The sequence below is a fragment of the Pinus tabuliformis genome, chromosome 3_1 (genome assembly GCF_031772625.1).
Source record: "Pinus tabuliformis cultivar Carrire ecotype Pingquan chromosome 3_1, CPIR1, whole genome shotgun sequence".
NCBI classification, from domain to species: Eukaryota; Viridiplantae; Streptophyta; class Pinopsida; order Pinales; family Pinaceae; genus Pinus; species Pinus tabuliformis.
Window position 1 is genome coordinate 174,808,253 of NC_142301.1, and position 144,179 is coordinate 174,952,431.

Genomic DNA, 144,179 nt, shown 5'->3' on the forward strand with positions numbered 1-144,179 from the left:
GACTCAACGCTAGTGGAATAAACTCAAATGAATTTCATTAAAACGTTCTAAAAAATAGCAGAAAATTACTACTATTTGGATACAAGAGACTTCTAGAAATTCTATATTTGTGAACTAGTAAACCAATCCATTTAGCTCAATAATGGCTATTAATTTTCAAAGTTTTTATAAGGATGAATCATTCTTTTGAATCTATAAATAACCTTCAAAACAAATCAATTCAATAATTTAACCAATGTAACCTACAACAAAAGAGGCATGAACACTAAATGTGGAAATAAGAGATGTGAGTGAAAAAGACATTCAAACAAAATAAATTAATTGTACAAGAGGGCTTTGAAGCTTCTGGGATGGCAAAGCCCAAGGATACTAAAATTCCTATGAAGAAAGCCAAACTTTAGAAGCTAAAAATGGCACCAAACTTCATTATTTGAATCAATCCAAGTACATCCCGATTAGAAATGAAAGTGGAGCTGCTAAATAACAAGTTTTCGCCACAATAAGACTATGAAATACATGCCCCTAGAGGAAAATTCGAATTGGTACTTATAAAAATAGATGTGGAAGCATCCTCCTTGAAAAGGAGGTAACTTTCCCCTCCAAAACCCCTCCAAAAGTGGATCTAGTTCCCAACACTGAATCTTCATTAAATCATAGGGAACACATTCCTGGACTTTCTCAATCACTGGAGCTCCAGAATGTGTTCAATAATTTCATCATGTCATGTTCATTCATTATCCAATATCGGTCCTCCTGTAGCAAGGAGAAAGTCCCTAGATTATCTCATCCTTCAACTCTTCATAATCTACCCAATATTCTCATAATATTCTACACAAATAAATAATATTAGACACATAATATGCAATTATCTCTAAACCTTCCTAATGAACATATTAAAGCTAAAAAAATGTCATCTAATACAAAAAAGAGAGGTTTTATGTGTTGAAGGATGGTCGGTGGGGCCTTAATTTATGTCTAATTTAGAGGCCCATCAAGTAAAAAGCTCTCAAATAAAAGGTATTTTGAGATTTCAAAGGCTATTTCATGGTTACTATTTTTCTTGCAACAATTATGGACGTAAAGCCATAGGATGTAAATGGAATTCAAGAAAGCAAAGTGTGAAGAGTAGTTTCAATCCAAGAATGCATGATATGTCTTGGAATGAGAATGGAAGAAACAAGAGATGACTTGGTAAGAAGGATGTCAAGAATGGAAACTTTTTCATGCCATTCTTAGGTAATATCAAATGCTACAACTGTGGAAATTCTAGGCACAAGGCAACAAGCTACATATATGAGAATACAAATCACTCCTCTCAGAATATGCATGCAAATGTAGTAAGACAACCATTTAAGTTGAGAAGAAATATAGGAGTAGAGGGTTATGAGTTTTAATTCAATGATCTATGTAAAGGCGCTAGGATAAATAGAAGAGGAAGAAATCATCAAAGAGTAGATTTCTCTTTGAAGAAAAATCAAAGTATACTCAAGAGGAATGATTATCTTACTCCCATGGTGGACCTCTCTGTAATTATCAACTACATAAGGCAAAAGCACCGAGCAAGAAATAGCAGCAATATCCCAAGTAATTATTCTCTGTTAATCAATTGAAAAGAAGAAGATTTGCGTAAAGAAAGAAGAAAATAAGGAGAACACACTTCATACTTGCGCAAACAAGATGAAAACCAAAGAAAGCTAAGAAAGAAATTAAAAGGTAATGCTCCTATCAAGACTCGATGAGTAAATATATGGAAGAAAAAAGAGGATAATCAACTCAAGGGGAGTAGATCCTTAGTTTCTCTTCATTAAAAGAAGAGAATGGCTTCAAGTGGAGCCAAAGAAGTCAAATGCATGCATCAGAAAGGAACACACAAAGGTGCATCTGAGTAATGGAGGTAAGAATGAGCCCCTTTCTTATTACAATGATGAATTTGTTTATTTCAAATATATCAACATTGCAAGAGAGAGGAAAGTGAAACCAACATGGTTTTAGGAGTACACAACAAAATTTTGTGTTGTGAAAAGAAGAGGACATGTAGCAGGAGTGTGGAATGATAAGAGGCACAAAGTTAAATCAAGTCCACCAGATTAGTCCCCATGTAGAAGCAACAAGGAAAATGCAAAGAGATCAGAAAAGGGTGAGAAAGAATTGGCTCAAGGAGAGCTCCTTTAGTAGCAGTAAGAGGCAACAATCTTTAATCTCAGGAAGAGTTGATTGCTAGGAAATGAAAGGTTAACATCTTGGGTTGAATAACTTATTTCATTTAAGTTTTAAATTTGACTATGCTTAGAAATTTTAGGTTCATGAATAAAATTGGTGCAAGATTTATAGGTTCCTTAACTATCAATTCGTATCGCTATGTCAGTTGGTAGTCTTTGGTTCAAGTGGAGTAACCTTTTGTATAAATGGACATCTCTTTCTGAAAATAAGTTATACGAGTTTCCTGGAGCACTTTCCAATTTGTATCAATTTCTTGGTAAAATTGGTGTTGTTTAAGAAATAATCCCTTTTTCTAAGTAGCATGATTGTTGGGGGAGAAGAGTTGATTAATTCTCAAGTGAGCATTGTCTTTAAAGCAACAACAACAATGAACAACAAGCAAAAAATGCAATGCATATAGTTTGTATTTGCAACAACAACAATAACATGTGTAATTTTGATTGATGCATAGATGCATTGGAAAAATAGAAGGCTAACAACCATTGGGTGTTAGGGATTGGACAAAAATTTAAAAGAGATGATATATATTCATGGGGAGCATATCATACATGTCCATTTCCTAGAGCAGCAACAGCTACAAGAAGACAGAAGGAAATTTTTTACTAATGCTTGGTTTTGCAAGTGCATTTTCCCATAATGGTGTAGCTGAATTTGGATGATAAACTTCAAGTGCCTCATCAAATAGATTTCAACCCCTGAGAAGAGAACTCTACAAAGAAGAATGCACATTAGCAACTTGACCCTAAGATATTATTTATAAGGGGGAGAGAAAGTAGTTTGAGGCCCTTTACCATTGATATCTAATGGGGAGAGATAGTTATTGGTAGCTCATGCAGGGAATAAAAAGCTCAATGATTGATCCAAGTGGCTCCCGAAACACTCAGTGATAAAAAAGGGCTCAAGAAAGGCTCAAAAATAAAATTTCTTGGATTACCATGAAACTAGGGTCATATCGAAGATAACGTCAAAAAATTTCCAACGGCACAAAAAACACCTCAATCCGACATCATATGCAAAGTTATGGCCAGTCAAAGTTTTGATCAACTAGGCCCATTGGCTAAAGTTAGCTGAGCGGCAACTAAATTTGGAAGCCCAACTAAATCTGGCAGAGCTGCTAAATTTGACAGAAATTAACGAGGAAAAAATTTCGAACTTTATGGTGATTATTTCCGGCAGTCAGAATTGGCGAAATTTTCACCTAATTATTTTTTCTGGTCACCCTAAAAAAATAACCAAAATAAATTAAAATTGTACAACCCAACAAATTAACAATGCCAACCATTCTGCGAGGAAGACAGTGCTAAACATTAACACCAAGTATTTTTATTTAAACTCATATTTTCCACAAGGGAACGAGGGCATAGCACCTAATGCAGAGGTTGAAACCTGAGCGGGCATGGAAACAGAGGAGCAGAACCCTAACGCAGCAGAATATGCAAGGAATCTAAAAGATTCCCTAAGGGCCAAATTTTGACAATTTTAGAACCAGGTGAAATTTATACACATTTTACTCAATATTTCGCAAGGAGTGGAGTGGTGAAGTCAAATTTATCATCTGAGCAGCATATCTTCAGTCAGCTTGCAAAGAAGAATCTTTGTGGAATCATGAGGAATCTAAAAGATTCCATAAGGGGCAAATTTTGACAGTTTCATAACCAAGCCGACTTTATACTCATTTTACTCAGTTTTTCGCAAGGAGCACAGTGGTGAAGTTATATTTGTCATTTGAACTGTAGATCTTCATTCAACTTGCAAAGTAATCTTTTTGGAATCATGAGAAATCTAAAAGATTCCCTAAGGGCCAAATTTCGACAGTTTCAAAAACAGACCGACTTTACACTCATTTTACTCAGTTTTTCTCAAGGACCACAGTGGTGAAGTCATATTTTTCATATGAGTAGAAGAATTCAAATCAACCAACGAGAAAGAATCTTGATGGAATCTTTGAGATTCTCGAAGGTTCAAATTTTGACCGAAGCAGAAAGGGGTCGAGTTTACAGTCATTTTTCACGATTTTTCGCCAATGATTCAATGGTGCAGTCCATTTATTCAAGATAGGTGTGAATTTTGAGGCCATCCCTGGAAGTGGAGGTATAAGGTGTATTTTTTACATGCATGTAATTTGATTTTTGCTAAAGATTAATGAAAGAGACCTCCCCACATTGAGCAGAGCCCGGAGATGTAGCCCACACTGGGTGAACTCCATTATCAACTTGTTGTGTCTTTTCTTCTCATGGTTGTTGTTTATTTCCGCTTTGTTTATGTATATGCATCTTATGGTTACATTCTCTTTAAAATGTGATTTTGTATGCATCTTTGAAGTGAAAAGATCTGGATCAATTTTGGTATTAGAGCGGGTCTTTTGTTGATGTGAATTGCAAGTGTATGATAACCAGGGAAAAGCTCCAAAGAGGTGAAGGAAAACTTAAGTCCTTTGATCCAGAAGTAGGGCGTGCAACACGAAGAGGGAAAATGACAGATGAAGATGCTCAATTGGAGGAAGAGCGAAACTATTGCAATGCCTTCTATGGCATGGAAAAAAAAGTGGACAAATTATTTGCAAAGTATAAGAACACAATGGTAAAACCAGAGAAGAAGGAAGGAACAGATGATCATGCAATGGTGAATCGTGAAGGAGGAGGAGAAGAGCCCCCTGAACCTCCCTCTCCATCTTCCAGTGAAATTTCTTCTTCATTCTTTTCTCGTCATTCTAGAGGTAGAAAAACTCATAAAAAAAAAATTTCAAGTTGGATGTCAAGTTTGATTTTCTTGTGTTTAGTGGAGAATCTAATGCAGAAAAACTAGATAATTGGATCAGACAAGTTGAAGTATATTGCCGCATCAAATGAATCAAAGACGATGAAGAAAAGATCCAATTATCATCCCTTCAGTTGAATGGCATTGCTCTCATCTGGTGGGAAGGAAAGCAGAAAGGTGGTAATAGTAGTCGTAAACTTCTTTCATCCTTGTCTAAGTTCGTTTCTTCTTTAAGAGCATAGTTTTACCCATTGGGTTACAAATAGAAAGCCATTATGGAAAGGAAAAATTTGAAACAAAGTAAAGGACAAAATGTTTAGAATTTTAAGGAGGATTTTAGGAAACAAGCATTAGCATTGAATGTTCAACTAAACATTTTTGAGATGTTGACGAAATATATTGGCTCTTTGCATAGTTATCTGCATCATTCAATGTTATTATTTGAACCTAAACCTCTTGATGAAGCTAGTGTGAAGGTTATACATCTTGAAAACAGGGGAAAGCAATAGCAAGAAGACCACCCAAAGAGGACAACAATAGCTAAGATAAAGGAAACAATGCCCTCTTGTACTCATTGTAAGAAGGAAGAGAATGATGAGGAACATTGTTGGAAATTGCATCCAGAATTGAGGCCAAATACGAACGAAAGAAAGGAGAAGCAAAAGACAGTTGGAAATGTGGAACAAGACCAAGAATCTAAATCAAATGATGATGAGAATATCACGGTTGTAGGATTTGTAGTTGTTGTACCTATTGACTTGGGTTTCGATGTAGGTGATGACAAATATTTCAGTAGACATTGTGCCAAAGGTTAGAAGGGAAACAAAGACTACATGGCTACAAGAACTCGAATAAATAAACCAAGAGTTCAATCGGAAAATATTGAACTAAAGAAACTACTACAAGAAGCAGAGAAGGAGAAATAGAGTTTGCAACAACAACTACAAGCCAAGGAGGAGTCCTTGGAAAATTTGCATCATAACAAGCTCGAGGTAACAAGTGATTCTTGAATTTCATGTTTTTTTTATGATGATGATTTCGCTTCTTTTGAGAAAACATACTACAAGAATTGGATCAAAATTGTCAAAGAAGATGGGGTATCAAAGGAAGGGCCTCAACATTAAAGGCCACAGCATTGTGAATCCCATCAAAGTGGACGAATTTCCTAGCCATGTAGAGCTTGAGTATGTTAGAACAGAGGTTGGAGAGTGCTCCAAGAAAACTAGTGACCAACCAATGACGGATGATGGGAGCACCTCATCACATTTCAGTGATAGTGAGGGTCCCATAGGCACTTATTAGAGGCACACCAAGAATAAGTGTTCCAAGACAGTTTGGAGGAGAAAGAACCATTATAGTCATTATGACAAGGATGGACACCAGAGAGCCACACCTGAGATACTCCATGCCCTGAAAGAACCTATGAAGAAACCAGCTGGTAAATATGTTCAACAAGCAAATCTGGCACATGGAGATACCCATTCACTTTGTTGAGTAAGAGATGGTTTTACTATATATAGTAGCTTGTCATGGCCACATTTTGTAAATCATATGTTGTGAAATAATTGTAAAAGTGATGATGTGTTTTCCATCACTTATGAAAACAACATGATGATTTTTGGGCCTCTTTTTGTTAATAGCTGGGGTATTGGTTTTTTCTGTGATTTTAATGTAAAATTGACCTAAGAGTGTTATGAACTCTTTGCAAGTATGGGATTTTTTTAGTCATGTTTGGTCTTGCATGTAATTGCAAAGAATGAACCACAGGTCTGCATGGAATGCAAATGTTGAAAGTGTGGCTTGACAAGGGCACATGCAGATTGCAAAATGTGTTCATGCTTTTGGAGGACCAAAAGCTCGTCAGTTGGGAGGAATGATCTAGGTGGTTCCTAAAACACTCGATGATCAAAGAAGGCTCAAGAAAGGCTCAAAAATAAAAGTTTTTGAATTATCATGAAACCACGGTCATATCAAATATCTCATCACAGGATTTCCTACAGCGCAAATGACACCTCAATCTGACATCGTATGCAAAATTTATGGCCAGTCAAAGTTTTGGTCTACTAGACCACTTAGCTAAAGTTAGAGGAGAAGCAATTAAATTTGGAAGCCCGACTAAATCTGGCAAACCCGCTAAATTTGGCAAAAATTAATGAGGCAACAATTTGGCACTTTGTGTTGACGGTTTCCGGTGGTCGGAATTGGTAAAATTGTTGCATACTTAATTTTTCCAGTGACCCAAAATTTCAACAACAAATTTTGTCCATATTTAGAAAATAAACAAACAAACAAAAAACAAAACCAAAAAAAATTAAAATTGGCCAATGACCCAACAAATTAACACTGCCAACCATTTTGCCAGGAAGGTAGGCCTAAAAATTAACGCCAATTTTTTTAATTTAAACTCATATTTGCCACAAGGGAACGGGGGCACAAAACCCAATGCAGAGGTGGAACCTTGAGCGGGCACGGAACCCTGACACAAGGGAATATGTAAGGAATTTAAAATATTCCCTAAGGGCCAAATTATAACAGTTTTAGATATAGGCCAACTATATAGTCATTTTACTTAGTTTTTCGCAAGGAGCACAGTGGTCAAGTCAAATTTGTCATCTAAGCTACAAATCTTCAGTCAACTTACACAGAGGAATCTTTGTGGAATCATGAGGAATCTAAAAGATTCTCTAAGCGCCAAATTTTGACAACTTCATAACCATACCAACTTTATACTCATTTTACTCAGTTTTTTGAAAGGAATGTAGTGGTGAAGTCATATTTGTCATCTAAGCCGCAGATCTTCAGTAATATTGCAAAGATGAATCTTTTTAGAATCATGAGGAATCTAAAAGATTCCCTAATGGCCAACTTTTTACAGTTTCATAAATAGGTCGACTTCATACTCATTTTACTCAGTTTTTCTCAAGGAGCGCAATGGTAAAGTCACATTTGTCAGCTAAGCAGCAGAATTCTAGTGAACCAGTGAGAGAGAATCTTGGGGGGAATCTTTGAGATCCCCAAAGGTCCATATTATGACCAAAGTAGAAAGGGGTTGAGTTTAGAGTCATTTTTAATGCTTTCCCACTAGGAATTCAATGGTGCAGTCCATTTCTTCAACAGATTTGTTCATTTTGAGGCCATCCCTGGAAGTCGAGGTATAAGGTGTGTTACATAGTAATTTGTCACCGTTTGTCACCGTCCCTGTTTCCCCTCTCCCGCACGCTGGAGGACTCATTCCGGGACCTATGAGAAGTGGCATGACCTGAAACCACTTGCATCATATTCCTCTAAGTATGAGCTTCATATGCCCTGAAGACATCTCCTGCAGAATACCCATAAAAAGACCTCTTTTTGCATTAGCGCGGGTCCGCAGTGTACTTCCCGCGCTAATGGGGGAAATCCTCTAAAGAGGGCGCGCTAGTTGGCACTCTATCTTAGAGTCGCACTCGCGCCAACCCAGTTGGGTAAAGTTTTTAATAAACAAACTTCCGAAGGTTCTCCTTAACCCATTCACCAACTGAATCCGTGTTGAGTTAGGATGGTTTGGCTTCGAATCTCCATAGAAGGGAAGTGGTTTGCCACCTTTCATGGAAGCTTCTAAGTGATAAAGCCAATCCCATGGAAATTGTGGTTGATCCTATCTCCTTCCCCTCTATCTATAAAAGCTTGTTCTTTTGCCTTGAGCAAGCTAGTTCCAGCATAGTGCTAGTGATAGTAAAAGTTCCAGGAGTTCAAGAGATTGAAGTTGCAAGAGCCTTCTTTGCATCCATAAGGCCAAATCTAAGTGAGGAGATTCTTATCACCAAGGAGAGAGAGGCTTGTTTCCCATACCAACAGGCTTTGCAAGACTTGTGTAGCTGATCACCCAGCCAAAGGAGGATTTGACGTCAGAACTATGGTTGTATTCTTCTTTGTTGTTTATCAATAATAGATGACTATCATTATGGTTCCACTCTCATTGTCCTTTGTAATGATTGATGTTGAGTTATATATTTTCTGACTGATATATAATTGCATCTATTGGATTTTATGCTTGTATTTGTGTTGTTCTTTGCATGTGCAGGTGTCCAATCACGGAGATCGTGGGGATCGTGACCGGCCGAAGCAAAGGAACGAGAGCGACGTCTCTTCTACGAATATTAGCGTTGGAATCCAAGTAGGTTCTCATCATCCACCTTTAATTTGCAATTAGGAACTTGCGTGATAGCATTGTTTGATTGTTGCTAGACCCGGTCTGGGCTAGTAGGGATCGCCTCTGTCCGCAGAGGGGATTTACCTCCACAACAAGGTGTCTTTTGTACATGTGTGTAATTTGATTTTTGGTGAAGATTAATGAAAGAGGCCTCCCCACATTGAGCAGAGCCTGAAGACGTAGTCCACACTAGGTGAACTCCATTATCAACCTATTGTGTATTTTCTTCTCATGGTTGTTGTTTATTTCTGCTTCGTTTATGAATATGCATCTTATGGTTCCATGCTCTTTAAAATGTGATTTTGTATGCATCTTCGAAGTGAAAATATTTGGATCGGTGATACTAATTCATTAGATAACATTTCATTAGCTAGATGTAACATGAGGAGTGGCTATCAATATGAAGAAGTGATGTGTTTCCATCAACGCCAAAGGGGGGGATTGTTTGACAATTGGCATTGGTAGGATGGCAGGTGGCATCAAGTGTGTTGGAATTTATGTCAACTGGGTTGGCATTGATATCAGATGCATAGTATGTTTTTCATTAATGAGGTGTGGCGCCTTTTCATTTGGAGGTGGAGCCTTGGCCAAAATTGAAGGGGGAGATATAGCTTTGATTTCATTTCTACCTTAGGAGATCAATTTAGAAGTTCCTAGAAATGACACAGTTAGATAGTGCTCGGAAAGAGCTTTCCAATATTTTGTTGAAATCTAAAAATGGCCTTTTAAATCAAGACATATGGCTCGTCAAAGTATGCAAATAATAGAAGTTAATAGGAAGTGTTCCATGGCTCAAGGTTCCACCTATCCCTTATGTTTTGTGCAAAATAGTCTTGATCCTGGACTTAGGTGGATTTTGGAGTAAGGTTGGGACTTAGGTGATTCGGGCCTCATCAGTGGTTAGGATGAGCAATACAATTTCAAAGTGGAGATCCTCCTCGATCCCCGACCTATGTTGGGCCATCTACCTAGTAGGGCCCTTGGAGCAGTCAGAGGTTGGCCCAGTCAGGAGGTTTCATCAAGAGTTCAAAATATTGTCCCTCAACCCCCAACCTCTGTGACAACAGCTATAGGTGGCAAGCAAGGTGGAATATGACTCCAACTCAAAGTGTTGTGGAAACATAGGAAGAGGACACATAGCATATGTTTTGGTCATTTTCAGGTGGCCAAGTGTGCCAAAGTCATGTGACATGTGGCACCACATAGGAAATGATGGTGTTGGCATGATGTTTGAGTGACATCAACAGGATGATTTGGAAAGCCTACGAAGTTCACACCAGAGGGATGGTTTGGTGAATTTTTCCAGTTCAGAGGACCAGTTATTGAAGAACACAAAGCTGAAATTAGGCCAAGTGGGTGCCATTACAGAGAGAAAATATTTCCTTATTGAGTGTGAGTTGGAGCCTATTGATCCAAGTGGATCCATAAAGGCCTAAAAATAAAATTCCTCGTATTGTAATCGAACCAATGCCAGATCAAAGAGCTTATCACAATCTTTCCAACAACGCAGACGATGCCTCAATTCGAGTTTGTATGAGGGAGCTACACTCAATAAAAGTTCTGGTCAAAGTTGGCCCAATGAGAGGTTTAGCATAAAGCTAGTAAAATTTGGAGCACCACTAACTTTGGCAGTCCAATCAAATTCCCGATCAAATTTGGTAGAGGTTCGCTAAGTTTAGTGGCAGTTTTAGTCGTATTTAAAATTGATGGAACTGCCAAAATTGGTGGCACCTCACCAAATTCGACAGTGATTAGTTGGCCCAATCGTATGGGGGCCACATGGCCTAATCCAGTCATGCCATGTGGCACCCAACGTGGACAAAATGTCCCTTAGGAAAAACTCAGCTATAGTTATGAGCAGGTGAATTATTACAACAGACGATTTCTTTAAAACAATGGGTTACTCAATGGTTGACGGTCACAAGGCAATTGACCCGACAGTTTATTTTAAAATAGCTGCAGAACCATTATATACCAAAAAAAGATAACACATAACCATAATTGATATATATATCTGATAGTTTGACAATATGACTAGAGGGTAACACATTCGTCAGTTTAAACAATGGAACAATAGATGTTAAATATGTTGTCATTCAACATTCCAACGAATAATACCATAACCATTTAGCAGTCATGATGAATGCAAAGTTCAGTGGTTACAAGACTGCCAACAATTATGTTTGGTAGCAAAATGGCCGACGATTACAGTTTAAATGATGACGACCAAACACATTTTGGTGAACAATGTGAGGACCATATGACATAGTTGGTGGTTAAACAAAATGCCAACAATCTTCACAGTTCCAACGATAGAGTTCTAATAGTTTTAGCAACAAATGTAATGCCTGGAAGTTGTGGTTTGGTTAAATGAAATGCTAAGTTTGACATCGAATTGTTATTTGATATAATTTTGTTTTAAAAACAAAAAAGTAAATCATTGGCCGACAATTATTTTTGATACAAAATATGAACGAATGTTGGGGCCCATGGGGTCGAACGTGTGAACCCTAGGTCACCAACAACCCAACAATGATACACCAATCAAATGCACCCAAGTGGGCTTTGGTATTACTACCCATGAGCTTTTACTTAAATATGTCATTTCCATAGGAATGGGACAAAGTTGTGATGGCTGAGAACAAAACGTCGAAGGCCCTTTGGAACCTTAACATAGGAACCGTGACCTGAAAGGAACCCTGGTGCATAACCAGGAGATAGAACCCTGTCTGAACGAATTTCGAGATGGAATATTTTAATAATATTTTTATGCAATAGCTTTGAGGAAACTAAAATATTCCCCGTGGAGCCAGAATTGCAGGTGTTGAAATGGGGCCAATTTTATACTCATTTTAACCATAATTTCACAAGGATCGTAATGGTGCAACTAGTTTTTGCATCTTGGCAGTGGAATTCATGGTTCATGTAAGAAACCCACCTTCATCATTAATTTTTGAGCATGAACTATGAGATAGCAATGGGCCTTTTAAAAGTAGGTCATATTTATAGCCAAAAGTCTCAGGAAGATGAGACAGATCTACTAGTGTTGAGATTGTTGTGATTTGAGTAGCCGAATTTTAAATCACTCCTAGGATTAGAAGTATAATGATGTAATTTTCCATGTACTTGTATTTTTTTTATGAGATGAATGAAGAGGCCTCCCCACTATTGAAGCAAGGCCCAGAGAAATAGTCCACACTGGATGAACTTCGTTATCAAATGTTTGTGTGCATTTTCTTTATGGTCTCATTTATGTTGCTTCTTCTTTAAGTGTTTTCATACATGGTTTTTATGCTCTTTCATGCAATTTTGAAAACATCAACGAAGAAAAGATCTCGGGTAATTCTGATAAATCAGAGAGACCAGATCAAGTTTGGTATTAGAGCGGTCTTCTTGTGTATGTGAATTGTGAGTGTGAATGATAACTAGGGCCAAGCTCAAAAAGGGAGAAGGAAAACTTAAGACTTTTGACCCAAAGATTGGATGTGTAATGTGAAGAAGGAAAATGGCAGATGATTATTCTCATATCAAGAATGAGCAAGCTTTATGTAAAGCTTTCTACACCATGGAAAATAAGGTACAAAAATGTTTACAAATTATGACAAGAAATTGGCAAAGAAGCAAAAATAGAAGGAAGAAAAAGTAAAGGTCAATTCTTTGGTAAATCAGGAAAATGGAGGAGAACCTCTTGAACCTCCATCTCTAGATTCTAGTGAAATTTCCTCTTCTTCATCATCTCATTCTCATCATTCTAATAGAAAACATAGAAATGCTTCCAAAAATCCTTTTTTAAAGTTGTATGTAAAGTTTGATTTGCCTATGTTTAACATATAATCTAATGTAGAAAAGATAAATAATTTGATCAAACATATTGAAGTTCCAATTAGCATATCTTCAACTGGAAGGCACTGCTCTCATATGTGTTGTAGGGAAAAGTATCCGATTCGGATGACCCTATCCCACTCTAAGGGTGATAGTACCTCAGCAACAACTGTAAAGAAAACTACTTAAGGTTTACTTCTTTATGAAAGCAAGAGAGAATAAAGAAATGCACTAACCGTTGCCTTGCGCTTAATGTCGAATCCAAACTCTTCTCTTTGCTTGCTTACTCCCAGCTCCTTGCTCTTTTACTGGCCCAGCTACAATGAGATCCTGTAAAATAACAAAGAAGGAAACTACAAGAAGCATGCAATCATAACTGATTCAAGGATTAGCATAAATCAAATATACAATTATCACAACACATCATTGAAACAAATGTATATAGAAGAACCTCAATAGCTTTTATTAATAGAAGAAGTAAAGTTCTGAGAGCGTTACAACCATTGAAGGCCCCAATCCAGCAACACCTCCCAGCAGAAAGAATTTCTCCTCTTCACCTCCTTCAAGCAATCACCCAATAGTTCTCTAGTGAAACCAACAGCATATCATTACTTTGCACAAAATTCCAGCCTCCTGAGCTCATAGGAGAGAGCTCAATATATAGATGAATTGAGAAAGGATGAGTCAGCTTACAACTGATGTGTAGCTGCCTTGTGTCCTCTCTCTCTTCAGTTGATCTTTAGTTCTTGAGTCCACTTGGAGAACTTTGCTTCCACTTGGAGAAACAGAGCCTTTGACTCATCACAAGGCGAAATCCCTGATCCAAGTGTCATTTTTGGAAGATTCCAGAGCAATGACTCAGTGTGCCACATGTCCAAACTCGCTCAACGCAGGTGGCCTTTGTTCTACCTGCTTTGCAACGCAGGTACACCATGGAGGAGTTGTGTTTTAGCGCAGAAGCCTAGTGGAGCACCTGCTTTGATTTCAGGATTGCTTGTTTTTGAGTATTTTCAGGTGGAGAACTGATCTGAGAGCTGTTGGTTTGTTGACCTTGTTCCTCTAGGGGTAAGAACATCATGTTTAGGGAACTTTGGATCCCTTGGATTATTGACAATTCATGCCTGTTGCTGTAAGGCACAAAATTGTCTATAACAGATGCCCCCTAAAGTATGAGGTCGTTTATCGGGTGAAATGCTTTATTGAGAGGATCCGAAGTTCATTCAATCTGCTGAGAAGTGTCCTGTAATAAGATACAATACAATACATTATTTTTCATACATTTTCATGATCTAGCTGAGGCGGGCATTCCCATGCTCAGCTTTATAAACACATTTTGGTACATAGAACAGACGATCGTCTGATTGTAGACTGATAATTCTCTGCTGAAATTATCATCCTTTGAGAAGGATGATCATCTGCTGCAATGATGTACATATCAAATGTCTTAATATCCTGAATATATATCGCAGCCCGGATGGATGAAACTAGATCCGGGGTCTTCAATCTCTTCCAATCTTCACTCGATGTACAAGTCGATCCATGTGAGATTTTCTTGAAGTCGAACATGGAAAGACATCGCTTGATTACCGGTCAATGATGTAAACCGTTAACAAGCGCGAGAGGAATCACCGATAAGGATGATGACCCTCAAGGTACAGCAGTACAATTCACATGGTGGGAATAAAGGACTTGGCGTCGACCACCATGCAAAATCTTCTGGTCGAAGGTCATTGATGTATACCTGTCGCCGGAAGTGAGAAACTTGCCATTGAGGCATGCAAGTTTCAAAGTACTGAAGGGGTTGTTCCTAGATCAACTCCTTGGATAATGAGCTGATGTCGACAAGGAGCGATCCGTCAAAGGAGGGCCTTAATGAATCCCACATCAGTGACACGGAACGGAGCTAATGATTGTGATGAGGTGAAAACAAACTGTGATGTATGATTCAGGGTGGCGGTCATGAAATGGATGAAGGACAATGTATGGCAGTGGATGGGGCACGGTTGACTCTTTGCAGAACAACATCTCTTGAACATATAACGACACTGATGTGATGGATCGGTAGCATTACCCCAAATGTGGATGGTGTGGCGAGGACCATGGTTATGAGACCGGTGAATGAAACAACCCAACCCGATGTGATACGGAGGACAAAGTGTCATGTTCAAGAGCGACTTGCTACCATTAATGCTGTGAGGTTCTCCCAATTTTTCCCCAGTCATTGCTGACCAGTACCTCTTTATTTTTGTCAAGCTTGAGGAGGATAACATATGCTTGTTCTATAACCTGCCCTTCGGGCAAGCCCATCGCTATGTTTTAACGAGCCTAGCGATAGGGAAACTCGTTCTCGTCTAAAGACAAGTTTGTCGCTATTTAATCATTTTAACGAGTCTAACGACAAGGAAAACTCGGTCCTTTTCATTTTTAGAGAGTCTGAAAAGGTACGGAAAGTTAACTCCAAAATTCCTTTTTCGTCATCTAATCCCTTAAGTCCGAAAAAGTATAAAACAATACAAAAGGGATGAATTTTCGATTGCTTTAACGAGCCGAACAAAACAAGCGCTCGATCTTTTTGTGCAATAATCCCTCAGGTCCAAAAAGATTAAAATCTAGAGGAGGGATAGCTCTTTCGGTCGCTTTAACGAGCTGGAAGGCCAAAACTCGGCAAACTTTTCATATTTTACGAGTCAGTGAAAAGAGCTCAAAGAAGACTCGTCTTTCGAGGAACGAGTGATAAACAGGGATAGCAGCAGATGCCAGGTACAGGTTGGAATATTCCAATCACGGCAGTGTCACAAGGATGGCTAAGTGAAATCACTCTTCGCAGCTGTTCCTCAAAATGGGTAAACAAACATATGGAGATGAACGATTGGCCAAATGAACGGATGGAGGTGATGGCATATAAACACGACCAATGGCTTTTAATATGGCAGTCAAAGGTTACATTTACCAAGGTTATTTACCGGTTCATTTTTTCTGGGTGAGCTTGAACTGTAGGGGAAGATTGCTCACAACTTATGTTTATTTTTTAACGAGCATGAACTATGTGCTAAAACTGCTCGGATCTTGCGTTTATTTTTTAACGAGCATGAACTGTGTGCTAAAACTGCTCGAAGATAAGCTTGCATGCCCCCAACATAATAATGCAAATCAAGGTGCATGCCCCCCAAGCTTCATTGCATCCAACTCGGTGGTTGGAATGAAGGTTTACCTCGGGGATTTGTTTCATTTTTTAATGAGGTTGACACAAAATAGGAACTATCCTCGACTCCTTGTTTCATTTTTTAACGAGGTTGACACAAGATAAGAACCGTCCTCGGGGCCCACTGTATTTACAGTATTTCCATTAGGGCGACGATCCATGCTGACAAAATATTTAGGAATCTTCTGAATCCGTTGGATATAGAAGATTTCATATTGCAGGTTTCCACTGTGGCTACTTCCGCCAGATTACTTGCCGGCGGTAGGGCAAAAGTACCCATTAAGGTAGGGTCTTTTAGGAGACCTACTCCGATATTTTGGAGTGATTGATTACTTTCATGGATCATTGTGCTGCTTCCCGTAACTTGAGAATTGTTGGGGAGAAATGTTTGTTGGTCGACGATTGTAATTTTTCCTTGAAAAGGAAATACAATTCTCCTGTAGTAGGTTGACACAACTGCAGCCATGGCATATATCCAAGGCCTTCCTAGTAGGATGTTGTAATCGAGGTTTCCGTCGATTACTTCCACATCAACTTCTACTGTTTTGCCCCCCAGTTCAACTTGCAAGTTACTTAAAATCCCGTATGGAGTGTATGATCGTCCATCAAATGCTTTTAACGTCGTTGACGATTTCGACAAGGGTGGTGAGCCTAAATTTTTCCAGCAACTCATCGACATAAGACATGTAGATGCCCCCTCATCAATAATTGTTCGATGAACAGTTTTGTTGAGGGCTTTCACTTTAATAAGGAAAGCTTGTTGAGCTGGTAACTTAGGGTCATATCCTTTATGATCAAAGGCCACAAGATTGGAATCCATTGGGCCAATCCCACCTATTGCTGATAATAAAGTTTGCTCTTGGGAGGGGCAATTTTGCGGTACCTCAAATGTCGACATAGCGGACGACGATTGGGCCAGGTCCTCTATTATATTATAATTCTGTGCTATTTTGGCACGAGGATTAAATGTCGATTTGTGTACTACTCCTTTTGGAAACTTTATCATTGGTTCAGGAATGATGGGTGGCACAACTTTGGTCAAAGTTGTCGTCGAACTATTAGGTTGTTCATTAGCCTTGTTATTCGATAGCCGTGAATTCCCGTAATCTTTATTCCTTGTCAAAGCATTATTCTGCTGCTTTGAGGTAGACAACATAAGCACTTGGGATCGGGAAGCATTTTGATTGGCAACCAGATTTTGGCTTGGATTAGGGAACGGATCAGTCAATACTGCTGGGGTTTTTGAACTCTTGAAGAGTTTCTTAACTTCAGGTATATGTGGACAATCTTTCGTCCAATGATCCTCATCGCATATATGACACCCTGTCGGGGGTCTCCCTTTCCTTTTCTTTACCTTCTTGCCCCCTGGTTGCTTCAGTTGTTTGCCCTTGTCGGTCGACATGGCATTTACTTCTGAGGCAAGAAGTTCCTCATCTGCATTTTGACTAGAGATTTTGCGTTTGCCAGTCACGCCATCGCCGGCGCGAGAGTCATTGTTTGATTTAGGAGGAGGAGGAATTGAGAATTCCGGTCTAGGGGCGTCAGGTATTTTGTCGTAGAGCGTGCCGGACTGAGTATATACTAAGTCTAAGTATTGAGCACGAGCAATGACTTGCTCCTCTGTTACGACTCCTCCCTTGGCCACATCTTCCGTTATAGCCGGAAGTAACGACTTTATAAACCATTCAGCTAACAGCTGATCGGGAACGTAAGTTTTCACCATCCTACGACGACGTCGCCACTCATGTATATGATCAGATATGTGAGTGGCTGTTGTCTGTTTGAAGTTGGTAAGGAGTTCTGTTCCCGTTTCATACCTTATCGGCAATTGAAAATGGGTTAAGAAAGTCGTGGCTAAGGAGCTGAAATTGTCGAAAGAGGCTCTTGGCAATTCAATGTACCATTTAGCCACTGGACCTGTCAATGTCCTCTGGAAGAGGCGAAGTCTTATCGAATCATCATTCAGGGTGTTTGATGAACACCACAGGTGGAATGTCATCACATGATTCGACGGATCTTCACCTGGATTTCCATTGAATTTAGGGATGTCCGATGGAAGTTTATGCGGAATCGCTGGCCACCAAGGGGCATAAGCAATTGGATCATTCGTCAGCCGGTTTAGATCTGGTAGTTCTAGAGTTGCTACAAAGGGCAACTGTTGGTTCAGGTTAGGCGAAGCATATCCAGGATAAGATGGTATCGCCTGAGCAATGGGTCTTTGCAGACCAGCATAATGCTGACAACTTTGACAAGGTTGATGGGCATAACCATTATAGCATGGTTGCCCATTACTTACAAAGACTTGTTGCTCAGGTCCTTGATATGATTGCTGGAATGGCGGTTGTTGAGATTGAACCAGCTCTGGTTGTTGGACCATTTGCTGTTGACCAATACTGGATGATTGACCAGGATGAGGAGTCACAGTACTTGTTTGAGCCTGAGTCGCTCCAGATAAGGAGGCACTACCCTGAGATTGTGATTGAGTCGTTGAGACTTGCGACACATTCATTATAGCAGGTATGGTGGGAATATTCGACACAGGGTGTACTGGTTGCATTGAATATACAACCCCTGGTTGCTGAGGCAGTATTGGTACCCAACCGCTGGATGTAATTCCAGTTTGACCTGAACTTTGTTGTAAACTCCCATATGGTTGTTCTCTGGGAGGGAACAATGAAAGAGCATACTGCCCTCCATATGGTGGAAATCCAGTACTTAAAGGGTAAATTGGCCTTTGAAGACACATTGGATCAATTTGTTGAGTTTCAACATAAGAAATACCATATGATAATCCGGATGAAGAAATAGGAACTAACCATGTCGTCGTCCCTGATGGGACTCCGGCTTGTTGTTTACAATTTGCCGGGACAGATGGTATACCAGCGAACATCGTTGGAGTAGCAGTAGGAGGCTCTGCTGCTGCTGTGTCGGACGACACAGTCCTAGATGTCGACGGTTGTTCAGACATATCTAGTCTATCCAAAAGATTTCTTAGCGATTCTACAGGAACTTCCACTTGTGGTGGACTAACTTCGAAGATCAACGAGGGAAGGGTGATGATTATTCCGCTTAAAATAAATTTTATAACGACGCTTTAGACACAACTTGCTTTTTCAGTTTTAAAGAGTCGAGAAAAAGCTAAAGATGACTCTAGTCTCCTTCGATGTTTTAACGAGCCCGAAGTGACAAATGCTCGGATGGACTTTTTCAGTTATAGAGTTTGAAAAAGGCCAAAAGAAACTACTCTGGAGTTCTAGGCAGAGGGTGTGCCAAACTTTTCGCGAAACCACAGAATACGTTTTACGGTACGGGTGGTCGATCTTCGTGAATGCTGTGTTCACTGCATCGCGATCAGTAGGGCGGCCGACACGGCTTCCTATGGATAAAGGCTTTGTTCCTATAGGGGTCTCCCAATATATACGCGACGGTACGTGGGAGCACAAGTCCGTATTAGTGCCACCGACTCTCAGGAGGAATCACCCACCTTCGTAGAGATCGACAGTCACTATGTTTAACGACGCCGGAACACGTCTCTACCTAGACCTCTATGTGTTTGCGTTATGTTACAAAGCGTTGTTATGTAAATTGAATTTATTTTAATGTTGATCTTGTTTAGCAGTTTGCCTTTAAGGATCACCACGAGATGTATATGACAAATTCCTAAATGCAGCCTAAGATGAGAAGCAAGCTTTTTTTCAAATCTTTTTGACTGATGAAAATCTTAACTACTGAGGGAAAAGAAAGACATATCTTTTCTCACAGATCATACAGCACAAACTAATGCACTTTCTCCTAAATCATATGCAAAATTTTCAGATGCAAAATGCACAATGCAAGTATTTCTTTTCTCTTTCTTAATGTTGATGTATTACAAAAAGAAAGCTGTTATATAACTTTGAGATCAATTTCAAGTGAAAACAAACAAGCTTGTCCAAAATCAAAAGACACCTTAAGATTCACTTGTTTTGACACTAGAAATATATGAAATCAAAACATAATGACGAAAGTAAAAAGACTAATCAATTATGGACAGCAAACAAGCTAACTCTTTAGACCAGCAAAATGCCTAACACAGGTTCAGATCTAGGAGGCCAAAGCAAGACTAGTTTACTTTCGTTATGGGAAATTGTAAATGACGTAAGAAATACAAAAGAACAAGTACAATTTCGCTATATAACAGAGGCGGAATGATGGCAAGTAAGATTGGTTTCAGAACAGGTACAAGACTGGTAACTGGCAGCCAAATCTATAGTGAAAACAGGCAAGAAAAAGGGAGGAAACCCCAACTGCCCTAGGCAAAATTGGGCCAACGCAGGCGCTGGACAGCCAGTCTGGCTCTCAGCGCAGGTAGCCCCTTCGGGACCTGCATTGCAAAGCAGGTAGCCTATGTACTACCTGCTTTGGAAAACGAAATTTGCGTTTTCTCAGTTTCCGGGTCACAATTTTCTCAAAAATGCACAGTTTTTGCTCAAATCAGAAGCAATCAGTCAAGCACACACAAAGGGATGATTAGGAGGATGAAAAGCTATCACTAAGAGCTTACAAGGATCCTTGTAGATCAGCTCTTCAAATCATGAACATGCTCAGAAATGAGCCAGAGTAGCTGCCCTCTACTTCGCTTTTGATATAGTCAAAAGCTTTTCGATTTGGTACTCTTTTGTTCAGGAAATGAATAGCAAAATACTACAAACAATCAAACAGATACGATCCCCAGCGGAGTCGCCAGTTTGTTGTAGGGAAAAGTATCCGATTCGGATGACCCTATCCCACTCTAAGGGTGATAGTACCTCAGCAACAACTGTAAAGAAAACTACTTAAGGTTTACTTCTTTATGAAAGCAAGAGAGAATAAAGAAATGCACTAACCGTTGCCTTGCGCTTAATGTCGAATCCAAACTCTTCTCTTTGCTTGCTTACTCCCAGCTCCTTGCTCTTTTACTGGCCCAGCTACAATGAGATCCTGTAAAATAACAAAGAAGGAAACTACAAGAAGCATGCAATCATAACTGATTCAAGGATTAGCATCAATCAAATATACAATTATCACAACACATCATTGAAACAAATGTATATAGAAGAACCTCAATAGCTTTTATTAATAGAAGAAGTAAAGTTCTGAGAGCGTTACAACCATTGAAGGCCCCAATCCAGCAACACCTCCCAGCAGAAAGAATTTCTCCTCTTCACCTCCTTCAAGCAATCACCCAATAGTTCTCTAGTGAAACCAACAGCATATCATTACTTTGCACAAAATTCCAGCCTCCTGAGCTCATAGGAGAGAGCTCAATATATAGATGAATTGAGAAAGGATGAGTCAGCTTGCAACTGATGTGTAGCTGCCTTGTGTCCTCTCTCTCTTCAGTTGATCTTTAGTTCTTGAGTCCACTTGGAGAACTTTGCTTCCACTTGGAGAAACAGAGCCTTTGACTCATCACAAGGCGAAATCCCTGATCCAAGTGTCATTTTTGGAAGATTCCAGAGCAATGACTCAGTGTGCCACATGTCCAAACTCGCTCAACGCAGGTGGCCTTTGTTCTACCTGCTTTGCAACGCAGGTACACCATGGAGGAGTTGTGTTTCAGCGCAGAAGCCTAGTGGAGCACCTGCTTTGATTTCAGGATTGCTTGTTTTTGAGTATTTTCAGGTGGAGAACTGATCTGAGAGCTGTTGGTTTGTTGACCTTGTTCCTCTAGGGGTAAGAACATCATGTTTAGGGAACTTTGGATCCCTTGGATTATTGACAATTCATGCCTGTTGCTGTAAGGCACAAAATTGTCTATAACAATATGATGGGAGAGAAAACTTCAAAGAGGTAGCAAATATGTGGTTAAATTCCTTTCTTCCTGGTTTGAATTTATTTATGCTTTAAAAGGACAATTCTATCTATTGGGATATCAGCAAAAAACCATGATATCTTGGCAACATTTGAGACATGCAAAGGCTAAGATGTTCAAAGTTTAATAGAGGAATATAGGAACCAAGCTTTGGCATTGGGAATTCTTTTAGATTCACCTAAAACTTTGATGAAATATATTAGTTCTTTACATAATTATATTCTGCATTCTTTTTTTTTGTTTGAACCCACTACTCTTAATGCAATTACTGTGAAATCCATTTACCTTGAAAGCAAGGGGGAGTACAAACAAGAAAACCATGCAGAGAAGGAAACAACAACAAGGAAAATGAAAGTAAATCCCTCTCGCACTCATTGCAAGGTTGAAGGGTGCGATGAGGAGCATTTCTAGAAATTGCATCTAGAATTGAAGCCAAAGAGGAATGTTGGAAAAGGGAAGCAAAAAAATGTTGCTACAGTGCAACAAGACTCTGTATCTGATTCTGATGATGAGACGAAGATCAAAATTGTTGGGATTGCAAGTGTTGGACCAATTGACATGGGTTTTCATTCAGGTGATGATATTAAGATCACAACTATTGGGATTGTAGGTCATGGACCAATTGACATGGGTTCTGATTCAGCGATGAGACAAAGATTGCAGAAGGTTTTGTACCAAAAATGAGAAGAGCACCAAAGACTACATGGCTCCAAGAATTTTAGGAGATTAACTAGACCATTCAAGAAGATAATTTTGAACTTAGAAGACTTCTACAAGAGCCAAAAGAGGAGAAGCAGGGATTACAGCTTCAACTACAAGCCACGGAAGAGGCCTTCGAAAAGTTTAAGTGCAACGAAGGATTAGCAAAGCCATCATCACCCGCTTTAGAATCAGCAACTGAGCTAAATAGTGCCAATGATTCTTAATTTTTATGTTCTCATTATGATGATGATTTTGTTGCAATTAAAAAGCACACTAGAGGTATTGGTTCAAATCTAATGAAGATCAAGATGGCATATGAAGGCAAGGGCCTAGGAGTTAACGTCCAAGGCATTGTGAATCCCATCCAAGTGGTGGAATTACCTCGATATGCAGGATTAGGCTATGTCAGAAAGGAAGAGACAATATATTATTTGAGCAATAATCCCAAGATAATGAAAGATGTTGAGAGCACATCACTACCTTCGAGTGAGAATTATAAAGGAAGAGTTAAGGCAAGCTCTCCTAGTTAGACTTGCACCAGAAACATTCGTTCAAGGAAGGTTATGTCAACCAGGAAGGAGTCGAGACATAAGTGTCCATCTCCACATATGATACAAGTGGATATTGGTGGCCACCCACCTATTCCACCTAGACCTCCAGTCAGTTTCTTCAATTTCCTTGATTATAGCAGCAGTTACTATATTTAGCAGTTTTCCTTGATTCACCCCCCCCTCAGTATTATTTCCAACAATTGGTATCAGAGCAGGTCCTTCAGAGAAGCTTGATCGCTTGAAGGAAGATCATTCATCATGAGCAACTACAAGAGGGAAGCATCAATCAGGCCACCAATTTTTGATGGGACAAACTTCAATTATTGGAAGGTAAGAGTTACTGCCTATCTTCAATCTCTTGGTACAGAAGTTTGGGATATCATAGATACAGGCTACACTTTTCCTTCAGCTACTCCTACAGATACGACCGAAAAGAAGAAATATGAAACAAATGCTAAAGCAGTCAATACTCTGCTGGGATGCTTATCTCAAATAGAATTCGTGAAGGTTATGCAATATAAATCCGCAAAAGAAATATGGGACAAGATTTTCTTGAGCTACGAAGGAGATGAACAGGTAAAGCGTGCTAAACTTCAAACCCTCAGGATTCAGTATGAAAATTTCAGAATGTATAATGATGAAAGTGTGGCTAACTATTTCCTTCGGGTAGATGAGATTGTAAATTGCATGAAAAACTTGGTTGAAGAAATAAAAGAGGCTATTGTGGTTGAAAAAGTTCTAAGATCATTGTCCCCCAAGTTTGAATCTAAAGTGTCTGCAATAGAAGAAAAGGAAAATCTACGAATTCTTACTATGTCTCAGCTACACGGAATTCTAACTGCTTATGAAATGAGAAAGGGAGGTCCATCAGACAGAAGAGAAGATGCTTTCAAGGCTTCAGGCAAAGGAGACTATTATGAAGCAAGTCACGTGCCAAAAGAAGAAGAAGGAGAATCAAATTTTGTCAGAAATCTTCAAAGGGGAACTGGAAGGTTCAGAGGTAAGTTACCTTTTAAATGCTTTGCTTGTGGAAGAGTAGGTCATTATGCTGCAAAATTTCCTCATAAGGATAAAGGAAAGGAACCTGCTAGATGGAACAAGAAACAGATTGCAAATAAGAAAAGCTACTACACTCATGAAGATAGTGATGGTCTATCAAATAGTGACGAAGATGAACGAGGTAATGACTATAAACTCTTAATGGCATTTGAAGATGATGATTACATGGATGCTATAGATGTGGATAGCTTTTGTGAAGAAATTTCTAGACTCAAGACATGTATAGAAGAAAAGAATAGGATCATTGATACTCTACAACTTCAAATTGATGAAAAAGAAAAATATCTTGAAAAGTTAGAAGGCGAAATTGTTGGTCTTAGAAAAGAGATTGAGAAAACAAAGGCTATTAATCTTAAGTTTGTCAAAGGATCTGAAACTCTGGATGAGATCATCAATGTACAACGCTCTCCTCTAAACAAGACAGGTCTGGGCTATAATGGAGAAACTTCTCAAGCATCCACCTCAAAGAGTTATCTTGATGCAGCAAGAAGGAATGAGCAAAAGCACAATGGAGATCACCAAGTAAAGCAGGGACCAATTTCAAACAAAGACTATCAGGCAAATCAGGGGCAATCTGTCTTAAGGATGAACAAAAGCTACAACCAGCCACAGGTAAATTCCTCTCAATTTGCTTCAAGAATGAATGACAATAGAAATTACAATCGTTTGGCCGGAAGATTTGATAACCGCAGAAATTTCTTCAATGGACAATGCTTTTCTTGCCATAACTTTGGTCACAAAGCAGCTCAATGTGTTGCATATAAAACGATCATGACTAGAGAAGCTCAAAAACAAATAAGTATGACCGGGATTACAAAAAGGACCTATAACAACTTTTCGGTTCTTGAAAATGAAGTTGAATGTTCTATTTGCAATAACTTTGGTCATGAAGATTCTGAATGCAGGAGCAGGTTTCAGCAGACAAAGGAACAAGACTCAAGCACCAAAACATGGAGAATAAAGGAACCACAAACAGAAAGATGTGGGATAGCATTTTATGCAGAGGGACAGGAAAATCTATGGTACATTGACAGTGGATGTTCGAAGCATATGACAGGTGATAAAGAAAAACTTGAATCATATTCTACTCTAGAAAAAGGAAAGAAAGTTTCTTTTGGAAATGATACTCCTGCAACTATAAAAGGAAAAGGCACTGCTCAGTTAAAAGAAAAGGTCAAAGCTGGAAATGTTTTGTATGTTGATGGATTGAAACATAATCTTCTAAGTGTCAGCCAGATGTGTGATCAAAGAACCGAGGTGATATTCAGATCAAATGGATGTCTTGCTCGTGATCTTGATACAGGTAAAACAGTGATCAAAGGTAAAAGAACTCCAAATAATCTATACATATTTGAAGAAGGACAACAACAATGCTATCTGAGCAAGGATGATGAGCACTGGTTATGGCACCGGAGGTTGGGGCATCTAAGCTTTTCACAAATAAGGAAAGCATGCAAATATCAGGCAGTTCGTGGTCTTCCAGATATCAAAGTTCCAGACAACACCATATGCAAATCATGTCAGTTTGGAAAGCAAACCAGAACTACCTTTCCGGAAAAGGAAGGATCAGCTAGCATGCCTCTTGAGCTAGTACATACAGATACATGTGGTCCATTCAGGAAAAAGACACCTCGAGGAGAAGAATACTTGATATTATTCATTGACGATTTCTCCAGGTTTGTCTTGTTAGGAATTATGAAGCACAAAGATGAAGCATTAGAAAAATTCAAATCCTTTAAAGCCTTGGTTGAAAATGAATCAGGATACAAAATTAAGTGTCTTAGATCCGACAGAGGTGGAGAGTTTACCTCAAATGAGTTTTTCGATTTCTGTGAAGAACATGGAATAAGAAGAGAATTCTCTACAGCTAGAACTCCTCAGCAAAATGGAGTGGTGGAAAGAATGAACAGAACTATCCAACAAATGGCTCGTGCTATGCTTGATGAATCTGGAACTCCCGCAACTTTCTGGGGTGAAGCAGCACATGCTGCGGTTATTATTCTCAACAAAACAAATGTCCGAGTGAACAGCACTCAAACCCCTCATGAGCTCTGGTATGGTGAGACTCCTTTGGTAAAGCACTTCAAAATCTTTGGGAGCAAATGCTATATTAAAAATACTGATGAGCAACTTGGCAAACTTGAACCTAGAGCAGATGAAGGCATCCTTCTTGGTTATTCTCCACACAACAAAGCATACAAGTGCTATAATAAAAGACTTGGAAGAATTGTTGACAGCATTGATGTAGTGGTTGATGAGAAGGGATACATTCCTAGGCAAGTAAATCATGAAGATATCAAAGAAGATGAAGGCCATCCTCAAAGACAGAATGATGAAGAAGAAGAACCTCAAGAAGAACCAGAGGAGCAGATAAGGATAGAAGAGAAGACTCCATCCAGATATGTTCAGAAGAATCATCCAGAATCTCAGATTTTGGGACAGAAAGAAGCAGGTGTACAAACAAGAAGAACAATTGCAGAAGCTTCAAGCTATTTGGCATTACTCTCTTCCACTGAACCACAAAATGCGAAAGAGGCATGCAAAGATGAATTTTGGGTCAAAGCAATGGATGAAGAACTTGAGCAGATCGAAAAGAACAACACTTGGGAGCTGATTCATAGACCAAAGGATAAGAATGTTATAGGAACAAAATGGGTCTTCAAAAATAAATTGAATGAAAATGGTGAAGTAATTAGAAACAAGGCCAGACTTGTTTGTAAAGGGTATGCGCAGCAAGAAGGAATAGATTTTGAAGAAACTTTTGCTCCTGTTGCAAGACTTGAGGCCATCCGAATGTTCCTTGCTCTCTCAAGCTTTCAAAACTTCAAAGTATTTCAAATGGACGTGAAATCAGCCTTTCTGAATGGAGACTTGGAAGAAGAAGTATACATTGAGCAACCAGATGGTTTCATTCTTGGAAATGATCCAAATCTTATATGCAGATTGAAAAAGGCTCTCTATGGCCTCAAACAAGCTCCAAGGGCTTGGTACTATCGTTTGGACAAATATCTTCATCAACAAGGTTTTTCAAAAGGATCAGCAGACAACAATCTTTATATAAAAGTTGAAAATGACAAATTGTTGATACTTGTTGTGTATGTAGATGACATTATCTTTGGCAGCAATGAAGAAGCTATGAGTCAAAGCTTTGCCTTGGTGATGCAGAAAGAATTCGAAATGTCCTTGCTAGGAGAACTGACATATTTTCTTGGTTTGCAAATCCAACAAAATGAAGGAGGGATCTTCTTGTCTCAAACCAAGTATCTCAAGCAGATTTTGAAGAAATATGGTATGGAAGAAGCAAAACCAGTATGTACACCCATGGTCACAGGATGTAACCTCAGTGCAAATGATGAATCAGCAGCAGTGCATCAACCAACTTACAGATCTATGATTGGAAGTCTACTTTATTTGACAGGTACCCGACTAGACATCATGCATGCAGTGGGAATAGTTGGAAGATTTCAAGCAAATCCAAAGGAAACTCATCTTCAGGCAGTAAAGAGAATCTTCAAATATCTTCAAGGGACTCAAAACTATGGCTTATGGTATCCTAGAGATACAGATCTCACACTTCATGCTTATACAGATGCAGATTGGGCCGGAAGCGTGGATGACAGGAAAAGCACAAGTGGTGGTGCATTCTTTATGGGTTCCAGATTAGTATCTTGGTTCAGCAAGAAACAGAGTTCGATTGCCTTGTCTACAGCTGAAGCAGAATATGTTGCTGCTGCATCTTTCTGCACTCAACTCCTTTGGATGATGCAGACCTTGCAGGATTTTCAAATCACTTGTACACCACCCATCTCCATCTTATGTGATAATACAAGTGCAATCAACATTTCAAAGAACCCAGTCATGCATTCAAAAACCAAGCACATACCAATCAAGTATCACTTTCTCCGGGAACAAGTGCTTGAACAAAAGGTCAAGTTGGAGTATGTTCCTTCTAAGGAACAGGTTGCTGATATACTCACCAAACCATTGCCTAGGGAGACCTTTGAATACCTCAGGCAAAAGCTGGGGGTTGTTGATGCATCATCTTGTTGTTGAATCTCTTCTGATTGTTGGTTGTACGCAAGGTTCATCTGAAGCATATGCGTACATGTGCTGGGTTGTGGATTGGTCAAAGATCGAATGGCACAGGTTCAGGGGGAGCATATCATGCATTGTTGGCATTATGGAGGAAGTACAAAAGGAGATCATGGATGCTGGTCTGAATATTGCTGCAATACGTCTCTATCTCTTTCATGGTCATGGACTATGGTTCTTCTTTGCAGATCTGGTTTATAGTCAGGGGGAGCATGTTCTTAGGGGGAGCATAACCCTTTGCCCTTGATGTCAAAGGGGGAGAGTGATTGGTTGTTGTTGCCATCAAGTCCAAAGGGGGAGATTGTTGGCATTATGATACATATGTTGTACTTGATGGCAACCCACTCATCTCAGATAATAAATTATAGTGTAGAGAAAAGTTCACGCACTTATATGCAGAGAAAAGTTTATTTCATGTAGAGAAAATTTCACGCACTTTTATGCAGAGAAAAGTTTATTTCATGTAGAGAAAAGTTCACGCACTTTTATGCAGAGAAAAGTTTATTTCATGTAGAGAAAAAGTTCACGCACTTTCATGCAAGGAAAAGCGCGTATATGTTGGAGAACTTGCCTTTGGTCCATGGTAGTTAGTCCTTGGTATTTGAACCTATGGTTTTGGACCATGGTACCTCGTCAAAAGTGTTGATCTCACGCAATTTCATGGTTGGTTCATGGTATTAGTCCGACAGTTTTTGATCCTATGGTTTTGGCTCGTGGTATTGCATCCAAAAGTGTTTATCTCACGTACTTTCATGGCTGGTTCATGGTATTAGTCCAATAGTTTTTTGATCCTATGGTTTTGGCCCGTGGTATTGTGAAATGCCTAAGACTATAAAAGAGGAAGGAGATCATTTGGCAAAGCATCTTCTGAATTATCGAATATCTGATAAAGTGCTAGATCTGGAATATTGTGATTGGGTTTTGGTGTAGATCTGGATCTGAATGAAGAAGGAACCTGAGCGTAAGGAGAAGGATAAGTTCTACTGATGGGTCAAAATCTTAAGGCTGGAATAGTGGTATCTCTATATGATCTGTGATATGTGGCATACGCTTGATCTATAAATCTAATAATCTGGGTCTGAATTATTGATGCATGTTTTATTTTACACATGTTATGATCTGGGTATGTCTGATGTAACAACTGCAAAGTTATAAGGAAATATTTGCAGATCTGTATGCGGGTTGGCTTTGGTGAAATCAGAGATTGATGATGCAAGTGTAGTTGATGGGTTTTTGATGTTCTTGGATCCAGTTTGAAAATTTATGAAAAGTGGTCCTTGAAAGAAAAGAAGTAGGGGGTTGTAGCTCCCTTCCAGGAGAGACTAGAAAACGAGAGAGAGTTGTAGCTCTCTGCAGGTTGCAGCCTGCGTACTGGTAAAGGACTGCACCAGTACAAAACCATTGTAAAAGGAGTTTCTAATTTGAAAGAAGATAGAGACATATTGCAGCAGGTGGTTTTCACCCACATTGGGTTTCCACCTTACATCTTGTGTTCTTTGTTGTGACTATCTGTTTTCTTTGTTCATGCTCATTATTTTATGGTACTGACATGCAAAATTAATTCAAAGAATAAAAAAGGAAGATTTATTAAAAGAACTTGATAATATTGATTCACCCCCCCTCTCAGTATTATTTCCAACAGCGAGGTCATGAGTTTGAATCATGTTGCCTCTACTCGGACTATAGCAACATTTTGGTGGCCTCCCGGGCTACCACATGGCGGCCTCTAGCTGGGCCATGTGTCAGCTCGTGCTTGGCCATCATTCCAACCAATGAAAAACCACAAAATTTTGACCAGTACAAAGGTGCCACTTGCCACGAAATAATTCACCGAAAAAGACTATTCACCAGTCAAACTACACAGTCAATTCTACCACCTCATAACCCAGTCAGCAGTATGAACTGCTAACTGGGCTATCCTTTTGTTGAAATTTTACCTATTTAGGAAAGTAGACAAAACTCGTTTCTAGAGTCATACGAAGTCCGTTTCGCGTGAAACAAGTTGCGTCGGATTCTGGATGATGAGCACTACACGGTTGTCCAAGTTCCATGCCAATCCAAAAATTTTGAAATTTGAGCTATTTTTTGAGCACCTGATCATTCCTCCCCACTGGAAGCCTTTTGGACCCCAAAAGATCACTTTCAGTTGTCCAACAGGTGAGGGTATGTTAGAAAATTATGTATTACAGAGAAATGGAACACATAAAATATTGCAGAAATGTAAACACAGAAAACACATAAAATAAGAGAGACATAGATATACGTAGTTCACCCAATTTGGGCTATGTCCATGGAGAAACAACCAGTCCTTCCTTTAATATTATCCAGAAAAATGAAGAGATACAACCTACAACAGATCCATTGTAATTCCCTCTTCTCTATCACACAATCTTCTCTCTCTTTCTCGCTCATAATACAGATCTACATAGCCGCAATACAATTCCCTCATATATAGTGAGGGGTTGCCTTCTAGGGGAAAAACCCTAAATTAAAAATAACTTCTACCTTCAGATTTCTACCTAATGGATGGCCCAGAGTGACTATGAAATTACAACATTTTACCCCCCTGGACCCCCCTGACGGCGCACATTTACGGGTGGCGTTGCCGCCACATTACAAATTGGGGTCCAATGCGGGGATACCTCAAAATAAATAACATAATCAGGGTCCATTCCCAATAGGGTATAGTTCCCTCACCTTTCCAATCTCAATCCATTATCCATTTATCACTTACTTGGAACCTCTGATCTACACAATGCTTGTCGTGCCTTGCTTTGTACTTGCCTTTTTCCCTTTTCAACTTGATCTTGCACTGTTTGATGTACCATTTGGAGTCGTTCAATGAAATATTTGGCTTTTTCCATGTTACTATCAGTAGCAACATCCTTCTTACTAAGATGATACAACACATTATGATGCAAATGGTAAACAAATTCCTCTACTTGATTCCTTTGACTCAAGCTTGAATATACATCTTGAAAGTATGTATTTTGTTGAACATAACTTTCATGTAAAACAAAATGATGCTTGAGGAAAGTAGTTATACAAACTATAGGCCTAGAAAGTAAATCAACAAACTTGTCGCTTATACCTTTCTTATACCTTTTGACCACGTGGAATAGTAGAAGAAAACCCATCCAATGAAAGTGCTTTTGTCGCTGCAAATTAATCATTGCACCATTGAAAATTTATGAATGAAATGAAATGGGCTTACCACATTGCATAAATATTGTGCCTGTGGCATAGTCGCATACATCAACCTGTAACTCAAATGACTTTTTCAAGTATAGAAAAGCAAGTATAAAGGTTGAACTGATATTTTGTTTCAAAGCATCAAATTCCTCTTGTTGTTTTCCTCCCCACTGGAAGACCTTTTACACAACTGCCAAATAATGCAAATGAGCTACAATAGAAGAAAAATTAACAAAATCTTTCCTCCAACATCAGGTTGCTCCCAAAAACCTCTTATCCAAAATATTGTCTTGAGCATAACATAATGGCATCAATCTTGGAGAGGTCTAACTTCAGCTCACATTCTCCAATATTATGGTTGAATTACATCAAAGAAGTTTTATTCAACATATACTTTGACATCTTCAATAACAAATGTTCTTGACATATGACATCAAGTATTTCTTTCTCACACATGACATGTTCATAATGAAATTTTCTAAAAATGAAAATGTCATCCAAGTAGACTATCATGTCTAGAAATGGCTTCAATACATCTTTCTTCATATGCATGAAAGTAGTAGGAGCATGGCAAAGACCAAAAAGCATAGCAATCCATTCAAACAAACCTTTCTGGGTTTTTCATGTTATCTTCCATATGTCTCCTTCAACAACTCTACTTTGATGATAGCCACCTCTTGAGTCCCATTCAATGAAATTCTCTCCATTCTTCTTGTACACCGAAACAATTGGTGCACCACATGGTAAAGGAGATGGTCGGATGATCCTTTTGTTCTGTTAGTGTCAGTATTTGCATACTGCCATCAGTGATCAAAATTCCTCTTTTCATATTCATATTAGGGTCTCACTCAAAAAAAATTGTCATTCCACCTAGGTCCTCATTCAAAAATTTACTTATTGATGGTAACCCTAGTCAAAAACCTCACTCTCCCTCAAAAATCTATACTTGATGGCCCACATTCATGTCTTACAGAGCATACATCAATTACGGAAGCTTATTTTATCAAGTCTTTATGTCAACCAAGTCACCATGAAGTCTACTAACTCTAGGTTTTCATTAGGTCTCTAGGTTTCATTTTTCCAAGGTCCAATAAGATACCATTTCACTGCATAAGGCCAGCAAAAGTATGAGAGTGGACACCAATAATATCCCTTTTTCATTAAAATAGGATTTGCAAACATGTAAAGATGGTTGCCAAAGTTGTAATTTTGATTTTAAGTATGAGTTTCATTTCAGATTGTAATTTTATTCCAAAAAACAGAGATGTAATTTTATTTTTTATTTATGTAATTTTATGTCAATTATATGTAATAAGTAACTTTTTCTCAAGCTTCCAACTCAGTTCCACATGCCAACTAAACAATAAATGTCAAATCAAAAAATGTCTACTCCAGCAATTGATCAATCTACAAAGAAAAAAGACAAAGTAAAGGGGTATTAGTGCAATGTTTGAAAAGTGATTTGAAACATTAGAAAAATGGGTTTTAAATCAACAAAATCAAATTCCACCAAGTATTTAAACCCTCAAGACATCAATTCACACCTCATTTTCTCTTGTCATTGTCGAGCAACCTCAACAAAGGAGAAATTTTCAAGTCTGAAAGGTGAAATTGCCAAAACAGAGGCTACGCTGCGCGTTTGTGTTCTGGAGGGCACATTTCAGTGTTATGTTGCGCACCTGTGTTGTGGAGGGAATGCGTATGTGTTATGCTATGTGTTTCAGTGTTACTATGCGTGTTTTTGTTGTGCGTTGTATGTTTTCCCAAAATTTCTCACCAGCGCCAAACAAAGTGCCATTGCTTCACAAACTTCAAGATTGGTTGTCTTCATCCTCCATAAAGTAAGTAACATTCAAGATACACCCTCCTAGCATTCCTCAAGTCATTTTGTGGTGCTTTAAATGTCATTGCAAAAATTTAATGTTTTCCTTGAGAGAAACCCTAGTATCATAATCAAATCCTAACTACACCTCCAATTTCACTCCCTAGTACTTCTATTCCCTTCCCATATCACTATTAAACCCTTTCCCATACCCCCATATCATATCACTAATTCCCAAAGCCCTTTATTCTCAAAACCCTAAGACCTAGGTGTTCCATTTGCCTAGGCTCCCAAAACCCCTAACTTGTAATAAAATTCCCTATCCTAAATCCCATCACATCCCCACTCCCTGTCACTTCCCTTAAACCATAAACCCCTTCCCTCATCTCTCTAAATTTCCTCACACCATTCCTAACTCCCCATACTTATATTCCACTACTATTTCATCTCCGTAGGGTTTTAAACATCAAGACACCATGTCAGAAGAAGAAAACAGAAAGTCTGGTGAGGAGAAAGAAAGAAAGGAGAGGAAGCCAAACAAAGGAGAGAGAATCCTTACAATTGAGCCAAGACATACCAAGGAACTCATGGCATCTCGCATGGTTGTGACATGTTTTAAGTATCTAGGATTTTTTGAATTCTGTGAGAAAATACAAAAGGTCCAACATCATCCTATGTTGAGCAGACTATTCATCTCCAATCTCCATGACAACCAAGTAACCCTTGATGGTGTCACTTTCACTATGTCCACTACTGTTACACAAAAATATTGTCACCATGATTATTTGCAGTCAGTATGGGCCTATCATCACTTGTACTATCCTCCTAAGCAAGTCTCAGACCTCAGCTCTTCAAGTCAAGCTTTGAAAATAAGAGAAAGACATTGAAAATCAATGAAAACTCTGGTTCCACACTTTCTTTCACTATTGCCTGCGGTCCTGCACCTTCTGTTTACAAAAACTGCGGACCTGCCCGCTCTGTCTCTAAAGGTGTGGGTGCGGACCCCTGTGAAAGTTAAAAAGGCACAAGTTTATTCTAAAAAACTCACTTTGGGTTAATTCTAGATGATTCTAGAAGGAATTTTGACGTGGATTGGCCGCTCTTAGGTGGTTCATGCATCCCAAAAGAGAAGGAGCTAATCCCTTGATGAGAGGAGCTATCCCTTTGAAGGAGGGCTTTATCCCTTTGAAGGAGGACCTAGTAACTTCCCTCCATTGCGCTATAAATTCAAGCATTGGGCTGGTTGCTAGGGAGGTTAGAAGCTGAACATTTTTTAGGGTAAACGCTGGTGAAATTAAGACTTCCTAGTTAAGCTTAAGAGGAGAGATCACATACCTTTTTGGCTTCATTGGGAAGAGAGTGAAACTTGTCAAAGTAGAGGAGACTTCTTGCTGGACCCTGGGAGGAGCTTGTACAACGTCAAGGCACCGGTTGTAAAGTTCTTCTTCTTTTGAATTAATACAATCAAACTCATTTTTCTCAACAAGTGTCTCATGTTATTTGTTTCATGAATTCCTTGACTTTCATGGTAAATATGTTTTATGATATTGGCTTTTCAGGTGCTATTTAATTTGTTTGCTTGTTTGTGTTTGCAGATTCGCGACAAAGGAGCTCATTTGGATCAAAGGAGCGAGGGCATCCACAAACTTGCGTTGGACCTAAGGTAGGCCTAAAACACTTGTTTGCCTTTGTTTATAAAAGCATATTTAGAGAAAGATAGTGTTTGATTGGTTTGCTTGTCATTAGGTCTTCTTTAGATTCTAGGAAGGTCTATCTTGTCCGCAAGATCGACTTATTCCGTGTGACAAAATGGCGACTTTGCTGGGGACTTGATTTTTTCCTTGTTTTTACTTTGACCTGAGAAACTGTGTTTTTGTTTCTGTTTTTGGCTTGTTGTGTGTGAAATTGGGTAGAGATTGTAGATCCAGGGTTATTTTTCGTTTTTCATAGCTTTGGGAGAGGACCAAACCCTAGCCTTTTGACATAGTGCGTACTTATCCACACTTTTGCTTTTAGCACAGAGCGATACCGCACCTGTGTTAACTGCGGGCCTGCGGACCCTGTCAAAATTTTGAAAAACCTAAGATTTCCTCTATTAGTTAGCTTAGTTTTTGTTTAGAAGTTATTATCCACTGCCCAGACCTGCATATAACCTGTCAGAAGCTTTCCTTAGGTTGATTTCATTAGTGTTAGGGTTTTAGGTGAAATTCCTAGGAGTTTTGCTTGTTGGGTTTGTTTTTCGTTTTGGTCTTGTAGTAGCTCTAAGCTTGGAAGCTGTAGGGACCTCAGATCACCTTGGTGTCTACCAGCCTTCTTATGAGTCTGACCATTTATGAAATCTCCCCTTGTTGAGGAATCCGCTTTGTGTTTTCTCTTTACAAAACTTCGAAAAGCTTATGTTTAAAAGTTTGGATTTTCATTATTTTTTTTAAAACACAATTGGTTGTTTTTGACTGATTTGTGATTCTACATAAATTGGTCCTTAGCTTACATCTAGCTAAGTAAAACATCCTTAAAAAAGACATCTTGTAGCCTTGACTTCAAATAGGTTTTTATAGTTTATAGATCTCAAAGTTAGTTCTTTGCATAGTTTTGAGTGTTTTATAAAAAATCATAAAAAATCTCTTTTGGAAAAAATTTGTTTTTTGTAGTGGTTGAGTGCTTTGAAAAGAAAAGGGAAATTTTTGTGAAATAACTAGTTGTCTCGTTTTAAGTGCATTGGAAAGGACAAAAGCTCTTCTTTTAATTTGTGTGTTAAGAAAGATTTGTGTTTACAAAGTATTTTCATTCTCAAACTCTTTCTTAGTTCGAAGTTCATCGAAGAGAAAAGATTGTTTAAATCATCTTAGGTGCATTTTTAGTGATTTTGAGTCGAGTCTTCATACCAAGAGTTTCATCTCCGCACCTTTTGACTTAAACAAAAACCAATAAAAATAACGCTTAAAGTAAAATTCATCTAGTAACATTTTTATTTCTAGGGCTCTGATACACCAACTTAGCTTAGGCTAGTGTCTTGGAGTAGGAGAGTAATTAACTCTCTAAGACAGTAAAAACAAACAAGTAGCTGTATCTTGTGGTAGGGAAGAAATCCAATTGTTGCATTTATGCTCTGGGAAAGCTCCTCTTAAAGGAGAAGCACGAGATCGTGTCCAAACCAGTGTGGGAATCAATCCTTCCTCATTAGGAACTACGCCAGATATTCACATATTAAAAACGGTAAACCTCGGATTAATCATTGTCGAGGAGCCTGGGGTCACTTGTTGGTAAACCTTGGTTTATGTCACGGAGCCTTCAAGGGGATTGAGCTTGCTACTCTGCCCTTGCGTGCGTATCGGATCGTAGACTGTTCCCCCAGGTATATATGTTTCAGTTGGTAACCTTAGTGGCCATATTCTTTAGGATTCTTCCTAAGGTGACAGTGGTGGGAAGATCCCACTGTACCTGGAGAAGACGTCGGCTAGACTCACTTGGATTTTCTGGGGGGTTCTCTTCACTCGAGACGGTTAAGTGGAGGAACTTGTGCCAGTCTATTCATTAAGCAGGTTGCCGGGGTAACTATTCCAACCACCATTTCTGTATTGAACTCTGCGACGTTGGATTTCATCACCAACTAGTGTTTTCAGTACGGAAAGTTACTGTTTTTGTGTGTTTGATCTCCTAGATTCTTTAGGCATCTGATTCAAATTTGTTTGGTTCTTTAGAGGCTTTAGGTGGTTTTCATTGAGATTTTACTTTGTTTGCGAGTGAAGTAGTTAAAAGTTTTTAACCGTGGCTGAATTACCGAGGAAGTCCCGTAGACTTCAGGGCCAACCTCCTGAGTTTTCACCGAGCCAGCTTGAAGGCTTGAAAGTCCTCGTAACTCCTAGAGACAGTAGAGTTGGGTCACCTGAAGAAGGAGAGTCTTCTTTGGTGGTACATCCTGATTTTCAAGCTTTAGTAGCAGATTATAATCCACAATCAGTGTCTGTTTCCGAAGTTACTGGTAGCTTTTCGTCTACTAGTGATATAGGTGAGGAACCTGAAATATCTGAACCTGAAAGTGAATTTGCTGCTACTCCAACATCGGGGTTTGCTTCTCCAGCTTCTAGTGGTCCTGGTTCACCTAGGGTAGAAAGAGTAATCACCCAAGATCTTCCTTCTGGACTTATAGCTATTGAAGAACTTGCTACTCCGGAAGAAGAAGTAGGCATCCCTATCCCTGAAAATCAACCTGTTATTGAGCTAAGGGAGCGTGAATCAATTTTTTACAGTCCACCTAGGAGCAGTACTTGGTATCTTTCTTTGACTAATTTCTTAGAAAACCCAAGGTTAAGTTTTTCACCACCTCGTGTTCCTTATCACCCAACACCTAGAGGTTATTATCCTCCGTTAAATATGTCAAGACAGTCGTCCATGTTTACTCAATCACCTGAATCCTTTTTGTACGGTGGTCCTTCTGTTCCCTCTTGGTATCAGTCACTTTCTGGTACTTTTTCGGGAGCATCTCCTCAACCCATTGAACAAGGGTTATTAACTGGAAGCAATGGTACTAAGCCGTTGAGCGTAGAAGATATTCTCATGATGTCAGGTCCTATTCCCAATCCTCAACCTCAAGGTGGCCAGTTACCGCCTGGGGGCAACCTCAATTATCGCCTGGGGGGCAACCTCAAGGTACCCAATTTGCGTCTGGGGGGCAACCTCAAGGACAGTACATACCTACGGGACAGTACATTCCTCAAGGTCAACCCCAGACTCAATATGTACCCCAAGGTCAACCCCAGTATCAATTTATACCTCAAGGTCAACCCCAGTATCAGTACATGCCTCAAGGGTATCAACCCCAAGGTCAGTACTCGAACCAAGGTTTCCAACCACCCTCCGGTCAATCGTATGTTCAAGGAACGGGAAATGTACCTTTGAATTATCAATCCTACCCTCAACCCGGTTATGGTCCTCAATATTCTCAACCTATTATGGGTCCGTACCCCAGAATGAATATAGTGTGGGATCCATTGCAAACTCAACAGGTGTTGCAGCCAAATGTACAGTTGTCATCTCAAACTGGACAACCCTTAGTTTCTGGTACACCCCAGCAACCAGTCCAGTCTAACATTCAAACTTCTGTACCTTCGGTAGTTTCTCAGCCTAGGCCTAGTACGCCTCGTACTCCGCCTCAAACGACTGCTGCAACTACCGCAACATCTGTTCAATCTACCCCACCTAGTTCTAGAGTATCGACAGCTCCAGTTTCTACTGTTCCTATATCTACTCCTCAAACATCTTTACCACCGTCTGGATCCACGTTTCAAACTTCGGTTCAGATGCCTGTAGGACAACCTGGTTCAAGTACGGTTGTCACAAGTCAACCACAATTTACTTATCAACCGTACCAGGGACAGTATCAATTCGGTCCTGCTGTGCAGCAGCCAGTCTATCAGTATCAACCGTACCCTGGGTACACATATCAACAACCTCAGCAACCCCAGTATGGTCCGGTTAATCCTGGTTTTCCGGGAGGATACAATATCCCAAATGCAATTCCTATTCCTAGTTATCCTAGATATCCTCCTCCTGGGGTTGGTCTCATGACCCAGAGTTTTAGGGACCCTAATTGTCAGTTACCGTTTATCGCAACTTTGGACTTGCCTAACTTGTCGCGCCTAATGAACGATCCCATTAATTATCTTCCGTTTTGGCCGCCAATGCCGAATAAGTTGCCTAGTGATATTCCTAAGTTCGAAGACAAATCAGGAGAGGACGTGTCGAACCATGTGATGACTTATCACCTCTGGTGTGCGTCTAACTCCATTTCAGATGATTCAATCCGTCTAAGACTTTTCTAGCGCACTCTAATTGGTCTTGCGGCCAAGTAGTACATTGAGTTACCGCGAGGCACTTTTTATAATTTTAGTCAGTTAGCTACCTCGTTTTTAACTCATTTTCAGTTGCCAGTCAGATATGACAATGGCACAGAATTACTAACTTCGTTAAAGCAATCGACGTCCACTTACATTTCAGATCATATTCATGAGTGGAGACATCAACGGCGTTTAGAGAAGGTTTTTATTCCGGATCAGATTTTGGCTGAGTGGTTTGTAAAGTCTTTGTTGCCAAAGATCACTGAAGATGTAGCTAAAGCCGGAGTTATTACTGAGGAGCAAGTAATTGCTCAAGCAGAGTACCTTGACTTGGTCTATACTCAGTCAGGTACGTTACATGAGAAAATCCCCGATCTTCCCAAGCAAAATCAAATCACTACAGCTCCTTCGGGATCTCATGCCGCCGATGGTATGATTGGTACGGTTAACACTAAAAGTAAGAAGAAGTCTTCCATGAATTCTTCTCCTATCATAACCTTGCCTGATTCCCCGACAGGAGATTCTTCTGCGGAGATTTCCGCCGATATTCACGTTGTAGAGTCATCTACAGCCAAATCAAAATCCGGTGGGAAGAAGAAAGGAATGAAGAAGAATAAAACGGACAAAAATTCAAAGGAGAAACCTGAAAAAGCGGAATCCAATGATGAAAAACGCAAACCTCGTTATCCTTGTCTCATTTGTGACGATGAACATTTTACAAGAGACTGCCCTCATCGTGCAGAGGTTGCGAATATTGTCAAAGGTTTCCAAATGCCTGCTATTTTGAAGGATCCTTTTCCAGCTCAAGACAGTAAGATGATAGGTTCTTCCTCGAGTGCCAATGAAGAACCCATCCTGATGATGTCCCACGTTAGGATTGCGACTCGATCGCATGATTATGGTACTAAAAGTCCTGTTGATGGTAAAGAAGCAGAATCTTCTCATTCTAATCCATCAACCTCAACTCCCGGTTCCGATCCACTACAAATTGAGAAACCTAATCCAGACTTGGTAATCAAACCGCCCGCCAAGGGTATACTTCGAAAGTCAGCTTTCAATCCACATGCGAGAGCAGCTCAGAACTATAACATTGTTGAGGATTTAGCTGTTTCACTCTCAGCAATGTCGGCTTTGGAAGTGTTGCAATCATGTCCAGCACAGCGTAAATTACTTTTGTCAGCCATAGGAGCTGTTGACGTTCAGGACTCAAACCTAATAATTTTCGATCTAGAAAATAGTACACCGCGCTTACCTCATCACATGGCTTTCCAGATTCCAGTGATAGTCAAAAACAGGCCTATTCATCGAACTGTGATTGATGAGGGAGCCTCAACGTGTATTATGTCGATACAGTGTTGGAGATCTCTTGGTTCTCCTTCGCTAAATTAATCCCCGATGATTCTAAAGGCCTTTGATGGCCGTGGGTTTCATCCTTTTGGCATTCTACAGGATTTGCCCATAGGGGTTGAAGGAAAAACCGTTAATCTAGATGTGGAGGTGGTTGATGCCCCTCTAGATTACAACCTTCTCTTGGGTCGAAGTTGGTCTTACGCTATGACAGTTGTCGTTTCATCGGTCTTTCGGGTCATAAAGTTTCCACATAATGGAAAGATCGTAACAATAGACCAGCTGGCTTACTTTTCATCCGACCCAGCCTCTTCTGAAAGTATTTAGAATCTATTACACAAAAATATCGTCACCATGATTATTGGCAGTCAGTATGGGTCTATCATCACTTGTACTGTTCTCCTAAGCAAGTCTCAGGCTTCAACTCTTCAAGTCAAGCTTTGAAATTGAGGGAAAGACATTGAAAATCAATAAAACTCTGGTTCCGCACTTTCTCTCACTATTACCTGTGGTCCCGCACCTTTTGTTTACAAAAGATGCGGACCTTGCCGCTCTGTCCCTAAAGGTGTGGGTGCGGACCCCTGTGAAAGTCAAAAAGGCGCAAGTTTATTCTAAAAAACTCACTTTGGGTTAATTCTAGATGATTCTAGAAGGAATTTTGACGTGCATTTGCCGCTCTTAGGTGGTTCATGCATCCCAAAAGAGAAGGAGCTAATCCCTTGATGAGAGGAGCTATCCCTTTGAAGGAGGACCTAGTAACTTCCCTCCATTGCACTATAAATTCAAGCATTGGGCTGGTTGCTGGAGAGGTTAGAAGCTGAACATTTTTGAGGGTAAATGTTGGTGAAATTAAGACTTCCTAGTTGAGCTTAAGAGGAGAGATCACATACCTTTTTGGCTTCATTGGGAAGAGAGTGAAACTTGTCAAAGTAGAGGAGACTTCTTGTTGGACCCTGGGAGGAGCTTGTACAGCGTCAAGGCACAGGTTGTAAAGTTCTTCTTGATTTGAATTAATACAATCAAACTCATTTTTCTCAACAAATTGTCTCATGTCATTTGTTTCATGAATTCCTTAACTTTCATGTTAAATATGTTTTATGATATTGGCTTTTCAGGTGCTATTTAATTTGTTTTCTTGTTTGTGTTTGCAGATTTGCGACAAGGGAGCTCATTTGGATCGAAGGAGCGAAGGCTTCCACAAACTTGCGTTGGACCTAAGGTAGGCCTAAAACACTTGTTTGCCTTTGTTTATAAAAGCATATTTAGAGAAAGATAGTGTGTGATTGGTTTCCTTGTCATTAGGTCTTCTTTAGATTCTAGGAAGGTCTATCTTGTCCGCAAGATCGACTTATTCCGTGTGACAAAATGGTGACTCCGCTGGGGACTTGATTTTTTCCTTATTTTTACTTTGACCTGAGAAACTGTGTTTTTGTTTCTGTTTTTGACTTATTCCGTGTGACAAAATGGCGACCATTCTGGAATTTGAAAAATCTAAGTCTAAGAAATCTTTACTCTTTGTGGAGTTAATGTGTGACTTCCCGCTTGCTGACACGGAAACTGTGGCGGAGGAACCCATTGTGGACGAATCCTTGTTTCTAATCAGCACTTTAGATCCATGGTATGGGGATATCATCGTATATCTCCAGACCCAATCCTTTCGGCCAGAAATTTCAAGGTCAGAACGTCGGAAAATTCGATTCTAGTCCCAACAATTCAGGATTATTGGAGATACTCTTTATCGCCGAGGGGCGGACTCTGTTTTTCGACGTTGCTTAACACACGAGGAAGCTGAAAGGGTTCTAAATGACTGTCACTCTGGAGCGTGTGGCGGTCATATGTCTGGGTATGCCACAGCCCAAAAGATATTGCGCGCTGGCTACTTCTCGCCGTCTTTGTTTAAAGATTGTATTACTGCGGTCCGAAAATGCCACAACTGCCAAATTTTTGATCGAAAGATGCACGCTCCACCTGCTCCTCTCCACCCTATAATTGCCGTCGGTCCTTTTGCCAAATGGGGTATCGATTTTATTACATGTAACCCTCACTCGGTCGGGGGGCATGCGTATATCATCCTTGCGGTAGATTATTTTACCAAGTGGGCCGAGGCGATGCCTACATTTGAGGCAGATGGCAAGACAGTTGCAATTTTCATGTTCAATCATATAATTTCTAGGTTTGGTGTCCCACAAGCGATAATCACTGATCATGGGCATCATTTTCGAAACGTTATGATAACCGAACTTACAGGCCAGCTTGGTTTGCGTCACGATAGTTCAACCCCTTATTATCCACAAGCTAATGGTCTGGTTGAATCCATCAACAAAGTTTTAGTCGTCATGATCTGACGAATCATTGGGATTCATCGGTCGAATTGGCATAACATGCTATTTCCAGCGCTTTGGGCGTACCAAACTTCGGTAAAAACATCAACAGGGTTCACTCCTTTCCAACTAGTCTATGGTCTGGAAGCTGTGTTACCCATTGAATGTGAAAACCTGTCACTGCAAATGGCCATCGAGTTACTTCCAACCACTTCCGAAGAGGAAAAGCATTTGTTATACTTGGCTCAATTAGATGAGAATCGACGTGATGCTGCATTGGCGATCGAGACTCACGCAAAACGCATGAAAGCTCAGTCTGATCGAAATGTGACCCCTCGAAATTTTTCGGAAGGAGATCTAGTCTTAGTTTACGATCAAGCTAATGATAAATTAGGCGCTGGAAAATTCGTACCTATGTGGCATGGTCCCTATGTCGTCAAGCGAAAGCTAGCAAAAGGGGCCTATGAATTGGTAGACTTTGACGGGGACTCTTTGGGTAAACCCAGAAATGGTCTTTACTTGAAGAGGTATTATGCTTAAAGAATGGGTATGGAGATTTTTAGTTAGGATAGCTTTTCTTTCTAGCTAGTGTGTTTTAGTTTAAACAGTGTGCTTAGCTTAGAGAGTGTTTTTTCGTCATTATTCCTGCTTATCTTGGTTTTACTCTTGATATTGCAGATGTCGATGCCTCTCCAAACATACATTGGTTTCGCTGATGGTGCTTGTCGTAATACACGGAACATTTCTTCCGCAGCTTGGGTTATCTATTCGCCCTCTGATGAGTTAGTATCTATGCATGGGGTAAGCCTCGGTCAAACAACAAACAACATTGCCGAGTATAGTGCAGTGATTGAGTTATTATCTGAATCTATTCCATTTGGGATTCGGAGTTTGATAGTGAGGTTAGATTTTGAACTCGTTGTATTACAGCTTAATAGAGTGTATGCCATTAGAAATCTAGTGTTATTAAGATTATTTTTGAGAGTGCGTCTCTTGGAACGTGAATTTGATTATATTGAGTATCAGCATATTCCAAGATCTTTAAATACATTAGCAGATGCAATTGCTTCTCGAATGTTAAGTAGACATTTGCAATAATCATACATGTAAATTTAAAACCATTCCATAACATGATTTACAAGATAAGCCGGTAATAGTGATATATATATATAGGAGTGTGTCAAAAAATACATCATCCTCGATCATAGGTTGAAAAACACCTTATGATCAGCAAAAATGATAAGTACAAAAAACAAAAATGTCATATGTGCCCACAATAAGCGATCATCCTATCACTAGTGATGATCTCGATAAGAAACCACTGCACGGGCCACCTTGCAAAGGAACCTCCTAAAAGGTCCTGGGACCCCAATCACATAGCGCTGAAGCCGACGAGGAATGTCGTCTATAGTGGTCTCCGGAATATCTCCTGTCAAGCGCTCGAGATGACCCTCCAACTCGGCCAAAACCTCTGCTGATTCGTCCTATGGGGCTGGCGCGGCTGCAACTGGTTGTTTCCTCTCGTAAGGCCAGAGAGTGGTTGGTTGCTGTGGACCCACATCTGCATTTGAAACTTTTGCTATCAGTTTTGGGACGATGGAAAAATAATAATAAAAAAATTTAAATAGGAAAATTGTTGAAAATGATTTTACCTGAGTCATCCCACTGCTCTCCTGGTGGAAGAGCCATATCTGGGTCACCACGAAAATCTAACCCAGCGTAAGGGAAGTCCTGAATAGAAAAAACCTGGTTTTCCAACCATTGGAAATACTCAAGTTTGAATCGAGCAACCTCTGTCCTCTCGTCCAGATGACGGGCCATAACTGCGACCCATCGCATCAGTTTGGGCTCTCGAGGAAGCCCAACTCCAACAATAAGGTGTTGCGGGATCAACATGGGAACCCTCTCCAAACCACTCACAACCAAAGCCCCATAACCAAAGGTCTTTAGTTGTCCGTTCTTGGCTCTGGTCAGTTGGCCTTTCACATTGGCCAACACAGCATCGTACCAGTTGAAGATGGTGCCTCGAAAGCAATCAACTACCATACGCATCTGGGATCCGGTGGTAATATGTAATGCGACACCCCCGCAAAGTCTGGTGACAGTAAACGTGATCACCATGAGTTCAGGAAGGGATATGGTTTTTATGTCTATCCCTTTGTCTCTAGCCTGGTTGTTGCAGAACTCTAGCCGGAGGCTATCGACAGACTGGCCACCTGGCCTAGCCCCGAATAGAGTCAAGTCTTCGCCTCTCTTAGGCAAACCAGTCAAGAAATATATGTCTGCCGGCTCGATTTCGAGCTGGTGGCCACCAATGAAGAAGCACTGGTCCTGTATGCTCCATCTGTCAACCAGCCACTGTAAGAAATCCACCTGAGCCCTCATGCCAGGAATGGCCCAGAATTTGTACAAGCCGCACGCCTTCAAAGCATCAAGCGAAGGTTGATGATTCCATGCGGCAGCATCCACGTCCTCATGCTCTCATTCACGCCAATCTAGCATGATGTACTCTCTGCATCAAGTAAAAAGATAAATTAGAATGCTAGAAATTATTTTGTTTGGGCCAATTTTGAGAAATTTTGGGTTAAAAACCCTTGCGGCGGGGACCGCACCCTCCGGGTTAGACACAGTGCATGGGTCCGCACCTTGTCTACATGGAAGGTGCGGACCCCTGACTTTTTCCCAATGGAGAAAAAGTCGGGGTCCGCGGGCCAGCAGTGGTACACCTACGGGCCCCACGCGCGGGTTTTAAGCCTAAAAACCCTCCAAAAAATGAAATGAAAGCCTAAAACAAGAAATGAAACGGTTAAAAATGAAGAGTAGGATGATGTGGATTACCTGGAGAAGACGGCGTTTGATTCCGACGGTTGGATTTTCTGCAATCTTCACGGGAAGTTTTCTGACCAAAAGCACTATTTTCTCACCCAAAACTCAAATGGTAAAAATAAATTGACGAAAGCCCTTTTTATAAGTTTTTTGAGCAAATAAATTGCAAATTTGTTTATGTTTCACTTTGGAGAGGTATTTTTGCAACATTTTTATCCATTTCAAACAGGTATGAGTAATGTTTGCGTTTTTGTTCAGGATAACGGATTATTCAGGGGAAATCTATCATTTTCGACGAAAAAACATTTAGAGTCACCTTTAAACTCTTTTCTGACTCCTGAAACATGAAAAGATTGCCGAGTTATTCTTTTAAACTCGTTAAAACGGAATTAAAAGACGGTCCACTTACAGCTCTTTTTTGACCGTAAAAACATGAAAAGATTGCCGGATTTTTATCATTTCAAATTCGATATTGGTTACAAAACGACATGTCGTTGATCGCTTTTTTAGTTTTTCGGATCAAGGGCACTAATTACGAAAAGTACTCCTTGGTCGTAAAGATCAAGCGATTCTCTCAAGTATTATTTTATACTTTTTTGGGCTTGGGAGACACAAATTTACGAAAAAGGTCAACCATGGAGTTTTCTTAAGTTTTTTCAGACTCTCTAAAATTGAAAAACGCCGAGTTTCTCCTATACTAGACTCGTTAAAATTTCACAGTAAAGGACCTGTTCAATTACAAACAGGAACGAACCACTCCTTCTTAAGGTTCGAATTTAAACTAAGTTGGACTCATCCGAAGGATGAGCTTATAATCAAGCAAATGTTATCCTCCTCAAGCTTGTCAAAAATAAAGAGGTACTTGCCAGAAATGGTGGGGGAAAAGAGAGAAAAATGAGCCTGTTTGTCATACTTTGTAACCACTCTTGAACACGACACTATTATTCACCTGGGTTGGGAAATCCTTTGCCTAATAGTTGATCAAACCACATTGAAAGTCTTCAGCCGATTTCTGGGTATTAACTTTGGGTCAATTGTCACCAAGCCATCTGTCGTGTCGTTATGTGTTCAAGAGGTCACTGCCAATAAGCCATTCATCTGCAAAATATCTGTCATCCATCTTGACCATCCCTGAGCCAATCCTTGCAACAAAATTTCTTCAACTTGATCTATGATTTCGTGTTGTGGGCTTGCCTGCGACGGATCGCTTTCTATCGACTTCAGCTCATTATCTAGAAAGATGATCTAGAAATCGTCAGTACCTTGGGATCTGCATGCCTCAATGGTAGGTTTCTCGCCTTTGACGACAGGTTGCATCATTGACCTTCGATCAAAGGATTCCATGACATGTTCAACATCAACACATTTATTCACATCTCATGGATTGTACTGGGTACTTTGAGAACCATTAACATCACTGGTGGTTTCTCTCACACTTGTTAACAGTTTACATCATTGACTAGTAATCAAGTGGTTTCTACCATGTTCGACTTCAACACATTCATTCGCATGGATAGAATCATACTGTTTCGGGAAGTAGAAATGAATACCCTGGATCTAGTTTCCACAATCCAGGCTAGGAGGAATTTTGTATTCATTATATAATGGACTATTCATAAACAGATGGTTGCGTCCATACTGTGTCCACATGAGTCTATACTTGTGATGTTTTACAAGATCATTCTTGTATCAGAGCAGTAGTTAGTTTTCTAAGTCAATTTTGATCTGAGTATGGGAATGCCTACCTCAGCGATGATATGATCTCATATATATATCTTGCATTGAATGTTTTTACAGGTTCCAACCGGTCTCTCCACAAGATGATCCTCGAAATGATAAAGTACTTCACTCTTCCTAAATGATAAATGAAATCATCATCTACAACAGACTTCGCACTTTAGGGGGCAATCTGTTACACAAAAATATCGTCACCATGATTATTTGCAGTCAGTATGGGCCTATCATCACTTGTACTTTCCTCCTAAGCAAGTCTCAGACCTCAGCTCTTCAAATCAAGCTTTGAAAATAAGAGAAAGACATTGAAAATCAATGAAACTCTGGTTTCGTACTTTCTCTCACTATTGCCTGCGGTCCCGCACCTTCTGTTTACAAAAACTGTGGACCTGCCCGCTCTGTCTCTAAAGGTGTGGGTGCGGACCCCTGTGAAAGTTAAAAAGGCGCAAGTTTATTCTAAAAAACTCAGTTTGGGTTAATTCTAGATGATTCTAGAAGGAATTTTGACGTGGATTGGCCACTCTTAGGTGGTTCATGCATCCCAAAAGAGAAGGAGCTAATCCCTTGATGAGAGGAGCTATCCCTTTGAAGGAGGGCTTTATCCCTTTGAAGGAGGACCTAGTAACTTCCCTCCATTGCACTATAAATTCAGGCATTGGGCTGGTTGCTAGGGAGGTTAGAAGCTGAACATTTTTGAGGGTAAATGCTGGTGAAATTAAGACTTCCTAGTTAAGCTTAAGAGGAGAGATCACATACCTTTTTTGCTTCATTGGGAAGAGAGTGAAACTTGTCAAAGTAGAGGAGACTTCTTGCTGGACCCTGGGAGGAGCTTGTACAGCGTCAAGGCACCGGTTGTAAAGTTCTTCTTCTTTTGAATTAATACAATCAAACTCATTTTTCTCAACGAGTGTCTCATGTTATTTGTTTCATGAATTCCTTGACTTTCATGTTAAATATGTTTTATGATATTGGCTTTTCAGGTGCTATTTAATTTTTTTGCTTGTTTGTGTTTGCAAATTCGCGACAAAGGAGCTCATTTGGATCAAAGGAGCGAGGGCATCCACAAACTTGCGTTGGACCTAAGGTAGGCCTAAAACACTTGTTTGCCTTTGTTTATAAAAGAATATTTAGAGAAAGATAGTGTCTGATTGGTTTGCTTGTCATTAGGTCTTCTTTAGATTCTAGGAAGGTCTATCTTGTCCGCAAGATCGACTTATTCCGTGTGACAACTGCCATCATATCAGCTGCTACTAGAATCCCAAATGTTGGTGGGAAATAGTTCAAGCAAAAAGAGTTGGAGGAGCATTACTGTGATCCATACATCAAATCTAGATACAAGAATGAAAGAAAGAGGCTTTTTCCTTTCTCTTACCTCCTGGAGAGATATGTTCCCGTGATGAAAATCATCATGAGATACTTTACTTGTGAAGGAAGGTTCTCTAGACTTTATACCTATCATATCCAGCTAATCATGCACTTCACAAGGGTCAAGATGCTCGACATACCTTATTTTCTCTTCTGGAGCATTGACAAGATGGCATATATTGTACAAAAAATAGAATATGAGCATAAAATGAAAAGTATTTTCCACCACTCCCTCATTAACATCATTGTCCTTCATCACCTCAAACAATTCAACATTTCATGGAGTGCTTTCATAGCTAATGACATATTCATTGACCCATATATTCAACATGTTCAAGATGTGCCTTCATCATCTCATCCTTCCACATCCATTCCTCCATTTCAGCCCATAGTTTATGCATCATCATCAAATCAGTCTCCTTCACCATCACCATTTCATGAGCACATTGAGTCACCTAGCAGAGCTGAGATCAGTGAGCCTGAGCAGACTGAGCAGATTGAGGTCATCAAGCCTATGAGGGATGATTTGGCACATACTTATCAGAGATGTCATAGGTGGGTGTTTGCCCCACATATTATGGGAGGGGCCCTACCTTCTTCACTAACAAAGCAGGTACACAAAGGTAAAGAAAAAATGACAGAGGCAAAGATCAAGCATGAGGAGGAGGACCTCCATGACACAGAACAAGATTTTGACCTTGTTGAACTAGATGAGCATGATGAAAATGAGGACATTAGCATAGTCATCAAGGAAAAATATGCATATATCAAGGAGCTCCAGACCAATTTGGAGAGGTCTAAATTTATTATTTCATATTATGAGCAAGAAAACCAGTAGCTTCAAGCCAAGCATGATATCATGGAGGTTCAACTCTTCAAGGCAAAAAGAGAAGAAATGAAATCCAAAGCATTGCTTGATGAGGCCTATGGAAGGTATAGTGAAACTGAACAAGAACAAGAACCAAGAAGCAGACCTAAGACTAGAGGGTTGAAAAGATCTCTAGAACTAGAGAGACAAAAGGAGGCTAAACTTGCAAATTAACTCACATTGAATGAATAGTTTGCCATCATGATTAATGAGAACCAGGAGTAGTGGCTTGAGAAGGTAAACCAGCATTTGGAGAAGCTCCTGGAAAATTCCAACAAAGAAAATGACATTCAGCGAAATATGGCAAAAAATTATGCCATCGGGAACAAGATTGCCAAGTCAAAGCTCAAAAGGGCAAATACCAAAATTGAAACCCTAAACAAGAAAGAAGAGGAAGGAAGGCTTGATATCCTCGTTGAAGCCTCACTCCATGCCTAACCCTCATCACTAGTCATCACTCAGAAAATTTTGACAATTTTTGCTGCATTTTTTCAAATTTTGGAAATTTTGTGCATTTCAAGACAGTTTTGTGATAGCTTCAATGCCAGGCGTGCAGCGCCAAGGGCACTACGCTTTTGTTTGAGGCACTTTCTGGCCAAAATAATACCACCAGTGGATGCATAATGGTGAAGACATGCAAGAAAACAACTTTTCTAGGCTTTTGTACAACTGGTAGGTGAAAAGGTGAAAAAACACACAAAAAAATCAATGTTCTGCCTCCTTTTTCACGTTGGCACTGCACACTAAGTAGTCTTGGGAGAAACACTTTTTGAGGGGTCAAATCAAGTCCCTTTTAAAAAATAAAGGTATATTTGGAAACTAGATAGGACAGGCTTTCCAATGAGCTATCCTGGGCTCAATTTGGACACCAGAAAGCCACTCAAAACTTGGCTTCAAGATGGATAGCACATTTGACACAAAGATGGCGCGTTTGACAATTTTCTGATTTTTCATTATTTTTTCTGCAAATTTGATTTTCATCTTGGGAAATAAAGATTTTACTTATGTAATCGATGATGTAAATCTAATTATGGTGTTTTTACTATTACCTAGGGTAAATACATTAGGAAAATGGACTCAATGAGGTGCAATGAATCAGTTTCATTTTAATTAGGGATGAGTCACTTTGACCACCCTATACTCTAGCTATCAGTTCAAATTTTGGTGGAACTGTTTCTCCTCTCATGGATTCTACCCCTGAGGCTAGGAGGAGTTTTTTGAGGCCTATATCTTGTATTTTTCAATCTTTTCAAAGGGGGAATCAGTTAGATGTTTGACTTTTGATCAAGAGACACTATTGTATCAGAATTTGGTCGGTTTTAATAGATGAGTTGCAGCGATTTCCTTGGGATACTTGTGGTATGAACATTTAGCATTGTTTCTTCTATTGTCTCATATGTTTGAATGTGTTGTTTATTCTATCAATCATTTCATGTCTATTTTGTGATATTTTTCAAGTTGATGAACATAATTCATGAGTTTTCATGCTCTATTTTGGGAAAACTTCCACAGTGTGTAATCATTTCTTCAGTTTAGGAAAAATTCATGTTTTTCATGCTTTTCCTAGCCCCTCATCAGTCTAATTCATCCCACATAAATACCCTTAAGTGTTAGGTTTTCTACCTACCCTACCCATTTGAATGTCTTCAATCATATCTCATTTGCCTTGACCTAGTTCTTGACCTAATCCTCATCCATCAACCCAATCAAACCCTTCTGCACATCATAACTATCCTGAAACCCTAATTCATCTAGCCCTCTCCGGCTTGGTAGGGCTAGATACCAAGTCAAAAGATTGGTCTGTGGTTACCTCAGCTGGACTCTTCCTTAGCCTTGGAGATCCCGAGGACGGATAACATGTTCAACAACCTATGGATTTTCTTTGTTATTTCGACACTTTCCCTTCCTGACATCCGGTGCATGTTATTAGAAAGAAGACACTTTCGTTGTAATGGTATTTCATGTTGGATTCTCCTCTTGGAAGGAAATCCCTTTGCTTTCTAAAACACCTCATAATCATGGTTAACAACATTAGCCAAATCAGCTTTCAATTTTGAATTACAACCATAAAACACTTCGTAATCAACATCAACATTGGGTTTGATCATAAGAAGCACTAAATTCTTGCTTGAATTCACTAGTCCTTTCATTTTCCGTGCATTAACTAATGAAATATTTCGTTTCTTGCGATGAGCTCTCACAATATACTCCACACCATCCTTGAACAAGTGGTACTTGTTTCCATGACGATAGAAGATTGTTTTTCTATCATAGAGGTAAGGACTACCCAAAACAATTCTTGATATATCAAGCGGTACAACATCTAATTCAACTTCGTCAATGAAGTTTGTTGTGATTGCAAACAAAGAATACATTTTCTTGTAACCTGTGAGTTTTTGTCCTTGCATATCCAACCCAATGGATATGGATTGGGATGTAAAATGCTTTCAAGATTAAGTTTCTTTATTCAATCATCAGATATCAAGTTGGCTTGAGACCCACTATCAAAAAGTGTGTCGATTTTTGTATGTTTTGATATTACCCTCACATGAAATAATTCAATCCTTGTTTCTTCATTTGGAGTATTAGTGTGACCATTTGATATACTAGTGCTAGCAATGACTTATTTTCCTTTTATACCCATGGCTGTAATTTTGGCCTCATCACCTGAATCAGATGCCAAATCCTCTTGAATGGTGGAATTTATCTTTTCTTTTCCTTTATTGTTGAATTTCTTTGGTTTCATCTCGGGATGAAGCTTCCAACAGTGAGCTTCATCGTGACCCTCTTTGGAACAATGTTTACATATTGTTTTCTCTCCTTACTTTTTAATGGATGCATTTTTATTTCCCTTGAAACCCTTTTCTTTTTCTTTACCCTTAAATGTTTTTTTACTACCCTCTTCTGGAGTGTTTTTACCTGGGGCCTTAAGATGAGTAGCTTGCACACACACATCATCTAAATTATTGGGATTCAACATTAAGATAGTATGCCTAAGGTAACTGTGTAAACCCCCTATTTACTTCACCAATGTTTCTTGTGATTGCAAATCTACACCTAACATTAGAGACCTTTTTCTGAATTCTTGGGTGTAATATTGAACACTTTGACCTTTAAGTTGTCTAAAGTTTTTCCAATTCATGATGGCTTTCTGCATATAAGCTAGAGGGTAGAATTGTCTTTTAATTGCAACAATGAAATCAGACCAAGAAATTGAGATCTTATCATGGCTTTTTATATCCTCTTGTGTCTTTGATTCCCACCATACTAGTGTTTCACCCTCCATTCTCCAGGAAGCTAACTGAATCTTTATGTCATCCTCTTGAAGGTTTTGAATTCTACAATAGAACTCCGACTAACGAATCCAACTATCAAGCTTTTCTGCATTCACTTCACCATTATACATGGGCATCTCAAATTTAACATCAAGTTTTAGTAAGGGTGATCTACCAGTTCCTTTTGAGGTCTGTTGATGAGTATGAGTAAGGGTTGTGTTAGTGGAAGAGGGTGAAGATGTCTGTGAAGAAGAAGATGAAGAAGATGGTGGAGAGGGTGGAGGTTTACCTCCATTTCCATTACCTCCTCCTGAATAACCTTCTCCTTTAGGGGGTTTGGATATTTCACCCTACAGCATGGTATTCCTCTCTTCATAGAAGACCTTCACCATCTCTATCCTATCAAATAAATCCTTTCGGAATACCTTCTCATCTTCTGTCATGTTTGTAGGTTCTCCTTCATGAGACATGCTCACTGGAATCTCAACTGCAACTTGAGGATGAACTGGTGTTGGAGATTGTGGCAACCTTGCCCTCCTTCCCCTTGACCCAACTTCAGTGCTTCCAACCAATTTCACTTCTCCTCTTTTGAGTTTTAACCTTGTAAGAATGACATCAACTTGCAAACAGTTAAATCCTTCTTGCACAAATAAAACCTAGTGCTCTGATACCAAAATGATCTAATTAAGAATATTAGTTTTGATGTGCTAAGATCCTCCTCGGATTATAAACAAAATGTTATTCATGTGCTCAAGGATTCATGAGTTTTACAAGTGAAAATGAGTTTTTATGTTAATTTTATGAGCAATTTTAGCATAAATAAGAAACTGAACAACAGCATATAAATGTGCATAACATCACCAAAAACACATCACAATAGGAACATGATGAAGGAGTTCACCCCTCCTAGGCTATGTCTCCTTGGTCCAACTTCCAATGGCTCGGGCCTCTCTATTATGCTCAAATGTGTAAAAAGATGTATTTATAATGCTCAAATGCTTTTGTAACCTACTCCAATGAGTCCAAAATGTCCAAAAAATGGCTCCCTAGCCACTTTCTACTCCCAATTTGGTCAAAAACTGGAGAATTAATGACCTCTCCTAGTTTCTCCACTATTCGCTCTACAATTTGCTAAAAATCTAGCACCGAATCCTCATTTTCACCCCATTTTCCGTTAATGTGCCACCAAATCCACCAAAATCCAGGCGGATGATTTTGGCAAGTTTGTCGGATGATTAATTTGGCTGTCGAGGCCTAAAAATCAGGATAATGGCCATATGAGGGCCATGCGCCCAGGCGCTAGCCCACGGCGCTGGACCCTTCCCTCCTGTAATCTCATAAAACATTGGCGGTTGAGCATAAAGTGTTCACATGTTGGGGGTTAAGTCCACGCCAACCCCAAACTTGATGGCATTTAAACTTTAATTATTCGGTGTGGTCATAAAGGTTAAGTGATAATATACATTGTGCAATGGTAAACAGTTGCATTGTGTGTTAGGAGGTCGCGGGTTCGAACCCTGCTTCCTCCGCTCGGACTATAGAAACATTTTGGTGGCCTCTCGAGCTGCCACGTGGTGGCCTCCATCTGGGCCACGTGTCAGCTCGTGGTTGGCCATCATTCCAACAAATGAAAAACCACAAAATTTTGACCGGTACAAAGGTGCCACTTGGCACAATATAATTCACCGAAAGAAAAATGTTGACTAGTCAAACTACACAGTCAGCTCTGCCACCTTAACACCCATTCAGTAGTACAGATGCATAGTTAGGAGTACGAACCACTGAATGGGCTGTCCTTTTTTTTGAAAATTTCCTTGTTTGTGAAAGTTGGTAGAACTCATTTCTGGAGTCATACGAAGTCTGTTTTGCACGAAACAAGTTGCATCAGATTCAAGATGACAAGCACTACGCATTCATCTAGGTTCACTAATCTGACAACTTTGAAATTTGAGCTATTTTTTGAGCACGTGATATGTGTTCCATCTCCTGGGGTTAGGTTTTTGGTTGTTTAGGGTTTCCATTTGTTTTTCAATAATAAAAAGGCCTTTGAGCCTCACTGTAACACAATTCAAAGGCATGTAGCTACCACGTCTCTTCTCAGAGATAAGCTACCATCTCCATAGATAGTTTATTTCCATTCTTTATGTAAGTGTATTTTAGTTGTTTGATATTAATGGAATGAAGTTTTATTTATGTTGCATCTCTGTGCTTATGTTTATATCTATATTATGTTTTATTCCTGTATAAATCAGTTTTAATGGTATCAAAGTGGTTTGCGCTTTCTTTGTTTTCCTTTGCATGTCCCCAATGAGGTCAAGTTAGGATTTAGGGCTCGAATTGGTTGAACCTTTGCAAGACCAACATCGCAAACCCCAATGAATGCCAATGGAGGAATAAAACAAAGACGAGGGAGCAATAGATCCTTTCAAAATATTGCTCAAAGAAGCCCACGAGTGACAAAGGAACACGATGATGGACAACTTTGCCCAGATTCCTCGGCAACTATCCACAGGCGACACATCTTCATCTAGCAGCAACTCTAGAGGTGTCACATCCTTTAAGGTACAAGCCAACTTTGACATCCCCATATTTCAATGGAAGATAGATGTGAATGTCATAGATAAATGGTTAAATCTATTAGAAGGATATTTTTCAGTTCATGATTTTTCCAGTCGGAAAAATATTAATTTTCCACCCCTCAAAGCCACCCCCCACGTGAAGGACTAGTGGGAAACCATATGTGAGAAGAGGGATGAGAGGGAACCCTCACTATTTTAAGCCACACCCACTTGGATTTATTTCTGAGACACCATCAAGGAGAAATATTACCTTGTCGGGAACTAAGAAGATAAATATATAAAGTGGACCACATTGTGGCAGGGAAGGGACCAAGATGTTACGGGGTTCACAAATATTTATCATACCCTTCACACAAATTTAGGTATCAAGGATTCTGCGTGGAATTTGGTACTCAAGTACTGCAAATTTCAACACAATTACATCCAAGATGAGATGGAGTTCCTGGACATCTCGTCACTTGGCATCACCTATCGATACGTTGTCAAGATCGAGTAGAAATTTAAAAAAAAGAAGTGAGACTTTGGATCTGTGAATCTGAATCAAGGGAAAGGCACCCCCAAACCTCTAAAAAAAGGAAAAATCCAAGGCACAGAAACCCAAGACAACCCGTCAAAGTCGTAGGCAAAGAGAAACACCATAAATACAAAGAAGGACACAAGAAAATGGTAAGAGCAACACCATAAATACAAAGAAGGACACAAGAAAATGGTGTTAGTTCCATAAGATCGCCAGTCACACACGAGTGAGTGTTGATCCAAGCAATCATTGGTGGTTGAGCTGAAGGCTTCCAAATCAAATGCATGTTCTGACTCTAAGTCATAACCCAAAAATGGGAATGACAAAGAGAACAATACTATTGATATGGAGCCCAATGCCACTATTTACACCACCATAATCCAAAAGATTGAGCCTAAATATCCAGAGAGGGGGAGCACGTTTTCCACTCATAAATGTGGGTGAATGGTTCTATGTTGTAGTTCATTGTAAAAAACGGGAGCCAAAATAACCTCATTTCAACAAAGGTCATGAAGCAGTTGGGCCTACTGACCACACCACACCCACATCCGTACACCATCGGTGGCTTCATCAAGGATGAGATATTTGTGTCAACAAGTAGTGTTTCCTTCCCTACAACATCAAGCCCTTCACATATGAGGTATTTTGTGATGTTACTCCTCTTGAGGTTTTTGATTTATTAGGCTAACCATACTTGTGGAAGCGTCATGATGTGTATGATTCTAGGCCTCACACTGTTGTTATTACTTTGGGCAATACTTTATACAGGATACTGGAGGTAGCATCACCTATCACCATCTCTTTGATCTCTGCAAAGCAATGCAGTAAGATCATTTCTCGGACTAGAAAATTTTCCTTCCTTATGATTCACCCTTAGGGAAAGAAGAAGAATATTGTGGTGACTTCCACGGCCTCTAGACAAGGCTCATCCCCATGGTAGCAGCAGATGGAAAAGTTTGTGGAGGAGTATAGGGACATCTTCACCTCACCCATAGGGGTACCCATACACTGTCAATCCATGCACTCCATCGATCTGACCTCGAGTGTGCCGCTACCCAATGGACCAATCTACCGACACCCTATTTAGGAGAACGATGAGATTAGGAGGCAGATTCAGGGGTTGTTGCAGATAGGCCGCATCAGGCCAAGTTCATCACCCTACGCAGGTCTGATTGTGTTGGTACAAAAGAAGGATGGAACCTGGAGGCTCTGTATTGACTATCAGGCGTTGAATAAGATCATTGTCTGGAATAAGTATCCAATCCCATGGATTGATGACCTTCTAGACTAGCTCAAGGGTTCCAAATATTTCAACAAGATTGACTTGAAGTCTGGTTATCACCAGGAACCAATTGAACCCTCCGAGTATGGAAGATCGCCTTTAAATCCAAGGAGGGCCTTTTTGAATGGTTGGTCATGCCATTCGGGTTGAAAAATTCCCCTACAACCTTCATGCGACTGATGGATGACATCTTACAACCCTTCACTAACTCGTTCGTGGTAGTGTACCTGAATGACATCCTGATATTCAACCGGAGTTGGGAAGTACACATACATCATATCCGATAGGTCCTCCAAACCCTGCGACAACACAAATTGTGTGCCAATTTGGAGAAATGCACTTTTGGCATGACCCAAGTTCAATGTATGGGGTACATCATTGATGAGTGTTGGCTTGTTAGGGCCTGACCTAGGTTCAGAGGTGCTTTAGCCAAACAAATCCCGAAACTATCGGCTTTTTCGGAAATAATTCGCGGTGCGCGAACTGAGGTCTCACCCGAGGTAGTATGGGAGGGTGTTGGAACCAGGTTTCTACACCCTAGGGATGTCTTGATGAAGTTTTGGAAGGTTTGCGCTCCGAACCTGCATGCTCGCGCAATTATCTATACCTCGCAACCTGTGCAACTGCCTTCGTACAACTCCGTAAGGAGCCTGTAGAAAGTACTATCCTGATCCTTTTATTCTTACTGTGATATTATTATAGTTCTTAACTTATTTCTGTGGGCCCAGTATTCTATTATTATAGTTCTTAACTTATTTGTGTGGGCCCAGTATTCTTATTTACCATTCAATATTCATACAAGTGCGTGCAACCATAAATACTATAAATGCATGAACATAATGGGAAACACAGATACACAGTATTCAGAATCAAACTTATCTTTATTAATGCTCTTCTTCCATTACAATCAAGACTCTGCCCTGCACATTCAGCTGTAGGGATCCATGCACTTAGTTGCGGACTCTACTAGGCCTCTGCGCACTCAGCTACAGAGCCTCTTCCTACTAATACAACCCAAGACTTGGACTTACAGATTCAGAGCTATTATTCCATCTCTAACATTCCATGATTCATTGCTTTACAACTTAGAACCTCGCTCTATTTATACAATCCCATGGTCTGTGGACCATGGGTAGGCCAAAATTACAATATATTATATTACAAAGCTTAGGAAGGACAACCCTATGACTCAATTATACACTTCGCACTCTGTGCCCATACTTCGCAGAGTCCTTACAATACATTGACCAAAACTCGAGCTTTGAGCCCAAAAAACATGTTGTGGGGGATTTGATGCCTAACAGGCCCCCAACACAAACATTGTGACTTACCCTCGAGTCACTCATTTGGTGCAGCGATCTTTACACGGATTCCATCTAGCAGGTCACGTGCTGCTTAGAGATCTGCAGAACATTGTTATGTTGTCTGTTGTATCTGCTGCACGCGTGTCTCTGAAACTTCGTGAGCAGGGTCACATCCCTGCCTAAGCGCATAAATTCCTTGCATCTGCACCAGCTTTCCTTCAATGTTTGTTGTGATCGTGAAAGCTTCATCAATCCATGGCTGGATGCGCGCTTTAAGTAGGGCTTCCTTTTGTTGTGTGACATCCACTTGCTCCTTCAGTGCCCTTTCCTGTTGCATCTTTGCAAGTCATTGAGTAAGGATGACCATCTGTGCGGTCCCCTAGACACTGTCATACTCCTACTGCAATTCGCGTGCCTCTATCTCCAGGCATTGTATGTTTGGATCTTCTTGCAATGATGTAAACAAGGAAAGCGCTTGATGGTACAGTCCTTTACCGCTCGCCCAATTTGTTCCAGCCCCATTTGGATAGTGAGGGCGCGTTGCTCTCTAACTCCGGGGGGCGTGGATGGCTATGCCTTCAACCACAGCTCGGTAATCTGCAGGTTCAACTCCAACTGAACCTTCATCGTTTCCTCCCTGGCCTCGCAGACTCCGACTGCCAATTGGTGGATCCGCTCCGCTAATGGTAGCTCTGCCGGAACAGCCAACTCCGGGATGCTTCTATAAGCATCGTCTATTGCCTGCTCTAGTCCTTGGGTCTGCACAACCAATTCATCACGTTGTAGGCTGAGCTGTTCCATGTTGATTTTCTTCTCGCTCAATACCTAGAGCGCACGACCTTCCCTGGCATGGAGCTTGCCTGTGACCCCATCCTGTAACTGGTACAGGGTTTCTCGTGAAAGGGCTGTCAAGTTTAAGCCCAGGCCCTTAATTCTGCTTACCGCAGCCCGGTCAACCTCATTCGTTGTAGCGAGTGCACCTTTGGGCAACATGAAAGCGTTAGTCATTCGGGTGCGCAACGTCTGTTCGGCCTCTGTTGTTCTTGCTGTGAAATATGGGGCCATCATTCCTGCTTGTGGGGGTTGTACCTATAGACCCTGTAGCTGTGCTCTAAGTGCCCCCAACACAGTGTTCTGCTCCATCATCACCTCTTGAAGCACGTACTTAGTGACATCGCAAACCATTTCGCCGATGTCAAAAATATCACCTTCCATGAGCGTGATCGGATCAATGGAGAACTTTGTTGCCTTCACCTTTTCCTAGGGACTGGTCTCTCAAGTACGTGTGGCCGCTTAAGTTGGGTCGATGCTGAACCGGGGTCCACGCGCTCTTCTGCCCTATCAACGTCCTTGGCTTCCTACCTTGTGGACATCTCTTGGCCCTCCTCAGGCTCTTCTACTAGCGTTGTGGGCTTTTCTCCTGTCTGCGCTGCTACTTCCTCAGCCTTTTTCTATGCTGTGGCTACCAATGCCACTTCACGAAGTTCCCTAACCTCCACAGCTGCTTTCTCATTCCGTTGTTTCTTCGCCAGCTTTGTGATGTGGAGCTTGGCTTCTGGCTTCTGCTTCTGCGCAGCCCCTTTTCCAACTTAGTCAAGTCTGGGGCGCACCACTCTAGAGGCCATGATTCCATCATCACGAAAATCGCATCATCCATTACGATGAACGGGAGCTTCATCCATTTTTGCATTGGATCCTTTCATGCCCAGATATACAGGTTATGTATATTCGCTTTGAACTCTGCTGAGCTTTGCAGGCTATTATAGACCATGGAGGATAAGCACGGCCTTCGGTTGATCCACATCCGAATGCTCGCCTCCGTGAGCACCCAAAACACCTTTGTCTCGCGAATCCTCTTCGCAACTTTTGTGGCCCAGAGCGAGGCATACCTCGCGGCCTCTAGCAAATCGTGCTCAATACTAGGGAACTGGCTATCCTCCAGTAGCTCCCTTGCTACCAACAAGATGGATAAGAGCAACCACACGTAATGGAAGGTCTTACCCTGCTCTTGGGCCTCCTTACAGTTCGTCAGAAACTCCTCGCAGAGGAACTCTTCCCAGTTGAACTGGACCCCTCCGCACACTGCTCGGCCAGGGCAATGACAGGCGCTAGTACTTCATCGGTGCAACACTTTCTCATTAGCTTGCCAGCCAGTAACTAGGTGGCTACGCGCACCCCTTTGTCCTTGATACTCATGATTGTGTACCCCCTCTTCTTCTTCTCTAGCTTGTACTTGGTCTTCATCGCTTCTGTGAGAGCCAAATCGCTGATTTTTCCTGCTATTTCCACGGGGTCGTTCCCTTTGAAGGGAAGCCAAGAAATTCTGTGAATCAAGTCTGCCGTGATGGGAATAGGCTCCTCCAGCCATAGATACCCATCATGCACCAAGCACAGCAGTTGCCTAATGACGAAAATGGTGATGGGTGCGCGGTGAAAGTGGGGTATCCATCGTATATGGAGTAACCCGGCCTTCTCCACACCACGCAACCATTTTCACAGCTCCAAAATAGTGACCGGCCCCTCAGATTTCTACATCATCAAGCTTTCTGTCGCCAGGTACGAGAACTTTTCGCTGTCTGCGAGGTCCCAATATTTGAATTTCAGGGTAGGCACCCGGCCTAGAAGTGGACCTTCAAAAGTAATTCCATCGGGGGGGAGTGGGGTCTAGAGCGCACTCTTCGTGGCCTCCAGATCTTTGGGAACCTTGGCTTTCCCTTTCCGCGTGTTATCACTCAGGTATTCCCAAAAGTTGTAAGAAAGGGAAAGGAGGCCGAGGTAACCACAGACCAATCTTTTAGATACAAAATCTAGCCAATCTGTATCCAGAGAGGGCTCTCTCTTTATGATTTAGCTTTATTTTTAAAGGTATTAGGCTAGTTATGAAGTTCAAGGGTTTTGTTTGAGTTTGGGTGGTGAGATTCAATAGAACAGAGAGGTAAAACAGAGTAGTTCAGTCCATTGGGCTAATGGAGTCAAAGAAGATGGATTTCTGGATTTGGTTTCTTAACAAAGGATGGCTTCACAGAGCAAGGTAGTCAAACAGGGAACAAATAGAGACTTGAAACAGATGGAATGGGCTCAAATGGGTGAAGGGCAGTTAAGAATCCTTCAACCTATTTAAAGAGGGAAAATGGATGATTACTGATAAGGAGTAGTTAAGTATTCTTTAGCAAATAATCAACATGAAAGAATCAGGAAACATGAGCAATTAAGAGTTCACTGCTTATCCAAATTCTGAAGAAAACACAGAGAACAATAAAGACTAAAAACAGAGTGCAATCAAGCATATTCTGAAATTAACCTTTTCTTTATCATTCAAATTATGAAACACAGGTGATATAATAAACAAGAAAACTTTAAAACACAAGATATAGAGGACTTATTGATCCAATGGTTGATTCAAGAAATCTGTGACAAGTCCTCTGCTTCAATTCTTCATCCAGTAGGCCATGCAACAGTTTGATTTCCAACAGCTCTTTATTCCAAAAATTCAATATTACAGCAAAGTCTAGGAAATCCACCCACCCTCAATACTCCAATGGAGGGGATATTTATACAACAAATATCTCATAATAGCTGTGAGATAATATCTAGGATGACTAATAATAGCGTACAAGAAAAATAGAAACAGCTAGTCTCTATAATAGAAAAGAGGTAAACTGGTGTTGTGCTGGAGGTAGGCCCTTTAATTCGGCTAGTAGTTGTATTCTGTAGTAACTTTGCGCCGGCTGCCTGTCTTAACTGTGCTCTTTAATTCTGATCTGCTACCTTTAATTCTGCTCTGACACCCTTATTGCTGATCTGATACTCTTTAATGCTGAACTAGTACTATTTAACTGTGTTTTCACTCCTGCTCATCGATGTCCATCGTGTTCTGGTAAAACAAAATTGCTAATGTGTCTTCTCACCACCTTTCTCTGGAAATTTATGTCTCTGAAGGTCCACTGGTTAGGGTAGCAAATATCCCTGTATATTTTTATTTCTTTCTTCTGCAAGCTTGGAAGTCCCTTTGTTTGGTTTAAACTGTCTTAAAGAGGAAGACTGCACTATGCAGGTTGAATGGCAGGCTACGGAGCTCACGCTATAGCTTTTCTGGTCAGGAGGCGGTCGAAAAACTGGAGCATATAGTTTTTTGCACGAGAGCCCGATAGAAAAATATAGCAAAAAATGACGATTTTACCCTTTTATTTGACAAAATGAAGTTTTGGCAGGAATTTCTGATTTGATTGGGCGGATGACGTAAGCAGTACGGATGACGTCAGCGGGAGTACGAGGGCAGATGACGTGGCGGGTGACGTCAGCAGAAGGACGGATGATGTTAGAGAAGGGTGATGTCAGCGGATGACGTCAGCGGAGGGTGGTGGTAAGTGGTTTTTCTCACGCCGCTTTTGGGGTTAAGTGGTATTGGATGGAGGGCTAGCGAGCACCCAGGTAGAGTGACGCGTGGCTTTGTACGAGTAGAAAACCGCCGGACCCCCGCGAGTTAAACATCAGTCAAAAGGCGGTTGCGATATGGTTTATCAACCATTGAATGGATAGGCAATAATCGAACGGTGGACGGTACATGGAGATGGTGGGAGGTTAACTTGTGGGGCCGACGCAATAAACTGTGTTTTTTAAATGTTTTCGGGCGCGATTTTATTGGTCAGGGTTGGTTGTTAATTAACCCAAATGGTTAATTAACTCCATTATGCGCGACGGGAAGGTTATTAACAGGTTTCAAATAAACCTGTTAATCCCTTTTAAACAGTGATATGGTCATATTTCGACCGGGGTGGGAATATTAATAATTCGAGGTTTTTATTATATATTAACATAATATGGGGAAGGGTATCAATTTACATGGGATTTATATAATAAAAGTTAGAGTTAATATGAAAACAGTTCACTTTTGTAGTTAAACTTAGGCTTAGGATAAAAAAGGGTTTTCATGAGGAACATTTGCCATTTTCCTAAGTAAAATAAGGTTTCACTTAGGCAATGTTTATGAAATGAGATGAGTGATTTAGGAATGATATTAAGAACAGATCTTAATACTTTGGGGAAATTAGTGAATGATTGGGGAAAAATATGAAGGGGAGTTAGTTATGTAATCTTGCCTCGCTTGAACTGCATCAGGTATAATGTCCGCCATTGCACCAGTGATAGAAGTGAAAGTTAACACATTCTTAGAGGCATAATCTATCACAGGTATCATTCTGCAACACCAATCTACCTACCCTGCCTACTTTGCCCAGCATTTTTTCCTTCTTTATTTGGGTGCACTTAGATTGGCAAACCCTTTTCAACTTTTCTTTTCTTTTCATGGTAAGCCTACCTAAGTCTGCACTTATAACATCCAAGGGCTCAGATTTAACTGATGAGCTCCTTTGCTTCTCTACCTATCTAGTTATCTGCCAAGATTAAACAGTTTGGTCAGATTTTTATTCTCTCTCTCTAAAACATGAAATTCAAACATGAACTAGCCAAGATTAAGTTGTTTGGCCATTCATCAATTGTGGCATAAATTAACAAGTTGCACACAATACTTATTATAGAAAATGAAAAAGTAGTGGCATTTTCGACTTGCACACTTTCCTAGTCTTTCTTTGTTTGGGGTTCATTTCTTTCACTTTTTTGACCATTTTATTCTTTTTACCCTTTGATTTTTCTTTTAGGGTATACCCTCTTTACATATTTTACATTTTTCGATTTTTTATTTATTTATTTTTTTGATAATATGGAAAACCTTTGCAACAAGGAAAGGGATGAACATATTACAGAATTCGTCAGTCAATCATGAAATATGACACCTATTGGTATAGGAATATAACACCGCGGAGGAATGTACACGGGTAAATTTGCTACGAAATTCATTGGTGGGATGTCCTTCTCTACGTCTTCTTGCTCCTTTACTTTAGTGATGAAGTCCTGTAGGTCCTCCTCCTCTTCTTCTGACTTGATATTGATGGCCTTACCCTTTTTCTCCATGGATAATCTACCAAACCACAGATTTCTCGAGGACATGCGGACCAATCCCTGAGCCTGCTTATCCTTCTTTGGCCTCGGCATCCGAGGAGATTTTGGAACCTTCGGTGAAATCCCTGCCTCTACAGGATCATCATGGACTAGATGGGGTTGCGCATCTCCCCCGGCAATTCCCTCTACAAAGCGTACTCCTAATCTGGTAGTCGTCATCTTGCCTAGACTGGAGATATCTGGTTGCACACTCAAGTGCTCTAAAATCGTTCGGTGCTCAAATCTCTCCAACTGCTCAATTCTCAAATGACCAAGTGTTGTTTCATGGCTGGCCCTTATGGTTTTATAGCACTTTTCAAATTCAAATGCAATTGTTCGCCCCAAATCCGGACCATCAATGCTCCCTTGGCTGCATGTTTGCCAAAATTTGGCCCATAACTGTCGTCTTGACTGCCCTCCGCCTACTCCATTCTATCTTAATTCAACCATCTCGTCATGAATAGTGACACCAACAGTCACTTCACAGTCTATCCACGCAGCAGCGCAACCATCAGTGCGCAGACGCAAACCTTGTGACATCATGATTCTGCACGCACCTCCATCTTCGCGCATTTCCCCAACAGACTGTTTTATAGTCCCGCGCTCTCTTTCAACTGTCTGGAGTGGTGGGACTATTCTGCCAACGGTCAGTCAGGTGGTCCCACCACCCTCGCAGAGCTCCATTCCACCCCACCAGATAGTCCATGAAAAATCCTTCATTGTTCTCACCGTGCGCGCTACTGGGTATGGCGCTCTCTCCTGATTTCTGCGCAGTATGAGATGCGGTCCCACCCACGGCATCAGGCCTACTAATTCTCAGCGGAAACCTTCCCCTTCATCATTAGGGGTGTGCACATCCGGCTGTACTATCCTGGGTTTTTCAACAAGAAAATCTTCCTTCAGTTCTATTTCCAATTGCTTGACCTTTGCGTCCAGCAGCATGCTCTTTGTTTTTAGCAGTACTCGGTATTTTTCAAGTTCACGAAGTCTTTGGTCCCCTCACCGAATAGCTTCCTAAAGTCTTACATGCTCATTTTCGTGTAGCTGTGAGGCTTCCTGCGCTGTCCCTTCCACAGGTACTATTTCATGTGGGGTCTTCTATATAGGGTCTTCAGAGATTATGGCCCCTTCTTCATTCTGCAACCTTGGAATTGATTCCACAGACTGGGTTTTGCACATTGTCCTATAGGCCCATTGAACCACTGGAATGCGCAGGTCCCATTCTATACATCGTACCTGGTGGGCTCTATTCATTACTTCGCACACCTTATTGAACACTTCTCCTTGGATAGTTGGTAGCGTGGTCCGCCTTTTCTGCCATTGCCTCCTATTCCGGTTTCCACTGTTGAGGCTAGGGTGCGCTAGGACATGTTGTATGTTATAGGTCTACACCCATCAGGAAAGGTGTGCGCGCAAGTTAGTTTTTCCCTTAGACCTGGTTCTCATCACTAGCTGGGGATTTCCAAATCATATGCATAGCATTTTTCTGCATTCGCGCCAGCACTCAAGACCTCCTTGATGCTTACCCCAGCATCTTGCAGGCGTAGCATGCAGCGCCCATTTCAATGCATCAAAACGTTGTTGTTCTGGTACTACATTCTCAAATTCGCTCAGAAATTCCTCTACCGCGGTCAACCCATCATACATCGGCAGGTGGCGCACCTCTGTTGTTACACAGCGCAATGACTTCATCATCGTATTGCAGTTGAGTGTTGTCATTTCATGCAGCCAGTTCTGCCATCGATCTATTTCTTTGTCTGAATCCATAGTGCAAGAGATTTTTCTCTCCCACGTAATCCTATCATCTATAGTTGGATTCACCCAATCTTGTTCTTACGCAATTATCTTATAGATACAATAGATTTCATCATCACTATCTTTTTCGCGCACTGGCTCAGTGTATCGCACTCCTTTGGCAAGGTCGACTGGTACTACGATGCATAGTTCCTTCTTCTAAAAAATCATCTTGCGCTTCTTCAAGTTAATGATTCCATTCATATCAGTGCCCTAGTCTATGCCCAGTAGCGCAGGATAGGGATTATTGTCATCAACAATCTCTATCACTTCAAAATCCACCAGCGCGCTCGCTCCTTCAATATCCACTGTGATTCCTTGCAGTCTTCCCATCGGTATGATCTTCTGTTGATTGGCCATGCGTAACTAAATAGGAGACCACTGCAACGCGGGTTTGCCCATGCGTTCCCATGTTTGTTTTGGTAATACATTCGCATTCGATCCTAAATCCAAAATCACCTGATCCATTTCATATTCCCCTATCGGTGCAGTCAACCTCATTTCCCTTCCTGTGCGCAATACATGTTTTCCAACTTTCCAGACCATGCGTGGTTCTCCTTCTCCTGCGCACCTAGTGATCAACTCCTGTAGTCCTTTTACCGCCTTGATGTCACGCAGCAATTTCATGCATGTCTCCAGAAAGGTAGTTAGCATCGAAGGATCCACCTCTGTTTCCTGTTGATCCTTCATACCTGAAGCGGAGGCCTCCACGAAGCTTTTCTTAGCCTCCATAGATGTTTCCTTCACATGCTCCAAATCAAATTCAAGTTCCTTTGTAGGAGCCTTGCAAAGCCACATGCTCTCTTCAAGTTGTTTCCCCTTGTCACCTCCCGTCGTGAGACTGCTTCTAAGCATAATGTTTACAGTTGGTTCCTTTTCGCGTGGTTCAGATCTCATTATTTGTACATTTTGGGTCAGAGTGGCTAGAGTACCCCCTTATAGTGCAACTTGGTTATCAACGTAGGGCAATCTTCAGTCTCATGATCAAACTAGCTACAGTATAAACATGATATTCTTGTTGGATTCATACAATCGCGAGCGTAGTGCCCAAGACCTCCGCAATTGTAACGAATCAACTATCCACAACCCCTTCTCGGTCCCATTCCTCCTCGTCCTCTTGTGCGCCCCTGAAATCCAATGTGTGCCATCCTTGTGTTTGGATCAAGGGCTCGTGTTCTGGTCTGCATTATGTAAGCGGGGGTTTGGTCCATCATTAATTCATAACTTCTGCAAGTGCGCTCATCATGTCCTACCGACATGCAAAAGTTACAAAACAGCTATTGGAACGTCTGCGTATATTTCTACAACAGGTGACAATTGTCTATATTGTGTTTTCCTCCTATCTGACAGATCGTGCACCACAATGCAAGCACCGCACTGGGCCCTGCTTGCACTTTTGGCCTTAGTGGCATTGGCCCTCCTGTCGCTATGTATTTTGTGAAAACTGAACAATGATCCTTATCTTTCCCCTGACCTTTACACTTTACGCACCAAACCTCCTCGTGCACCTTTGGTCGTGGTGTCCTATCTTGCCTCAGACTCTGCATTTCCAAACACAAATTCTACAGCTACGCATGTATTTTTTGGACTCCCAAAGCAAGATCTTATATCGGGGTCTCATGCAATCTCATCGCCATTTCCAATGCTTCAACTTGTGTGGTCAGCTTCTGTTGTGACAACGTCATCCTTAAATGTAGTGACAGCGACGCTACGAACCACACGCATTAGTCAACGTCATATTGGCTTCGCGAATCATACCTTCCAACCTCTAATCTAGATCCCAAGGGGTCTCGCCCGGGAGCATCGTGATCTCCTTGAACTTAATAATTGACTGTGTTTCCAATTTCAGCCTGCTAAATTCCTTGTTCAATGTTACTAAATCTCTGCAATTCCTGCGTTCGAATGATCATTTGAGTACTTAATGTACCATGTCAGCGCACAATCTTGTAGTGTGCTAACCAATGTCACCTTCCTTATGTTGTCATCCACAACGCCATGTGCTTCCCATACTGCTCTTACAACGAATAAAAATTGGTCTGGGTCTTCATATCCTACCCCTTTGAACATTGGAAGTTTGATTGCATTCGCCATACTAAACTACGCCGGTGGTGGAGGTGGGGTGGGTGGAGATTGAAGTGAAACTGGTGATACCGGTGGGGATGTGGGTGGAGGTGGTAATCGCGGGATCCGCTGTCTTATCAGACTAACCACGCTTAGAGGGGATACTTCTGCAAGCTCTTCCTTGCTTTCTCTTTGCGGTGAAATCAAAGGGCTACTCTCTATCCCTTCCCTACCGTCGTTTCTATAGGGTCTTGCACTTCGCGTAGCCCCAAACATTAATTTATTTGCATAATATGATTTTCGCATAATAACATTTTAATCCAAGTGTTCAAAGACTTAATGTACTTACCTCATGGTCCCTTGAGGAAGCGTCGCTCTGCCTCGCTGTAGCTGACGGTCATATCTACTACAAACTTAGTGATGAATCCACCTATAATTTGGTCAAGCCAATGGTCCACAACGCACGTGATCCTATCTCTCGAGGCTTCTAATCTGTGCACTAGTTCTAGAGTCCACGCAATCGGTTTATCAAGTCTGCACCTTCCTTGGTTGTCTACTAACCTCGCGATCCACTCATATAGGTCATATGGGAAGGAAGCAAAGAAAATCTCGTGGATCTCCATATATAAATAGTGCTCCAACCATTGTTCTTCAGATATTCGTGCATTCCTATTTTCCTTTATCATGAACTCGTGAATTCTCTCATCCAACCACTCTTCAATTTCTTTCTTCATTGGATTCCAATGTTCCGACATCAGACATCCCTTATGCAGATCCTGGTCCCGACAATGGAACCATTTGTTGGCTTGTTGGGGCCCAACCCAGGTTCAGAGGTGATTTAGCCAAACAAATCCCGAAACTATCAGCCCTTTCAGCAACAGTCCATGGTGCGCGAACTGAGGTCTCACTCAAGGTAGTATGGGAGGGTGTTAGAACTAGGTTTCCACACCCTAGGGATGTCTTGATGAAGTTTTGGAATGTTCACGGTCTAAACCTGCACACTCGCGCTGCTCTACGCAGCTGTCTATCCCTCGCAACCTGTGCAACTGCCTTCGCGCAGCGCCGTAAGGAGCGCGTAGAAAGTACTATCCTGATCCTTTATTCTTACTGTGATATTATTATATTTCTTAACTTATTTGTGTGGGCCCAGTATTCTTATTTACCATTCAACATTCATACAAGTGCGCACAACCATAAAATAGTATAAATGCATGAACATAAAAGGAAACATAGATACACAGTATTCAGAATCAAACTTATCTTTATTAATGCTCTTTTTCAATTACAATCCCGACTCTGCCCTGCGCATTCAGCTGCAGGGGTCCGCGCACTCAACTGCAGACTCTACTAGGCCTCTACGCATGCAGCTGCAGAGCCTCTTCCTACTAATACAACCCAAGACTTAGACTTACAGACTCAGAGCTATTATTCCATCTGTAATATTCCATGATTCACTACTTTACAACTTAGAGCTTCGCTCTATTTATACAATCCCATGGTCTACAGACCATCGGTAGGCCGACATTACAATATATTATATTACAAAGCTTAGGGCGGACAACCCTATGACTCAATTATACACTTCGCACTCTGTGCCCATACTTCGTGGAGTCCTTACAATACATTGACCAAAACTTGGGCTTTGAGCCCAAAAGACATGCTTTGGGGGATCCGATGCCCAACAATGAGCGAGGTGTGCATGTGGACCCAACCATGATACAAGTTATTCAGGATTGGCTAGCCCCAATCACTCTAACAGAGCTCCGCAACTTTATGGGTCTTGCCAATTTCTATTGCAGGTTCATGTTGGGATTCTCTCATATCACTTGGCCTTTAAGTCAAGTCACCAAGGGCAGAGTGAAACCAAAGTTATTTTGGTCTGAATCCCAATAGAAGAAATTTGTTGAGTCGAAGCATCACCTCTTCTCTACACCAATGCTCACATTACCAAACCTGCAGCAACCATTTGAAATTGAGACAAACGCCTCCGGCTATGCTATTGGTGCAGTTCTTACCAAGCAGGGGCATCCGATGGCATATCACAGTGAGACCCTTTCAGATATAGTCTGAAAGTATCCCACTTATGACAAAGAGATGTATTCCATTATCCAGGCTTGCTGAAAATGGAAGCATTACATCTTGGGGAAGGAAATGGTCATCCACACAAACCATTGACCCCTGCAATTCATACAGACACAAGGAAAGTTACAGAACGATCACCATCAGAAATTCTCCACATATCTACAAACAGTTACATTTGAACATCAACTACCAAAAGGGTAACACCAATAATGTTGCATATTGTCTCATTCGACCACCGGTTATGGTCGTTGACCACTATGCTCGACTCTTGTGGAAACGAGACTTTAAGGTGGATGCATCTTTACAAGAGTGATCCAAAATTCGGCAACACATACCAGACGCTCCTTGAAGGCAAGAAAGTTCCAAATTTTCACCTCCATAGTGCACTGTTATGCTACCTAGGACACCTTTGTGTTCCTTCAAGTGAGCATGCCAATATGATTTTGGAGGCACACTATAGTCGGGCCATTGGATATTTCAAAGTAGAGAAAACAGTGGCAGTTTTGTAGAAGTATTTTTATTGGTTTAATCTTTGACAGGATGTTGTTAAGTACATCAGATACTCCATTGCCTATGCCATTTCCAAACAAACAATAAAGAAGTAAGGCCTATATACTCCTCTACCTACTCCTAGTCGACCTTCAGAATCCATCTCCATTGATCACATGTCAGGCCTTCCTTCTAATAAGCATGGCAATGACTGCATCGTCAAGAGGTTCTCTAAGATGGCCATTATGGCGGCTTGGAAGAAGAGTATCACAGTAGAAGCCATTGCTAATCTCTTCTTTGAACGAGTGTGGGTACACTTTGGGATACCACTGTCCATTATCTTAGATCAGGACAACAGGTTCCTAAGTACATTTTGGTCAACCCTCTGGTTGATGTTGGATACCAAGCTCACTAAGTCCACGACCTTCCACCCCCAAACTGATGGCCAAATAGAGGTCATCAAAAGGATGATCGTGCACATTATGCGGATGTACAACTCAAAACATCCACACACATGGGATGAAATCCTCCCCTATGGCCAACATAAATACAACAATACTCTCCATAGCTCAACTGGCCACAACCCCTTTCAGGTGGGATTGGGATTCTAGCCACTATGTCACATTGATGTGGCCATACCATTTGCAACTACTCAGGCAGATTCAACTCATGTCCAATCTGAAGTTGACAAGGCTAACAACTTCATTGAGTGCATTCATCACATCCGCTAGCAAGTCCATGACATATTGGATATAGCCAATGCTAAGTATAAGCAACATCATGATCAACATCGGGTGCCACACAAGTTATACGTTGGCAACAAAGTTTGGTTACATTTGTAGAAGGAGCACCTCATTAGGAACCACTGCAAGCTTTTCCCACTCCGATATGGGTTGTACACCATCACCAAGGATGTAGGGGACAATGCCTTCGAGCTCAACATTCCATCATTTCTTGACCTGCACCCAATATTCAATGTGGAGCGACAATGGCCATACTTTCCCCCATTGTTGGACACATCTGACATTGTTCAATAGATGACAACAACATAGCTCAACCCAAGCTACATCGAACATGCCACAACTGACAGGATCATGGACACATAGATCAAGAACACTCACTAACAGAGGATCCAGCGATATCAAGTTGTCAAAGCAAGACAACTCCTTCACCAGGGTAAGTGGTTCACCAGGGACCAAGTTCAACAAAACTTTCCTCACCTCATGGAGGCTTTGCATGCAATGGAGACATTGCTTCCTTGGGGTGGGGGGGACTAATCCAGGTGGATATTGGTAGCCACACTTAAGTTGGTGCTCAATGGTAAGTAGATCAGGTGTCTACAAAAAAGGGAGTTGATGGTTCCTGCTAGTGGGTGCTAGCAAACAACCTAAGGGAGTTGATGCTTCCTGTGAGTGGTGGCCCACAAATTATTATGATGTAAATAGAGTAGGAGCTTATATTTGCATCATAATAACCAAATATAGTGGTTTTTCCCTTTTGGGTTTCCACGTCAAATATTTGTGTTCATATGTGTGTGTTTCTCATGTTGATATTGTGTGTTCATGTGTTTATTCATATTGTTTCTACATGATATATTGTTGATGGTTCAAATGAATGAATTCCAAGCTTGAATGAAAATATAAATTGACATAAAAGATAAAATTAGCCTTAATATTGATTCACCCCCCACCCCTCTTAGTATTAATCATTATTTCCAACAAGTTGTGAATGTAGAGAACTTGAAACTATATGAGCCTCCAATGATCATAGATCGAGATGAGAGTATTCAAGTTCCCTCCATCGCAAGGAAAGTTTAAGGATCAAAATTTATATTAAAGTTTAAAAACCTCGGCGAATCTTACTAGTCCATCATATGCAAACTGTAAAATATTTGGAGATATCTTTATAAAAATATTGAAATTTCTATTTATTTTATATATAGTATCTATAAAATTTAAGCGATATTTACGTTAAAATAATTTTATACTACAAAATTTGGGCAAATCATTTTTAGAAAAAATCAAAATTGGAAATTTTTTTGTGGAAAAAGCATGGAAAATTATCCCACTTGTGAATATTAACCACTAAATTTTTCCATGATCCATCAATGATTTTTCTCCTAAGTATCCAAACAAGTTGCAAGAATATGTCATTTTAGACAAGAAGATGACAAATTCACGACAGGGAAATATGGAAATATTTGAGTAGGTCTTAAGGGAATGAATCCAAGTAAATTATGGTGGATCGAGATAGGGAAAGTGAGGGAGAAATACCCCCACTTATTTGTTAAGTAATTTAATTCTTGGTGGTTTAAAAGCTTCCTACTCGGGAGGATTGATTCGGTAGGATCTAGATGCCTCAAAATTCAGTAGTCCCAAATCATGATGAAAATGTATCCATGACATATATCTCAATGGGGCCTTTCCAATTCAACTTGAATGGGCTCAAATGGACTTCATATGAGAAATTTATCATGTTCTGAAGTTTTACAAAAACATGCAAAAAGGAAGGACATAGGTGACATGTGGTAGTCCCAAAGGGTGACACGTGGTAGGTTGTATGAAGGACACATGGCATGATAATATAGATGATGTGGCATGTTTTGCAGGTTACATGTGGCAGGGTTGTATAGATGACATGATAGACTGTATGATTATGTGGTATCCGAATTGGCATGACAATTGGAGAACACGTGGAAAACTCTGGAAGAGACATGTGGCACAGGTGCTAACTTGGTGGATGATATGGAAAGCTAACTCAATGGCTAACGTGGAAAGGTTGAAAAGGCATGACACTAACTATTTTCCAGGTGGACCAATCCTATGGTGACACCTAGACCAATCACATGGAACCTCGGTCGAGAAAAATTGGGCTTAACTACCTCTAAATGCTTAGATGGGGAATCAAACCCTTGACCTTGTGGGAGAAGGTGAAGCAACCTCACCAAAGGACCAACAGATGACATTTGCAATATAATTGACATAAACCATATTTAATTTTTAGTTATAAAAAGGTGTCATATAAGGGAAGTTGTGGGCTCAACTCTTCAACCTCCCATAACAAGCAATCCTTGTTATCACCACCAACCAATACAAAATAAATTGTTGTAACGTTATAACCAATGCAACATGTACACCAATGTTGGTTGAGGATCATGTTATTTTTGGTTGGTAATATGTTTAATATGGTTAGTTTTGGTCACAACCTCCATGGGCTCGACCCCAGGGTTGTTGATCCCCAAAGTTATATATACTAAAAGAATTTTCATTGTACCACAACAATTTTTTTGTGAAGAAAATATTGAGCCCTGGTTTATGTGTGTTTTTTATCACTGTATATGTGATGAAAACACTCTTTTTATTCCCTTTTGAAGGTCAGAGAAAGGAGAGAGTGTTGTGTAGGTTTCTTTTAGGCTTTTGTACAGCTGCAAAATATAGAGTCGGCTTTTGAGATTGAGGAATTTGATGTAATTTTGATTATTTTGCATCAAAATTGAAGAGGCCACTTTTTTATAAGCGGATTTGGAGACATAACCCACATTGGGTCAACTTCATTATCAATCTTGTTGTGTTCCTTTTATTTATCTGCAATTATTCCTTTCTATTCATAGCTCTTTCAATTATTTATGTCGAGTTTGGTATTTCACATTATGTTTAAGATGTCAAATGATAGGCTCATAATAAAAGATCTTGATCATTCTTATAAACCCCACCCTCTTAAAGGAACGCCATCCTCAATGTTCTATAAACCGAAAATAAATATGAGCTTTATAATTAATAGCTCTCACATCAGTCTATATGTTAAACAAAAATGGGTAGAGTTCTCCCACTTGGTCTTCAAATTACCAGGTAGCTTCATTAGGTCTAATGTGCTTCCATTACACCTTAACCTTCTCTATTCCTCAATACCAGAGCATGGTCTATCTCCAATCCAAGATGCATAGTGGTTCAGGTTATAATTCTACCTTGGATTCCACCTATATACCAAATAATCACATGACTACTATCATGTACACACATTTTAAGCAAAGAAATATGAAAAGAATTGTGTGCTTTTACAATGGGTGGCAAGACCAGTCTATAAGATAATGGCCCCACTCTTTCCAAAATTTGAAATGGTCAACAAAATATGGGTGCTAATTTAGCACATGACCCCACTTTTAGTGAGCTCTTCCTTGGTATGATGAAAATATATACATGCTCTACCACTTGGAATTTTGTGTGCAATCTTTATTGGTGTACATAACTCGTTTTCCTATCCTAGGCTACTTTCAAATTTTTCTTAATATTAATCACTTATTCCTCCATTTCTCTCGACATGTCAAGTATAAGAACCACTCTATTCACTAGGTCATCGCAGTTAATGGGAGTGTTGCATTTTCTACCATACAATGCCACAAAAGGACTCAGACTCATCATAAGTGATTCTTCATACCCATTGTTTTATGAAAATTCAACTAATGGTAGGAACTATTCCCACCTCTTCAATTGATGCATGACATACATCCTTACCATGTCTTCTAGAATTATGCTTTCCCTTTCAATTTGACCATCTATTAGAGGATGATATGTTATGCTAAGTTCTAGTTGAGTCTCAAAGCCCGCAAAAAATGCTTTCCAAAAATTTGAAGTGAACTTGGCATCCCAATCTTAAATGATATTTTTAGGTATGCCATGCGATCTAAATATTTCTTTCATAAAATTTTGAGTTATGTCAATAGGTTTGTGAGCAGACTTAATAGCTATAAAGTGAGTTAACTCACTCTTTTTTCCACTACCACCATAATGACATCATGTTGTTTGGATGTCTTTAGCAATCCTATGATGAAGTCCATAGATATGACTTCCCATTTCCACATGGATTGGAATTCTTTTTAGTAATCTCGTTGGATGTCTGCATTCTACTTTGACTTGTTGACATTCTAGGCACCCGGCAATCTATTCAACTATTTCCTTCTTCATTCCTAGACAGTAATATGATTTCTTTATGGTTGTTATCATTTTATGGTAACCAGGATGACCTAAATAAGGTCTTTTGTGGAACTCATCCATTATGAGTTTATTTAATTAGGTCACTCAAGGTACATACCATCTTTAGTTAGCATGTAATTAATGATTATTGTTCCATCTAGTTCATGTTGTAAGAATTCCTTCACATACTAGAAATACTCATCATGTAGCAGTACTTCTTTAGTCTTTTCTTTGGTGTCAATTTCACTAGTGCTCATGGATTCCAAGTGATATTATTATAGACTTCTACTAAGTGTGTCCACTGCCCAGTTTTCCTTGCCTTTAATATGCTTTATTTAAAAATTGAGTTCACTAATTAAATCCAACCATATAGCTTGCCTAGAATTTAGCTTAGGTTGATCAAACAAGCATATGGGTCTTCCATGATCTAACATCAACACAAACCTTATCCCAAGCAAGTAGTCCCTCCACATATTCAAAATGTGCATGATTATTCCCAGCAATAAGTCATCATAACATAGTTCCTTTCATGCTCATTCAGTTTCCTTGATTTGTAGCATATTAAATGTCCTTCTTGCATTAGGACTCCACCTAGCCCTTTCTTACAAGTATCTTTGAAAACTAGGAAATCTTTCTCTAAGTCTATTATCTTAGAATAGGAACATATGTGAACAAGTGCTTGAGATTTTCAAATCTAGATGTGCAATGTGATCTCCATTGAAATTTCGCTCCTTTCTTCTGTAAAGTTGTGATTGAATGTCCAATATTTGAAAAACCTTGGATGAATCGTTGATAATATATGGCCAATCCCATGAAGGATCATACCTAAGTGACATTTCAAGAAGTGGGTCACCCCATTATGGCCTTGATATTTTATGGATCCACATATACTCCTTCATTTGAGATGACATGTCCCAAATATTGCACTTGTGTTTGGAAGAAATCACAATTGCTAAGTTTGGCATACAATTTGTTTTCTCACAGTAGTTGCAACATTACCTTCAATTTCTCTTCATGTTCTTCTTTGGTTTTTGAGTGAATCAAAATTTCATCAACAAAAACTAACATGAACTTGTCCAAATATTGGTTGAGGGCATTGTTCATTAGGCATATGAATGTGGCTAGGGCATTTGTGAGCCTGAATGGTACCACCACAAAATTGTAGTGCCCATATCTCATGATTAAAGTTTTCTTGTGAATGTTTTCATATTTAATTATAACTTGATGATTTCCATATTTCAAATCTATCTTGGAAAACAATGTGGCTTCTCTCAGATAATCAAATAAAGCATCTATAGAAATTTTGAATAATATAACACTTATTCATAGAGATTATCCTGATTATACACTATTTGCGGAATGCATGCATAATACATAACCTACTCTACGTTGATCATCAATTTTGCGGAATTAAAAACAATGAAACATCAATTGCATGCGCACATTAACACAGTATGTAATGGGGAAAGCATACAGCTGAAAACCCCGAACTATCTGTATATTATAATGATAGATAACATGTAAAAATACATAGTACAATACTCCTCACAAGTACTCAGTACTATCTCCACCTGCTACACACAAACTAGCTCAGATCTGAATCAAGTCACAGGTTCAAATCTCCTCCGTTGTTTGCCTACCTCTACTGCGCAATCCAATGTGAGAATAGGAATGGATCCAAGTTCGAATTCCCTTGGCTTGTACTATGCAATCCTCATTGGAAATCTCAATCATTGATTGTGCAAATCTCATGCACAGCTATAGTCACAACTGATAGTAGTCTCACTCTTTCACCCACCTCTAACACTTGTCTCCACTGAATTATCCATGCACTAAGTTAACTAAAGTATTCTTTAGTTGATTTATGAGTTAATAATTAGTGAATTAATTAATAATTAATTCACATCACTCATCACTAGTGTATTTGGCAGTTAGACTAAATACAACTAGTTCAACTAAGTCAAACTGAACACAACTCCATCAACTCCTCAATCAACTCCACCAAACTCAATCACTTGAGTTCTAACTGAAGTCCATCATGCAATAGCTCAACTAACCCATAAGAAAAGCGTATTTCCTTCTGACAGTTGCATGTTCCACATCTGTAGCTCGAACTGAAGTGCTGCAAGAGGATAAGATAATGTTTATAGTCCAAATATTATTAAGAGCTAATAATATTCGACTGTTCTATTTTTAGACTGGCAGTCTAAAAATAGACTCTGCCCATATCTCTAAAAATAGAAGTCCATCTATTTTTACCAACATGAACAGTCATCCATAAATAGCATCCTGGAACTCATAGACCATGATCCATATGTCTAAAAATAGACATAGTCTAAAAATAGACTTTGCGCCAAAAATAGCCTGCGGGACCACTTAGTGAAGGCGACTTCTTTTCACTAAGCTCCATCATCTTGTTGCATTTTCAGCACTCCCTCTCAACAAGATATGGATTATCTGCAACCCCTATCCTGCAACTCTGGAATGTTCTACATGCAACACATTTTCCCGGTCCACTTGCTCCAACAACACTTGGAACAAAAACACTCCCAACTGACCACTCTGTTGGGCTAGGAACATACTTTGATGTTGAAGCTCTACCTGCTACTGACAAGTGCTCCCTCTCTGACATCTGTGATACTGCAACATCTCCATGCATCTCGCACCATTGCACACTTCTCTGTGCCACCTAGCACTGTGTAAAACACTTGTGCCTCTCGCATTGCTGCAGCCTGCTAGCTATGCGTTGTCCTAGGATTCCCTACATTGTCGCTCCATCAGCATCTATCTCTACCCAATTAGTCAGTTCCTGCTACTCCACATCGGGGCTCCCGTAGCAAGGTCTCATCCAAGAGGTTGGGCATCTCAAGGATCCTGCCCCTCCTCCTTGGGACGATCACTCTATATCGCCCCACCTCCTACCTGGAGGTATGGCTGCATGTGATCCCTCAACCCACCTGGCTCGAAGTTTCCCCCCACTGGAGATCCTTGCATGAGTAGATGTCTCTACTCGATCTGATCTCAGCTTCCCTTGTTGTGGCTGCTCCACAACCTCCTGAAGCTGCTGCACCAATCGTGGCTCCTCCACAATCATCTGAGACTTCTTCTGGCTCTGCATGTTGAGAGTTAATATACGCTCCCTCTCAACCACCAAGTCTCCATCAGTTGCCTCGCTGCTCAAGGCTTTGCATGCATCTTGAACCTCAAGAGCATACAAGTTCTTGACACGTGAACCAATCTACTTCACCTGTCTAGAGATGATGTGTCTAAGGAAAACCTTTACCTTACTGAAGACTACATCATAGCCTCTGTCTTCCAGAATCGCGATCGACGCCAATTTTCTCTTTAGTCCTGGTACATTCTTGACATCGGTCAAGGTAAGGCGAGCTCCATTCTCCCTCTGAAAAATAACCATGCCTACAACTGAGACACTATACTTCTCATCATTACCCATCGCTATGTGTATCTGGAGATCTTTCTCCTCCAAAGTACTGAACAAACTCTTGTCACCAGTCATGTGGAAAGAAGCTCCATTGTCAAGAAACCAACCACTTCCCACCATGGATGAAACCATGCATGCAAAGAGTGTGAAATACAACTCAAACTGTGAAGCAAGTGCCTCACCTTCAGATCCTTCCCCGGATCCCTTCTTGGATTTCCTCCGTGGACAATTTGCAGCATAATGGCCCACCTCATGACAACGAAAGCTTCGCACTTTCGATTTGTCAACCTTCTTCCCATCAATGGAAGAACTGGATTCAGAAAGAGAACCCTTCTCCTTCCCCTTCTTTGCTTTGGCAGCCAAAGCGCAATTTTCTTCATCAGATGCCTTTGATGAAGATCTGTCCCTAGTATTCCGCCTGATCTCCTCTTGCACAAGATCCAACCAAAGTCTCTCCCATCCTAGAAATTTCTCCCGACCATTGACAGAAACCTGATAGGAATGCCAACTCTTCGGAAGACCAAGGAGAGCCAAGCTCACCAAGTCCTCATCATCAACAGTCACCCCCACACTTCCCAGCTCATCCCGGCATTGGGTGAACTTCGTGAGATACTTGGGCATACTGTCTCCATTCTCACACTTAATGTTGGCGAGTTTATCCTTGAGCACCAACTTCCTCTGGTCACTCTTTCTTTGGAATAAATCTATCAATACTTTCCACATCAAGTACGGAGAAGCCTTTCCATGCACGTTGGATACAATGTGATCCTTCACGCCCTCCAACAGAATCCTTTGACACTTTGTTGTCTTCTTTTGCCAAGCCTCAACGTGAGCAGCATCAATAGGCTTTGGGACCTCAGCATCTATGAACTCCTTCAACCCATTTTCATCTAACACCGCCTCCATCCTGTCTTTCCATGCAATATAATTCGAGCTGCCTTCAAGGGGATACTCCAACCACAATCCGTTGAAAGACATTTCAACTTCGACACCAAGAAAACATTGCTGCAAATTCGAATTCTACCAACTCAAAACTCAACCGCTTCTGATCTAAAATTCGTGAGAACAAAGTATTTCTCGTACAGAGATTGACTGTATGGGCATTTACCGGATATCTCACCTTCCAAAAGAAGGATGAATCCAGAGGCTACTTGGCCCGATTACAGACTCTGCCTAAAGAAATAAAATGTAATCACTTTCTGAATAATAGATCTGATGATCAACTCTGCTCTGATACCATGTAGAAATTTTGAATAATATAACACTTATTCACAGAGATTATCCTGATTATACACTATTTGCGGAATGCATGCATAATACATAACCTCCTCTACGTTGATCATCAATTTTGCGGAATTAAAAATAATGAAACATCAATCGCATGCGCACATTAACACAGTATGTAATGGGGAAAGCATACAGCTGAAAACCCCGAAATATCTGTATATTATAATGATAGAGAACATGTAACAATACATAGTACAATACTCCTCACAAGTACTTAGTACTATCTCCACCTGCTACACACAAACTAGCTCAGATCTGAATCAAGTCACAGGTTCAAATCTCCTTCGTTGTTTGCCTGCCTCTACTGCGCAATCCAATGTGAGAATAGGAATGGATCCAAGTTCGAATTCCCTTGGCTTGTACTACGCAATCCTCATTGGAAATCTCAATCATTGATTGTGCAAATCTCATGCACAGCTATAGTCACAACTGATAGTAGTCTCACTCTTTCACCCACCTCTAACACTTGTCTCCACTGAACTGTCCATGCACTGAGTTAACTGATGTATTCTTTAGTTGATTTATGAGTTAATAATTAGTGAATTAATTAATAATTAATTCACATCACTCATCACTAGTGTATTTGGCAGTTAGACTAAATACAACTAGTTCAACTAAGTCAAACTAAACACAACTCCATCAACTCCTCAATCAAATCCACCAAACTCAATCACTTGAGTTCTAACTGAAGTCCATCATGCAATAGCTCAACTAACCCATAAGAAAAGTGTATTTCCTTCTGACAGTTTCATGTGCCACATCCGTAGCTCGAATTGAAGTGCTACAAGAGGATAAGATAATGTTTATAGTCCAAATATTAAGAGCTAATAATATTCGACTGTTCTATTTTTAGACTGGCAGTCTAAAAATAGACTCTGCCCATATGTCTAAAAATAGAAGTCCATCTATTTTTACCAACATGACCAATCATCCATAAATAGCATCCTGGAACTCATAGACCATGATCCATATGTCTAAAAATAGACTTTGCGCCAAAAATAGCCTACGGGACTGGTGGGCTCCAGTATTGCAGCAATAATGCTGCAACTCCTGGGACTCCCTTCTTTACTTTTATCAACCCGGTAGTTCGTAACAAACTTGGAAGCGACGGTGCTGTATGCACAAGTACTAGCTCTTGCCACAGCTGTCACTTGGTCAGCTAGCACAAGTCCGCTAGGGGCTTAAGAAAACTTCTATGAGCTCTTAGAAGAAGCTTTTTAATTGATGGATGAAAGCTAACTCAAAGGAAGCTAATCTATTTGCGAAAAGAGATTGAAAAACTGAAGGAAAACGCAAACCCTAATTCTACCAGCTAGTCCTACTGATGCAAAGGAGAGAATGCAAACTACTGAAAGAGATGCCATTACTTCTATGAAGGTAAAATACATGTGTCTAGACTACCTCTATCTGAAGAAAACATCTTTTTGTATTTTTGATTAAGTCGTCAGTTTCATCATGCATATGCTTTCACTGTTCTTTGACTGTGCAGGGGTGGATCAAGGAGGAGAAATGCTTGGAAGAGGTCGGGAAGGTTCAGAGAGGGTCTAAGGAGTCCCTAACACCCTTCCAGAGAGTTTCACAAAGTTTGGCTATCAAGTAACCTCATTTGTAAGCTTCTACAGAAAGACTGCAGGGGTTCTACAGGATGTTCAGGAATTTCTACAGGATGTTCAGAAATTTCTACAGGATGTTTAAAAATTGGATCTTGGAGGATGGGTGAGTGAGGGAGGATGCATGAATGGATATGGAGTTAGGATAGGGGTCTGAAGTGGCCTAGGGACTGGTGGATGGAGTGGTTAGAAGGTGTAGATGGCTAAATTGGCTCAAAGAAGGCTGAAACAATGATTGCACAAAAAGGTAGGGTTACATGGGCAAGAGGACAGATGTGAGACGAGGAACCTAGCTAGGAGATGGAACAGCTGGCTCTGATGAAGCTTAGGCAGATGAGAGAGTGGTAGAGATGCCCTGCACAATGTACCTTTAACCGAATCAACAACGTCTTACAAATAATCAAAGTCCTAGCTAATCTAATCTAACTGTCAATAAAACGAATGAACAACAGCTTTATTTGGAAAGAAAACCATGTACATCAATCATGCAAAGAAACATTTCAGAGATCTGAACCCATAACTAACTTCTGCAAATGAAAACAGTACACTAAGGATTGCATGGTCAAGCAAACTAGTGTTTTTGTTGGGGCAGCACTGTTTCTTCAGTTCCAGCCCCTGATCCAATAAGGATGAGGCGAAACAGAGAGTGTTGTTGACCCTTTTTTGGAGCTTCTTCCTGTTATTATCCTACCAATCCATGTTAAACATCTGAAGCAATTCTATTCATAAACAGTGACCTATTTAACCAACACAACTAAATCTGCCCAACAGAAATACGTTTCAAATGCATAAAGGAGAACAACGATGCATAAAGAAAAGGTAACAGTACAAAAAGGAAGCCCTGGGCTCTCAGGTTGGGCCCAACCCCGAGAGCTATGGCTCCTATAGAAAACTAAGAGTTGATATAAAATCGGACTGCTTCTCATTATCAAAAAATAGTCATAAGTCAAGAGTTATGCCCAAAATGGCTACAAGAGAACAAAGTAGAGCTAACAGCATTGTAGTGCAAAATATGCAATGGTTTCCAAAAGTCCCTCATGAAGGCTGAGGCCTTAACATTTATACACCATGAGGGCCCTAGCTGGCCTCCTAAATCTATGGGACTTGGTTACCCAAACTGTGAGTAGACAGCTCCTTCCAAAATCTGCTTGGCTGCCTTCTAGATCCGGTTTTGGTGGCCTTTGGAGCTCAGAGTTGGGGGTGAAGATCCCGAGGAAGGCTATTTAATGCCATAGACAAACCCCCTACGAATCCTCACCCCAAGCTTAGCTGTCTTCTAGCCCATGATTGCTCGGTTTTGCTCCAACATGTGTCAAAAAAACCTAAAATGAGCACGTGTTAGCCACCTAGGAAGAGTGACTACCCTTATTCGTACAAATGACATAAACATACTGAAAAATAATGCATAGGCTATGAAAAATGAAGGATTGAACAAGGATAATTAGGCCAAATGAGCCCAACAAGTTACCAAATTTGGGGCTCATCATCACTCCCCTGCTAAAAGGGTTGCTCATCCTCTGAGCAACTAGTCTAGCGCCTCATCTTTCATTGCTTTAATCGCCACCCTCACATCCCAGGCTTCTGAAGTAGTATCCTCCTCACTATCATGGAATCCGGCCTTCCTTTCCACCTCTTCCCACTGCTTATGCTCTTCTTCTTCTGTGCTTCCTTCTAACAATCCCAAAAGCAAAGGTGGACTTAGCTTGAGGCCGATCCAGCTGGCCTGGAGGTTCTGCATAGACTTCTTGTAGAGAGGTACTCGTGCCAAGGCCTCCCTCATTCTAGTTGGAGTGTGATATTCCCTGATTTTGAGGCTGTGGGACAATGTGTTCCACCTATGGGTGCAAGCATGAACAAAATTGTCCCCTAATAATCGCTCCATATCCTCGAAGTGTGCTATGGCCTGAGCCTGCTCATCCATGTACTCTACTAAAGCCTGAGAGTTGGTTGCCAGGTCCTGGTGGGCTAATATCAATGCTGTGGGGTCCCCTGGCTCTGCTCTAATCAGCAGTGGTTCATGTAGTTCTCGGTTCATGACATTTTTGACCTCTGCTGCTCTCTTTTCTTCGTGGTTTAACCATGAGGTCATTTCCATCAGTTGCATATCCCCTACTACTGTGTTGGGGTCCCATGAGGTTACATTTGGAAGGGCCAAATTATGAAGGTAGAACTCTGATAGCTTGGCCTTGTCTTCTAGTGAACTATTGTTACATAAATCCATGAACTGCTAGGGATTTTGGATTTGGGAGATACCCCTCTGTGCCAATGTGTTAATTTGGAATTGCAGCCACTGATCCCTGAGGTATAGGCCATAGGATTTGGCCAGCTGCCTACATTGCAGAGCGTCCATTGCCCAACTGGCCATGCAGGCCAGTTGTGCCTCCTTTTCTTGCATTTGTTGTTTTAGAGATTGTATCTCTATGCCTGCCTGCAATTCCCTTTCCTGTAGTTGCCGGTTTAGTTCCTCAAGATCAGCTTGCATTCCTTCTTTTTCTTGAGGTTCTGTTGTGGTGTCCTTGGCTGTTGTGTCCTCTTCTCTCCTCTGTCCCTATAGCTGTAGCTGTTGTCTAAGCAGCTCATTCTCTTCTCTTAACTTGGCCTGTTGGGAGCTTTCCACATGCCGTACTCTTGCCAACTCCCTTTGTGTTTCCTTGAGCCTTTCCTCTAGAGGCCCTATATCTGCTACCCCCTTGGATTTAGCGATCCTCATCCAAGTGTGGGTTCGTACTCTTTCTTCCTCTAGTGCTAGAAATAGTGGCACTGTGAATTTTTGAGGAATAATTTTGCCGGCCTCCAAGAAGTTATAATAAGAGCCCAGGCTGGGCTGGGGGCTTGGTTCCACGATGACCTCGGTCTTCTCCTCCTCCTGTGGTGACTTAGCTGCTCTTTCCTCCATCTGCTCAGTTTCCTTCAACCTAGCCAAAGTTTCCTGTAGAACCGCCTCGGCATCCTGTAGAGAGGCTTCCGGGTTCAATTTCTCCATCCTTTCCCTCCATGAGGATGTTTTCGGGCTCCCCCGCTCATAAGTAATGGATGTCTTGGAGGGGGACCTATCCCTTGGTGTGGTAGGGGTATCCACAATTGTGATTGGCTCTTTTGATGGAGGCTGGGGTCTGCCAGTCTTAATTCTCACACTCCTTCTTGCTTTAAAATACAGAGGAATCTCCCTCTTTCGTTTTTCCTTTGGCTTGGGAGAGGTACCTAGGGTGGCCAGCACAGCTGTTGCCTCCCTAGCTAAAATTTCGGCCGATTTCTCCTTCTGCTGTCTTTTTTCCGGACTTCCTGTAGAAAGTCCTGTAGTGGCTAGTTTCTGGCTTCCTGTAGAAGCCGTTTTTAAACTTCCTGTAGAAATAGCCTTCTGGTTTCCTGTAGAAGCGGATGGCACCGTTTTAGCCTGCTTGGCTGAGGGTGATTTTTCCTTTAGCTTGGCTGAGGCTACCTTAGGGATGCCCTCACTGGCTTGGACTTTCTCAGTCCTTTCTACCCTGCTCTGTAGTCTCTTCTCCCTGGGTGTTGGTGTAATTTTACCACCCCCTGTCTTGGCAGTTTGGCCTTTTTCTTGCGTTCCTCTCTGTTCTTTCTTTGGTGTTTTGCCCGGGGTTTCTTGTCTTTTAGTTTTCTTCTCTGCCTGAGTGTGCTCCTTCTCCTCGCTGCTGGAGGAAGTGAGCTCCTCGGCCAAAATTCGGATGTCATCATCCTTAGACATATTCTGAAAAATTTCCCAGGAAAGAGGGACAGTGTAAGTGTGGAGTGCATCTTCCACGAGGAGCTTGATAAGCCCATGATGGGCTAGCTGGTCTGATGTCCCCTCTCTCAGTTTGGTGGCACACTCAATCATGGGTTACAGGAGGAAGTAAGGAATGCTCAATTTTTGTTCGGAGGGTAGGTCCATTTGGTGCCTGAGTTCTGTGAGCAACCGGAAATGATAGCCATACATGATGCTAAATCGCCCCTCACATGTAATATACTTCATAATTTGGAGGCTGACTTCACTCCAGAACGGTTGTAGGCTAGTTCTTCGAACTCCATTCTTGTCCTCTGAAAATTGTTCCTCTGGCAAGAAGAACTCTTTTTTAGCTTTCTGACCCAATTTCCTCTCCTCCTTATCCCAGGGTACCCCCATCGGTAGATCAGTTACTCTGCTAATGAGCTGTGGGGTGAGTCTGAGGGTCAATCCTCTGAAGTTGACAACGGCCAATGTCTTTGACTTCAGCTTCAAAGACCTTAAGAATTCTTCTGTAATTTCGTCATCGTGACCTTGAAGCTTGTCACAGAATGACATCCAGTGTGCACGGGAAAACAAGTCCACCACCTCAGGGGTTTCCTGTAATTTCTTGGAGTCCAAAGGCTCTTTTCTAATGAACCCTCCCGGCATGGTAAAAAAAACTTGTTTTTGTTGTTCTGAACTTGCCTGCTCGTGTACAGAAGGAGAGCTTCGGGATTTTTCTACACAGAGCGCAGAGCTACATCTCTGTTATGCACACAGTCATATGAAATTCACAATTTTCCACCGATGAGCCTTGACAGTGGCTCAATTTTAATTCAAAACCCTGGAGAAAATCTCGCATGCAGACTACGAAGACAATTTCATGCAGCGATAAGAAAACGGCTTTTGAATTCATAGACAGACTTTATTCACATTTTCCCTACCCTCTCAACACGTCGAATTCACCACCTTTTGAATCATTTGCATGGGAAAGTTATGTTCAGGCCTACCTCACTAAGAATTGCCACCCTCGACGTGAACAATCCAAGCTTCTCCGTAATGTCGGGCTCCCTGTAGCGCAGCTTCCTGTAGAAATCGTGCACGGCTTATGGAGAACGTTACAGTGGTTCTGGACTTTCTGAGCAGCAACAGGACGTTGGAACAGGCCGAGAACTCGGGCTAACAACTTGTAGAGGATTGAGGACGCGTACTCGACTGCAAAATAGTTGTGATTAAATGACTGCAGTGTATCATAAGTGATTCAGCCGGCTGATTTTGAATTGCTGCGGAATTCATGGCGCGGGGGTGAGCTGTCCCAGTCAATCCATTGGCCGACGTCACAGCCATCATTCCGCGGCATGTCCCTGACTGTCGAATTCTTCCCTCTGCATTCACCACCGCCATTCCTGTTACACTGTCGCTTCTCTCCGACTGGACGCTTCCCACGTGTCAATTGCCCGTCTTTTCGACATAACCAAGGCCATTCGGATCCGACGAGGTCGTCGGACTGGTTGTGGTGGCCAGTTGAATGGCTACCCGACTTGTTCAATCCGTTCATTCTCACAGTCATGCACATTTAGAGTATAGCTTATGTAATTTGACGAAATAAGGATAGGCACTTACCTGTGCAGCCGTGGACGTGGGTTTTTTCAGGCTTCAGGACGAGGAATGTTGGATCTGCTTGTTGCTGCTTCGTGTACGGGTGCTGGAGCTCCTCTTCATTGGCTGCTGCTGGCTACGAGACCTTGAGACCCGATTTCCTGGTGGTGTATGCTGCATGCACCGGCTTCATGAGCTGCTGGTGTCTCCATGGTATGTGCTCCAGCCAGATCAGCTGCTACAGGATTCCTGTAGCCGTTTTTCCTTCTGGGGTGCATGCCGAGATCATTGAGTCGCGTTCATAGGTGCAGGATCCTGAGATTTCCTTGACAAGTAAAGCATGCGGGCCTTTGCATGCTTTATTTCCTCCTTAAAAACAAAAAAAAAATTATCTGAGAAAACAAAGTTCGAGTATGACTGTGCAGGTATATTCGACCATATGGCAACAAAGGTGGTGAAATGAGGTGAAACAAGTGGAGGATGGAAGAAAAGAGTGGTTGCATGCCTCCTCAACTGGTTTCAAGCTTCAAACTCTTCTTCATAATCGGTCCTGGCATGCCCAAAGGCTCTACAGGATGTTTCCTGTAGAAATATAGAACTTCCTGTAGAAAGTCCTGTAGCTTCCTGTAGAAGGCTAAACCATGACCAGATTGCGTCCAAACCTTGGAAAAAATGAGTGTCCATGGAGGGGGTGTATGTGAGGTTGCCTGGTAGCTTGGTAGGGACCCTTGTCCTTGAGTTGAGAGGCCTCCTTTTTGCATTGTGTTCCTGCAACCTGCAACAATTTCCAGAGATTGAACTTGTTTTTTTTTTTTTTTTTTTTTTTTCTGTTTCTTCTTTCTTCTTTTTCTTTTCCTTTCTTTTTGTTTTGTTTTGTTTTTTTTTTTTTTAAGAGACAGCAGGGGCGCCTCAATGAGGTTTTCACCCCTACGATCTGCCTTGGGCGCCTCAGAGAGGTTTTCACCCAAGGATCTTTTTATTCCAATTCTTTTTCAGAGAGACAGCAGGGGCGCCTCAATGAGGTTTTCACCCCTACCATCTGCCTTGGGTGCCTCAGAAAGGTTTTCACCCAAGGATCTTTTTTTTTATGTATAATGATGCTCAGGGTGTCCCCAAAACATAAGCAGAACCCTCCTCTATGACCAACACTGATTTTTCTACAGTTTTGATGAACTCTTGCCTCGAAAGAGGTTTCCTGTAGATCTTTAGACGATGCCCATTGACGAGCATGGGGAGGGCTTCTTCATCAATGGTCCAGATGAGGACAGAACCATTGTCATTACACTTCTCCACTATATATGGTATTAACCATCTTGTCCTCAGCTTCCCCTTGAAATCCTTATGTCTAGAATCATACAGCAGCGCCCAATCTCCCGGCTGGAATTGTTTGTCATTAAGGTGCCGGTCATGCCATATCTTCCTCTGAAGCCGAACAACTTCTGAGTGGAGGAGGGCCTGCATTCGGTGTTCATCTAACCCATTCAGCTACAATAACCTTTCTTGTTGAGCATGGCTGAGATCTAGGTCCAGCTGAGCTGCCATCCTCAATGTGTTGTACTCAAACTCGATTGATAGCAAAGCTCTCTTCCCATAGACCAGCTCATAAGGTGTGAAACTAGTTGTGGTCTTCCAAGTGGTGTTGTAGGCCCAAGTGGCCTCAACCAGGCGATCTGCCCAATCCTTTCTGCTGCTGCTCACCACCTTAGTCAAAATCCCTTCTAATGCTCTATTGGTGACTTCCACCTGCCCATTTGCTTGAGGATGATATGGGGTGGAAGTCCGATGCTTGATCTTGTGATGAGCGAGAAAGTCTTCAATTAAGTTGGAGGTGAACTGGCTTCCTTGATCGGTGACTAACTCTCTTGGGTAGCCAAATTTGTAGAAGATGTTTTCTCTTAAAAATTCCGCCACCTTTTCTTCTGTTGCTGCTTTGATTGCCTTGGTTTCCGCCCACTTTGTCAGATAGTCTGTGCACACAATGATGTAAGACCTTTGCCTTGAAGGAGGGTTGATAGGACCCACAAAATCCATACCCCACTTCTCAAATGGCTCAAGAGTCACTTGAGGTTGGAGAGGCATTTCGTCCCTTGGAGTTGGTTTCCCCATCCTTTGGCATTAGTCACATTGGCTGATATATCTTCTGACATCTTGATGAAGAGTGGGCCAATAGTAGCCTGCCTGTAGAATTTTGAAGGCAGTCCTCTTGGCTGAAAAATGTCCTCCACACGACCCATCGTGACAGGTTAGGAGGATGTCAAAGACTTCCTCCTCCCTTACACAACGCCTTAAGATCTGATCGGGGCCAAGTTTGAACAGGTTGCCCCCGATCCAAGTGAATGAGGCACTCTTCCTCACGATTCTGCTCTTCTCCTTTGAGGATAGATGCGGAGGGAACTGTGCTGAGACCAGGTAGTTTGCTATATCAGAAAACCAGGGAGAGAGTACTGAGATAGCAAACAGATGTTCATCTGGCATCTGGTCATCCACTGTTCCTTCTTCACCTGTAGGTAAATCCAATCTAAACAAGAAGTCAGCAACAACATTTTCTTTACCTGGTTTGTCAACGATGGTAAAATCAAATTGTTGCAACAAAAGTAACCATCTAATAATATGAGCATTCACATCAGGTTTATTCATTAAATATCTAATTGCAGCATGATCAGTATATACAAATGTTTGATAGCCAGTGATGTAGTGTCGAAACTTGTTCAGGGAATGGACCATGGCCAGGAACTCCTTCTCAGTTACAGTATAATTCAATTCTGCCTTGGATAAGTTTTCGCTGAAAAAGTATATGGCATATGGAAGTTTTTCCTCGACTTGTCCTAAGGCTGCCCCTGTGGCTTTGTTCGAGGCATCAGTGTGGATGTGGAAAGGTAGGGCCCAATTTGGACCTCTTAAGATCGGGGCGGACACCAACTTATCCTTTAATTCATTCAGAGCCCTCTGATAGTTGTCAGTCCATTTAAACTCAACATATTTTGCTAAGAGGCCAAACAATGGTGAGGCTAGCTTACTGAAGTCTTTAATGAATCTTCTATAATATCTCGCTAAGCATAAGAAACTCCGAACATCTCTTACCTTCTGAGGAGGTGGAACCTTTTTGATGAGAGAAATTTTGTTAGGATCCACCTATATTCCTTGGCGAGAAATGGTATGCCCTAACACAGTCCCTTCAGTCATCAGGAATTCACATTTTCCAGGGCTGAGGGACAGGTTCATCTCGATGCATTTGCTTAAAAAATTCCCAGATTATTCAATGCTTCTTGGAAGTTGGACCCATAAGGAGTAAAGTCGTCCATATAGATTTCCACCGAATCATGAACCAACTCGGCAAAGATGCTCAATACAGCTCTCTGGAAAGTGGCAGGGGCATTGCATAGCCCAAAGGGAAGGACTCGGTAGGCAAAGGTACCCCATGGACAAGTAAAGGTGGTCTTATCCTAGTCCTCCGGGCTGATTTGGATCTGATTATACCCGCTGAACCCATCTAGGAAAGAGAAAAACTTATTTCCTGCCAGTCCATCCAACACTTGATCTATGAAAGGCAAAGGGAAATGATCTTTCTTGTGTTGGCATTATGTTTTAGGAATGGCTATATATGTTACAGATGTTGTACTTGATGGCAACTCCCATGGCAAGGCTTTCTTTTTTGAAAACAAAGAAGGACGCAGGAAATCAATTCAAAAGATGTGTACCCGCAGGTACACCATGCAGAAGCCGCCTCCAGAGACGCAGGCCAGCCGTTCAGGAGGTGCGTCCACCCAGTGCACACTTTTTAAGGCAGATAAAAGCACATGTGGGGGTTTCTTGTGTTTTACTCTTGGTATCTAGCCGACGGTATTGTGTTACTATGGTGTCGGCTCGTGGTATTGTTCCATGTTTTGAGGAGGAGCTTGCCTATATAAAGCAAAGGGGATCATTTGGTTTGCGTATGTCTTTGGTTGAATATCTTATGAGGCTAGATCTGGTCTAGATCTAAAAAGGCGAATCTTTTGAAAGACTGAGATCTCTTTGGCGCATGATCAGATCTGTAGATCTGACTGTTTGGGTTACTCTTGAAGTCTTGAAATCATCTATGCCCGGAGGTACGCAGGTGCAGTAAGGGTTCAGGTGCGCCGGGATGCAGGCGCAGAAGGGTTCAAGTGCGGCGGGACGCAGGCGTAGAAGGGTTCAGGTGCGTCCGGGACGCAGTGCAGTAACAGGATATCTGCGTTGGGACGCAGGGTGACTAAGGTTCAGGTGTGTCCCTGGAGCAAAGTACGCGGCGCGATAGTGTTTCTGGGTGCATCCCTACAGCAACAGGACGCAGTGCAGTTCAAGGAACAGTGCGTGGGCACGCAGCGCAGCAGAAGGATCTCTGCGTGTGGACGCATCGGAGCGGAAGGTTAACTGCGTCTGGTCGCAGGCCACAGAAGGGAAAACTGCGTCTCTGTCTTAAGATGTTCTGTTGATTGAATTTCTCTGTTGATAAGGTGTTCTGGGTTAGTTCTGTTATTACTGATCTGATAACTGTAGTGGACTGTAACTGTGATGTACTTGATGATCATTTGATCCTTTATGAAAAGAAGTAGGGGGTTGTAGCTCCCTTCCAGGAGAAGACTGGAAAACGAAAGAGACAGTTGTAGCTCTCTGCAGGTTGCAGCCTGCGTACTGGTAAAGGACTGCACCAGTACAAAATCATTGTAAAAGGAGTTTCTAATTTGAAAGAAGATAGAGACATATTGCAGCAGGTGGTTTTCACCCACATTGGGTTTCCACCTTACATCTTGTGTTCTTTGGTGTGACTATCTGTTTTCTTTGTTCATGCTCATTATTTTATGGTACTGACATGCAAAAATAATTCAAAGATCAAATAAGGAAGATTTATTAAATTGCTAGATAATACTGATTCACCCCCCCTCTCAGTATTATTTCCAACAATTGGTATCAGAGCAGGTCCTTCAGAGAAGCTTGATCGCTTGAAGGTAGATCGTTCATCATGAGCAACTACGAGAGAGAAGCATCAATCAGGCCACCGGTTTTTGATGGGACAAACTTCAATTATTGGAAGGTAAGAGTTACTGCATATCTTCAATCTCTTGGTACAGAAGTTTGGGACATTGTAGAAACAGGCTACGCTTTTCCTTCAGCTACTCCTACAGATCCAGCAGAGAAAAAGAAGTATGAAACAAATGCAAAAGCAGTCAGTACTCTGTTAGGATGTATATCCCAAACGGAATTCATGAAGGTAATGCACTACAAATCCGCAAAAGAGATATGGGACAAAATTGTCACAAGCTATGAAGGAGATGAACAGGTAAAGCGTGCTAAACTTCAAACTCTCAGGATTCAGTATGAGACTCTCAAGATGTATAATGATGAAAGTGTGGCTAACTATTTTCTTCGGGTAGATGAGATTGTTAATTGTATGAAAAATTTGGGTGAAGAAATAAGAGAGGCTATAGTGGTTGAAAAGGTTCTAAGATCATTGTCCCCCAAATTTGAATCTAAAGTATCTGCTATAGAAGAAAAGGAAAATCTACGAATTCTCACTATGTCTCAGCTACATGGAATTCTAACTGCTTATGAAATGAGAAAGGGAGGTCCATCAGACAGAAGGGAAGCTGCTTTCAAGGCATCAGGCAAAGAAGATTATTATGAAGCAAGCCATGTTCCAGAAGAAGAGGAAGAAGAATCAAATTTTGTCAGAAATCTTCAAAGGGGTTCTGGAAGGTTCAGAGGTAAGCTACCTTTTAAATGCTTTGCTTGTGGAAGAGTAGGTCATTATGCTGCAAAATGTCCTTATAAGGATAAAGGAAAGGAACCTGCTAGATGGAACAAGAAACAAGGTGCAAATAAGAAAAGCTACTACACCCATGAAGATAGTGATGGTTTATCAAACAGTGATGAAGATGAACAAGGTAATAAATATAAGTTGTTAATGGCATTTGAAGATGATGATTATATGGATGCTGTAGATGTGGATAACCTTTATGATGAAATTACTAGACTCAAGAGATGTATAGAAGAAAAGAATGTGATCATTGATACTCTACAATTTCAAATTGATGAAAAGGAAAAACACCTTGAAAAACTAGAAGGTGAAATTGTTGGTCTTAGAAAAGAGATTGAGAAAACAAAAGCTATTAATCTTAAGTTTGTCAAAGGATCTGAAACTTTGGATGAGATTATCAATGTGCAGCGGTCCCCTCTAAACAAGACAGGTCTGGGTTATAATGGAGAAACCTCTCAAGCATCCACCTCAAAAAGTTATCTTGATGCGGCAAGAAGAAATGAGCAAAAGAACAATGAAGATCATCAGGTAAAGCAGGGACGAATTACAAACAGAAACTATCAGGGGCAATCCATCTTAAGGGTGAACAAAAGCTACAACCAGCCACAGGTAAAATCTTCTCAGTTTGGTTCAAGAATAGATGAAAATAGAAATTACAATCAGTTGGCTGGTAGATTCAATAACCGCAAAAGCTTCTTCAATGGACAATGCTTTTCTTGCCATAACTTTGGTCACAAAGCAGCTCAATGTGTTGCATATAAAACAATCATGACTAGGGAAGCTCAAAAACAAAGAAGTATGACAGGGATTACAAAAAGGACCTATAACAACTTTTCGGTTCTTGAAAATGAAGTTGAATGTTCTATTTGCAATAATTTTGGTCATGAAGACTCTGAATGCAGGAGCAGGTTTCAGCAGAAAAAGGAACAAGCCTCAAGCACCAAAACATGGAGAATAAAGGAACCTCAAACAGAAAGATGTGGGATAGCATTTTATGCAGAGGACAGGAAAATCTATGGTACATTGACAGTGGATGTTCGAAGCATATGACAGGTGATAAAGAAAAACTTGAGTCTTATTCTACTTTAGAAAAGGGAAAGAAAGTCTCTTTTGGAAATGATACTCCTGCAACTATAAAAGGAAAAGGCATTGCTCAGTTAAAAGAAAAGGTCAAGGCTGGAAATGTTTTGTATGTTGATGGATTGAAGCATAATCTTCTAAGTGTCAGCCAGATGTGTGATCAAAGAACCGAGGTTATATTCAGATCAAATGGATGTCTTGTTCGTGATCTTGATACAGGTAAAACAGTGCTCAAAGGCAAAAGAACTCCAAATAATCTGTACATATTTGAAGAAGGACAACAACAATGCTATCTGAGCAAGGATGAAGAGCACTGGTTATGGCATCGAAGGTTGGGACATCTAAGCTTCTCACAAATAAGGAAAGCATGCAAATATCAGGCAGTTCGCGATCTTCCAGATATCAAAATTCCTGACAACACCATATGAAAATCATGTCAGTTTGGAAAACAAACCCGAACTAACTTTCCAGAGAAAGAAGGATCAGCTAGCATGCCTCTTGAGCTAGTACATACAGATACATGCGGTCCCTTCAGAAAAAGGACACCTCGAGGAGAAGAATACTTGATATTATTCATTGACGATTTCTCCAGGTTTGTCTGGTTAGGACTTATGAAGCACAAAGATGAAGCATTCGAAAAATTCAAATCTTTCAAAGCCTTGGTTGAAAATGAATCAGGTCACAAAATTAAGTGCCTCAGATCCGACAGAGGTGGGGAATTTACTTCAAATGAATTTTTCGATTTCTGTGATGAACATGGGATAAGGAGAGAATTCTCTACAGCTAGAACTCCTCAGCAAAATGGAGTTGTTGAAAGAATGAACAGAACAATCCAACAAATGGCTCGTGCTATGCTTGATGAATCAGGAACTCCCGCAACTTTCTGGGGTGAAGCTGCACATGCTGCGGTTGTTATTCTCAACAAAACAAATGTCCGGGTGAACAGCACTCAAACTCCTCATGAGCTCTGGAGTGGTAGAACTCCTTCAGTAAAGCACTTCAAAATCTTTGGGAGCAAATGCTATATCAAGAATACTGATGAGCAGCTTGGCAAACTTGAACCTAGAGCAGATGAAGGCATTCTTCTTGGTTACTCTCCATATAGCAAAGCATACAAATGCTACAATAAAAGACTTGGCAGAATTGTTGACAGCATTGATGTAGTGGTTGATGAGAAGGGATACATTCCTAGGCAAGTACATCGTGAAGACATCGAAGAAGATGAAGGCTACCCTCAAAAACAGAATGATGAAGAAGAAGAACCTCAAGAAGAACCAGAGGAGCAAACAAGAATAGAAGAAAAGACTCCATCCAGATATGTTCAGAAGAACCATCCAGAATCTCAGATTATGGGACAAAAAGAAGCAGGTGTACAAACTAGAAGAACAGTTGCAGAAGCTTCAAGCTATTTGGCATTACTCTCCTCGACTGAACCACAAAATGTGAAAGAAGCATGCAAAGATGAATGTTGGGTGAAAGCAATGGATGAAGAACTTGAGCAGATCGAAAAGAACAACACTTGGGAGCTGGTTCCTAGACCAAAAGATAAGAATGTTATCGGGACAAAATGGGTCTTCAAAAACAAATTGAATGAAAATGGAGAAGTAATTAGAAACAAAGCCAGACTTGTTTGTAAAGGATATGCGCAGCAAGAAGGGATAGACTTTGAAGAAACCTTTGCTCCTGTTGCAAGACTTGAGGCCATCCGAATGTTTCTTGCTCTCTCAAGTTTTCAAAACTTCAAAGTATTTCAAATGGACGTGAAATCAGCCTTTCTAAATGGAGACTTGGAAGAAGAAGTGTACATTGAACAGCCAGATGGGTTCATTCTTGGAAATGATCCAAATCTTGTATGCAGATTGAAAAAGGCTCTCTATGGTCTCAAACAAGCTCCAAGGGCTTGGTACTACCGTTTGGACAAATATCTTCATCAACAAGGTTTTTCAAAAGGATCAGCAGATAGCAATCTTTATATAAAAGTTGAAAATGACAAATTGCTAATACTTGTTGTGTATGTAGATGACATTATTTTTGGGAGCAATGAAGAAGCTATGAGTCAAAACTTTGCCTCGGTCATGCAGAAAGAATTTGAAATGTCTTTGCTAGGAGAACTGACATATTTCCTTGGTTTGCAAATCCAACAAAAAGAAGGAGGAATCTTTTTATCTCAAACCAAGTATCTCAAACAGATTTTGAAGAAATATGGCATGGAAGATGCAAAACCAGTATGTACACCCATGGTCACAGGATGTAGTCTCAGTGCAAATGATGAATCTGCAGCAGTACATCAACCAACCTACAGATCTATGATTGGAAGTTTACTTTATTTGATAGGTACCCGACCGGATATCATGCATGCAGTTGGAATAGTTGGAAGATTTCAGGCAAATCCGAAGGAGACTCATCTTCAGGCAGTGAAGAGAATTTTCAAATATCTTCAAGGGACTCAAAATTATGGCTTATGGTATCCTAGAGATACAGATCTTACACTTCATGCTTATACAGATGCAGATTGGGCCGGAAGCGTGGATGACAGGAAAAGCACAAGTGGTTGTGCATTCTTTATGGGTTCCAGACTGGTATCTTGGTTCAGCAAGAAACAAAGTTCGATTGCCTTGTCTACAGCTGAAGCGGAATATGTTGCTGCTGCATCTTGTTGCACCCAACTCCTTTGGATGATGCAGACTTTGCAGGATTTTCAAATCACTTGTACACCACCTATCCCCATCTTATGTGATAACACAAGTGCAATCAGCATCTCAAAGAATCCGGTTATGCATTCAAAAACCAAGCACATACCAATCAAGTATCATTTTCTCCGGGAACAAGTGCTTGAACAGAAGGTCAAGTTGGAGTATGTTCCTTCTAAGGAACAAGTTGCTGATATTCTCACCAAACCCTTGCCCAGGGACACTTTTGAATACCTCAGGCAAAAGCTGGGGGTTGTTGATGCATCATCTTATTGTTGAACCTTTTCTGATTGATGGTACAGGTTCAGGGGGAGCACATAATGCATTGTTGGCATTATGGAGGATGGTCAGAAGGAGATCTTGGAAATAGCTGCAATATGTCTCTATCTCTTTCATTGAGGATTATGGTTCTTTGTTGCAGATCTGGTTCAGGGGGAACATGATCTTAGGGGGAGCATACCCTTTGCCCTTGATGTCAAAGGGGGAGAATGAAGCAAAGTTTGTGAGGTTGCCATCAAGTCCAAAGGGGGAGATTGTTGGCATTATGTTTCAGGAATGGCTATATATGTTACAGATGTTGTACTTAATGGCAACTCCCATGGCAAGGCTCTCTTTTTTGAAAACAAAGAAGGACGCAGGAAATCAGTTCAAAAGATGCGTACCCGCAGGTACACCATGCAGAAGCCGCGTCTAGAGACGCAGGCCAGCCGTTCAGGAGGTGCGTCCACCCAGTGCACACATTTTAAGGCAAAGAAAAGCACACGTGGGGGTTTCTTGTGTTTTACTCTTGGTATCTAGCCGACGGTATTGTGTTACTATGGTGTCGGCTCGTGGTATTGTTCCATGTTTTGAGGAGGAGCTTGCCTATATAAAGCAAAGGGGATCATTTGGTTTGCGTATGTCTTTGGTTGAATATCTTATGAGGCTAGATCTGGTCTAGATCTAAAAAGGCGAATCTTCTGAAAGACTGAGATCTCTTTGGCGCATGATCAGATCTGTAGATCTGACTGTTTGGGTTACTCTTGAAGTCTTGAAATCATCTATGCCCGGAGGTACACATGTGCAGTAAGGGTTCAGGTGCGCCGGGACGCAGGCGCAGAAGGGTTCAGGTGCGGCGGGACGCAGGCGTAGAAGGGTTCAGGTGCGTCTGGGACGCAGTGCAGTAACAGGAGATCTGCGTTGGGACGCAGGGCGACTAAGGTTCAGGTTCGTCCCTGGAGCGAAGTACGTGGCGCGATAGTGTTTCTGGGTGCGTCCCTACAGCAACAGGACGCAGTGCAGTTCAAGGAACAGTGCGTGGGCACGCAGCGCAGCAGAAGGATCTCTGCGTGTGGACGCATCGGAGCGGAAGGTTAACTGCGTCTGGTCGCAGGCCACAGAAGGGAAAACTGCGTCTCTGTCTTAAGATGTTCTGTTGATTGAATTTCTCTGTTGATAAGGTGTTCTGGGTTAGTTCTGTTATTACTGCTCTGATAACTGTAGTGGACTGTAACTGTGATGTACTTGATGATCATTTGATGCTTTATGAAAAGAAGTAGGGGGTTGTAGCTCCCTTCCAGGAGAAGACTGGAAAACGAAAGAGACAGTTGTAGCTCTCTGCAGGTTGCAGCCTGCGTACTGGTAAAGGACTGCACCAGTACAAAATCATTGTAAAAGGAGTTTCTAATTTGAAAGAAGATAGAGACATATTGCAGCAGGTGGTTTTCACCCACATTGGGTTTCCACCTTACATCTTGTGTTCTTTGGTGTGACTATCTGTTTTCTTTGTTCATGCTCATTATTTTATGGTACTGACATGCAAAAATAATTCAATGATCAAATAAGGAAGATTTATTAAATTGCTAGATAATACTGATTCACCCCCCCTCTCAGTATTATTTCCAACATCTTGGTGGCTTTGTTAAGTTCTCGGTAATCTACACAGATTCTCCACTTCCTGTTCTTCTTGGGCACAAGCACTAGAGGTGAAACCCACTCACTATCGGAGATAGGGTAGATGAATCCTGCATCCAATAATTTTTGCAACTCTTCTTTGACAATGTCTTCAAGGGCTGGATTCATTCTCCTCTAGGGCTGCGTGACTGGTTTACAATCATCTTTGATGTAGATGTGATGGGTACAGACCGAAGTATGGACTCCTTTCATCTCCTTATAGCTCCAAGTGAAAGCATCTAAGTGATTGTTTAGTAAACTACACAGCCCCTTCTCCTGGGAAGGAGATAGGGAGGAGTTGATCTTTAGAGTTCTTTCGGGACCAAACTCCCCATTATTAACTCTGGGAGAGGTTGTATCAGTCACACAGAGGTCCATTAAGGTGCTGGCTTGGGTATCTTCCACCAATTCTTCTAAGGAGAGAGCACTGGGAGGTGGATTTTGAATCAAGGTCTCAATCAAATCATCCTCGGTTTGAGGACCTCCCCTAGTGGTTTCTATCATGCACAAGGGTGCAGAGTAGACCTCATCCTCGTCTCCTTCTTCCAACCAAAGTGGTAATTCATGCTCTAACAGGGGTTGGGCAAGAGGGTATAGGACTAGCTGCTTAGACATAGGACCATTTTTGATGGTCATGTTTCCCACTCGGCAGCTTATGTAAGCATCCACAGTGGCTAACCAAGGCCTTCCCAAAATGAGGGGGTATCCAGTAAGCTTTGCCTTGGGCTGAAGGACCAAGAAGTCCGTAGGATACTCCCAAGAGTCAACAGAGACCAAGACATCCTCCACAATCCCTTCGAGAGTCACGGTGGAGCGATCTGCCAACTACAGGACTGTCGAGGTCTTCCTTAAGGAACTCTGAAGGTTGAGTTTAAGCATGGTGTCCCTGGTCATCACATTAATGGCAGCCCCTAGATCAATCAAGGTATGGGGGATAATGGTGCCATTGATGTGGACATCAACTACAGGACTCCCAGGATCCAAATACTTTGGACAGATTACTTGCCCCAACATAAGATCGGACAGTTGTCCTATGACATTGATAGTTGAGGCATCTCTCTTTCGCCTGCCTGGGTGCCTGAAACACTTTTCCTTAACCAATTTGTTGTATATCGGTACATCTTTGATGGCCTGGAGAAGTGGTATTTTCACACACAACTGTTTCAGTTCCCCTAGAAGTTCAGTCTCCTCCAGGTTTGGTTGTGTGGTTACTGTTAGTCTCTCAGGAAAGGGTGGAATGGCTTTGGGTTCACTTTCCTGTTTGTCTTCCTCGTCCTCTGGGGGAGGAGGTTGGCGATCTGGAAGAGTCTTCCCGGATCGCAGGTTGATCTCCTGGATCTCCACAGCATAGGTAGGACATGTTGTCTCCCCAGTATATACCTGTTGGGCCTGTCGGTTGTTGGGGTTCAGGTTCGGTTGAGCATGCATTTAGGATTGCCTTGGAGGAGCAGGAGGTAATGGTTGCGGTTGAGCCAGTGGTGGAGGCAAAATGGTAGGAGGAGTGTTGTATTGGGGCCTCCACCCCGGTTGAGGTGCATTCCACTGAGGTTGTGGCTGGACATGTGAGTGAAACGAATGAGCAGTGGGTTGAGCATGGTATTGAGGGGGATAAGACCACGGAGGAGGTGCAGACCAGGCAGGATGAGCAGGGGGACCCCATGAAGGCATGTGAGCAGACTGGTTGGGGTTATAATAAGCTTGGGATGTCCCTTGCATCCCCTGCTGGTAAGGTCTAGGTCCATGCGGCCTCCTTTGGTTGAGGAAGTAGAGAGGTTCAGTGGGTGCCTCAGTCCCTTGGTATATGGCTTTAAATCCTGGTAAGGTTGGGCATTGGTTTGTGGGGTGGTCCTCCTCACAAACGAAACATACCTCTACTGAGTGCAATGGACACTCGTTCTTCGGGTGCTTCCTCGTACACCTGGGACAGAAGATGGCCAAAGCCCTCTCAGCTTCCTATTTCTTGTGCTGAATTCAGAAGGTATCAAGTTGCATGGCAATAGTCGGTATCATCTCACTCTTGAGGTCTTCCATCTGGTTAGCAAACTCATGCTTGGAGAAGGTGGTACTAGCTGAAAGTGGGTTTCCCCTACCTCTTTTCTGGGCTGCCCTAGAGTGGTTTCTAAACACAGTCTTCATGTCCTCATAAGGCAGTTGGTAGATGTCTCCCCCAGCTAGCATGTGAAGGGTATCTAGAAGGTCTTCAGGGACTCCTCGGAGAAGAACCAGCTTTAGAGATTCAGGGTCAAGTGTGCACCTGGCCCGTTTATAGCTAAGTTGGAACCTTTCCTCGTAATCTTCTAAAGATTCATCGCTTCCCATGGTCATCCGAAAGATTTCTCCCTTGGTTTCCTTGGACCTACAGTAGTCCCGGTATTTGGTATTGAAAGCTTGTTGCATCTGAGCCCAAGTGGTGATACTGTTTCCAGGTAACCCCATGAACCAGCGTAATGTTGCATCCTTGAGGGTAGAGGGAAAGAGTTTCAATTTTTGCTCATCTTCTGTATAATCATAGGTTCGACAAAGGACAGCAAACTCAAACAGGAAGGTATCAGGGTCTTCAGTGGTCAATCCATGGAAATGAGGTAAGGTCGAGGGACTTATGTTCTTCATTTTCATGTCCCCGTTAGTCTCTCGGATGGGGAAGGTACCTTCTATTCTCTTGTCATTGTTTCCACCATTTCTGTTGTCAGCCATGGTTTCAATAGGAATGTTTTCTTGCTCTTCTTCTATTATAGGATCTTCGTATATCTCAGGAGGTTCACCTATAGGTTCTTCTGGATCACTGCCACGAAAGAAGAGAGAAGGGTGACTCAGTGAAGTGGTGGGGGTGTTGGGTAGGAATTTTCCGGTATTATCTCTGTTCGTACGAGGCATGAAAGGATTTTTGGTTGTTTTTGCTTTTTCTCTGCTTGTACCTGCAAAACTGAAACAGATGGGATTGCAACTAACTAGAATCTATCTTGCGGGAATGAAAATGCAGAATTGAAATGAAAGCAGGAAAGGACTAATCTACTCTGTTGAAATCAAATTGCGAGAAAGAGATACTAGACTACACTTGCAAAATTGAAATTCTATTTTACACTTGTAGAATTGAAATTCTATGTTACGCTTGCAGAATTGAAAGTCTAATCTATGAAAGCAGGAAGTGTCTACATTACTTTTGCAGAAATGAAATTGCAAAATGGAAATGAAATAAACTATTTAGCAGAAGGCGAGAGCAGGAAAATAGAAGAAAAGCAGCAATCACAAATACTCTGACGCTTCCCCAGCAACGGCGTCAAAAAGATGGTGGGCTCCAGTATTGCAACAATAATGCTGCAACTCCTGGGACTCCCTTATTTACTTTTATCAACCCGGTAGTTCGTAACAAACTTGGAAGCGACGGTGCTGTATGCACAAGTACTAGCTCTTGCCGTAGCTGTCACTTGGTCAGCTGGCACAAGTCCGCTAGGGGCTTAAGCCAACTTCTATGAGCTCTTAGAAGAAGCTTTTTAATTGATGGATGAAAGCTAACTCGAAGGAAGCTAATCTATTTGCGAAAAGAGATTGAAAAACTGAAGGAAAACGCAAACCCTAATTCTACCAGCTAGTCCTACTGATGCAAAGGAGAGAATGCAAACTACTGAAAGAGATGTCATTACTTCTATGAAGGTAAAATACATGTGTCTAGACTACCTCTATCTAAAGAAAACATCTTTTTGTATTTTTGATTAAGTCGTCAGTTTCATCATGCATATGCTTTCACTGTTCTTTGACTGTGCAGGGGTGGATCAAGGAGGAGAAATGCTTGGAAGAGGTTGGGAAGGTTCAGAGAGGGTCTAAGGAGTCCCTAACACCCTTCCAGAGAGTTTCACAAAGTTTGGCTATCAAGAAACCTCATTTGTAAGCTTCTACAAGAAGTCTGCAGGGGTTCTACAGGATGTTCAGGAATTTCTACAGGATGTTCAGAAATTTCTACAGGATGTTTAAAAATTGGATCTTGGAGGATGGGTGAGTGAGGGAAGATGCATGAATGGATATGGAGGTAGGATAGGGGTCTGAAGTGGCCCAGGGACTGGTGGATGGAGTGGTTAGAAGGTGTAGATGGCTAAATTGGCTCAAAGAAGGCTGAAACAATGATTGCACAAAAAGGTAGGGTTACGTGGGCAAGAGGACAGATGTGAGATGAGGAACCTAGCTAGGAGATGGAACAGCTAGCTCTGATGAAGCTTAGGCGGATGAGAGAGTGGTAGAGATGCCCTGCACAATGTACCTTTAACCGAATCAACAACGTCTTACAAATAATCAAAGTCCTAGCTAATCTAATCTAACTGTCAATAAAACGAATGAACAGCAGCTTTATTTGGAAAGAAAACCATGTACATCAATCATGCAAAGAAACATTTCAGAGATCTGAACCCATAACTAACTTCTGCAAATGAAAACAGTACACTAAGGATTGCATGGTCAAGCAAACTAGTGTTTTTGTTGGGGCAGCACTGTTTCTTCAGTTCCAGCCCCTGATCCAATAAGGATGAGGCGAAACAAAGAGTGTTGTTGACCCTTTTTTGGAGCTTCTTCCTGTTATTATCCTACCAATCCATGTTAAACATCTGAAGCAATTCTATTCATAAACAGTGACCTATTTAACCAACACAACTAAATCTGCCCAACAGAAATACGTTTCAAATGCATAAAAGGAGAACAATGATGCATAAAGGAAAGGTAATAGTACAAAAAGGAAGCCCTAGGCTCTTAGGTTGGGCCCAACCCTAAGAGCTATGGCTCCTATAGAAAACTCAGAGTTGATATAAAATCGGACTGCTTCTCATTATCAAAAAATAGTCATAAGTCAAGAGTTATGCCCAAAATGGCTACAAGAGAACAAAGTAGAGCTAACAGCACTGTAGTGCAAAATATGCAATGGTTTCCAAAAGTCCCTCACGAAGGCTGAGGCCTTAACATTTATACACCACGAGGGCCCTAGCTGGCCTCCTAAATCTATGGGACTTGGCTGCCCAAACTGTGAGTAGACAGCTCCTTCCAAAATCTGCTTGGCTGCCTTCTAGATCCAGTTTTGATGGCCTTTGGAGCTCGGAGTTGGGGTTGAAGATCCCGAGGAAGGCTATTTAATGCCATAGACAACCCCCCTACGAATCCTCACCCCAAGCTTGGCTCTCTTCAAGCCCATGATTGCTCGGTTTTGCTCCAACATGTGTCAAAAAAAACCTGAAATGAGCACATGTTAGCCACCTAGGAAGAGTGACTACCCTTATTCGTACAAATGACATAAACATACTGAAAAATAATGCATAAGCTATGAAAAATGAAGGATTGAACAAGGATAATTAGGCCAAATGAGCCCAACAAGCTACCAAATATGGGGCTCATCAGGGACCACTTAGTGAAGGCGACTTCTTTTCACTAAGCTCCATCATCTTGTTGCATTTTCAACAGCATCAACTCTAGGAAATGGGTATTTATTTTTCACCGTAGCTTTATTAAACTACTTGTAATCAATGCATAGGTGAAGTGTTACAAATAGTTTTGGGGATTCCCAAAGTGATACGTTGCGTCTAATGTATCCTTTATCCAACATTTCTTCTAGATGTAGTTTTAATTCCACCAACTCTAACGTGCTCATGTGATATGGGGCTTTAGAAACTGGCATAGAACCGGGAATCAATTCAACGAAGAAATTGATTTCCTTCCTGGGTGGAAATCCTGGCACTTCCTCTAGAAATACATTGTTGTATAGTTTCAAAATGTAGTATTCGTTTATTGTGAGTTCATTGTCCTTTACTACACTAGTCACTTGAATAAAAAACAAATCACACCCTTTTTGGTTGCATTTATTCACTTGAAGCACTGAAATTTTCCTTACTGAAAGAGGATTTCTTAATCCCTGCAATACCTTTTCCTCTCCTTCATCATTGAGGCATTCTAATGATTTACCATAATAGACAACTTTGGTCATTTGGGTTTCCATCCAATCTTTTCCAATTAGGATATCATATGAACCTAATGGAAAAAATTTAAGCATGCCAGTTGTGGGCATGCCACTTATTTCCATATGGCATGACTCCACCAAATTAGCCACTCTCTTTTTTACTCCCACAGCTAGTGGAACCAATGATGATTTGGCATGTGGTTTCCTTTGTAAGGAAAATTCCTTTGTAATTTTTGGGCTAACATAACTAAAATTAGAACTTAGATTAGTTAAAATTGAAACAAGTTGGTTGGAAACCATACATTCCATTTTGGTCACCAATGCTTGGTGACCTTCTTGTCTCATTTGTAATGTTCCATAAATCCCATGTATGCTTTGAGCCACATCATTCACTATTGTTTTCTCTTGTACATTGTATAGCTTCTTGCTACTTTGTTTACTTGTGAGTGTAATATTTCAACATATGATCCTCTCCATATCCTCAACACTATAATGACCTCCTTCTAGGTTCCATTGCCTCTTCTCTTGTTTATTTGATAGGTCAATCTCTATTGGTAGTGGGTGAGTTTTGATATATTTTACCTATAACATGTGTATGGAACTTGACAATTTTTCCCTATTTTCTTATACCGTGTGGATTGTGGTCCTTCCCATTTAAAATTGGTTTTGTCTTTCTTCTTCTAATCTATTTAAAATTTGCCCTTATGCTTGGATTGATCATAGAAATACTCAGCCTTCCTGATAGTGTCCTTCAATGTCTTTGGTTCATCAAATTCAATTTTGTCTAGGTAGGACTATCGTAAACGACTAAGATATATTTGAATATTCACCTTCTCATCCTTGATGTAGGGAACATACCTCAATAGTTCAAAAAATTGGGTGTAGGCATCCAAAGTGAGTTGTCCCAACTTATTCTCATGAAACTCTTTGATTTTGTTGTCATAGTAACTCTCAGACAGGTACTTTCATTGGAGATATTTCTCAAATATTTTCTGAGTCAGGTCATTTTCTCTTATGCCTTTGATATTTCTAAGATCTTCCTACCATATGGTAGCTTTTCCTTTCATGTTAAAAATGGCTACCCCAACTTTCATATTGTCAGTGTTAGAGTCGGTCTGGTCAACCCTCCATCAGAGATCAAAACTCTTTATGCATTTCATTTTTAGGTGTCCCGCTCCATTCATTCAGCTGCATTCCGCTAGGGGCATGCCATGATCTCACAGAAAAGGTCATGCTAGTCATTTCCCCTCATGTCCGGCTCCTGCTGGCTTAGGTCTTTTGTCAATGATCACCAAAGTCCATGACAGTCAAGGTCTGGTCCTTTAATGGACAAAAGTCATTTTCGGTCATTAGGTCTAGGGATTAAATCAATTTGGTCTTTAAATATGTCCAATAAAGCCATGCAGGCCAGAGTGATGCCCTTGTAAAGTAATGATTCACAGAGTTTCATCGTCATATTGATAAACTTCGATTGTTCTCCAAAACTCTGTTTTGAAGAAAAGTCAAACAGTGTCATGGGTGATAAAATTTTCAAAAAAGTCTTCAGTTAATCTCTTCAGGTGTAATCATGGTTTTCGTGGCCAAATGTCCTGTCAAGCAATCCCTGCAAAGAGTGTCGAAAATTTCATCACTTGAGCCAAAGTCAGAGGAAAAGTGAAAATCAGGGTTGTTTTAAAGTCAGTGAAAAAGTGTCAAACATAACATTAGAAAGTGGTTTTTAAAAGAAAAATTTTAATCATGACCTCCAAGTCTATATATACAAATTCCCACCAAAATCAAAGTCATTGTGCAATCAAAGGCAAAGGGAAAACATTGCAAAGTCGTGGAGAGTGCAATCGCGTGGTTTGGAGCAAGTTTGGAGGCCATTACAGGCACGTGGCGCATATAGGCAGGGGCACGGCACACACAGAGCCCACCTGCAGTGCAAATTCCTAACTGGCGCAGTGCACACCCAGAGCGCGGCGCACTGGGTTTTGCGCGTGGCGCACACAGACAAAGCACCAGAAACGTGCCAAAACTCCCTCAAATTTTTTGTGAAGCACATCAATTGCAAGGTAGGCTCGAAACATCACTTGTTCATCAAATTTTATGAGTGATATGGTGGTTTTATGCCTGTGATTGAATGCAAAAAATTTCATAAATTCAACCACAAGAAGACACCAAAAAACCATTGATGTTAGGGTTGTATAAGTGTATGTTGATGCCAAGGCTCTATTTTTCCTGCCCTACCACTTTTCCTTATTCCCCTATGCCATTTTTCCTATTATCACTACCCTAACACTACCAAACTCATATTCCCTTTCCCCTCCTCCTATTGGTCAATAAAAACCCCAAACCCTAACCTATCAAAACACCCAAAAAATGACCTCTCTGCCCCTATTTTGACACACATGAAGCAGTCTTGGGAGAATGAAGATTTGGAGGGGTAAATGAGCACCAAATTCAGAAATTCTAGTTGGGTTAGAAAGTAGACAGGACAGGATTTCCAACAAGCACACTTGGGAACATTTTGGACTCCTGCAAGTGCCTCAAAATAGGCTCCCAAGTGGCACGGCGCACAGAGAAAATGGCGCAGTGCATACAGGAAAAAATGCCAAATTTGCCTCCATTTCGCGAAATTTCGATTCGTGACTTCTCCAAGTGGGCCCACTCATCTACATTTCAGTTTTTTGGCACCTAAGGTAGCATTTAAAGTATTTTCTCTCCAAATTGGCTTCTATCCAAGTGGCGAAAGAAGGCAAACGGTCACCCAAGCCATTTGTCATGTTTGTAACACTGCACCTGTAGTTGATGGTTGGCTCTTCATCTCCATTTTGTAATGATTCGAGTAACTCCCCAACCCTTGGGCATTCTATCTCTTCATGGCACATTCTATATATTGTATGAAAACCATTTGCAAAGGGTTGGTTGGCTTGTAACTTCTGGGAGACTGTGGGAAAGAAACTCTGCTTCTTCACTGTATATTTTTGATAGAGAATTAATGAAAGGCAACGGCTCTGTTTCATGAGATTCATGTGGTTGTGAGTGTAGCAAATGTGTCTCTTATGTTTTCATATGTATTTCGTTATGTTTCATAATTCAATTCATGTTCATTTCCAGTGAAATTTTCTGAGTTAGATAAGGTAGAATTCAATTTTATTGCTCTGCCTGTGGGGAAATTTCATGTTTAGTGTTCTTCTTCTGTTGAAAAGGATTCATGTTCCTATGCCCTTTTCACTCTCCTAAACAATTTCTCCATTCCGCGTTATTTCAAACTAAATTGCTACACTTTCCGCCTGCCTTTCCTCACAAAGTAATCTGTGCCTTTGTATTAAATTCTTTGTTCTTTGCTGACCGTTGGTCCCATACCATCCCAGAAGCTCAATCATTCATAAAAATTGTTTCTTGTATCCCTATTCACTTACTAGCCTAAGATCAATACTTCATTGTAAGTCATCTCAGACCGTTTTTTTCTTATCTATTCACTGAGCGTGACTCGGAGAGAGCCCTCTCCTGTTTTGGTAGGGCTAGCTACCAGACTAAGCGTGGTTTGTGGTTACCCTGAATTTTGCCTTCCTTCAGCCTAGGGCAGATTTAGGTGCTAACATAGTGGCTGTAGAAATTTTGAATAATTTAACACATATTCAACAGAGATTATCCTGATCATGTACTATTGCGGAATACATACACAATACATAAGCTCCTCTACGTTGATCATCAATATAGCAGCATCAATAACAATAAAACATCAAGAGCATTCACACATTAACACAGTATGTATCCCGGGGAAAGCATCTCGCTAAAAACCCCAACTATCTGTATATTAATGATTGAGTCATGTAACATTACACAGCATAATACTTCTCACAAGTATCTCCACCTCTGTTACACACAATACAGCTCAGATCTGATCTCCAAATCTCTTCCACTGATTGCCTGCCTCCACTGCTCAATACCTGCTCAAGAACTGATGAGAATGGCTCACCAAACTCATTTTTCACCTGCAAAATAGTCACTCACTCTTTGTTGGACGTGAGCACAAGCTATAATGTGGGCAAATACGTGGGCAAACTCATTGGCATACTCAATCCCTTGATTGTGCAAGATCTGGTGCACAACTATAGTCACAACTGATAGCAATCTGATTCTCTACCACCTGTCCCTGTTGAACTGAACATGCACTGACATGCAACTGAGTTAACTGATGTATTCATTAGTTGTATTATGAGTTAATAACTTGTGAATTAATTAATAACTAATTCACCCAACTCATCTCTAGTCTATTTGTCAGTTAGACTAAATACAACCAGTTTAACAAAGCTAAACTGAACACAACTCCATCAACTCCACAATCAACTCCACCAAACTCAACTGATTGAGTTCTAACTGAAATCATGCATGCAACAACTCAACTGACTCATAAGAAAAGCGTATTTCCTTCTGACAGCTGCATGTGCCACCTCTGTAGCTCAAACTCAAGTTCTCCAAGAGAATAAGATTAAGTTTATAGTCCAAATATTATTGTGAGATAATAATATTTGACTTTTCTATTTTTGACTTTGATCACTCACACTGTGATCACTCACACTTTCATCAAAAATAGAAGTCCATCTATTTTTTTCCCAACTTGATCAATCATCCATAAACAGCAACCTGCAATCCATAGACATGATCCATATGTCTAAAAATAGACATAGTCTAAAAATAGACTTGCGCCAAAAATAGCCTGCGGGCCCACTTAGTGAAGGCGACTCTTTTCACTAAGCTCCATCATCTTGTTGCAATCTCAACACTCCCTCTCGACAAGATATGGATTATCAGCAACCCCTATCCTGCCTCGGTGGTACTCGAATTTGCTCCTGGTGAGAGCCTTTGTCAGAATATCAGCATCCTGATCCTCCGTTGGAATGTACGAAAGTAACATGATCCTCCGTTGCACACAATCTCTGATATGATGGTACCTGATGTCAATATGTTTAGATCTAACATGAAATACAGGATTAGCCGAGAGTTTAATGCAACTCTGGTTATCACAGTAAATCACAGTAGGATCCAAATGAGAACCGAACAAACCAACCAGGATCTTCCTCATCCATATAGCCTCGCATGCAGCCAAACTTGCTACCATATACTCGGCCTCCACTGAACTGAGTGCCACGGATCTCTGTTTCCTGCTGTACCAAGAAACTGCTATCAATCCAATACTGAAGACCCCTCCTGATGTGCTCTTTCTGTCTGTTGGGCTTCTTGCCCAATCTGCATCCGTGAAGCCACATAGCTTCACCTCATCCTCCTGTCTGTACCACAAACCATATCCCGATGTGCCTCTCAAGTAGCACAATACATGCTTGCCCGCCTTCCAGAAGAGCTTGGTAGGCTTAACCATAGCTTGTGAAAGCTGGTTAACTGCATAGCATATATCAGGTCGTGTATTGACGAAATACATCAGCGACCCCACCAACTGTCGATAAACAGTGGCATCCACTTCTTCTCCCGAAGTGGCATCCTCCTTCCTCCAACCTCCAGGAAGAGGAGTATCAACAGGCTTGCAGCCATGCATGTTGAACTTCTCCAGTATCTCCCGAGCATACTTTCCCTGAGAAACAAACAATCCACCACTGCACTGCCATATTTCCAATCCCAGGAAATAGTGAAGGAGGCCCAAATCCTTCATCTCAAACTCTGTAGCAAGATCCTTCTTGCATGACAGTATAAACAGCTCATCACCCGTTAGAATCAAATCATCAACATACAGTACAATGATAAGCAACTTACCCTCCACCACAATCTGGTATAGGTTCGGATCTGCCTCGCTCTTGGAGAATCCAAGTCCTGTGAAATAGCTGTCTATCCGTGTGTACCAAGCACGTGGTGCTTGCTTCAACCCATACAGCGCTCTCTTGAGCCTGCACACATGCGACTCGCTGCTGAAGACTTCAAAGCCTTCGGGTTGCTCAATGTACACCTCCTCCTCAATGACTCCGTTGAGGAACGCAGTCTTCACATCCATCTGATGAATGTGCCATCCCATTTGCGCTGAGAGAGCAAGAATCATCCGTATGGAAGAATACCTTGCGACAGGTGCAAAGGTCTCCTCATAATAGATCCCCTCAATCTGTGAAAAGCCTCGGGCAACAAATCTTGCCTTGTACTTCTCCACACTCCCATCAGCTGCCTGCTTAACTTTGTAGATCCATCTCGAACCCACCACTGATTTCCCTTCCGCTCTAGGAACAATCTCCCATGCACTGTTTCTGGCAATAGAATCATACTCTTCCACCATGGCGTCTACCCATGCGGGATCCTCCACAGCTTCCTCGAAAGAGGATGGCTCAATCACAACACACTTGCTCATAAGAGCCATGTATCCAGTGTACCGATCAGGTGACTGTCTCTGCCTACGTTGGGCTGTAGGTGGTCCTACAACTTTCTCTGCATCTTGAGCCAGTCGCTCAGCTTCTGTCAAGCGCTTTCGCCCTCTGATGGTTGGCGCTGCATGAGTGGTCTCTTCCACTCCATGAACCTCGTCCTGTGGCTGATCCACGTCCTGAAGCTCATCCTTAGGAACTAATACCTCCTCATCTGCATGCAAGTGTAGCTCCCTCTCAAGCGAACACTTCATGGCTTTCTCCTCCTGAAATTTTATATCCCGTCGCACAACAGTTTTACCATTGTCTGGAAAATACACACGATAGTTGTGGGGCGTATCAGTGTACCCCACAAATATCCCAACCTCTGCGGTCAGCTCCAACTTCTTCCTGGCATCCTTCGTCACATGCATGTAAATGTTAGCACCAAAAATCCTCAAATGAGAAAGATCAGGGTTCTTACCAGAATAAGCCTCCTCGGGTGTACTCATGCCAAGTATCCTATGAGGACAACGGTTCTGCACATAAACTGTTGTATTGCATGCTTCCGCCCACAAGTGAAGGGGTAGGCCCTGATCATGCAACATTGCCCGTGCAGCACCCACAATCGTTCTGTTCTTCCGCTCAGCTACCCCGTTCTGCTGTGGGTTATGGGGAGCTATGAGCTCTCTACGAATCCCTTCTGTCTTGCAAAAATCCTTGAACTCGTCCGAGATGTATTCACCACCATTATCGCTCCTAAGAGCCTTCACCTTCTTCCCCGACTCCTTCTCGACCAGTGCTTTGAATTCACAGAACTTTGAATATGTCTCGCTCTTCTTCTGCATGAAGAAGATCCAGCACTTACAAGAGAAATCATCAACAAAAATCACATAATACCTGTGTTTTGCTGTCGAAGCAACTGAGAAAGGTCCACACACGTCTTTGTGAATTCTCTCAAGGATCATCGTGGCGCGACTATCCTTCTCGTGAAAGGTGGCTTCCACAAACTTCCCCAAAGTACATCCCTTGCACTGATCTGATTGCGCAAGTGTGCCTTTAGGAAGCCCTGTAGTGATCTGCTGCAGTATCTTCAAGGCTCCATGGTGAAGGTGACCCAATCTCCTGTGCCACAACTCGCCCTCATCCCGGCTCACCAATCCTTCTGCCTTGCCTGCCATTGTTGCGCATCCATCTACATGCAACTGATAAAGGTTCCTCACTCGAACCCCTATCTTCCGGGTCTCACCAGTTGTCTTGCTGCGCAGGAAAGCCTTTCCCTCGCTAAAAACAACATCATACCCCTTGTCTTCTAACATCGCCACTGAGATAAGATTCTTCTTCAATCCTGGAACATGCATGACTTCCTTCAATACAAAGGGTTTACCAGACTCCCTCTCAAAGGAAATGGCATCGAACCGGTCGCACTGTATCTACCATCATCGCCCATCTCGATGTGCACTCCAAGATCCTTGTCCTCCAAATCAGAGAACAAATCTCTATCTCCCGTCATGTGAAAAGACGCACCACTGTCCAAGAACCACATTGATCCCATCACACTTGAAACCAAGCATGCGATCAATGAAAAATCAAGCTCAAACTGAGAAGCTAAGGCCTCTCCCCCTGCAGATCCAGCAGCTTGCTTGTTCTTCTTCTTCTGCGGACAATTTGTGGCATAGTGTCCGTGCTGGTGACAGTGAAAACACTTCACCTTGGACATATCCTGCTTCTTGCCTTTTGCACCAGAATGAGAAGCTTTCTTGTTCTTCCCCTTCTTTGCTTTGGCAGCCGAAGCACAATTCTCTTCATCAAATACCTTTGATGAAGATCCATTCTCACCTTTATTGTTTCTGAGTTTATCCTTGAGCGCCAGGTCGCTCTTGCTTTGGAATAACATTTGCAATCCGTTGAAAGACATTTCAACAACACTGCTGCAAATTCGATTTTCCACCAGCTCCAAACTCAACCGCCTCCGATCTAAAATTCGTGAGAACACAATATTTCTCGTACAGAGATTGACTGTATGGGCATTCACTGGATATCTCACCTTCCAAAGGAAGGATGAATCCAGAGGCTACCTAGCCCGATTACAGACTCTGCCTGAAGAAATAGAATGTAAACACTTCCTGAATAGTAGATCTGATGATCAACAGCTCCGATACCATGTAGAAACTTTTTCTACAATTATCTAGCTTGCTATGATACCATGTAGAAATTTTGAATAATTTAACACATATTCAACAGAGATTATCCTGATCATGTACTATTGCGGAACACATACACAATACATAAGCTCCTCTACGTTGATCATCAATATAGCAGCATCAATAACAATAAAACATCAAGAGCATTCACACATTAACACAGTATGTATCCCGGGGAAAGCATCTCGCTAAAAACCCCAACTATCTGTATATTAATGATTGAGTCATGTAACATTACACAGCATAATACTTCTCACAAGTATCTCCACCTCTGTTACACACAATACAGCTCAGATCTGATCTCCAAATCTCTTCCACTGCTTGCCTGCCTCCACTGCTCAATACCTGCTCAAGAACTGATGAGAATGGCTCACCAAACTCGTTTTTCACCTGCAAAATAGTCACTCACTCTTTGTTGGACGTGAGCACAAGCTATAATGTGGGAAAATACGTGGGAAAACTCATTGGCATACTCAATCCCTTGATTGTGCAAGATCTGGTGCACAACTATAGTCACAACTGATAGCAATCGGATTCTCTACCACCTGTCCCTGTTGAACTGAACATGCACTGACATGCAACTGAGTTAACTGATGTATTAATTAGTTGTATTATGAGTTAATAACTTGTGAATTAATTAATAACTAATTCACCCAACTCATCTCTAGTCTATTTTTCAGTTAGACTAAATACAACCAGTTTAACAAAGCTAAACTGAACACAACTCCATCAACTCCACAATCAACTCCACCAAACTCAACTGATTGAGTTCTAACTGAAGTCATGCATGCAACAACTCAACTGACTCATAAGAAAAGCGTATTTCCTTCTGACAGCTACATGTGCCACCTCTGTAGCTCAAACTGAAGTGCTCCAAGAGAATAAGATTAAGTTTATAGTCCAAATATTATTGTGAGATAATAATATTTGACTTTTCTATTTTTGACTTTGATCACTCACACTTTCATCAAAAATAGAAGTCCATCTATTTTTTTCCCAACTTGATCAATCATCCATAAACAACAACCTGCAATCCATAGACATGATCCATATGTCTAAAAATAGACATAGTCTAAAAATAGACTTGCGCCAAAAATAGCCCACGGGCCCACTTAGTGAAGGCGACTCTTTTCACTAAGCTCCATCATCTTGTTGCAATCTCAACAGTGGCGACTCCACTGGGGAACACTGAAATCAAATCCCCTTATTTCTTAATAATTCTAAGCTTCCGGATGATAAGTTTAGGATTGGATAGGCTGAGTAAGTTGGTTGTGTCCTGTGATTTTTCTCAATAGCACGTTGGCTTCGAGATGATATACCAGAGCCAATCTAGACCCGGATCCTCCTCATATTTACGAAAACCCCAATTTGATTCCGAGACTCCTTCATCAAGAGAGCACCATAACTCCCGTTTTCAAATCCCATTCATGTCCTGAAATTTTTGAGTATCTTGAAGAGCTTGAGTTTGACAAACGGTTTGAAATATCATTGTTCGAGTCTAAATCCGAAAGGGCTGTTGACTATACTGTCCCCAATCCACAATTTCTTGTAGATTTAGAAACCGAAAGAGCTAACCGGTTAATTGATAATTATATTGTGACAACCTCAAACTCCAATTGTTAGCCCCTTACAAACTGTGAAACTCCTCCAACACCTCCAAGGCCAAATCCACCAAGAGTGATGGCTGCCCGTTTTGCACCCCTTGTTCTGCCTCAAGTTCTAGATGATATGCCCGCAAATTATCAAAGCAAAATCCCATTTTTGATGGCACTCCTAATAGCATTACTGCTCGGCAACATGTGGACAAAATGGCTTATTTCTATTAACTTTATGAGATCGATGCGGAGAATGTGGCAATGAGACTCTTTGTACAGACATTTGCAGGTGATGTGAGGAAATGGTTCAGAGGTTTGTCGGCGGCAAGTATTGCTACCTTGGCCGACCTACAAAGACAATCTTCAAAACGATGGGAAGTGAAAAAGAATCCTCTTCAAATTCTGGCTGAATATCAGCAAATCAAACGAAACGTTGGTGAGTCGGTCCAAGACTATTGTGTTAGATTCAATTCAGTTTATAACGAAATTCCAGATCATCTAAAGCCACCTGTGGGACTAGCTATGATGAAATTTCCGGATGGTTTTGATGTTGACATGGCCTACCAATTAAGAGAGAGAGAACCGGCTACAATGGAAGACATGCAGAAAATCGCAGTCAGCGTTGAAGCAAATCTGTTGTCCAAGAGAGCTAGAGCGAAAGCAGAAAAGAAAGTCATTGTTAAGGAAGAGTCTTCTTCGATGGATCAATTACTCAAAAAGGTAGAGCAGATGCTTGAAAGGGTGAAGCTCGACAAACCTGAGCCACAAGTTAGAAATCCTAACTTCCGTGGCCAACAGCAGCAGCCACAATATAGAATAAGACAGAGAGATCAGCGCGCCCAAGAGCAGACAGCACAACAGCCAGTACAGACACCTTTGCAGCAAAATTTTGTGCATGGACCGGAGTCAGATGAGGACGGAAATGTAATAGGTGAAGAAAACCACCTCTTTACTCTAGATGAGCTGCCTACTTACATTACCGAAGAAGAGGAGTGTGCGGTGAGCTCAGCTACACACAAAGATGCAGATTTCATTCTAGCAAGTGACATTGTTTTACAAGAAGAATCAGAGGAGTATCAAAGGGGGTATATGAATGCTCTATCCGCACAGCAGCAGCGATATTCACTTAGAAACAGAGATGTGCCGACCAAACCAATTCAGAAAAGGAAGGATGTTGAGGCATCAAATAATGATTCATCAGCAAGCTGCATCAAAAGAAAAGGAAAAGAAAGAAATCCCAGTCAAAGAGGTAGAAAAGATTCCCACTTTTAATTTAGAGAATGAGATTTCCAAATTAAAGGTATCCATCCCCTTGAATGAAATAATGAAGAACAGCAGTTATAGAGGACAAATATCTAAGATGTTGAATTTGGACCCAATGTCTGACATGGTGAATGTTGAAGACGATCAGCCTGAAATGATTTTTGGACCAGCATCGAATGGTGAGTCTCCTGATAGTGATGTGCCACCCTTTTATATCAGTTTAAGATTGCATGATTTTGTGTTACACAATGCCATGTTCGATTCCGGAGCCTCTCACAATCTCATGCCCAAGGCTATCATGGATAAACTTGGTCTGGACATCACCCGGCAATACCACAATCTCTATTCATTTGATTCCAGCAGAGTAAGATGTATAGGACTCATCAAAGACTTGGTTGTGAGTCTGGATCAGCTCCCAATGAAGAATGTTTTGATGGATGTGGTTGTAGCAGATATTCCTCCAAGGTTTGGCATGCTTCTTTCCAGGTCTTGGGTAGCGAAATTGAAAGGGACACTATAGCTAGATTTCTCCTATGCAACGATTCTGGTGTTTGGACAAATGAGGAAATTGTATCGGGAACAAAAAATGAAATACATGATCACAAGCAAGGAGAAACCAATAAATCATCCAATTAACTATGTACATACAGATTTAGAGTCTTTTGTTTTGTATTCAGATAGTTTAAATGATATAGATAGTCAGTTAGTAGAAGCAGATGATATTCCGGAAATAACAGAAAATTTCAGAGAAATTTTAAAGAAAGAAGGACAAGAACAACAGAACAATGTTGGGCAATCAACTGAAAGTAATGGACAGCAAGCAGACAAGGCACAGCAAACAGATTTCCAGCACTTGCAAGAGGAGGAAGAAGGTTTGTGGACCATGGATTTTGATGGAGCAGTGGGAAATGATGGCGCTGGAATTGGAATTTGGGTACGCAGTCCTTTCTCCGCCCCAAACAAAGTGCCTAGTAACGTGAGGGTTTGCTCTTACAAGTTGGCTTTTGAGTGTTCAAACAATGAAGTTGAGTATGAAGCTCTGATTGCTGGCCTGAAGATTTTAAGAAAGCTGAATGCTAAGAGGATTTCAGTATATGGCGACTCCGAATTGGTAATAAAGCAGGTCAGAGGCGAGTATCAAGCAAAGCATCCTAGGATGCGGGCCTACCGTAATGCAGTTCTAGACATCCTAAAATTATTTTCAGAATACACCTTGACATGTGTGCCTCGTATACAAAATAGTATTGCTGACGCTCTTGCCAAGGCAGCAAGTAGTTTGAAGATCCCAATGAACTCTAGCAATAAATTCGAAATCCATGTCAAGCATCGTCCAACCGTTCCAGACAATCAGAGATATTGGCAAGTGTTTCAAGATGATGAGGAGATTAATGATTTTCTGCAAAACAAAGGCAAGTTCAAAGAAACCTCAATAGATGTAGAAAATGACGATGGTAAAGGGAATGGTACAGATGAAGTACAGATCAATGAAATGGACGTGTTGCAGCTGAAGAATAACATTATTCCTAAAGGCTTGATACCTTTAGAAGAAATTTTTGATCAAGATGATGTAGCCCGCAAGCCAAAATTGCAGCGAACATAGAAGGGTGTAGAAGAGGTCAACATTGGAACAGCTGCTAATCCTAAGTTGGTAAAATTGTCCAAAGAATTGCCACCAAAGATCAAGGACAAATACATCAGTTTGTTGGCTTCATTTGCAGATGTGTTTGCTTGGGACTATTCTGATTTAAAGACATATGATACCAATATAATTCAACACACTATACCCATCAAGCCCAATCAAAAACCATTCAGACAGAAGTTGAGAAGGATAAATCCAAAGTTGTTGCCATCTATTGAAAAGGAGGTAAACAGGTTGTACAAATCAGGGATCATTGTGCCCATCAGATTTTCAGATTGGATATCTAACTTGGTGCCCGTACGAAAGAAGACAGGTGAGATCCGCTTATGCATTGATTTCAGAAATCTCAATAAAGTTTCATTGAAGGACAACTATCCACTGCCCAAAATGGACCATATACTTCAGCGAGTAGTGGGGGCATCTCGTATGTCACTACTTGATGGCTATTCCGGATATAACCAAATTTCTGTCCATGAAGATGACCGGGACAAAACAACATTCACCACTCCATGGGGAACCTTTCATTACGCCAAAATGCCTTTCGGTTTAAAGAATGCAGGTGCCACATTTCAGCGTGCAATGGACTTGGCTTTTGCGAATGAGAAGGATGTGTTTTTGGTGGTGTACCTGGATGATTTGACGGTGTTTTCCAAATCTGATGAAGAGCACATGCATCATCTAAAAATTGTCTTTCAAAAGTGCAGAAAATATGGTTTATCGTTGAATCCAAAGAAGAGCTTATTCGCCATGGAGGAAGGCAAATTACTCGGGCATATTATCTCAAAGGATGGCATTCGTATTGACCCAGCACATGTGCAAGCAATTCAGCAAATCAATCTGCCCCGGAATAAAAAAGAGATACAATCGTTCAATGGTAAGATGAATTTTCTACGTTGCTTTGTACCTAATCTTGTTGAACACCTAAGAGAAATGACCAACATGCTTAAGAAGGACAGCTAAGTGAAATGGACGGAGGAGGCTGTAAAGTATTTCAATTTGGTCAAATTGGTTCTTTCTTCAGCTCCTGTTCTAGTCAGCCCGGACTACACTCAAGATTTCATATTGTTTTCGTTTGCTTCGGAGCACACTATGGCAGCAGTATTATTGCAGAAAAGAGATGACCATGAAAGACCCATTGCATTCTTCAGCAGAGCTATAAGGGATGCAGCCTTAAAGTACAACATCATTGAGAAACAAGCCGTGGCACTTGTGAAGGCATTGAAATATTTCCGGGTATATATTCTACATTCTCATATTCTGGCCTATGTACCTAACGCTGCTATAAAAGATGTTTTAGTGCAGACCGATCCTGAAGGAAGAAGAGGCAAATGGATTGCAGCCTTGCTGGAATATGATGTGGAAATAAAGCCCACAAAGCTAGTCAAAGGACAGGGATTGGCAAAGCTAATGGCCGAATCAAACTTGCATGCCTTGGACATAAACCTGATCGCTGCTATGTCCGATGAGAATGAAGAATCATCATCAATGTAGGTATCTGAAATGTTTGCTCTTTCTCCATGGTATTCAGATATCATATATGTGCTTAAAAATTTGTCACCACCACCCGGCATGCCTAGAAACAAAGCGAGAACACTCAAGTTTAAAGCTGCCAAGTTTTTCATTCTAAATTCTGCGCTGTATTGGAAAGATCCCGGTGGCGTTTTGTTTTGGTGGAAGAGGAGGAAAAGAAATTCATGGAGGATTTCCATGGAGGAGAGTGTGGTGGTCACCTTTTTTGGAATTCAACGGCAAATAAAATTCTGAGAGCAGGGTACTATTGGCCGACATTGTTTGCTGATGTATATAAGATGGTCAAGTGCTGTCATAAATGTCAAATTTTCGAAGGAAAACAGAAGTTACAGCCTTTGCCACTTAAGCCTATTGAGGTGAGCGCTCCTTTCCAGCAGTGGGGGTTGGATTTCATTGGTGAAATTCATCCCGCTTCTTCCAGTCAACATAGATGGATCCTCACAGCGACAGATTATTTCACAAAATGGATTGAGGCAACTCCCACCAAACAAGCTATAGATACAGTAATCATTTCATTTCTTGAAAATAACATCTTGTCTCGTTTTGGTTGTCTGAATAAGTTAATCACCGATAATGCAACAGCTTTCAAATCAAAAAGGATGGTAGAATTTTGTCATAAATATCACATCATTTTGGGTCACTCAACTGCCTATCATCCGCAAGGCAATGGATTGGCGGAGTCTTCAAACAAATCATTGGTCAACATCATCAAGAAGTTGCTGGAAATAAATAAAAAGAGCTGGAATAAGAGGTTGGTCCATGCGCTTTGGGCAGATCGGATCAGTCACAAAAAATCCATTGGTATGTCACCGTTTGAGCTTGTTTATGGAGTTGATATAGTATTTCCTACCTCTCTCGCTGTCCCGGTAGTCAAACTTCTTCAGGAGGCCGGCAGTGAAGAAGATCCCGTGCAGAGAAGGTTGAATCAAATGGTCCACTTGCAGCAAACAAGAGAAGAAGTTTTCAAGAACACATCCAAATTGCAGGAGAAGATCAAGAAAATTTATGATAGAAAAGCAAAGGCGGATAAATTTCAGTTGGATGATGTGGTGCTGAAGTGGGATGCAAGGAATGAGGAGAAAGGTAAGCACGGTAAGTTCGAGAATCTTTGGAAAGGTCCTTTCAAGATTGCAGCATATAGGGGTCAAAATGCCTTTCTTCTGAAGGAAATGAACGGGGAAGATTGTCCAGGAGGGCCGATCAATGGTCGGCTGCTCAAGCGGTACCATTTCTGAGTTATTAACGCTGCTTCCACTGTCATTGTAAATACCATTTTTATTTCAGTTTGGTTTGAGTTTGTCAAGTTAGTTTTTGAGTCATTTCAATGTCAAGTTTGAGTCAATTTTTGGTCATTTTAGTTTCATAAATGAGTCAGCCTTGTGTTGTTTTTCGAAAAATGACTCCATAGCCCAATGGATGAAGGAACTGTCTAGCTCTTCCAGAGATCTGCTATTCTTGGCACCTCCAAGGAGCTACCATCCCCCATTGGAGCCAATGTTAGAGTCAGTCTGGTCAGCCCTCTGTCAGAGATCAAAACTCTTTATGCATTTCATTTTTAGGTGTCCCGCTCCATTCATTCAGCTGCATTCTGCTAGGGGCATGCCATGATCTCACGGAGAAGGTCATGCTGGTCATTCCCCTCATGTCTGGCTCCTGATGGCTTAGGTCTTTTGTCAATGATCACCAAAGTCCATGACAATCAAGGTCTGGTCCTTTAATGGACAAAAGTCATTTTCGGTCATTAGGTATAGGGATTAATTCAATTTGGTCTTTAAATATGTCCAGTAAAGCCATGCAGACCAGAGTGATGCCCTTGTAAAGTAATGATTCACAGAGTTTCATCGTCATATTGATAAACTTCGACTGTTCTCCAAAACTCTGTTTTGAAGAAAAGTCAAACAGTGTCATGGGTGATAAAATTTTCAAAAAAGTCTTCAGTTAATCTCTTCAGGTGTAATCATGGTTTCCATGGCCAAATGTCCTGTCAAGCAATCCCTGCAAAGAATGTCAAAAATTTCATCACTTGAGCCAAATTCAGAGGAAAAGTGAAAATCGGGGTTGTTTTAAAGTTAGTGAAAAAGTGTCAAACATAACATTACAAAGTGGGTTTTTTGAAAAAGCAAAATTTAAATCATGACCTCCAAGTCTATATATACAAATTCCCACCAAAATCAAAGTCATTGTGCAATCAAAGGCAGAGGGAAAACATTGCAAAGTCGTGGAGAGTGCAATCGCGTGGTTTGGAGCAAGTTTGGAGGCCATTACAGGCGCGCGGCGCATATAGGCAGGGGTGTGGTGCACACACAGGGCGCGGTGCACACAGAGCCCGCCCGCAGTGCAAATTCCTAACTGGAACGGCACACACCCAGAGCGCGGCGCACTGGATTTTGCGCGTGGCGCACACAGACAAAGCACCAAAAACATGCCAAAACTCCCTCAAATTTTTTGTGAAGCACATCAATTGCAAGGTAGGCTCGAAACATCACTTGTTCATCAAATTTTATGAGTGATATGGTGGTTTTATGCCTGTGATTGAATGCAAAAAATTTCATAAATTCAACCACAAGAAGACACCAAAAAACCATTGATGCTAGGGTTGTATAAGAGTATGTTGATGCCAAGGCTCTATTTTCCTGCCCTACCACTTTTCCTTATTCCCCTATGCCATTTTTCCTATTATCACTACCCTAACACTACCAAACGCATATTCCCTTCCCCTCCTCCTATTGGTCAATAAAAACCCCAAACCCTAACCTATCAAAACACCCAAAAAATGACCTCTCTGCCCCTATTTTGACACACAGGAAGCAGTCTTGGGAGAATGAATATTTGGAGGGGAAAATGAGCACCAAATTCAGAAATTCTAATTGGGTTAGAAAGTAAACAGGACAGGCTTTCCAACAAGCACACTTGGGCACATTTTGGACTCCTGCAAGTGCCTCAAAACAGGCTCCCAAGTGGCGCGGCGCACAGAGAAAATGGCACGGCGCATACAGGAAAAAATGCCAAATTTGCCTCCGTTTCGTGAAATTTCGATTCGCGACTTCTCCAAGTGGGCCCGCTCATCTACATTTCAGTTTTTTGGCACCTAAGGCGGCATTTAAAGTATTTTCTCTCCAGATTGGCTTCTATCCAAGTGGCAAAAGAAGGCAAATGGTCACCCAAGCCATTTGTCATGTTTGTAACGCTGCACCTATAGCTGATGGTTGGCTCTTCATCTCCAGTTTGTAATGATTTGAGTAAATCCCCAACCCTTGGGCATTATATCTCTTCATGGCACATTCTATATATTGTATGCAAACCATTTGCAAATGGTTGGTTGGCTTGTAACTTCTGGGAGACTGTGGGAAAGAAACTCTGCTTCTTCACTATATATTTTTGACAGAGAATTAATGAAAGGCAGCGGCTCTGTTTCATGAGATTCATGTGGTTGTGAGTGTAGCAAATGTGTCTCTTATGTTTTCATATGTATTTCGTTATGTTTCATAATTCAATTCATGTTCATTTCCAGTGAAATTTTCTGAGCTAGATAAGGTAGAATTCAATTTTATTACTCTACCTGTGGGAAAATTTCATGTTCAGTGTTCTTCTTCTGTTGAAAATGATTCATGTTCCTATGCCATTTTCACTCTCCTAAACAATCTCTCCATTCCGCGTTATTTCAAACTAAATTGCTACACTTTCCGCCTGCCTTGCCTCACGAAGTAATCTGTGCCTTTGTATTAAATTCTCTGTTCTTTGCTGACCGTTGGTCCCATACCATCCCAGAAGCTCAGTCATTCATAAAAATTGTTTCTTGTATCCCTATTCACTTACTAGCCTAAGATCAATACTTCATTGTAAGTCATCTCAGACCGTTTTTTGCTTATCTATTCACTGAGCGTGACTCGGAGAGAGCCCTCTCCTGTTCTGGTAGGGCTAGCTACCAGACTGAGCGTGGTTTGTGGTTACCCTGAATTTTGCCTTCCTTCAGCCTAGGGCAGATTTAGGTGCTAACAGTCAGAATAGGCATGGACTCTGAAGTACTTCTTTAAGCCCAAAATCCAATCTTCTACTTCTTCACTCTTCTTAATCTCTCCATCAAAGGTAGGGGCTTTTATTTCTTGAATTTTTCCAACATTGTGTTTTTCTCACTCTTTCTTTGTTGGTGGTGTCTTATTGTCCTAGTTGTAGCACTATATAGTTGGGCATGGTTGTTTGCTTCTTTTTCTAAAATTCTAAGTGGAGTTCATCCTCTCATTATGTCTTCACTTGTCTACCTATGCCTTTTCTTTGACTTGCTATCTTGTGTCCTTATTGGTTTCCAACCCATGCTTCTATATTTCAGATGGACTTTGCTTGGATTGATGCTTATCGAAATAACTATCACTAGGTTCAGGTTGATTTTGTCTTTGCATATCTGATAAGCTCTATAATATCACTAGATTCACCTCTACTGGTTTTTCTTGGGCTCTAAAAATCTTTTCATTGTCATCCTTGTATCTCCTAATTATTTAAGCTCTCAATATTCTAAGGGTATCCATCCAATCGAGGGAGTTTTCTTCTGACCTCTCTCTAACTAAGTCTTCTTTTAGGTTCAGATGGGTTTTGTCCATGTTGTAATGTATCATTCTATTGCTAATGTGTTTGTTTTATATTGTATATTATGTCTTCTTATGTGCTATCACACACACAAAATTGTCAATTGAATTAAGCTAAACATATTAATCATGGCCTTGGCATGTTAGCACTAAGCATGCTGACTTGAAGTTGTTCGCATAACCAAAACCCATGTTAGTTACATATTTCTAGAAAACAGAAGGACAAATAAGAATTCCATCTTGGTTAACAACCAAATCAAATGTTGGTTTAAATCAACATTCATATAATAATTTAATTGACTTGTCCATATAAAATTAAATTCTATGTTGTGTGTGTGAGCCCCTTCAAGTCCATTGTTGAACCTTAGCTCCGATACCACTCTATACAAAAGCTCCAATTTCATCTTAGATATTTTTATTTTAATCATCTAAGGCCCATCTAGTACAAGTGTTAAACCTTAGCTTTGATACCACTTTGTATATATAATATCTTCCATGGCCCATCTAGTCCAAGTGTTGAACCTTAGCTCTAATGCCACTCTATAGCACCTATCACCCTTATTGGATAAAATTTTCTTGATCTTTTTGCCTTAATGATGAACCACATTTGTTGGTTCGAAACACATTGGCAACTAATATATGCATGTGATGGATCCTAAAGACATTTTTCTAAATAATTATACTCACAAAAGCCTACATTCTGATACCTTTAAACCATCTCAAGTTGTAGGAGTGCGACCTTTTTGACACACTCTCTATGGTATTTTATGAAGATGGGGATACAATAACCTCTTTTCCTCGAATTCTTCAAACTCTAAAACTAATAGCCACCATCTCATTTAGCTCGTTAAGAGCTTTATGAGAATATAAATTTTACCTCCAATTGAGTCCCGAGTGAAAATTTATTCCCCTTAGAAATTTATCCCATGAAAAGAGGTCATGTCATCAATATAAATCTATGTGGCCTACGTGGTGCCACACCACCACCATGTGTGGTCCTTAGGGAACCCACACCACCATGAATTAGATTGCTCGATATATCATCATGTAATGAGGCTTGACTAAGGATCGATGGCTCAGGGAAACATTGGCCCATTAACATCAGGGCCATCATCATCAGGCCTATCTTACATCTACTTATCTCTTCTAAGTCCCAATGGCCCGATGATCGACATCCCAATGGGGTCCACTCAGTAGATATCATCTTGGCATTTGGGTACACTCAATAGATATCATCTTGGCATCGGGGTCCCGTATTCGGATTGGTGCATACTATGAAACATTCCATTATTAAATCTCTTGATACTAGTTTCAAACTAATCACTTGAGCTTAGCACCAATCGCAATCATTAATTTAATTAATTATGATTAATTCTCGGGATTAATAAAGTGATTTTACAAGAAACTCATTTTCTTCCTATTTTAATACTCTTTCCTGATATGACTTCATATTGGTATCAACAGATCATTTAGCTTCCCTAGTACCGTGCTTTCAGTTCTACATTTCCCTAGACCAATATTCCCTGGGACCACTTCCCTGATACTGTGTCCTTTGGGATCACCACCCCTATACCAAGTTCCCCAGATCACTTCCCCAATGTCATTATGCTTGGTACCATACTCAATCGGGATAACTTTCCTTAGGTTCCTTTTCCCCAGACCAGTATTGGATCTCCCCGAGTCGAAACTCTATCTCTCTGGTACTACAATCCTGGGTCGGTAGTGCATCTCTGCGGGTTGACATTGTATCTCCCTCATACTATAACCCTTAGGCCAATAGATTTAAATTTTAATTAAATAATGATTAAACATTAGTTAAACTTTAGTTTAGCACCTTAATTAAAATAATAATTAAATTAATCCCAACAATGTAATTCAACTAATTTTATGAAGAAAACACGTTATTTTAAGATGTTTTTTTCATCAATTGAAAAAAATGTTTAACAAACTACCATCACTTCCCTTGTGATTTTATCAAACTTGTTCAAAGAGTTGCGAACATCAATTCACCACACATGTTCTTGTAATTAAACAATAAGTGTTGTTGTCTATCTTTTGAACATTGTTAATATTCCTATGAACAAACTGAACTAATACATGCATAAGTTATTGATGTCAAATAAGAGAGCATAAACATAGTTTCTGATATCAATCATAAACATAATATCGAACAACACAGTGTAGACATTCATTAACATTCATAGACATATCAGAACTCATACCAGATGTAAGTAAAGCATTGAACATCACAATTCATGGTTCAAATATATAAATGTAATATACTTATATGTATGTCTCAAATTGGTTGGAAACTAAAGGAGGGACTTCCACTCTCCACCCAACATAGGCTAGCTACATTGTTGCTTTCTTGTAGCTAACCATCCCTAAGCCAGATCCAATGTTTAAGGAGATACTTTCTCAGGGATTTTACACCAAAGGATTAGTTAAATACTTAGAGTATAAATCCAATGTCTAGGTGGTTTATCAACTTCCCTCTAATAGCAAGCACCAAGGTGGTTTATTAGTTGTTCTTAATAGTAAGCACCATAGTGACTCATTCTTTCCTCTAAGTTCATTCACAGGGATTCGCCCAAGGTTCAGATAGGGTGTTGCTCAGTCTTAGGAGTTAGAATCCACTATCTAGGTGGTTTATAAGTTGTCTTTTCATAGCAAGCAGCACATGGGTCTAGTGTTCGCTATCAAGGTTTCTTATTAACTATTCAGCAAGCACCTTAGTGACCCACAATGCCCTTTCAAAGTGGTTTATCGACTATACAATAAGCACCATAGTGATTTAGTCATCCACTTAGCCTCCCATTGACCACACAGGCTTAGAAAATATAGTCCAATGGCCTCACAAAATTCACAGGGATTTCACCCAAAATTCACAAAGGTTTAACTCTTGCGTCGAGCTCTACATAACAGCACAAAGATCACTTTGTCTTCTATTGTCAAACCCCAAGTACTTCCACAGATGTCAACGATCAATAATGCACTTAGAAGACCATTTTGTCAAGAACGCCAACACCAAAACTATCCAACCCAAAGTGAGCAAAAGAGGACTTATCCTCTTGAGTTGTGTCTTCATATCTTCTTCACAATGCTTTTCCATGTGTCTGAGAGGATGCATGTCTATCTCCTTGATGTACGAGGGGGATGGGCATTGTCCTCTACCCCACTTCCCCAATCACATTTCTTAACTTTGATTGTCAAACAAAAACTCTCTCCTAGTTGTATCTCATAACTCAATTGTCAGGAAGTGGCTTGATCTGGTCTACAAGTGATTAACTTCGGTAATTAAGTTCAGGGTGGGTTTGTGGCTTCTTGAGCAAGCAAGCAAGCTCCCTCAGACATTGTAATATGAAAGGTTGTACCCTCCTTCAGTTGGTAGTCATAAGGATAAAAATTAAATGTTTAACACATATCGTATTAGTCGGTCATAGCTCTAGTGCACATGCTAGTACTACAGTCATATTTTAAATTACAAAAGCAAAGCTTAATGAAGGGTTGTTATACAAACTCTTCCCTTTCTCACAAAGTCAAAGCCTCTACAACTTCCTAAATTCCAATGTAAAATGTTTACATGAAAATGTCTATGAAAACGTCTCATACCAACTTGTAAGCCAAAATTTATGATGCTTAGGTCAAAATACCAACTATCCATTATCACACCCAATAACATCTACATGTCTCCATTGGAAATACTATATAAATAAAAATCTTACAAAACTTATTATGTTTAAAAGAAAATAAATCTTAAATAAGAACATATCTACACTTTTGAAGTACCTCTTGTAAGTTTAATAATTAGCATTATCACTCTAACTTTTAGGCATCTCTTCCATTTACAATATTATAACTAACACAACCACATTAATAAATAAATGTGATTGATATACACAAATAATTGTATAGATATTTTTTTTTAATTTGATCCTAAGATAATTAATCACAAAATATAAACAAACTCGCATCACAAAATATAAACAAACTCGCAAAAGACAGATGTAACTTTTAAAATTGTGTTGTCAATTTCACGCTCCATACAAAATAATTCATCCAAACCATAAATGGAAAAGTCGTTGGTATCGTTGGCATTAGACCATGCCTAGCTATTTAACACCAGAATCTAGTACAAATCCTTAAATCCCTCAAGTCAAGTCATTTGATTGGCTGAAAGTTTTATTAAATCGAATCTATGTATTCTTCATTATTTCAAAACCCTAACACTCAATTAGGTGGCCAACCTATCTTCTTTCATCGTCATAAACGAATTGGTTGTCATCTTGATAGATAAATATAGGTGAAGACCGTGAAATGTTTCCATATAACTCATAATTAATTACAAGATCATCAATTATGGGGAAATGCCACGACAATAACCCTAACAAGAAAATGTAGAGCATTTTTTGCAATATGCAAGAGAGAACTCTACGTCACCAGAAAATGTGGAGCATTTTTTGCATTATGCAAGAGAGAACTCTACGTCACAGAGATCAGTTTCGTTTACGCGTAATCTAACGAGGAGCAGGAGTTGTTCGGAAAGTTATAGAAATTTTAGTTATATTTAGAGAAAATCTGGCAAGGATTTTTGTAAATCTAAGTTATAATTGTTAAACTTCAAAATTTTAGGTGTCCTAGATAGCGCTGAATCCATTTCCACCATCAAAAACATGATTCAAAAACTGTTTCTACAAGATTTTTGAAATTTTTTTATCCTGAATCCAATCATTTTTAGCCATCTAGACAATTCCTCCGCCTCGTTAGACGACTCCATTCTATATTAAAAATCCTTCCAGTCATTGAGATCAAAATTCAATTTTCCATAACACTGATGAGGTTTGTCCTAACCCAAAAACACTACTTATACCCATTAACAAATAATACTCGAACTTTGCAAGCCCTTTTGCTGTAAATTGCAAAAACCTTAACAAAACTTTGCGTGACAATATTTATTTTATATATTAATGAAAGGTAACATTATGTTAGCGTGTCAAATTGCGTAGAGTCATAAACACTCATGCATACAGTTCCGCACCAACCCAACACATCCACACGTAAGATGCCTACACGCCTGTTTTGGTGGCGCTGGCCTTCTTTCAGGGTTGCTTCGAGGACTTAGAGTCCAGAGAATCGTACTTCATATTCTAAGTCAGTTTTACTTTTTTTTCCGAAGGTGGCAAAACCTATCAAACTCAGGGGTCAAACCAACAGTGAGGACAACCATCTCTGGCTGCTATCCGCGAATGTCGATTTGACTCATCACCGTTATCAAGGAAAACCACACCACCTGTAATAACCTGCTGGTGGTCCGTAAGGGAGCAGGCTTTCACTCCTGCCAGATGCCTCTGGGTCTTGGGTCGTTAACCTGTTTCCTTACGTCCGAGGAAGACGAGCTCTTAGCCAAGCAGAAGCAGTTTTACGGCATACTCCAGGCCGCCTAAGTCAGTTTTACTTGTTCCCAATTTGTTTTTTTAATTTTATTGGCTTGTAATTTATTTTATTTTTTTAATTTATTTTTTTGGGTTAATTTAGCCTGTTGAGAATCCCTTTACAATTTAGTATAGGGTAACTTGTGTAAGTATTTGTTCTTAAAAGTTTAGATATTGATTTAATTAAAAAATTAAAAAAAAAATAATATGAAATTAGTATAAAGAGATGTATTAGTGTTTCTGAAAGTGTAAATATTTAAATATTAGTTCAAATAATATTAAAAAGTTAAAAATAATAAAGATAATAAAATTCATTTCTGAAAGTGTAAATATTTAAATATTAGTTCAAATAATATTAAAAAGTTTCCCGGATGACAGATCGGAGGGTATGAGGATGGCGTATCACGTGGGCAGGTGTCAGCCCAAGCACGCCACGAGTTATGATGCAGGACAGGCGAGCTGGTCTCGCACAAGCCTATTAATGCAGGCATTTACTCCCTCCATCCGCTTCCTGGTTAACTGTGCTATGGCGCTCCATAAGCTCATCGTTCCCGCGGCTTCGTCGCATTCCTCTGCGGCTTTATGGATTGCAGCGTTGTGTGTCTCTCTGAGCTTCTCTGCAAGCGAACTTAGGCCCGTCATTCCCTTTCTGGTTCCAGGTTCATACGGTTCAATTGGTGTTCTGTTTTCGCCTCGCTCAGGGTACTCCTCTCCGTGTATTCGCTCTCTCGACAATTCACTGTACATTGCCATGCCGCGCGAACGGCCCAGGATGGGGAGCAGACGTGGTGGCTCCCGTGGTCGCGCCGCCTCTCAGCGATCCACCCCCATTTCTTACTCTTCCTCGGACGCGCTGGAACCTGGGCGGAGCAGTCCCCCTGTCACCAGAAGTGGAAGAGGCAGGGGTCGTGGGCGAGTCGGGAGGGTTGATTGTGAGCATGCTGCCCACCCCACTGTTCGCTATCGCATCCCGTGTTCTCTCGCCAACTCCACCTTCATAGTCTCAGTCACTATTGAAAAATGTGAAGATATCAGGGGTTCGGGAGCAGCCCATCCAGGAGCTCTCGCAGAACAGAGGATGGCGAATCCGGCGGACAATCAGCGCCAGGTCATGGGAGGTGCCTCTCTGGTGAATCCGGTTGTCCCTGCAGGTCCAAGTGTGCCAGCTCGTGGTGAACCTACAGGCTCGGCGGTTCATCATTCTGACTCGGAGGACTCACTACAATTCGGGTGTAGGGTCGTCGAGGAGCCTTACACCTCTGAGGATGACTGATCCCGCCCGGGTTTTCGCTCTTGCAATTTCTGAAGTAGGAGCTCGACTCTGTTTTGATTCTCGAAGTTAATGCATGTTTCAGGTCTCTGTCTGTCAATGTGTCGTTTATGTCTACCGTTGTCTAGCTGTGCAAGTTTCATCTTAGTTTATGTTCAGCACTGTTTCGAGTCTTATGTGTAGTCAAAATACTGCTGGAGGTTCACACTGTACTGAGATCATGATCATTTTTGTAACATGCCAAATTCATGGCAGTGCTTTATTTTTGTAACATGCCAAATTCATGGCAGGACTTTTAAGGCCATCGCCTTGCTGTAATATTTTTGTATAAATAATAGGAGTAGACAGATTGAGAAAAAAAAATATATTAAAAAGTTAAAAATAATAAAATTCATTTTGTAATTTTGTTTTTATTAATCAATTTAGATCCATTTTAATTCGGATTTTAGAGATCAATTTTTTTTACATCTTAAAATATTATCATCTCAAGAGTTAAGATAGATCTAGGTTCGTTTAATTCCCTCTTTAACTAGGCTATATTCCACATGAATACCATGGATTCTCATAAACCACTGCTAAATTTACCTAGTCAAGTTTATCTTAACTACCCAACAAAAATTAATTAAAAGAATAATAACGTAGAAATTTCTTTTTTTAACATAGGGTTTTTGTTCTTTTCAAATTTGCCTTAACTACTAACAAAAATTGATTAAAAAAATAATAAGGTAGAACTTCTTTTTACATGACATAACCTTGCAACATATCTTCCATATTAGGCTATAGAGCCTTTTATTTTAACATAGGGTTATTTTTATTTTATTTTATTTTGACGGAGTCAAAATGTTTACATAACATAACTTCACATCACATAATCTTACAACATCTATTCCATATTGGGCTATAGAGCATCTCTCGGCTCGATAAAATTACCCTCCTTTTTTTAGATAAATGAAAAGCACAAAATACATATCACATTAAAAATATATAATATATAAATAGTAGCTAAAAATCAAGATCCATTTTACCTTATAAATGAAAATAATAATCACGTAACTATATTTAAATTTAATTAATAAGCACATATAAACTTAATATTTACATTATAACAAGATTCTTAACACCCTCACTTTATTATGGATGTTGTTAACTTGTAAATAGGCTTTGTTACAATACCATGGCTTATCAATACTACATGCCCAAAAACCATAACTCATTTCACAGTCAAAATATTTTATAAATATTTTAATTTAATTTAGTTTTATAACATTCTTTTATTAAATCTAAAAGAAAAAGGTTATAATTACTTTTGAGATGCATCTAAACCCTCTCTCCTCGCTACTAAAAATATTCCATAAAGATTAAATCAAGGTTTTAATAAAATTAAAAATTATAATACTTTTATATAGAAATGTGAAATTTATATAGTATAAATAATATTATTTAGAACCAAAATAGATTTATTTTAACTAAATATCTACCAGGCCATCAGATGAATCAAATCTCTAGAGATGCAAATTTTTCCTCAAGCTATGTACTCAAAATTTGCATCTTGAGAGAGTTGATTCTCTCAACCCTGCATAGATCCTTCGTAAAGATAGATCTATATTGATTTTAAATTTGATAAAGAATTTTTGGAGTTATAAATTTTTGTTATATAATTTATAAATGTTAAATGGTTTTAGAATATTTTTGAACACTAAATTTATTTATGTATATAAAAATATATTTTAAATAATTAAAATTTACAATCTTACCAAAAATTATATTAGATTTCAATTCAGAAAGAAAAATAAAAAATAAAAAATAAAAATCTAATATAAATAACAATAAACAATTTTTTTTTTAAAAACTATTAATCTAAATAATTTTATCATTTCAAAAAAGATTTAATAACTGCTTAATTCAAAATTCCCATCTGTGCTTTAAGCACTGGTGGTATCAAGATGCTTAGTCTTGGCTCAACCTTTGGGGGATTAAGGAGGAGATCATCATGGGAAGCAAGGACAGTATCAAAGATATTATTACCTCCAGTTTTAAGGACAAGATGTGGGATGCTAAGGAGCTAGAGGGTAAAATGAAGCTAAGGTACTATAAGGAGGTGATCAACCCCACCCTCGATAGCCAGAATTATCTCTCTATGTTGACTAGCACTAAGAAGAAAATGAACATCTTTAGGATCAGAACTAATTCTCATGAGCTTCGGAGTGAGACCGCAGGCGGTGGTCTACTCCCAAGATTCCTTGGGACAATAGAATTTGTCGAATTTGTGAGACTAAGAAGGTGGAAGATGAAAAACACTTTCCTTTTATACTGCCAGACTCTTGCCCACATCTGCTCTCAATTCCCTCTCATCAATCACACCTCTAATCTTCTTGACTTATTAAGTCAACCCAATTATAGCAATCTTGGAACACTTATTTCCCTATTCTTTGATCTGAGAAGCAAGATTTTGAAAAATGACAATTAGACTCTCTTTTCTTGAAGTGCTATAGACCACATCAATTTTAATAAACTTTAATCATCATCAACATCATATATTTATAAATAATAAATAAATTCAAAAATAAAATTTTATTATAAAATATATATAATTATTTTGCAAAATTATTTAAATCTCCAACTCCACTTTCAATTTAGTCAGACATTTCAGTAATTCAAATACTACTTCTAATGAATTAATGAAACTTCCGCAGAATTAGTAAAATCTGCAACTTTCAATTTTAAATGAAATTTCCAACCACTTTCTATTTAGTTAGAGGTTTCACTAAGTCCGGAAAAGTAATAGGTTCGAATCTCTTTAAATACAAGCACGCAAGGCACGCCTTGATGAAAACAACCCACGCAAGGCACTGTATGGCAGAGACGTTGAACAGAATCTTTCGAATCTCCAGCAGCTGCTGCCCTGGAATTCAGGTCCCTCGGCATGGACGGAGAGTGTGAAGCACGTGTACACGCCATGGTATTGTATCTTTAAGTCGTTAGCGTGTAGATGGGTTTTCATCCTTGCATCTCCAACGGCTCCCATCTTGCTCTAATGCTGCCTACCATTTTATTATAATATTATTTATTCATTGCTTATTGGAAAATCTATGGTTGCAGGTAAACCGTTCACTAACTCCTTTTAGTTTCCATTTTTTTCCTTTATGTTGCGTTGCGTTGCGTTTGCTTTTAGGGAATGTGTTATTTGTTTTTTTCTTTTAATTTATCTTATTTATGTAAATTAATTGTTGAATTTAGGTTTCTGTATTTTATAGTAAATTTATAGAGAAGAGTTTTCTGTAAAAATAACATTATAATTCATTTGTCGATGCATTTGGAATCAACAAAATTTATCATATTTGTGGAAAATTTAAATTTTATTATATTACTTAATTTATAATTTATAATATATAAACTAAAAATAAAAACCATATAAAAAATCAAATAATTAGCCTATCAACGTGAATCTAACTTCATTATTAATATATTCTCTCATATTTAAAAAAGACAAACACTCAACCATTTCAAAAAATTATATTGAATTATGCTCCAAAACTAAAAAGATTTTCAACCTAACTAGTATTTAGGAAAAAAAACAAATGTATTGTATTGTCTTTACTAGGTTATAATATTAAGGTGGTGTTCACTCGAGTAACATCACCCATACATCAAGCTAATCATGGTTTGTAATATTGTTTTTTCCACTTTTCCTAAACTTTATTTAAATAATAATTTAATAAAAAATATTACATAAAAAGGATAAATGCAATTTAATATTCAAACGAGGAGATAATGTTAAAAGGTTAACAGAGATATGTGTAATAAAATCAAGCTAATCATCGTTTGTAATATTGTTTTTTCCATTTTTTTAAATTTTATTTAAATAATAATTTAATAAAAATTTATATTACATTAAAAAAGATAAATGCAATTTAATATTTAAACGAGGAGGTAATGTTATTGTTTTTTCTATTTTTCTTAAACTCTTTTTTCTTTTTTCTTTTTTTTGGAAAGAGTCGTAATTTTCATTAAAGGTGAAAATTACATTTTGTATATGCATACGCATTAATTTAATAAGACAGTGTCTGTCCAAAAATAGAAAAAAATATGCATTCCTCCACACAAGGAGTGAGTGAGAATAAACAGAAAATAATTGTCTGTCTGGCCTCTTCGCAGAGAGGGTGTGATGAGTTCTGATAACTATTTACAAATAATCAAAAGGATAATCATCAAAAAGAAATCTGTCTCTTTTCAATGCTGCTTCAGATAGCTTCAGGGTCTATAAAGGGTCTATGATAGTGCTGATAAACGGCACCATCCAGTTCCTCGCAAATCAACCAAGTGTCGTCATCCCTGAGCGTTGTTTCTTTGGATAAGTGGTCAGCAACGGTGTTCCGCTCCCTGTAAATATGATGACAAATGAAAGAGTCAAAAAATGTGATAAGTCTATGAATCCCATCCAGAATATGCTTCAATGTGTATGCATTACATGTCTGTTTTTTGTTGATCCAGTTTATAACCAATTTTGAGTCACCATATAGTTGCATATTTGTGCATTGTTTGAGTAAAGCAATTGGATGAGGTTTTTTGCAGTAACAAGCTCGGCATAATTGTTGGTTCCCCTGCCTAGCCCCATTTGAATTTTGTAAGAGTGTGTTTCTGATAAATGCAAAACTGCTCCACCTCCACAGCCCGAAGCCTGAGCTGAACCATCGAAATAGGCCCAAGGAATGGATGTGTTGATGACCTCTGTCTCGATATTCCTGTGCTGGTTATGTAAGGTCTCTTCGGGAATCATGTGGTATTCTGCTAACACTCTATTAAGGATGGAAGGTCAGTGGGGGGGCTTTTGCTGGAAGATAATTTGGTTCCTTGCTATCCATAGTTCCCAGCATATTAGCAAAGGTATATTCCTTTCCTTCCCAGTGGAATCCCTCCACCAATTATTCCAAGCCTCCTTTAAGTCGGTTCTGTACCACCTACATCGAATGGAGAGCGATGCAAAGGAAACATTCCATAGATCTTGTGAGGTAGGACAGACCAAAAAGAGGTGTTCTGTGTCTTCATTGTTGCTTTTGCATAAGTGGCACCAAAATTGTAACGTCCTCGAGTGTGCAGCACGGTTGGGCGTTGAGCGAGCCGGGCACGCGCGCGGGCGAGAGGCGAGTTAGGCCGCACGAAGGTTGTGCGACGGAGCTGTGACAGGTGTGCGACAATAACTTGCAACGAAGACATGCGATAATGAAAGTGTGATGGCATTTATATGACGATTGGAGCGTGGAACGATTCATTTGGAGGCCGACCACACTTGGAGCGAAGGCCGACTATAACAAAGGGCTCTTTGCGGTAAAGTGTGGGCGTTGGGTGGTCGGCTGGGCGAGCCACCACCCACACTTGCGATGGATATATATGGGGAGTGCGTTGGAGCACTTGAAGGCAATTCATTTGACAATCACTTGTGATCTTCACATAAGAGATAGAAGTGCGCAGTACAAGAGTGGAGGCGCACATCTCATGCGCCGGTCTTGGGTGAGCGCACGGTGAAGGAGAGTCGCACTTGGTGTTGGGCGAAGGTACGGGCGAAGGTGCGCCCGGTGGTTAGGCAAGGCGTGCACGGTGAACGTGGAGCGCCCGATTTGTGCGAAGGCTTGGTGTGGGTGTCTTGGCGACTCGGGTGAGCGCCCGCCCATTGTGCAAGTGTGCACGAAGGCTTGTTGGTGTGTTGGTTTGTGAACGGAGAAGTGTCTCGGGTGGAGGCGCCTGTGTGTGGTGACTTGGAGGAGCACCCAAGTTGGGCAAACAACACGATTGTGCGACGAGGTGAACGAAGGGTTGGTGAGTCGTGCAGCGACCGTGCGGAGGTGCCGACGAGCTGGGCAACCGAGTTTGCCGAAGTTGTGAAAATTGACTAAGTATAAATTTGGGGTTTCCCAAGGACTTAGTCTGTACTTTGTAAAAGTGGAAAATTTATATATATTGATATTCGGGCAGACTCATATTGCAGGGAGTTGCCCCTCCCTTTATACTGTTGTGCATTTCTCTTGTTTAATGTTGTTGATAATGAATGTGTATGGGTGTTCATTGGTATAAAGGCACATTAATAATACTTGGTAACAAAAATAAAACTAAGTATGGAATGTTAAGGCGTAGTCTACAATCGTAAGTATTGGTGAAAAGAAAACGGTTGGTAGTGCCGCACCTCGCTATAAGCGGTTGAAAGACTACCGCAGGTGTAGGGGCGTGACAGTTGGTATCAGAGCTGATATCCTGGTTGAAGCTGCTACACAACTTCACCGAAGTGAAGTTGGTATCAGAGCTCGGTTGGAGCTGGTGAGCAAGGTTGCTCGTGACGAAGTGACAGTGGAAGCAGGTACTTGCAGGTGAAGGAAGCTAGTTTCACATACAAGTGGAACAAGGGCCGGTTCATGGTTGCAGGGAACTTGGTGAAGCTGGTGAATGGTGAAACAGGTTTAGCAGAGGTGAAGCTCAATGCTTGGGCCAAGCTGAACGACAAGGCATGGCAGGTTTGGAAGAATGCGAAGGGAAGCTCTTGCTTACCTTATACAGGTTGAAGCGGTTGAAAGAAGAGAATCCCCGGATTCGAAAGGAACTTGAAGTCTTGGAAAGGAATGTTAAAGACGAACTTCTTCAACTTGGTTGGACAATGGAGCAAGATGAAGTTGCAAATTGTGCTGACCAGGAAGAGGAAGTCGTGATGATTGAAGATGTTGCAGATGTGACAACGATGGAGGATGAACTTGAGATTGATCAAGTTGAACCAGGATCGTGCAGTTTGCAGACATGGATGGATGAGGAGACTCACATGGAGGAGCCTCATGATGATGATGTAAGTAGTATTGATACTTTTGTTTCACTTGAGCATTTGGTAGATGGACCGTATGCAGGGAAGGGCAAAGTCAGTTTGCCAATGCTAAGGAGGATCTTACCATGGATGTCTATGATGAGACCTTGTATGGAGAAGCAAGGATTGTTGATTGTTGCAGGACTTTTTGGGGTTGTTTGTGACCTTATGGTAGAAGGTGCAAAGGCCCGTGACAAGGGAGGAACATGATGATCATTGTGGAGGATTGGGTCATGCTTTAGCCATATGGAGATTCGGCTAAGTGCCTGGCATGACTCATGGACAGATTGAAGGGCACACACTTGAGGTACGATGATGCTTAGGTGGACTTCTCATGGCCGAGACCAAGAGGTAGTCTTGGTGGAACCTTCAGTGGAGGATCTATGATGGAGAGACTCATGTGATGATGATATGGTTGGGTGACCGAGTTCACTAGACCGAAGATTGCAGACTTGGATGAGGATGACCGATTGTTGTGATGGGTCTACTTGGTTGGGCTACATGGGCAACTTAGTCATGGACATCAGGTTGGAGACATGGAGCATCGCAGTCTTATGCAGGGACATTATGCGGGAGCACTTGTAGAGGTGTCACTTATGGACATCCAATGAGGAGTGCCAAAGCAGGGATGTTGTGTAGGTAGATTCGTTGGTGTGACATGGAGATGTTTTACTTATGAGCCGATGGAGAGGTTGTGCACTATTGTACAACAAGGCCATGGACTTGGATGGAGTTGTGAGCAGATTATGGAGCATTCCTACTACATGGAGAGTTGAGGCATCTTGCAGAGACCTTTGGGCCGAGACTTGTATGCTTGCTGAGATGTTGGTTGGGGATGGTTTATGGAGCTCATGATGACATGAGATTGTTGTGACTTCTAGGGAGACTTCATATATGGTGGACTTGGAGGATCTGATGCATTGAGGAGCTGAGGTCAGGGACTTTGATGCAGGTGCATACTTTCAAGTACATGCATGGGTGTGGCTTGGAAGAGTGACTTGATGTGAAGGATCGATATGAGACACTTTGGAGTGATGGAGTTACAACGTTGATGGTGCCTTGGTGGCTACACTTGGGCATGGGTTGAGCCGAGACTCAACCACTTTTGACACATGGGAGCTAATTGATCTATGATCATGGGCAGCACATGGATAGATGAAACAGGTGTATACTTGTTTCTATGGCAGACTTGAGGGATGGCACATTGCAGATATGATGGAGGTTGATTCATGGACCTGGATGTGGCACACCGAGAGATGGAGATTGATGAGATGGTCTCTTCATATGGAGGAGATACACACATGGATGATGTTGGGATAGATGTGGCTGATTTCATGCAGCACATTGACACCAAACATCATGGACAACATGTTACAAATGAGATGAGGACTACTTCATGGACCTGAGCATGGCTTACTTATATGGAGATGGATTCTTGATCGAGTTGAGGATGTGACAGGATGTTCTGAGAAACGACTAGTGATGGCATGAGGATGTAGATTCTCATGGTTTGGGCGTGACGGTTGGATTAGCTACCCAACTAGTTCAGACATGGGGGTTAACAGTGTGCAGAGATGTGTTAGCATTTGTTGGAGTATCATGGCAGCGGCTCACATGATGACACATGATGAGGTCGACACGAGATGTTGCAGTGGGCATGTAGCTTAGATGGGAGGGACCAGCCTTCCTTGATGGAGAGCAGGATGTGGAGATTGTGACAATGGGGTCGATGATCATGGATTGAGATGATATCTGATGTATGACATACCGATGAGGTGTATACCTTGGTATGGGGAGCTTGGTGACAGATGGTTGCTGAGGCGAGACATGATGGAGATGGAGTTCTACATATGTTGCAGGGGTGTTTGCAGTATGTGGAGGAGTTGACATCATGGATATTGATGATCTTGGTGGATGGCTACCAGGATGATATGTTTTCGAGGACGACAACGATTTCAGGTGGAGGAGGATGTAACATCCTCGGGTGTGCAGTGTGGTTGGGCGCCAGGCGCGCGCACAGGCGAGAGGTGACTTAGGTCGCACGAAGGTTGTGCGACGGAGCTGCGACAGGTGTGCGACAATAACTTGCGACGAAGACATGTGATAATGAAAGTGCAATGGCATTTATATGATGATTGGAGCGTGGAACGATTCATTTGGAGGCCGACCACACTTGGAGTGAAGGCCAACTATAACAAAGGGCTCTTTGTGGTAAAGTGTGGGCATTGGGTGGTCGGCTGGGCGAGCCACCACCCACACTTGCGATGGATATATATGGGGAGTGCGTTGGAGCACTTGAAGGAAATTCATTCGACAATCACTTGTGATCTTCGCATAAGAGATAGAAGTGCGCAGTACAAGAGTGGAGGCGCACATCTCATGCGCCGGTCTTGGATGAGCGCACGGTGAAGGAAATTCGCACTTGGTGTTGGGCGAAGGTACGGGCGAAGGTGCGCCCGATGGTTGGGCAAGGCATGCATAGTGAACGTAGGGCGCCCGATTTGTGCGAAGGCTTGGTGTCAGGCGGAAAGAGTCGATAGTGTGGACACAACCAACCTCCCTAGGAGCCTAAGACTCTCTAGTGACAAACAAGACAAACAAGAGCAATCCTTCTCTAAACATGCATTTACCATATAGGAAATCAAGTGTTTAGATCCTACCTGTAGTCCAACGCTGTTGTAGTAGTCCAGCCTCGCCGATCCGGATGAGCTCCTCCTTCACTTCGAAACCTGCATTCACTAACAATCAAACGATTAAATAGCACTTGATAATCTCATAAAATAAAACATATTTAACATATAGACCAAGGAGTACATGAAACAACTCATAAATAACAAGTTATTGAGAAGAATGGGCTCATTTGCATTAATAGGAAACAAAAGGAACAATTACAACCTGAGCCTTGGTGTTGTGCAAGTCCCTCCCAGGGTCCATCAAGAGTTATCCTTTACTTTGACAAAGCTCACCCACTTCCAAATGAAACAAGAAAGGATGGGAATCTCTCCTCACAAGCTTCTAAATGGGAGTCCTAATTCCAGCAGCATCTACCCTTAGAAATGTTTAGCTTTCAACCTCCCCTCCTTCTGGCCCAATGCCTGTATTTATAGTGCTCAAGAGGAAGTTAATCAGGTCCACCATCAATGGGATAATCCCCTCTTTGGATGGGATAGCTCCTCTCTTGATGGGATAAGTTCCTCTTTCATAGGGGTACATGAACCATCTGGAGGCGCTCAATACACGTCAAACAACCTTCTAGAATGCTCTAGAAATGACCACAAGTAACTTTTTAAAGATGAAACTCGCGCCTTTTCACCTTTATAGGGGTACGCACCTGCCCCTTTACATACAGAGCGTACAAGTACGCAGTTTTTGTGAACATTAGGTGCGTACACGCAGGTAAGGCCGAGAGAATCTGCGTACCCAGAGATAAACACATTTACAAAGACTTTCTCCCTTTTTGGAGTTTGACATGGAGAGCAAAGGCATAAGACTTGCCCAGGAGGATAGCATGACTGTTGATAGAGCCATACTAAATGTAAATAGCCATGGTGACATTTTTTAGTGTAACAGATTGCCCCCTAAAGTGCGAAGCCTGTAGTAGATTAGGGTTTTGTATTATCTAGGAAGGGTGAAGCGCTTTATCATTTCAAGGATTATCTCGTGGAGAGCCTGGTCAGAACCTGCAATTTTCAACACAAAATACATGTATAAGATTATATCATCGCTGAGGTAGGCATTCCCATACTCAGATCAAAACTTTAACTAACAGACTAACTACTCTGATACAGGAATGATCTTGCAGTACATCATAATCATAGACTTGCGTAGACACAGTATGGACGCAACCATCTGTTTATAATTGGTCTACTATATAATGAATACAAAACTCCTCGCAGCCTGGATGGTGGGAACTAGATCCAGGGTCTTCATTTCTACTTCCCGAATTGGTACGATTCTAGCCATGCGAATAAATGAGTTGATGTCGAACATGGTAGAAACCACTTGATTACCAGTCGATGATGTAAATTGTTAACAAGTGTGAGAGAGACCACCAGTAATGTCAATGGTTCTCAAAGTACCCAGTACAATCCATGAGATGTGAATGAATGAGTTGATGTCGAACATTTCACGGAATCCTTCAATCGAAAGTCAATGATGTAAACTGACGTCAAAGGCGAGAAACCTGCCATTGATGCATGCAGACTTCAAGGTACTGACGATTTCTAAGTCATCTCTCTAGATAATGTGCTGATGTCGATAGAAAGCGACCTGTTGCAGGCAAGCCCACAACACGAAATCATAGTTCAAGTTGGAGAAAATGTTGCTGTAAGGACTGACTCAGGGATGGTCAAAATGGATGACAAGTATTTTGCAGATGAAAGTTTTGTTTGCAGACCTCTTGAACACATAACGACACAACAGATGGCTTGGTGACGAATGACTCAAGGTTAATCCCCGGAACCTGGCTGAAGACTTTCAATGTGGTTTGATCAACTGTGAGGCAAAGGATTTCCCAACCCAGGTGAATGAAAAGTGTCGTGTTCAAGAGTGGTAATAAGGTTTCTTCTGAGACAAAGGATAACAAATAGGCTCATTCTTCTCTCTTTTCCCCCACCATTTTTGGCAAGTACCTCTTTATTTTTTACAAGCTTGAGGAGGATAACATATGCTTGATTATAAGCTCATCCTTCGGATGAGTCCAACCTAGTTTTGATTCGAACCCTAGGAAGGAGTGGTTCGTTCCTGTTTGTAATTGAACAGGCCTTTACTGTGAAATTTTAACGAGCCCAGTATAGGAGAAACTCGGCGTTTTTCAATTTTAGAGAGTCTGAAAAACTTAAGAAGACTCCAGGTTGAACTTTTTCGTAAATTTGTGTCCCCCAAGCCCGAAAAAGTATAAAATAATACCTGGGAGAACCGCTTGATCTTGCGACCAAGGAGTACTTTCATGATTAGTGTCAGTGACCTGAAAAGTAAAAAGCGATCAAGGACACGTCGTTTTATTTCCAGTATCGAGTTTGAAACGACAAAAACCCGGCAATCTTTTCCTGTTTTTACGGTCAAAAAAGGGCTATAAGGGGACCGTCTTCTAATTCCGTTTTAACGAGTGTAAAAGAAACGCTCGGCAATCTTTTCATATTTTTAGGAGTCAGAAAAGGGCTTAAAAGATGACTCTGATGTTTTGGTTCGTGAAAAATGACAATTTTCCCTCTAAATCCTTTTGTCCTGCACAAAAACAACACATTACTCATACCTGTTTAAGATAGGCAAAAATACATTGAAAAACTTCTTTCCATGGTGAAAAATAAACAAACTTAGCATTCATTCATCCAAAAAACCTATAAAAAGACTTTTTACCATGTCATTTTTACCATTTTACTGTTGAGGTTGAGAAAAGGGCTTTTGGCAAGAAACTTCCCGTGGACATTGCGGAGAATCCGACCGTCAGAATCGAGCGCCGTCTCTTTCAGGTATTCCACAACATCCTCCTCTTCAATTTCATCTGTTTAGAATTTCATTTCAAGTTCTAGTTTGATTTTTTAGGGGGTTTTAGGTTTTAGGGTCCGCTTTTCGGGGTACGCAGGTGCCCCATGGGTGACCTGCGTACCCCGACTTTTTCCTATATAGGAAAATGGTCGGAGTACGCAGCCCACCTTCAGAACAGCTGCGTACCGCCGCTCTGTATTCTGAACGCGGGGTGCGTACCCCGCGAAAGGCGGATTTTCAAACCCCAAACCCCAAATTTAACCATTCAAATTTTGTTCCATGAATTCTAATCATTGTTTTTTGGTGTGTAGGGCACTCACCATGCTAGATTGGAGAGAAAGAGAACACGAAGACGTTGATTTGGCCGCAATTGGTCATCAACCTTCTATTGATGCGTTAAAAGCATGCGGTCTGTACAAATACTGGGCCATACTCGGCATGAGGGGCCAGGTGCCATTCCTTGAGTGGCTGGTTGAAAGGTGGAACATTCAGGATCAATGCTTCTACATCGGAGAGAACCAGCTCGAGATAGAGCCCTCCGACATATATTTTCTCTCTGGCTTGCCTAATAGGGGCGAGCAACTGACTCTGTCCAGGACTAGGCCGGGTGGCCAATCCCTTGCTAGCCTCCGGCTAGAGTGGTGCAACAATCAAAACCAGCAGAAAGGGATAGAAATCAAGTACATATCCCTGCCCGAACTTATGGTGATAGCCTTTACTATTACCAGACTCTGCAGCGCAGCCGCCTTGCACATTGCCACCGGGTCCCAAATGCGGATGGCGATAGATTGCTACCGAGGCACCATTTTCAACTGGTGCGATGCTGTGTTGGCCAATATGAAGGGCCAACTAACCAGGGCAAAGAACGGACA